The 144,179-nt window shown below is 41.1% G+C and overlaps 1 protein-coding gene across 10 annotated transcripts; it reads left to right on the top strand.

Moving 5' to 3' along the window:
• Positions 1-27,175: 27,175 nt before the first annotated feature.
• Positions 27,176-92,249, top strand: LOC147604628 (uncharacterized). 10 transcript variants are annotated; one of them, XR_015265307.1, is made up of 9 exons: positions 27,176-27,809; positions 67,464-67,699; positions 67,825-68,039; positions 68,248-68,312; positions 74,250-74,345; positions 74,469-74,531; positions 89,336-89,514; positions 90,238-90,306; positions 91,490-92,249. XR_015265307.1 is itself a non-coding variant. In XM_086794663.1 (8 exons), the coding sequence occupies exons 1-8, from the start codon at positions 27,510-27,512 to the stop codon at positions 90,248-90,250; spliced, it is 1,167 nt and encodes a 388-aa protein (XP_086650789.1). In that variant the 5' UTR covers positions 27,176-27,509; the 3' UTR covers positions 90,251-90,442. The 10 variants fall into 10 exon arrangements, 7 of the variants coding, with proteins under 7 accessions (XP_086650789.1, XP_086650790.1, XP_086650793.1 ...); XR_015265309.1 differs by lacking the exon at positions 91,490-92,249 and adding an exon at positions 90,870-91,136; XR_015265308.1 differs by lacking the exon at positions 91,490-92,249 and adding an exon at positions 90,451-90,845.
• Positions 92,250-144,179: the final 51,930 nt, after the last annotated feature.

Genomic DNA, 144,179 nt, shown 5'->3' with positions numbered 1-144,179 from the left:
TTTGATAGAGCTCAAGATATACCTAGCACGGTTGTGAGTATGCATGGGTGCATGCTTTGGAGATTTTTGATAGAGCTCAAGATATACCTAGCACGGTTGTGAGTATGCATGGGTGCATGCATACAGTTCTCTTGAGATAAATATGCAAAAGGTGACATAGTTTGTGCACCAAGTAAATATGGTTGCACATGCTTGGAGGTACATGTTTGCACATCACTTTGGGGGTAGCCGTAGTGCTCCATAACACATGTGCAAATGACTCAGATGTGGTTATCTACCGCAGCTACCTCTCTCTACTAGTGTAATGTTGTGCGCTACGACAATGCATTTTATGGCATGCTCTTTAGACACTTATGGCTTGAACATTTTAAATTCATGGCCGTAGTTGCCATAGAATTGATTGCCTGTATTGTACAAAGATATGACTACACCATATGTGTACATTTATGAGAAGAGTGTACTTGCATGTACATGAGTCATTTTCTTGCCCCTACAAATCATGTTGTTGATACATAGTTTGTAAATTTTACGTGTGCCCGTAGTGGTACTTTCTCAATAGATTGTCTTGGATGGAACACCAAAGTTGTTCGGTACATGTAAATATTTTAAAGTTTTTTATAAATTTTTATAAGTTTTGAGAGGTGTAAGACTCCGCTAACAAGTTATGTTAGCGCACATGGATATTAGATTCCAGTAATAAATTATGTTAACACACAAGAATATCAGATTTTGCTAATTGGATTAATGGATATTAATCCAATGCGCTTCTTGGTCTCATGTTTGTTGGTTTTGATTTGTTGGGCTGAGGAGTTGTGCCCGCATGGGCACACTAACTTATGGGTTGTTTGACCATCCTTCTTTGGAGATTGTTTTTACGAAGGGATATCATGTCTCCAATGTGTTTACTTGTTTTGACTAGTTTGTTGAAATAGAATTTAGACCAACTTACAACATGCATTGATTCACCGTAGCGTGGTCAAGACCAAACTAGGCCCACTGTTGAACAACCACAGTGTTGTGTAACTTAATAGCTAGTGCGTTGTTTGCATGGTCCATAGAGATGCATGCCCTTGTGCGTGGGTTCTAACATGCCAATATGATAGAATCTTTGGTTAAAAAAAGTCTGGGTCGGGTCTTGACCCCATTTATGGAAAGAGACAGGCAAAAAGTTTTTTTGATATCCTTTTAACGGGATTCATAGTAATCCCATTCTCATAGTCAATGGGTTTTGTAGTAATCCCGAGCTTGGAATTAATAGACTTTGAGTATGTAAAACCCAAGTATCAAGAATATTTATTATTTTCTTGTTCATCGTGTTTGTATCTGAGAACGTAGCTACTCTATGTTACATGGGATATGTATGTGTTCCATTTGTTCGATAAATTGGGAAGGTGTATGACATGTTATGTCATCTGGGAAAATATTAGCTATAAGTTTCCTCATTTTTGGATCATAACTCCGTAAAAATTTGCAGTCCAAGTGGTTGGAGTTACATGTAGCCCAAGATTTATTGGATTAATCTATAATTGTACTAGCCCAAGATTTATTGGATTAATCTATAATTATACTCCGGAGTGAGTATTGTAGAGTTTTGAGACGAGATTTTTAATCTCCTAAATGGTGAAGAGATGGTTAAAATAAATTGTGCCTTATACAAATGGTGATATTTTGCTTCACTCTTGGGTTTTGGGGTTGTGGATTCATCCAACCAAAAGAAGAAGGTTCACTTTTTGTGTCATAGTAGTTTTCATAATCATTTGATGGTATGGGACATCAAATGTTCTATGTAGGCTCTTGTTACCTTGGTGGTATGGGACACCAAGAAAAACATGTAAAAGTTCACTTTCTTGGCTTTTATTTTTGTGGTGCATAGTCATTACGTAGATTATGTTATTGATAGAGTTTGCTAGCCATTGGTGGTTGCGGCCGTAGTCTACTATGTCTAGTGGGGGTGCTGATACATGAGCTTCCCCTTTCTGCAAGATCCGTAGTGTAATAATCTTCTTCTTGCCTCCATCAAGGTGGTTCAAGCTCTTCCCACACCCCATGGCAGTTCAAGCTTTTTCCAGTGTGACAATAGAGTGAGGATCTAGATAACGGGCTAGCACCCTCACAACTCAGGAAGTTTCACTTGACGGCTCTAAGGTACACTCCCAATGACACATGTTCAACAAGGCCTAGGTAAGATCTCAACTTTAATATATGGTGTTGCCATTGAGGAGTAGCTTAAGGGCTTAGCTCTAAATCCGATCTATACCAATGTTGCCGGATATCAATAAATAAGGAGGTCACACTTCGAAAGGCATACAATATTGGAGCCTTTGATGTTGTTGTTTTTAATCTTATTTTCAATAGGTTTTAAGACATTTCATCTGCAGGTTGTGGAAGGGGTATTGGAGCTTTAGATGTGTTTCTGTTGATTTCAATATTGTTTTCATTAGATTTTAGGATATGATTTACATGTGTTGGAAGGCTATTTGTATGATTTTTAGTCTAAAAGGCTAGAATGTTATTGTATTCAGTTAAGGGATTGTAGTGAATCCACTCTAAAAACCTTGGCTAGAAGCTCCAATTTTGTGGATTAGAGTGTGAAAAGTCGTATTTTTCTTATTCTTGCATTACATGCATTTGGTAGTAATAGAGCACAAAAAACTAACAAGAAACAACCATTAAAGCACTTCATTACTTACACAAACTCTAATGAACCAATAACTACACAAACCCTAAACATGCCATTACTTCTTGTACTTACACCATGTGAGCCTAGCATGCTAAAATCGCATAAGCCTAGAAAACCAAAAATTGTACATGAGCCAAACTTGGTACACATGAGCCTAGCTCATGCGCACCAAACTCACATTAGCCTAGCAATAGCCAAAATCGAGAGAGCTAAGCAAGTCAAAACCACACGAGCTTGTCTCATCAAAATCACCTGATCCTACTAGTCTCATATTCAAATAGGTGTGAGTTCACCTCACCAAACTCGTGTGAGACACATGAGCTAGCTCACCAAGTCTGTATAATCCAATATCATCAAAACTTGTGTGAGCGCCAACAATATAAAAATCTAGTCATTTTTATGCACCCATGTGTTGCCTACCTTGTTCAAAATCGTGTGTCTAAAACTAGCATGATCGATTTTATTCAAACCTGCATGAATAGCCAAATCTCAAACCTACATATGAATGGCCCAATCTTAAAACCATCGTGATTTTGTACCATGTTTCTTTAGTTGAACCACCAACCAAACTAAACCTTCTGATTTAGCCAACACCCACCTAGTGATTGCTAAAATATGATTCACTTGAGAAAAGCTCGTTGATGCAAACCCAATCCGAATCAACAATCTGATCTCGAATGTGGTGCATCAAACTATACATCTTCAAACCCCCCAAGCCTTTGATCCCATAAAGCAACCGACACTTGATAGAGTGCTTTCTAAATAAGAAGGCAAGATCCCATTGAGTCTACCTCCAGTGAGTGGGAAGAAATGAGCCAAATGAGCTTAAACTTCATAATCCACCCAGCCCCAAATTCACCAATAGGCTCTATGAACCTAACTCGAGTAGTTTCATTACCTCATTTAAACAAACTTGATGAGTCTCTTTTCCAACATCATTAGGGGTAGTAGGCAATCCAATCCGTAAGCACACAGAATGGAAGAAAGAGCACCATCTCCTCTTAAATGAGCCCACTTTGGACACTTCTTCACAGCATAACCAAGTTTAAGTTCGAACGAGGATGAGTGAGTGCAAGGAAAGGAAAAAAACTAGATTATGAACCAGATATTCAACCAGAGCAGCCACCTATAATGGGTTCTTAGACATCGCGTGCCTGCAACCTTAGAGTGAGACTAGTGCCATTGGAAACCATATAGCCTAATTTGCTGGGACTTAAAACTCCAAACCAAAAAATAGGTCATGTGTGCAACCATTTCCTTCTTACATTCCATCACCATGTGTGTATGTAGAAGACATGTTAAGGATGGCAACACAAAGTGGGAAGGGGGGTCACCATGCATATGCCTTGGAATTGAGTAGGGACTAAGCCAATACACATCTCAAAGTTGATGACCAAATTTGATGGAAATGGAGATCCTCCTATTAAATACTTGAAAAAGTTTGCAAAGCAATTGGAAGGATTGACGATCCCACCAAGATCTGTTCATTCAAACTTTGCCTAGAAGGAAAGTAGCAAGCCATTAAAAAGGCCACATAGGAGGTCTTGAGACACACCTTTATGGCAGCTAGAAGTGAAGCCAGTAGATGGAGTCCCATTTCTTAAGTCTACTATAGTCTTAAAGAGGAAGGAGAATCCATTGGGGAGGACATACCAAGAGCCGAATATCATCGTTTGAAAGAGGAAGGAGAATCCATTTGGGACTACATACCAAGAACCAAAATATCACCATTCGAAAGAGGAACGAGAATCCATTTGGCACTACATAGCAAGAGCCAAATATCCCATAGGAGATGCACTTCACAAGAAAGACTGACTAGATAACTAATTATTTATTGACCGATTCATGGTCAGTCTAAAGAGCAAGAGGCATATTGACCGATTCATGGTCAATCTAAAGAGCAAGAGGCATCATATTGACCGATTCATGGTCAATCTAAAGAGAAAGAGGCTCCATGACCATCTATGTGGGTCTAAGTAGTATATCTTTGATGAGTGTTGCCAAAGAGGCAATGGACCTCGTAGATAATTTGCAAGATAGGGATGTGGAAGTTGTCTACACAAACCAAGAGATAGGGATGCACCACCCAAAACCTCCACATCAAAAGGAGCTTAATCACAAATGAGAATGGGTCTTGTTAAGGACATGAGCATACATGAGTTGGCAAAAAATAAGCTGAAAGCTAGACTAGCATTGGTAGCATCAAGCCCAATCGCAACCTCAAGTTCCATAAGTTGGACATCCTCATCTATTCCCACAAGGTATAATACAGAGTGCTTGGTGCTAAGGCCAAAGCTGAAAGATTCATGTTCATTGCTTACATGAACCACAATACACCTCATTGTTTGCACCAAGGAAACCCCACATGGTGGACTCTAGCACCATGCTAGATGCTCACAATGCCAACTAGTCCTACTACCCTCACCAGTTGCTTATAATCCACCACATGCTCTCATTCCCTACTAGAATTACTAGAATTCCTTATTGAGAGGCATGTACAATTGCATTTCTACCTTGGATATTACCATCCCAACTAGTTCCTTCCAAGAACTACACTAGAACAAAGTACTCAATAACATTACTAAACAAATTCAAAGAATCCTGATGAATACGATAGCTATGAGTGTTATCAGCAAAAAGACCTATATGAGCGGTATGACCCTTACCAAAATAGACTCCAAGTAAAAATTATGCCTCCTTGTTTGAAGTTATAGTGTAACAATGAGTGTATGACTTGAATACAATCATGGATATCTTGAAAAACTAGTCTAACACTTGTCTCTAAAAACTTTGTTTATTCTAAGGTTCACAATGGTAGCCCAGTACATTCATGGTAATCTTGAAAAACTAGTATGATTTAATTCAACAAGAACTTTTAATAAAGAATCTATATACTTCTAATGGTGCTGCTCTTAATTTAACTCGTGCTTTCTGAACATTGGGTATGTAAAATCGCTTAAGTTCCTTCTCGTCTCTAATTTTTCAGTGATTTAATTACTAATATCCCATTTTCTTTCCCTTTTTAACCTACTTTCATCTCGACTTAACCAAATTCTTTTCAAACCTATTCCTATATGCAATTAAGATCACCAATCCTTAGACAAAAGATCATAGACAAAAGATCAACCTCTCTCTATATTTTAAACCTTCTCTTTGTATAAAATTAAGTGCTAGGTATATCATCGCGTGCATTACATGAGCTCCCCCCATCTGCTGAATCTCTTGCAACCCCCCCTCCTTCGTGAGCTTTTGCGCCTCCCCCTCTCTTCGCCTGACTGCGCCCCCTCCCCCCCGTTGTGCCCTTTTCGTCCCAGTTCCGCCCCCTTTCCTACCTGCCCCCTCCCCCCCTCATTGTTGTGCCCTTTTCGCCCCCAGTTTCCACCCCTTTCCCACTTGCCCTTTACTCATACGGTGCTCCCCCCCAACTCTCCCTCTCCTTTTCCTCCCCATCGCATGCACGGCGAGCACCTCCTCCACCCTTCAGTGCTGCTTCAATGTAGCTTGCCTCCCCTTCTCCTGCGCTGCCTACCTTGCCCCCCATTCCTTGCCCTTCCTGCTGTTGCTGCTCCCCCCATTCCTCCCTCTCTTTCCCCCCTCATCGCCTGCCCTGCTGGTTTCCCCTCCTCACCTCGCTGTGCTGCCCCAGTGCCGCATTCCTCCCCTTCTCTTGTGCCTGCCCCGCCCCCCCTCCCTTGCCCTTGCTGTTGCCGCCTCCCCTCCTCTCCGCCTCCACCATTGCAACATTAGAGACCTCGACCCTATTTTGCAAGATTGTCGTAGCCACCCTATGGTGGACAACTCAAGGATCTTTTATAGGCAAGCCTCATTGGTGAGCCTACAAAGATCACATACATTCACCCTCTCGGGCGTGGATACTACCACGTGGAGTTTGACTCGCCACCAACGACGTCAGACCCAATCATGCAGTTAAGCCCCATTGCATTGGCGTATGGCGCATGCCTTCTTTGCAGGGTGGTAGCACGGCTTTGATCCTGTGTCTGACCCTCTGGCTGGTGTGTCGGGGACGACTTGCTTCCAAGGCCTTAGAAAGGAATACCTTCCTCTCCTCCCAATGATAGGTGGTGCTATCAGGAGAGTGATGGACCTCCCCCCCACAGTTGCCTTAGCCCTTGCACAGGTAGCTGAGATTCCATTCCTGTGCATCTATGTTGCCTCATCAGATTCAGTGCCACAAATTATATCTATCCCATGCTTCCGTGAAGACCTCGTACTGGAGTATTAAGGCCTTCCATGCCAATGTTTCATTTGTAGATGGGCCATCTAGCCAGAGCTTGCCCTTGATGCCAGTCCAAAATACCGCCACTAGCGGTCCCCCCCGTGGTATCCCGTTGAGATCCTCACCAGGGGGTAGAGAGAGAGGCACACTCTCAGGTAGAGGAGCACCAGGTCTTGGCGCGACGACAATGACATAGCTATTGAGAGTGGTAGACGGTTGGCTAGCACCCGGGCTATCGGCTGACCAGGGCTGAGCGCGTTGGCGTATGTGCCAGGCTGGTAGAGCACAAGAGGATTCGATTTTGTCAGAGAACCGTTATAAGCATTTATCAAAACACCCCCACCAGTTATTAGCGGTCCCCTCCAATCCCTCCAATTTGGCAACCGATTCCTTGAGAGCCCTTCCCTAACCTTCAAAGCCCAATGAGGCTAGTAGACCTCATCGAGCCCTCAATGAGCCTTTCCCAATAGTCTTCCTCTCCGCCGATGGACCTCCCCCGCCAACACCCCCAGCCTCCACCTCCTTTGCCTCCGCCCTCCAACTCAAAATTATCCCCTCCACCTCCTTTGCCTCCGCCTCCGCCTCCAACTCAAAATTATCCCCCCAACTCAAAATAGGGATAATATGACAATGTGCCAAACAATGAAAGAAAACTAAAGTTTACAAATACACAATCATAGGAACTAAAGGAAATGATATTCACCAAAAGGTGGTTAGAAAGCTAGAGTAGGCAACACGAGGCACACTGTAGGTGCAACCAAGATCCCACACTATGCGAAAAATGAGATAATACAACTGAGGGGGTACTGCCCATGCTTATATATCACCTACTTGACATAGTCGGCCAGCTTAATGCAAGCCAACAGGAGAAAAACTATGTAAATGCTTGGAACATTGCCAAAAAAATCCAAAAAATGTAGATGTCTAGTAAAGATGTAGATGTTCATGGAGAGGTCCACAAGGTGGAGATGACCCCTCCAACACCTCCTCTTCAACTCTACTGAAGAGGATTGATACCGCTCAATGACAAAGTTATCATCAAGAATTTGGACACCCAAGATGGCTTGTTGAACGGATCCTCTTGAGTTCTTGCACTTTGGCCATGACATCATCCGTCTCGGTAATCTTCAGCTCATTGAGTTGGGATTTTAAATGAAGTTTGTGGTTGTAAGTGTTGCTCTAAAAATGGGCTACAAGTGCACTTTGGCCATGACATCATCCGTCTCTCGGTAATCTTCAGCTCATTGAGTTGGGAATTTAAATGAAGTTTGTGGTTGTAAGTGTTCCTCTAAAAATGGGCTACAAGTGCATCCCATAATTCCTTAGAGGACAACGCTAATGAAGGTCGGTGTGGGTCGTGTGCGCTACCTGAGCTCCCCCCCATCTGCTAATTCTCCTGCGCCCCCCGTTTGCGAGCCTCTACACCCCCCTTTATTTGCATCTCTATGCCCCCCATGATGCTACACCCTTGTCGCCCCCCTTTTCTGCCCTTTCCAGCCTGCTTTGTGCATCTATGTCAAGCCCCCTTTCCTTCCCCTTCCCCTCGCCTGCCCTGTCAACTTCCCCTCCCCCCTTTGTTGTTGTTGTGAATCTCCCTCCTTCTGCCACCTCCCCTCCTCTCCACTTGCCCCGCCCCCCTTGCCCTTGCTGCTCTACTGCTGCTGCTGCTCTGCTGCCTCCCCTCTTCTCCTCTCTGCCTTTTCCCTGCTGCCTCTCCTTGCCCTTGCCATTGCTCTGCTGCCTCCCCTTGCCCTTGCCATTGCTCTGCTGCCTCCCCTCTTCTCCTCTCTGCTGCTCTGCTACCTCCCCTCTTCTCCTCTCTGCCTTTTCCCTGCTGTGCCTCCCCTCTTCTCCCCTCTGCCTTTTCCCTGCTGTGCCTCCCCTCTTCTCCCCTCTGCCTTTTCCCTGCTGCCTCCCCTCTTCTCCTCTCTGCCTTTTCCCTCCTCCCCTCTTCTCCTCTCTGCCTTTTCCTTTTCCCTTCTTCTTCTAGGTCTCCTTTTCCTTGTAAGTTGATTCTCAGTTCTTCGGGGCGTTTCCCTATTCGGCAAGTCTTGGCTTTTTTTAGTCTTCACCCTCACGAGGACTCCATGGCAGTCGCTCGATCATCCCCGACCGAGGCCTCCGCTGCTTGCATATTCTTTTCCAAAGTGGACCTTCAGATTCTAACCACGATTGTTGTAACATTAGAGGCCTCCACCGTGGTTTGCAAGATAGTTGGTAGCCGCCCTGTGCGCGGACAACTCAAGGATCTTTTACATGCGAGCCTCAATGGTGCGCTTGCAAAGATCATAGACATTCACCCTCTGGGGCGTGGATACTACCGCGTGGAGTTCAACTCACCAATGATGTTAGACCGAGTCATGCAGCTGAGCCCCCTTGCATTGTGTACGGCACATTGTGTACGGCACATGCCTGCTTTGCACGGTGGCAGCACAGCTTCGATCGTGCGTGTGATCCTCTGGCTAATGTGTCAGGCTTCCTAGTAGTGACAGTTTGCTTCCTAGGCCTAAGGAAGGAATACCTTCCTCTCCTCTTGGTGATTGGTGGTGCTATCAAGAGCATGATGAAATCCCTTCCATAGCTGCCTCAACCCTTGCATGGGCAGTTGGGATTCCATCTCTCCGCATTTATGTTGCCTCGTCGGATTCAGTGCCACACGTTATATCTATCCCATGCCTCCGTGGAGACCCCGTCCTTCAGCGTGGAGTACTTAGGCCTTCCCAAGCCAATGCTTCATTTGCCGGTAGATGGGCCATCTAGCTAGAGGTCCCCCCCCCATTCGTATACCATTAAGATCCTCACGAAGGGGTTGAGAGGGAGGTAGGCTCTCAGAGCAGAGGCAACGAAGCATCAGGATCTAGCCATGGATGACACAACTGTCGAAGAGTGGCAGACAGTTCGCCCGAGCTGTTAGCCGACCACTAAGGTTGAGTGCCATCGACGTGCACGCCAGGCTGATAGAGCACAAGAGGATTTGGTTCTACCTCTGAGAGAATTGTTATGAGCATTTATCACAACACCCACTAGTTGATACCCCCCTTCAAACATTGAGCGGGCCCCTCCAACCCATCCAATTTGGTGTCCGATTCTCTGTCATGAGCCCTCCCCTCACCCTCAACGCCCAGTGAGGCCGATAGACCCCACCAAGCCCCCGATGAGCCTCTCCCAGTAGTCTTCCTCTCCGATGGACCTCGCCCAGCTCTCTGGCCTCTTTGCCCCCTGGCCCCTCTCTGCCTCCTCCCCTGCCCCCTCCTCCTCCATCCTTGCCCTCGTTTTTAGGTGGAGTAGTTTCTTCACCCTCCCTCCGCCTCTTCAGAGCACTCCTATCGCCCCCCACTAGCCCTCAACCCGGAGGGGAGGCAACCGACGAGTTTCGTCTCCACCGATTGATTCACTGTTTCTCAAAGCTGGTTGAGATGACCATCGCCACCTCCCTGGTGAGGGCTCTCCCGCTAGAGTCCCAAGGCGGGGCTCCCAAGATCTTAGGGTAGCCGGTGGATTATAGTTTCTTCAGTTGTCTTCCAACGGAAGGGACATATATACGTTTGAGGAGACAATAGCACCTCTTTGGATATGTGTGGTTTTCTGCCACTCCAGGCCCTCCATGCCAGAGAATGGCACGATGATCTTCTCCTTCCCTTTGAGTGCAGCCCTAGGGATGGAGTGGGACTCAAAGTCGGTGTGATAACCGCCATCTCGGGTCAGGCAGTTGAGCTATCTCATCATCTTCACGATCTTCACATCATCGACGTACTCACCCATCTATGGCCATTGGCTAGGATGGAACTTAGAGGCTTAGCCCATAAAGACCAAGCCAGGGAGATGGTGGCCTCTAGCCTAGAGGTACTACTCTTTGTGTTCATGCATATCACTGTCTCGTAGAACCTCTCCCCCCTCTTTTACAGGTACCTTCATTGTGATCGATAGAGTCCGGAGTACGCATACTCTCGTGCTCGGAAAGAGTGGCATCACATGGAGGACAAGATCCACACCCACTTGGCGTGCCTTCGCCCTAGGACGGATTATGATTATTCCCTGTCTAAACTCTCACCCAAGTGGAGGGAATTTTCGCTAGTTCCACCTCACATAGAGATTGATATGTGGATAGTCTCATGGAACATACAGGGTTTAGGGGGGGCTTAGTGCTTTCATAGACGAGGCATCCTTAGAGGAGAGCTTCAAAAGAGTCCTAGTGGGGGGAACCTATTGACATTCTTTTCCTTTAGGAGAATCACCTCTCAGAGGGGCGTACCCATCGATGCAAGAAGATTTTACTAGGCAGGAGTCATACTTTCTGGTCTCCATCCTTTGGCCCTTCAAGGACATAGGGAGGAGTTTGCATCTCTATCAGTGATGATGAACAACTTTTGCCGACCGTGAGATAGGCTCAGAAGTCATTGTCCTGGGGCGAGCACAGTGGGTCATCATTTTGACTGGAGAGGATAGCATTAGCTTCCTCAATGTTTATATCTCGAACGTCGCTGCAGGTAGAGCCCTCTTTTGGAGTACAATTCGACACAGGGAGTGTTGAAAACACAGGGAGTGTTGAAAATACAAGTGAATAGGGTGTCTGCGCGGGAACAAGCCCTTGGTGAGAGGCTGTAAAAGAGGATGTGTAAATGTGAAAGAACCTATGAAAAGGTGAGAAGAATCTACTGGGAGAGAATAAAGGGTAGCATGAGAAGATTTAGGAAGTGTGGAGATATTCTAGGAAGTGTGGAGATATTATGGGAAAAGTGAAGAGGTGGAGAGAATCAGGGAAAAGAGGTGGAGTGAATCATGGAGAAATCAGTGGATTTGATGCTTGATGTAAACTCTATAAATTGAGGCATTGCCCTAATGAGAATTTGCTGGTTTTTGAGTATCCATGCCTACATTAATCTATTTGTTAAGTATCCAACCACTAATTATGTCTTAATTATTTGCTAATCACTTTGTTAATGATGTTGATTCTAGTGTTTGATCCACCATAGCTCATCACAATGCTCAAATTTTAACATGGTACTTGAGCCATGCTAATTTGTGAGCCCATTATCTTGCTAATTATTTTGCTAATTAGGATTAGTAGAAAATTATAATTTTCCCTCTTTTTTTCAACTAGCTTCTGAGGAGCTCCCTCTCCTTGCACACATAAAATTAGGCCAAACCCTTCTAGCACTGATAGGTATCTCATAGCTCTTCAAGCTCATCCAAACAACGTAGCAAACCGCCAACGGATAAAGGAGAAATCGCTGTTTTAGCAGGCTCCGTTTTTCAGCAGAAGATCTCAGATCTACACTCACTCAGGGTGAATCACTCTAATTCCTCTTAGCCGAAGGTGTTTTCAAGCATGCTCTACAAGCTCGTGAAGACAAAATTCAGTTTCATCAAGTCTACAGTGAGATCCAAGCTCTTCATCAAATTTGCAGGAGGTGACTTTGGTAAAACATGGTTAGAGGTTGTAAAAGAGGATGTGTAAATGTGAAGAAAAGGTGAGAAGAATCTACTGGGAGAGAATGAAGGGTAGCATGAGAAGATTTAGAAAGTGTGGAGATATTCTGGGAAGTGTGGAGATATTCTGGGAAAAGTGAAGAGGTGGAGAGAATCAGGGAAAAGAGGTGGAGTGAATCATGGAGCCTACATTAATCTATTTGTTAACTATCCACTAAATACGTCTTAATTATTTGCTAATTACTTTGTTAATGATGTTGATTCTAGTGTTTGATCCACCATAGCTCATCACAATGCTCAAATTTCAACAGGGAGGAGTTTGCATCTTTATGAGTGATGAGTAGCTTTTGCCAACCGTGAGAAAGGCTTGGGAGTCATTCTCCTAGGGCCATCACAGTGGGTCATCATTTTGATTGGAGAGGATAGTGTTGGCTTCCTCAATGTGTATGCTTCGAACGTCGCCAGCAGCAGCAGCAGCAGCAGAGCAGAGCAGCAGCAGCAGCAGAGCAGAGCAGGTAGAGGATAGTGTTGGCTTCCTCAATGTGTATGCTTCGAACGTCGCCTGTGCAGAGCAGGTAGAGCCCTCTTCTGGAGCACAACTCGACGCAGGGAGGAGTTTGCATCTCTATGAGTGATGAGCAGCTTTTGCCGACCGTGAGACAAGCTCAAGAGAGGATAGTGTTGGCTTCCTCAATGTGTATGTGATGAGCAGCTTTTGCCGACCGTGAGACAAGCTCAGGAGTCATTTTCGTGGGGCGAGCACAGTGGGTCATCATTTTGATTGGAGAGCATAGCATTGGCTTCCTCATTGGCTTCCTCACTGTTTATGCCTCAAATGCTGCTACATGTAGAGCCCTCTTCTGGAGCACAGTTCGACATGCCCTTCCCTAGGTAGACTTTTTGGTGCATGCGTGGTGACTTCAACATGATAGAGGCAATAGAGGATAGACTTGGAGAAGGTACGGCCATAGTCTCAAGAGTGGAATACTCTGCATGGGAGGAGCTGATATTGGACAGGACCCTTTGCATCTTCTAGTGTTTGGCCCACAGCCCTAGGAGCCTTAGCTTCTCGAGATCAGGTAGGAGGAGCACCGACCCCAACCCCTCTAGACTTGACAGATTTTACATTAATGAGTAGGCTTGCAGCCGTGGGGGCATGATTGGTATCTTGGCAGGCACTTCCTTTTCGGATCATGTCCCGGTTATTTTTTCCCTAGAGGACCACTCGAGGCACAACAGCAGCAGGCATGTGAGCTCTAGGTTTTTAGACAGCCTCATTCAGGACTTCGATATCTGCAGAGCAAGATAGAGAAGATTTGGGCGGGACTAGACTTTATCTTAGGCTCTGCTGCATGCACACTCGATGCTAGGGGAGATGAGTGGTTTCTTGTAGGAGGCAGCCCAGAGCAGATAGGAGGGATTTTGAGAGTAAGAGCGGAGTCTTAAGAGGGTCCTGGCCTCTTTATTGAGAGTAGCTGAGCTGCTGGAGCGTTCCCTAGATAGCCCATGGATTGAGAGTTGTCTTGCCACTTCCTGCACAGAGATTAGATCAATTGAGGAGAGGAGGGTGGAGTACAAATACCATGCCAGAGCTTCGTTGTAGACCCACTCTGGGGATAGAGTAACAGGAGATTTCTTTGAGATAGTCGGCCCCACGGGAGGAGAGATGGTATTCGCAGACTACCATCTCTCCTCCAGGGGATTTCTTCAAGATAGCCAGCTCCTACGGGAGGAGAGATGGTATTTGTAGACTACGTGGCCAGGATGGAGCTCTTGTTTTTGAGCCCCCCATGTGAGATTCATCGCCATTGATTTCTTCTACTCTCTTCGCACAGGTGCCTCGTTATCCCAACAGGTTATGGATGCACGTGTGAGAGGGTGTGGCGACATACGAGAGAGGTGGTTACCCCCTCTCTTAGGTCCTTACTGACTCCATTCATAGCGGAGGAGTTGGCGGAGGCGGTGATGGCACTACCAAGGGCAAATGCCCGGGGGTAGCTTCTAGTCTTTTTCTTTCTTCGTCACTGGGACCTCATGGAAGGAAGCCTTCAAGCTACCTTCAACGAGATTATGATCACACAGGTGCCATGTGAGAGAGGCTCTCAAAGGGTATGATACACTTGATTCCTAAAGAGGGTGGTGATAGATTGGAGATCTGGTAGTGGAGACCCATCACTCTTCTTGGGATGGCCTACAAGATCTTGGACAAGGCCATCAGCCGGAGACTTCAACCCTTTCTCCTAGATTTGATTCATGACACTCAGACTGACTTTTTTCAAGATTGGAGCATACTGGACAACATTTTTACCTTCTAGGAGGTGATAGCTTTGGCGATAGAGCATGGCCTTATAGTACTACTCCTAGACTTTGAGAAAGCTAATGATAGGGTGGATTGGAGCCTTTTAGAGGGCAAGATGAGCCAGATGGGATTCCCCATGGAGTGGATTGGTGGAGTCTTAGGACTCTACTCAGTCTCACATAGCTAGGTTCTCATACATGGAGACACATTTCCCCTTTCTTGCGCTCGGTTTGGTAGGGATGTCCTTTGGCACCTTACCTCTTCCTATTCATTGCCGAGGCCATGAGTAGTTTTTTCTCAACCTAGGAGATCGGGCTTCACGGATTGTCTTCCCCTCCACACGCAGGAGGAGATGCTTGACTCAGAGTTTACACACGATACAACGGCTTTCCTTTCTGGAGATGTGGGGAATCTCTAGAGATTCGCGAAGGCGATGAGATTTTTTGCCACGCATCAGGTGGACGGATCAACTAGCACAAGTTTTGTGGTTTTTGGGTAAGCTCACCACCCATCCCGACTTGGCACCCAGTTAAGGCTTTCCACTAGATCCCGAGAGGCACTTGAGTTCGTTATCTTGGTTGCCAGTGGGCATTGATATCTCTCTCTAACAGTAGCTTGCCCCACTTCTTCTAAGTATTCGGAAGAAGCTTTTATATTGGTGTTTTGCGAGGCTCTCCCTAGCAGGTAGAGGGGTGGTGGGGCGAACTAGGTACTTCTTGCCACCATGTGTTACATTACTTCGTGCTGGGTCTTCTCTCACATATGTATTGGCCAGGTACAATGGTGGATGAGGAACTTCTTATGGGCTGGCACTAAGACGAGAGGCCAACGAGGGCTAAGGTGACATGGAGAGTCATCATTCAGCCACGCTATAGATGGGGGCTAGGCCTCATTGACCCTGTTATTCAGAGCCGTGACCTGATAGGCAAGTTGATTGTTAGAGGACTCCTTCCCGATGGTGAGCCCTGGAAGGATTCCCTATTGGCCCGAATTTCACCCCTCACACCCCAAGTCTTGGGGACCCTTGGCCAAAGAGTACGAAATTGATTTTTCACAGAGATGCGGGCCTGCAATTTTAGTCCAACTTTTAAGAACAGATTTGCAGCCATCCTACTTCGAGCTTGGGATCATCTTAGGCCGGCCCTTAGACAGCGGCCCTTAGACAGATACCTCCGACAACCTCAAAGGAGCAGTTTCGACAGCCTTTGGTCTAGAACCCCTTGATCTCCACGAGTGGCCACATGTTTGGGACTGGATCACATGTATCATGGGGTGCCTTGAGCATAGGACCAGCTAGGTCTCTTGGAGATTGGATCGCACACATGCAGCTACTCCCTGGAGGTGTAGGAGAGAGGCTTGACAAGGGTCTGGGGTAGAGGAAATCTCAGCATTTCGACATCTACTCAACTTTCCCTCAAGAGTGGCTGACTCCTATCCCAGACTTGACCCCCCCAGTGTGGTTAGGTGTGTTTACCAGACTAATATTCTCATGGTGGTCCATGGAGTAGATGAGGACAGTGGTCGGCTCACTTTTTCTATTGGATCCCATGGCAGACTAGAGAGATTCGAGCTTCCCTTGGAGGATTTCAATGGTTTCACCTTGCAAAGGGTGAGGGTGATTGGTTTTCGAGCAAGGAGTGGCACATAGACCCATCACTTTCCTACGTGGCTAGGGAGATATTCTGGCAGCTATGGATATGGGAGTCTCGACCTCTCACATGCCTATAGTGAGATCCACAACAAGAGTGGACTAGGCATGACCCTGTGGATTGGGATGCCCCTTCTTTGCATATACAATGCGGCTAGGCTGCAGGATCCAAATGCCATAGATTGATGGCACCTTGGCAGCAGCAGCATCACATTGGCAGTCACACAAGGCCTCTCACAACAACGCTTCCTTTCAGATTTCTAGAAGAGGCTTTGGGACAATTTTCGGCCTAGAAAGATCACCCTCTTTCTTTGGTTGATGGCACGTATGAGCTTGGTGGTTTATACTACTTGGCTACAGTTGGAGGTCGGGCACCCTCAAGAGTCTCAACGACATTGTCTTGGGGATTTTCCGAAGGCTCAGCAGATTTGGCAACGGATTCTCCACATCTTTATTATGAACAGGGCATCGACCCCGGATCATTACATGGGGCACTGTCACTTGGGTCACAGAGGTTGGAGTGGTCAGGGCTTCGGTGGAGGATGGGGGAGGGCTAGCTCTTCAAGTCTCTCACCATCGTATTTTGACAGTGCGAGTGACAGCCCCACCTACAGACCACTGGCGACCAGGCTCATGTCAGAGATGGGAGGTTTGCGGTAGCATAACAACTTACACATTTGGCAAGCTAGATGTAGTGAGGCCATCGAGGGTACCCACACTCCATCGACTGAGTCCATCAAGATTATATGGCTCGATATCATTCACACCTCTACGGTTAGTGGGGGAAGTTACGTGGAGGTTCAAACCACATGCGAAAGCGATAGTAAACTTTCTTGAGGCTTTGGAGGCCTCTAGCCCATTTCTCATAGATAGAGGTGGTGACCCCACTTGGCATTACAGACCACCTGTGTGGTCCAAAAAAAATTGAATAACATTATCCTCAAACTATTTAAGTTGGTTTAATTAACTTAAAGAACCTATTCATCATTTATGTCCATATAAATTGGTCATTTAGCTAGATTCTCTCTCACAAGAGATAAAGAGAAACCTTAGACTATTTCAATTGATGCCATTATTTATGCGATTTTAAAAGGCTTTGTTGTTGAATCTCAATGATGCCAAGGAATATTCTCACATTTTTAATGGAGAAAATTGTTTAATTCACTATACCACCATGGCTTCTTTCTCTCTAAAAAAAAACTAGCGTATGGCTCAAGCATTTGAAAAGATGCAGGGGAGAAGAGAGCTTGAGCTCTTGCAAGCATACACACACTCATACAAACCCGGTGAGAGGCTGAAAATTCTTCTTCTTCTTCACACAACAAAAAAGGTCTACCAAGAAGATAAAGTGATTAACACACATAATAGAGTATATACAAGTGGTCCATAATGTGAACATGCTAAGAGGAGTGGGTAGATGTGGACTAGTTGGGTGTAGTATAACTGTTGCATCTCTAGCGAAGATATGTTGGTGCCAGCTCTACCAAACCCGCTAGTGAGTATAAATGTCATGCAGGTGCCTCGTGAGTGTCAGCCCATGTTGTGAGCTTGACATCTCAACACTCCCCCTCAAGGTCAACTCCACCTCATGAACTCTAAGCATATCTCGAAATCTATAGAGCTTCTCAACTCCCAAGGCCTTCATGAAGATGTCAGCAACCTGATCATGTGTGCTGACATAGGCCAAGTTGATGTCGCCTACCAAGACTCTCTCCCTGAGATGAAGTGGTAATGTACCTCAATGTGTTTCGTCCGCACACGGCAAACTAGGTTCTTGGCCAATTGTATACTGCTAAGATTATCACAATATATGACAACCTTTCTCTCCACATGCAATCCCAAATTAGCAAGTAGCTTGCGTAACCAAGCTACCTCACATGCTGCCACCGCAGCTTCTCTATGTACTCTGCCTCTGTACTCGACAAGGCAACTATGGGCTACTTCTTACTACTCCATGTCATAGTAGCACTCCCCAATGAAAACATAAATCCACTGGTAGATCTCCTGTCTGAGATGCTACCTACCCAATCTACATCTGTGTACCCCCATTAGTACACCTGCTGCATAAAACAATGCATAATCAACAATGGCCCTCAAATACCGAAGTGTGCGTCGCACATTGTCAAGATGTGGTTTGCGCGTGGAACCTGCATAAACTGGCTCTCTAAGCCATCAGTGTAGCTCAAATCTGGCATGCTAATTGTGACATAGATCAAACTCCCCACAATCTTCCTGTACATAGTGGGATCCTCTAACACAACCTACATCCGCACTAAGCTTGCCATTTTGATCTAATGGCACCGAGATTGGCTTACAATCAACCATCCCATACTTGGACAACATGTCTAATGCATACTGTCTCTGTGATTGACAGCCAAATACCCTCAGGTGTGCGAATGAACTCAATTTCCAAAAAGTAGCACAGATCTCCCAAATCCTTCATCTTAAACTTCCTTTTGAGAAGACTTTTCACATGCTTAATCTCTTCCAAGTTGTCATCCCCAAAAATAAGATCATCTACATAAATGGTGATGATCACAATACCCTTATCACTCTTGCGCACATATAAAGAGTGATCTGCATCTACTAGATGAAAACCAATAGTGACAAGATACTCAATAGTCTTGTCATGCCATGCGCATGGAGCTTACTTCAGTCCCCATACAAGGCCTTACGAAGCTTACACACATACTATGGGTGACTTGTATCCTCAGAACTTGGTGGGCTGATCCATATACACCTCTTCTTGCAAGTCACCATGCAAGAACACAATTTTGACATCCATATGATGTAAAAACCAGCCTTTAGCTGCATCCACCGCAATCACAACTCTCACATTTGCCATCTTTGCAACTGGGGTAAATTTCTCCTCATAATCAATCCCATGTGTCTGCACATATCCTTTGGCTACTAATCTAGCCTTGTACCTGCTTATGCTACCATCACTATTATATTTCACCTTATACACCCACTACAGCCAATAGCTTTCTTGCCTTCATGCAATGGCACCGAATCCCAAGTCTCATTTCCATACAATGCATCCATCTCCTCATTCTTCATAGCTTTCTCCCAACACACATTTCCAATAGCCTCATCAAAACATGTGGTTTCTACAACCTACACAACTTTTGTCATATATGTATAGTGATGTGCCACATAACCATGATAAGTCAACCTCTGCATAGGATTTTTGACTCTTCCAGATCTTTGTAACTTTACATTCATGGCTTCCATAGCCTTCTTCACACTAGGTGTCCTCACATTGTTGGAATCCCAAGCTCCTCATCAAGGCTCGTCTCCAAGCCACTATAATCTCCATCATACCAGCAACTCATCTCATCAAACCCGCTTACCCTCAATTCACATGTAGTAGGATTATAACATCTATATCCCTTTTGCTCAAGGGAATACCCAATAAACACTTATTTTTCTGTTTTTGGATCCAGCTTGGTACGTAACTCATCTGGCACATGCACATATGCAACACAAAAACTTTCAAGTGAGACAAATCAGGTTTCTTGCCAGTAAACTTCTCCTTTGGCGTTGTGGAGTGGAAAAAAAACAAGGAAACAGACCTCTATAGCTTCCCACTCCCCCAACCTTGGAACCGCTAGCACAAAACAGAGGCACCATAGACAAAGTAAACAGCCAACAAACACATATGCTTCCACTGTGTGCATGACGAGGTAATCGAAGGCTGGCACAAGGTGCGCTATGAGAGTGTAAACCTGTGGACTACACCACCAAACACGTCAATCATGCCTTCTTCAAATCAACACACACGAGATATATACTCACAAGGCTGTCCCCCATTCATCTTGGCAACATATACCTAGGCCATGGCTGAGAGCAGAAGCCCTAGCCATCGCCATCACTCCCTTTATATGAGAGGAGCACCTTTGTAGCCCATAGTCTCAATACAACAAGGATCACCATGTAGATGAACAGCCACAGGTTCAGCTACACCATAAAATATACCAAATATGGCTACTGCAGTCGGTGCCATGTACTACCGACCATCATCACATGCTTACTAAACATGGCCAACACCCACATACTATAGGCGCTAGAGAACGACATCCAGAATCAGCTAGGTATCACGTCATTTGCAATCCCCATGTGCGTCCATGTACAACCAGACCTCTCCCCTTGCACAAAGGAGTCCTACACATCATCTTGACATAAGGCATTAATGCCCAAAGAAGGATAGAGAAAGGAGAAAGATGGTGATCTGCTGAAATCGAGGGCCTACATCCTTGCCAAAATGAGAAGATACCCACCGTGTACACCTATCCTGAAGAGAGAAGAACCTCGAGCACCTGCTCCTAGAAAAAAAACCATGCATGTACTAGCCTACTACAAAACCATCTACTCTGTACACCTGCCAGGGCATTCAGGGCAAAGCTTTTTTGCATGCCATGCATCCCATATGTACACAAGCCAAAAACACTTTTGCAAAATTTTGCCTGACAGCGTTACATCATGTATGGCTGCAATAGCAGTCCTGTTCATGATAAAAACTACTGTAGACACAACCTCAGCCAATAGCTATGTGGCATCATCTTCTCAGTCCATCAATACTTGTGCTATCTCTGCAATGTGCATGTTTTTTCGCTTAGCAACTCCATTTTGCTGTGGAGTGTATCTACATGTAAATTGTCTCTGAATGCTATTCTTTCGCAAGAATTCAGAGAACTCATTAGAGAAGTATTCTCCCCCTCCCTCTGACCTTAGGCACTTCACATGCTTTCCTGTTTGTTTTTTAGCCATAACTCTGAAATTTTGAAAATGAGTGAATACTTCACTCTTCTCCTTGATGAAGTACACCCACACTTTCCTCGTGTGGTCATCAATGAATGTTACGTAGTACCAGCAGCCACCCATACGCATAGTCTTCATAGGACCTCATACATATGAATGCACAACATCTAGTACATTCCTGCTCACATTTCTATCATGTGGAAATTTATGTTTTGTTTGCTTTCCAAATTGACATGCTTTACAAACTATCTGCATACCTTCAACTTTAAACTTAGGCAGCCCTGTTTAGTCTGCATAGACTTCATTCTTTGTACATTGACATGCCCAATTCTCTTATGCTAAATGTATGTATGCAACAACTCCTGAACCATTTGCAAACATTGTAGCACTCACTTCAGGCATATTTACATTCAATGTAAACATTCTGCCCACTCTGTTATCTTTTGTAACCAACCTGCACTTATCTTTAGAGTCTTCTACATAATAGATATCAGGACCTGCAAACCTTGCTCAATCATCTGGACAATAGAAACTAGATTCTTTGTAATGTTCGAAACATGAAGTACATCTACAAGGTACTTCACCTTACCATCCTGCATAGACAATGGCACATCCCCAACATGGGCAATTGGATGAGCAATGTTATCCCCTGTTTTAACAAAACTTGGTCTTTCAAGACTCTTCATTTCCTTGAACCACTCACCATGACTTGTCATGTGGTTTGAAGCACCTGAATCAACATACCATACGTCATCCTTACATGCTGCTACATCATTTCTAGACACAGCATTAACCACATGTTGCATAACAAACAACCTCTCATTGTCCTCATTATTTCTGCTAGAGGATGCATGGTTGTTTTGCTGCACTTTTCAATTTTGCATGTCACTCTGCTTCTTAAAGCAATCTGCCTGCACATGCCTAGACTTACCACAGTAAAGATAGCCTCATGTATCATTATGCTGCCTTTGCCAATTACCACGATCTCGTTGACTCCCCTTGCCTCTAAACTGGTCTCTTTCACATGTATGTTGTTGTTGTGAATCCTGGGACTGTTGCTACTCTGTTGACCATAATTCTGATTACCTCTTTGGCTACCACCTTGGCTACGTTCATGACCTCTACCTTGTCCTCTACCTGCACTTGTGTAGAAGGCCTACTGCTCTGAACTGTTTCTATTTTGTGAAGACTATTGATCTTCACCCAAGTTCTTTTCTTCAACGATCAACATTGACACCGAATCTGTGAAGTTGGGAATGTTCTCCCGAGTTTGAATAGACATCTTGAACATCTTGTATTGTGGCTCGAGACCATGTAGACACACTTCCACCTTATCATCATCATCAAAACAGAAACACTAATTGATGCAAGGGATTCCACAATGCCCTTGATCTTCAAAGCATAATCATTCACAAACACTTGAACATCTTGTATTGTGGCTCGAGACCATGTAGACACACTTCCACCTCATCATCAAAACAGAAACACTAATTGATGCAAGGGATTCCACAATGCCCTTGATCTTCAAAGCATAATCATTCACAAACATATTCTTCTTTTCCACAGTATGAAGCTCATTCTTCAACTGAATTTTTCGTGCCTTGGTGTTGGTTTCATACAGCTTCACCAAGGTGTCCCATGCCTCCTTAGGTGACTTGGCATCCTGTATATGCCCAATCATAGTGTCTTGTATGCTGATAGAACGCCAAAACAAAACTTTCCTTGCTCCTTGATTCTAATCCTTGAACTCTTTTATAAATGTAGCAGTTGCATTAATCTCCAGTGCCTCCTCATGTTTACCTTCAATGTAGTCCCAATAACCTTTTCCCATCAGGAAATTTGTCAATCTAAGCCTCCAAGCATGGAAGTTGTTCTTGTCAAGCTTATCTGCAATTCTGGTTTATTCCATCATTTGACATCTTTTCTGCAACACAAATTTACTAGCAAGAGCACTCTTGCTTGACCTGCACTTGACCTGCACAAACTGCTGTATTCTCTACATTGATACTATACTGCACCCAAATTGTCACAACTAGTGACCTTACTTTGCATACATACACCTAATGGAAACTTTGAGACCTCTTTGCAGCACACACAATGTCTACACAACCAATCGCCCTTCCTGCAGTTCCAAAAACAGAGTTTTGCAGAGAATCAAAACTTACCCGGAGTGCTGTGGTGCGAATTGAAAAACAGAGGTCCAGACGCGCCCGAAATGCGTTTTCGACTCAAAAATTTTTATCCAACAGATATTATAGTTGCCCTGTAGCTTTGCTCTTGTGAAGAAAGCTCCTCTATCGGAGTTGGTTTGTCGGTGCCTCTCAAAGAGCTCCCGACAAGGGTGTAGTAGCCAACACAAAGGGGGAAGAGTAGATGAAGCTCTTACCCTCGTAGCCAAACCTGCCAGTGATATAAATGTCAAACGGTCATGCAGGCGCCTCGTGAGTGTTAGCTCATGTTGAGCTTGACATCTCAACAGCATTAAGTGATGATAAAATCAACATGGCTATGCGGCGCAAAACAATAAATTGAAAAATCATAAAGATAGAGAGTCTCTCTTCACTTATAGGGACAAAGAGCAGTATATTTCACACACACACACATGCACATATGTATGTATTATGTATGTACATACATACACGTACATACGTACATACACGTACATACGTACATACGTACATACGTACATACGTACATGTGTGTGTGTGTATATATATATATGTACATGTATGTATTATGTACATACATACACATGTACATACGTACATGTGTGTGTGTGTGTGTGTGTGTATATATATATGTACATGTATATATACATATATACATGTGTGTGTGTGTGTGTGTATATATATATGTACATGTATGTATTATGTACGTACATACACACACGTACATACGTACATGTGTGTGTGTGTGTGTGTGTGTGTGTATATATATATATATATATATATATATATATATATATATATATATATATATATAGAGAGAGAGAGAGAGAGAGAGAGAGAGAGAGAGAGAGAGAGAGAGAGAGAGAGAGAGAGAGTCCTTTTAGTTTATGCACAAGATAAAGAAAGAACTTGTATATATGAGAGCTTGTAAATATAAGCTGTATATATAAGCTTGTGTGTGTGTGTGTACATAAATATAAATAAATATATATATATATATATAGAGAGAGAGAGAGAGAGAGACTCCTCTAGTTTGCAAACAAGAGAAAGAGAGAGCTTGTATATGTAAGTTGCATGTACAATATTTAAATATAATGTGCTGCTATATTTGGATAACACTAAATCAATTGAATGTAGCTACTTTTTTGAACCACAAATTATTCTTTCTTTTAATTAATTAAACTTGGTGTGGATCAAACCATTTATTTGATGGTACCACCCATAATCATGTCTATGCAAGAAGGTAGGAATTATTAGTATTCTCTCTCATTGCCTTTAAAAGGTGCATCATATGGATCATGCGTGCCTCTCTCTCTCTCTCTCTCTCTCTCTCTCTCCATGTCGTAAACACACATACACATTTCATCAATTCGATAAGCAAAGCATCTCAAGTTCGAGTCTCATTCCTTGCACTTTAGCAACTTGTATCATGACCATATTACCTATTCTTTCTAAAAGGTTCTCTCTAAAAGTTACTGCATGACTAAATGTCTTGTTTCTATATAGACTTTCTTGTGGTGGGTGGCTTAGGGGACTTTAAACTTACCCACACGAGTAATATTTTGTTCCATCAAGCACATGGACATGCATTACAAAAGTAGGAGCTTTCAAAACACAAAATTTAAACTCAAATCACACACAATAACACATATGGAAAACAATATTATTTTCTAGAGAGAGCTTCAACGGTTGACCTGGAATGTAATTACTCAAACATAAGTGCAGATGAGTGGTTTTGTGTAAGTAAAAGCTAGGGTGTAAAACCTAGATAACTAGTGAATAGATGGACTATATGAGTCTAATCTGATCTAGGGAGCCCTCCATGGTCACTAAGTTGACTTTTTAGTTTTGTGTCTATTGATTGATAATTTTAGTCATAAAAGTCATATGAACTTCTTGTAGCCGTCATGCCCACATGAGTGCCTATTCATGCCCCACAATGTTAAGACTAGTGTTCAAGATACAAATTTTGACAAGATCTTGGTACAAGGAGAAATCTCTCACCAATCATTTACCTTTCAAATTAGAAGTGAATGACCATGTATAAATAAATCTTAGTATAAGGAGAAATCTCTCACCACTCACTTACCTTTCAAATTAGAAGTGAACGACCATGTATAAATGAATCAACCATAGCAAAGGCATGTAAAAGCACATAAAAACATGAAGAAATAACACAAGAAGAAGCATTGGGTGCAATCTCTCTCTCTCTCTCTCTCTCTCTCTCTCTCTCTCTCTCTCCACCATGAGTGGCTCCTTTCCACACATAGGTATTTTCGATATTCCTTCCAAATGGCCCAATGAGCCATAATTAGTTATCTTGGCTTGTCTTTTACAAAAATAACCATAAGCTTGTAAACATAAATAATCACACTCACATGTGCACAAAATATAGCATGTCCCAATTAAGAAAAACGAGCGGTGGGCATGATAACAAAATATCGACATGTGGTCAAAATGTTGGCACATGGTCAAATAAATGAAGTAACTTTCCATGATATTGCAAAATTGCAAATGGTAAATATGTGCTATGCACAACCATGCATCCATACAATAGCTTAGTTGGCTCCTTCATAGTCCTCATCACCTATTTCTAAAAAATGCCAACCATGTTAATTACATACAATCAATTAGACTCCTCACAATCAGTCTCAACATAACAGTATATGATAGGCACAAATATAAATAACACTAGCTTAGTAAGTAACATGGAACCACTCACAATACCAATAACTCCTCATAATCAGTCCTAACATGACAATTTATTATAGGCATAAATATAAACACCAATAACACTAGCTTAGTAATAACATAGAATCACTAGCAATACCAGTAACTCTAGCATGGCACCAAACATGCAAACGTGCATACACCAATAACAGTATCCTGTTGGTATTCAATATTATGGAATCACCCCCATGATAGTAACTATCAACATACCGTAATCATATTTCAAGCGTCCTCAATCTACTATAGAAGGGTCTAGCTAGCATCTCTCTTGCTTGAGTTCCTCAATTGCTTTTGCTTGTATGAGCGGATGAGGTCTAGACAAGTTTAAAAATATTGCCCAGGCATCCACCAGGAACCTTCTATAGGGAATGGTTCTTAAAGGTCAAAAGATACTTAGAGTTTATGTTTCCTGTGTGTGTGGTAGTGTGTTGATGATCAATGATTGTGTCAGGCTTAATAATTTCCTCTTAATCAGCAATTAGATGTGCTTCTTCCAAGGCTCCAACATATCCAGATCTTGCTCATAGGAATCCTTAATGGCTTTAGAAGGTGAACTCTCTATGCATGAGATATGATTGATGCTTAAGCTTAATATGATATTATGGAAGGTAATTCACCACAAAAACTCTCAACCAAGCAAATGGGTAATGTTGATGGGAGATGTTCTCTTTACAAAAAGAACAAGGAAGATGTCCTCCACCTTGAGTTATTCCTCTTGCTGATAGAAAAGAACAAGGAAGATGTCCTCCACCTTTACAAAAAGAACAAGGAAGATGTCCTCCACCTTGAGTTATTCCTCTTGCTGATAGAAAAGAACAAGGAAGATGTCCTCCACCTTTACAAAAAGAACAAGGAAGATGTCCTCCACCTTGAGTTATTCCTCTTGCTGATAGAATTGTTTGTGGCCTTCCATACCACAACAAATTTCAAGTATTGAATGTTTTATAAGCTATTTTTAAGTGCCCAAAATACATTTTTAATGAATTAATTAACCATGAGTAAGGTAATTAACCAGCTACACGTAAGGTTTACAAACTTAACAATGTGTGGTTGTTTTAGCATGCATGGTTGATTTATGGAGAGTTCGTAGTAGTCTCTCTCTCTCTCTCTCGCGCTAGTGCGAGGGCCCTTATAAAGGCTATGATCCACCCGAGTTCAAGTCGCACTGTTGGTCGTATATGCCCTCATGTTGCATTCTACGGACGTTCATATACCCCTCTCTCTCTCTCTCTCTCGCGCGTGAATAAGGGGATACGATACTATTATCTCTCTATGTGCTCTCGCTTGCAGCAAGCATGGAGGAGAGGGACGACCATCCATCTCTCTCTCTCTCTCTCTCTCTTTTCTCTCTCATGCCCATAAATAAGGGCATCGTAGCAGGCTGTGGACGGGGGCACGGGGAAGGGAGCTGCTCAGCTGTGGTGCTCTTTGCAGATCATCTCTGTCTTGCAAGCAGGCCATGGAGGGAGGCGTGTGATGCAATAATGTAAACCAGGGCTTATATTATTTTAATACACGAACAGATTAGACTAAATTATCTTTTACTAGGATATGTTATGATGACGATGCCTGGAGAGATGGGGTCGTTAGTTTTCAATGCAGTCCTCAGGCATGCTTGCGTTTTCAACGCGTTCGGCAATACGAGAGTTGCAGCAACAACAAGGCCCGTCGCATGGAGGGGGTTTGGGCAAAGGGGAGGAGGCATCATCATCACCTGTGGTCAAATGGGAGCTCAAGAGCCATTGCAAAACGGAGGGATCCGCGTCCCCCAAGACTGCATGTCTACATCATCATGCCTCAGCATCAACCGAACCATCCTGAGCGGGGAGACTGTTGAACACCCTGGAACCATCATGGTACGCACTGCTAACCCATCATCTCCTTTCACGTAAAGCTCAAATGTATTTCATGTTGTTGAACTACTACTCCATAAGACTTTCATGTTAAAAGCACTTCACAAAGGAGGCGCCTCCACCTCACTCTGGTGGCAGGAGACCCTTACGGCGCCCCCGGCCACCCAGGCGGGCTGTGTCGAGCCCCACGGCCCAGTGCCACAACCAACCTCCCCGGCCCCTGTGCTCATCTGCGCACTCCTGCCCTCGCCCACCTCGCCTGCACCACTGACACCCACGCGAGCCGTCTCCTCTGCGCACCCTTGCCCTCTCCCTCCTTGCCTGCGCCGTGTGAGCTCACAGCCGTGGACATTCAACATCGCACAGGCTGAAGTGGAGGCCTCACAGAACTCCATGGAGCATCCCATGGACTGCGAGAGAGCAGAGAGCCTGAACACAACCTAAGAATAAGTGATTGGATGCCACCCATTCTCCTCTTGGGAAATGGGTTGTGCTTTGCAGTAAACAGTGGACCCTTGGAGTCCATTTGCTCTTCGAGAATGGGCAAGGTTGGTCCATTTTCTTATGTCAGTGGCTGCTGCTACTGCTTTTGCTTCTCTCTCTTAAGCCACCTTTCTTCTTGGCTTCTTGTCTGGCTTTCTCTTGAGCTTTTTGTTCTCGATTCTTTTGCTCGGCTTCCTCTCAGGCCTTATGTTTTTCTTCCTCTCAAGCTTTATGTTCAGCTTCTGCTCAAATCTTCATGTCTGCATCTGCCCTGGCTTTCTTTTTCGTTTCCTCATAGGCTCTAGGCTTCTCTTTTCATTTGATCTGCCTCCTCTTGGAGCAGTTTCATTAGCTTTCGGGGTAATCTCCTCCGTTGCTTGCTTTCTTATTTCTACCTTGGCTTGCTTCCTGACTTCCTTCTTTCGGTCTGCCTTTTGGCCTCAGCTTCTTGCCTGTTTGCTTGGTTTCTTCTTCCTTGTGACTCCTCTTTTTACCTTGGCCACTGCCTTCTCCTCCGCTCCTTTGTCTTGGTGCCGGTGCTTCAAGGTACCCTTGCTTCCTCTTTAAACGGTCCCATGTAAAAATCTCAATCATTCAAGGAAAGAGTGCTGGCCACATCTGTAACTGGTTTGGTGATTAACTTGGATGTTCCTCATTTGGAGCTCCATATTCTAAAGTAGCATGTCGAGCTCCATATCCTCTAGTAGCATGCGGGCGAAGTTGACTTTCTGTTCATTCTTTACTCGTAACACCCTCTTTTGAGACTTTCTCAAAATTCAATGTGATTTCCTTCTCCAAAACTATTCTTGCTGTAATAAATTTGAGAAATGAGGCTTCCTTCTGATTTTAAAGCTTCCCTAGGTTCACCAGAGGCCTATGTGATTATTGCTCAGGCATAAATCTCTATAGTTCGCCTTGCACCATGTCTATCCCTAGTGGAGGAGGTAGAAAATTATGGCCCTCACACTGACAGGAGAGGAAAATTGATGCTGACAGATCAACTTTCGGGGCCTGGCGCTGACATGAAAGAACAGGAAATGATAATAGATCAGGTTTTGCAGAAAACAAGTGATGGTGGTGACAGGCAAGTTAATGAGATGAAGGTTTCCATTTTTTATGCAGGCTGATTAATGGTGGAGAGGTTCTTTACGACAATGATGTATTTTGGTTACACTATTGCTTTACAACAAATGCAAGTGGCAGCCACATCCAGGATGCCAGGTGGTATCGTAAATGCTATAGCAAACCCTATCATGAGGCTGGCATCTGCTCTCTCTGGAGCCTGGTGGCTTCAGGCGGGCGGGAAATCTCCCTTGTTGAAATCCTGGTGGGGAATCTTGCCGCCTGTTTGGCCACTACAGGAATGGAGAGAGGAGGAGACCACTCACTAGCGGTAGGCCAGTTCCAAGGTTTGATTAGTTGAATTGGGGCCTTTACAAACCTATATAAGGCAGGTGCAGAAACAACACCCCTTATTGGATCCTGCCAGATGGAGTGCCATTTCCTTGGATGTCCTTTTCTGCAATGTGGATCTGTTGATAGCCACTCTCGTGGTTGATCTTGAAAAATAACTTTGTTTCAACCAGGCATTTAAAGATGTGCTGACTACAGCCAACTTGTTCAATTTGTGATAATGTACACATAGCTTGGAGGATCTCTCTTTCTTCTTGACAAAGAGAATTGGTGCAGCAAATGAAGAGCGAATTGGCTGAACGAGCCTGTTTGTAACAACTCCTTGAATTTCTTATGGAACCTTTTCCATCATCTTGCTCAAGCTGTATTGAGGCTAGTACCGGTCATCAATTCAATCGAATGGTCTCTCAGCTTGGATGGCAATGAACTTGGAGATAATTCCTGATCCATCAGCATACATTGCAAATTTTAACCACCAGAAATGTACAGCGGTCCATACAAATCAGCAAGATTCCTACAATGCTGAAACGACACAGCTCCATTCCCTCGAGTCACATCAATTACACTAACCTGAGCTGTTGACAAACTACTCTGCAGAGGTTGCTGCTGTCACTAGCTACTTTTCACGAACATGATGGCGGGAAGGGGATTGAGGAATCTTTTCCTCCCTCAGAAAATGGGTCATGGCTTTATGGGGTGGAAAAGACATGGGGCGTCCTTTCCCTACTCCAAGAAAATCATGGAATCAATGTCTTTTTCTTTGTGCCATCTCCCTCCTCCTTATCTTCAACTAATCCTGCCAATACCATGTGAGTATTGGTGTCACGTGCCATGGCTAATCCTCAGCATGAACAGTAGAATCCCTGATTAAGTCAGCATTTAGAGCATCTCATGAGCATCAACATAAGCATTGGTACCATCATCATCAGTATCAACATCGGCATCATCTTCATCAGCCTCAGCACCATCATCATCACCATCATGAAGGACGGTTTGGGAACCCTGTTGGCAGCCATCAGGAGCTCTCAGCCAGCAGTCGGCAGCCCATGGGTGACCCTAGCAGCCAGTTGGCAGCAACCAGGTTGAAGGCCAGTTAGTGTTGTAAGATCCCTGTTCCCACCGAGCAACGGATTCGGGGTACTGGCAGCGGAAGTAGCGCTTCTCGCACGGGACAGGGGTCCCACACTCGGGGCCTCGCCCACGGATATCCGGATAAGAGACTAATCCGTCGGTTGTTCCAAAACCGAACCCGGAAAAACTTTCTTAACCGGAAGCACGGGCGATTCCACCAGGATAACTTTTTACTCTAACGTAGTCAAGATCATTTCTGATCGAGATGATCCAATTACATCTATAAGATACTTAGTCAGTTCAAGGAAGAAACTTGCACTTGGATCATTGGGATCAACGCTTTTTTCCCCATTCAAGAGGCACAGCCGTTGATTCCTATCCATAGAACAGTTACTGTCCGGGATTTTTTTTTTTTCTATCGTAAAAACAAAAGTTTGAGTCTCGATTTACGGATCCATCAGTCCAGCCTAACCCCATCCGATCCCATGGGTTAGCCAACCGCCCAACCACTGTAGTGATGGGATCCAATTAAAAATTTGGTTAGGTTTTGTCCCGGGTACCAAGGAAAAGAGTTCCAAGGCCCCCTAGCCGGATGTTCATGCAAAATAAAACTAGTCACACCACTCACACACCCAATATGAAATTGCCTTTTTCAACCAGATTCAACCAGTTCAAAACAATCATTTAATAAAACCCTAGTATCATTGATCACCATCTTCCAATTTATCCAATTGATTCTTCATTTCCCATCATTCCTTCATCAGAGTATCTATGGCATCATTGGCAACTAGAACGCTCAGGAGCCGTTTCGATAGTTCCTAGCCCATAATACTTGGCAATATAATCACTTAACAAGATGGACTCTCGTTGAAGATCAGCAAGATCAACCAACAGATCCATATAAGAAGCCATGGACTCATCCATTGAAGACCAGCAAGGTCAATCAACCAGATCCATGCTCGATTTCAGAAAACAACTCCAACTCTGTTCCAATATCTTCCTCGACGCACGCGTGGGTATCCTAGGCGACCCAGAGCCCGAGCACCGTATGGTCAGCACCCTCTAGGATCCTTCGCAGGTAACCTAGCGCTTCACGCATAGGCCGCTTCCTTGGCCCCTCATCCACCGTACCGGAAGCTCACCATTTTAATCGCACCGAGGCTGGTCAAGACCTCGGCCGACCTTGCTACGCGAGACGTCCTTCATTGACTCCCCGTCAGCAGTTGCAACTTTCTCATCACGACCTTAATCACAAGACGGTCAAAATGCTCCCCCCAGCATTCTTGACATAAAACAATCATTTACAAACAGCATTTACAAACAGCATTTACAAACAGTTTACAATACAATTTCTATTTTAACTTTCATTTTTCCACATTATCCCTCCTCAATCTACATTACTTATTCCATATTCCATTTATAAGTATTCTCATCCCATCACATCATTTCCATCTCATCACTTCAGATTCCCTCACATCACAATCGTATATTCACATCCATACATCCACAACTATATGCGTACATTCACATCTACATGCATACATCTACATCCCTATGCATACATCCACATCCACATTCACATTCACCTCCATACATCTACATCTACATGCATACATCCACTCCACATTCACATCCACATCTATACATCTACATCTACATGCATACATCCACCTCTACATCCACATCTACGTCTATACACCTACATCTACATGCATACATCCACATCTCCATTCACATCTACATCTATACATCTACATCTACATGTATACATCCACATCTCCATTCCCATCTACATCTATACATCTACATCCACATCTCTATTTACATCTACATCTATACATCTACATCTACATATATACATCCACATCTCCATTCTCATCTACATCTATACATCTACATCTTCATGCATCCACCCACCTCCACATCCACATCTACATCTATACATCTACATCTACAAGTACACATCCACATCTCTATTCACATCTACATCTATACATCTACATCTACATGTATACATCCACATCTCTATTCACATCTACATCTATACATCTACATCTACATGTATACATCCACATCTCCATTCTCACCTACACCTATACATCTACATCTACATGCATCCACCCACCTCCACATCCACCTCTACATCTATACATCTACATCTACATGCATACATCCACCTCCACATTCACACTCACATCCATACCTCTACATCTACATGCAAACATCCATATCTCCATGCATAATAATATTCTTTTAATTAATCTAGGATGATAGTTCCTAGGATATGGTAGGAAGTCCTCTTTTTATGCTTTGAATGAATTTATTTTATGCGTGATTTCTATAAAAATTTTGCCATAGCTCCGCTACTATGACTGATAAATCTCAATTTTTTTCTAAGGGATAAAGCTTATCATTAAGGAAATAATTAGAATGGTCTCTAATTGGGTCATCAATCCATAATGGATTGAATCATCAATGTGCATAAACTAAAAGCATAGCAAAAAGCCATTAATTTGGCCTCAAGCATAGCTTGATTAAGGAAAAGCTTTATGAAAAGCTTCATTTGGATTGAGAATGAGTCATGAGTATGACCATTTCTTGAGTGAGAGAGAGAAATTACTTAAAAACCATTAGAATTTAAACATAAATGGAAATTAACTTCTATAGCATTTATTAAATTATGTAACTCTTCACTACTATTCACCAATTAACTTCAATAGCATTTAAAAAACCATACCAATTAAACTTCTCAAGCTTGAGAGGGGTTGAGAAGAGAGAATCATTGAGTAATTATAGAAAGATCAAAATTTTCAATATACTTACCTTATAATTTGCTTGATTCTTTATTCACGGTAGAGGCCCCCAACCAATCAATTGGTTTAGTATGTTGATGGAGCCACCAATGGGGATTGAAGAAAGAGAGAAGTGTCAAAAACTAGTGAATTATTAAAGAATTCACAGTTCTTGGCTTAGGTGGAGTAACATAGCATAAGACACTATATATTTTGGCTTAGATGGAGTAGAGTAACAAAGCATAAGACACTATCTATTTTGGCTTAGGAGGAGTAGAGTAACAAAGCATAAGACACTATCTATTTTGGCTTAGGAGGAGTAGAGTAACAAAGCATAAGACACTATCTATTTTGGCTTAGGAGGAGTAGAGTAACAAAGCATAAGACACTATCTATTTTGGCTTAGGAGGAGTAGAAAGCATAAGACACTATCTATTTTGGCTTAGGAGGAGTAGAGTAACAAAGCATAAGACACTATCTATTTTGGCTTAGGAGGAGTAGAGTAACAAAGCATAAGACACTATGTTTTTTTTTCAACAAGGGGAGGCTTCTATTTATAGGAAAAATTGAGCTCCTAACCAAACAAACTGATTCTAGAATTTTTCAAGTCAGTTTGGTCACTTTTTGACCATTTTTAGGTCAATTAAGCTAACTTTTTGGAACTAGACTTGAATGAGGAGAGAGGAGAGATGAAATATCTTAATTTTTATGAGTTTAAAACTCATTCAAGCATGTGAAATATGCACCTCCTTTAAAGAATTCCCCCTCCTTACATATGTGTCATAATGGAATCATTTTAATATTGCTCATAGTTTTTTACTAATAAGCCTTGTACATTTTCAACTCTTCATCTTATGTGAGCATTTAAGGGACTCCCCTTCCTTACATATGTGTCATAATAAAATCATTATTCCCAAAATATCTCATATTTTTAATATTGCTCATAGTTTTTTATTAATAACCCTTGTACATTTTCAACTCTTCATCTTATGTGAAATATGCACCTCCTTTAAAGAACTCTCCTTCCTTACATATGTGTCATAATGGAATCATTTTAATATTGCTCATAGTTTTTTACTAATAAACCTTGTACATTTTCAACTCTTCATCTTATGTGAGCATTTAAGGGACTCCCCTTCCTTACATATGTGTCATAATAAAATCATTATTCCCAAAATATCTCATATTTTTAATATTGCTCATAGTTTTTTACTAATAAACCTTGTACATTTTCAACTCTTCACCTCATGTGAGCATTTACTCATTTTTGGGTATTTTCTTTTTACAATTTGGATTTATCTCCTCCCTACACATGGATTGATGCTATTGGCCCATAGAAACCTTAATTGGACCATAGTCTAAAGATTTCTGAAAATCTAGACCCTTAGGCTAAGGTTCTTTATACCTATTTCCAATTAATTCCAATTGCACATTGGAAAATTCTTTTTAAATTTCTGTTTCAGGGGAATTCATCTGAAATATAAGAGATATTTTTCTATCCAAAAATATTCAAAATCTGAATATTCTCTCTCTAGAATATTTTCTCTCTCTAGGTTAAAACACAGCCACAAACAAGATCTCTTATATTTTAGAAAAGGAATTGATTACAGGGGAATATACTAGACATCAAAAAGGGGTTGGGAGAAGAATCTTACATTCTACCCCACTTAAAAAACGCGAGATGTCCTCATCTCGCAACTTGGAATAATTTCGCAAGATGCACGAATATGAGACTTAGAGAAAAATTTTAATCACGATTAACCACCAAGAAAAGTCTTAAAGAGAGCAAGATTCAAAATAAGAACAAGATTTAAACTTTATTCATTCACGGGACTTATACAGTAAAGATAGAAGAACTCTTTACACTTCCATAAGCCCGTCCATCATATGGTCACAAAAGCAGTCCTCACAAGCTGCACAAGTATAGGGTAACTCATCTATGGGAATGATTCTGCTGGTTATTGCCGCACCTATCTCAGTGGTATGAGGTGATCTAACAAAAGGACCTCTGAGAGGCAAGCCAAAAACGGGGTAAAGGCATATCTTCTCATGAGGAAGAAAACATGCTAGTAAGAAGACCCGCTCAGAAAACCCAAGATGCCTTGATCTCATGACGCAGTAGTATCGGGGACCCAAACCCAAAGCTTCAATAACCATGGCTAAGCGGACATTGTTACGAAAGTGCTGCTGACCCCAGGGTGTTACCCTAGTTATGTTTTGATAGGTCCGCCATTTGGTCTGCGCTACAGAAGTTCCTAGGTGAGGAAAAAGTGAGCGCTCATACTGTTCTATAAAGTCTTTCTTCACAGACTCTCTTGCGTCTTGAAGGTGAGAAATCATCAGGGATAAAACTAATTCCTGTTGCCAAGCCATGAAGGAGATTAAGAAAAAAGGAGATTGATGGGAGTAAGATTACTGTGAGCGACAAGTAAAAGTTACGACTTATATAAAGGAAGGAGCTAGCGTAACCTAGAAGTCAACGGTAACTTACCACTGAAGTTTTACCGTCTTTCCATGATTTGTGTTTGACACATTTTTCTATAGAAGGCATTAAGAATTTTGAGATGAGGAGATAAAAGAAACTTGTAGGCTAAGTCACCTACTTTCATTGAATTCAGATATAAGGCTCACAATATCTGGGGGATAACTTCTTATACTTCCCAAGAGATAAAGAACTTCTTTTGGGCCGTACTCGGATGAAAACCAAAACCTTGGTATCCAAAACACCGATTCTCACTTCTAAACTCATTGTTCTAAATCCTTAAAACAGGCGTGACTCCTGAGAAGTATTCTAGGAAAAGGGTCTTCCTTTTTTAAACAGAAATTTTCTTTTATTTTAGAGAGGGAATAATTATAAGATCAGAAAGGAAGATTCTTACTCCAGTATACCTCGAAGGTTGGGGAGGAATCTTACATCCCTGTTCCCACCGAGCAACGGATTCGGGGTACTGGCAGCGGAAGTAGCGCTTCTCGCACGGGACAGGGGTCCCACACTCGGGGCCTCGCCCACGGATATCCGGATAAGAGACTAATCCGTCGGTTGTTCTAAAACCGAACCCGGAAAAACTTTCTTAACCGGAAGCACGGGCGATTCCACCAGGATAACTTTTTACTCTAACGTAGTCAAGATCATTTCTGATCGAGATGATCCAATTACATCTATAAGATACTTAGTCAGTTCAAGGAAGAAACTTGCACTTGGATCATTGGGATCAACGCTTTTTTCCCCATTCAAGAGGCACAGCCGTTGATTCCTATCCATAGAACAGTTACTGTCCGGGATTTTTTTTTTTCTATCGTAAAAACAAAAGCTTGAGTCTCGATTTACGGATCCATCAGTCCAGCCTAACCCCATCCGATCCCATGGGTTAGCCAACCGCCCAACCACTGTAGTGATGGGATCCAATTAAAAATTTGGTTAGGTTTTGTCCCGAGTACCAAGGAAAAGAGTTCCAAGGCCCCCTAGCCGGATGTTCATGCAAAATAAAACTAGTCACACCACTCACACACCCAATATGAAATTGCCTTTTTCAACCAGATTCAACCAGTTCAAAACAATCATTTAATAAAACCCTAGTATCATTGATCACCATCTTCCAATTTATCCAATTGATTCTTCATTTCCCATCATTCCTTCATCAGAGTATCTATGGCATCATTGGCAACTAGAACGCTCAGGAGCCGTTTCGATAGTTCCTAGCCCATAATACTTGGCAATATAATCACTTAACAAGATGGACTCTCGTTGAAGATCAGCAAGATCAACCAACAGATCCATATAAGAAGCCATGGACTCATCCATTGAAGACCAGCAAGGTCAATCAACCAGATCCATGCTCGATTTCAGAAAACAACTCCAACTCTGTTCCAATATCTTCCTCGACGCACGCGTGGGGTATCCTAGGCGACCCAGAGCCCGAGCACCGTATGGTCAGCACCCTCTAGGATCCTTCGCAGGTAACCTAGCGCTTCACGCATAGGCCGCTTCCTTGGCCCCTCATCCACCGTACCGGAAGCTCACCATTTTAATCGCACCGAGGCTGGTCAAGACCTCGGCCGACCTTGCTACGCGAGACGTCCTTCATTGACTCCCCGTCAGCAGTTGCAACTTTCTCATCACGACCTTAATCACAAGACGGTCAAAATGCTCCCCCCAGCATTCTTGACATAAAACAATCATTTACAAACAGCATTTACAAACAGCATTTACAAACAGTTTACAATACAATTTCTATTTTAACTTTCATTTTTCCACATTATCCCTCCTCAATCTACATTACTTATTCCATATTCCATTTATAAGTATTCTCATCCCATCACATCATTTCCATCTCATCACTTCAGATTCCCTCACATCACAATCGTATATTCACATCCATACATCCACAACTATATGCGTACATTCACATCTACATGCATACATCTACATCCCTATGCATACATCCACATCCACATTCACATTCACCTCCATACATCTACATCTACATGCATACATCCACTCCACATTCACATCCACATCTATACATCTACATCTACATGCATACATCCACCTCTACATCCACATCTACGTCTATACACCTACATCTACATGCATACATCCACATCTCCATTCACATCTACATCTATACATCTACATCTACATGTATACATCCACATCTCCATTCCCATCTACATCTATACATCTACATCCACATCTCTATTTACATCTACATCTATACATCTACATCTACATATATACATCCACATCTCCATTCTCATCTACATCTATACATCTACATCTTCATGCATCCACCCACCTCCACATCCACATCTACATCTATACATCTACATCTACAAGTACACATCCACATCTCTATTCACATCTACATCTATACATCTACATCTACATGTATACATCCACATCTCTATTCACATCTACATCTATACATCTACATCTACATGTATACATCCACATCTCCATTCTCACCTACACCTATACATCTACATCTACATGCATCCACCCACCTCCACATCCACCTCTACATCTATACATCTACATCTACATGCATACATCCACCTCCACATTCACACTCACATCCATACCTCTACATCTACATGCAAACATCCATATCTCCATGCATAATAATATTCTTTTAATTAATCTAGGATGATAGTTCCTAGGATATGGTAGGAAGTCTTCTTTTTATGCTTTGAATGAATTTATTTTATGCGTGATTTCTATAAAAATTTTGCCATAGCTCCGCTACTATGACTGATAAATCTCAATTTTTTTCTAAGGGATAAAGCTTATCATTAAGGAAATAATTAGAATGGTCTCTAATTGGGTCATCAATCCATAATGGATTGAATCATCAATGTGCATAAACTAAAAGCATAGCAAAAAGCCATTAATTTGGCCTCAAGCATAGCTTGATTAAGGAAAAGCTTTATGAAAAGCTTCATTTGGATTGAGAATGAGTCATGAGTATGACCATTTCTTGAGTGAGAGAGAGAAATTACTTAAAAACCATTAGAATTTAAACATAAATGGAAATTAACTTCTATAGCATTTATTAAATTATGTAACTCTTCACTACTATTCACCAATTAACTTCAATAGCATTTAAAAAACCATACCAATTAAACTTCTCAAGCTTGAGAGGGGTTGAGAAGAGAGAATCATTGAGTAATTATAGAAAGATCAAAATTTTCAATATACTTACCTTATAATTTGCTTGATTCTTTATTCACGGTAGAGGCCCCCAACCAATCAATTGGTTTAGTATGTTGATGGAGCCACCAATGGGGATTGAAGAAAGAGAGAAGTGTCAAAAACTAGTGAATTATTAAAGAATTCACAGTTCTTGGCTTAGGTGGAGTAACATAGCATAAGACACTATATATTTTGGCTTAGATGGAGTAGAGTAACAAAGCATAAGACACTATCTATTTTGGCTTAGGAGGAGTAGAGTAACAAAGCATAAGACACTATCTATTTTGGCTTAGGAGGAGTAGAAAGCATAAGACACTATCTATTTTGGCTTAGGAGGAGTAGAGTAACAAAGCATAAGACACTATCTATTTTGGCTTAGGAGGAGTAGAGTAACAAAGCATAAGACACTATGTTTTTTTTTCAACAAGGGGAGGCTTCTATTTATAGGAAAAATTGAGCTCCTAACCAAACAAACTGATTCTAGAATTTTCCAAGTCAGTTTGGTCACTTTTTGACCATTTTTAGGTCAATTAAGCTAACTTTTTGGAACTAGACTTGAATGAGGAGAGAGGAGAGATGAAATATCTTAATTTTTATGAGTTTAAAACTCATTCAAGCATGTGAAATATGCACCTCCTTTAAAGAATTCCCCCTCCTTACATATGTGTCATAATGGAATCATTTTAATATTGCTCATAGTTTTTTACTAATAAGCCTTGTACATTTTCAACTCTTCATCTTATGTGAGCATTTAAGGGACTCCCCTTCCTTACATATGTGTCATAATAAAATCATTATTCCCAAAATATCTCATATTTTTAATATTGCTCATAGTTTTTTATTAATAACCCTTTTACATTTTCAACTCTTCATCTTATGTGAAATATGCACCTCCTTTAAAGAACTCTCCTTCCTTACATATGTGTCATAATGGAATCATTTTAATATTGCTCATAGTTTTTTACTAATAAACCTTGTACATTTTCAACTCTTCATCTTATGTGAGCATTTAAGGGACTCCCCTTCCTTACATATGTGTCATAATAAAATCATTATTCCCAAAATATCTCATATTTTTAATATTGCTCATAGTTTTTTACTAATAAACCTTGTACATTTTCAACTCTTCACCTCATGTGAGCATTTACTCATTTTTGGGTATTTTCTTTTTACAATTTGGATTTATCTCCTCCCTACACATGGATTGATGCTATTGGCCCATAGAAACCTTAATTGGACCATAGTCTAAAGATTTCTGAAAATCTAGACCCTTAGGCTAAGGTTCTTTATACCTATTTCCAATTAATTCCAATTGCACATTGGAAAATTCTTTTTAAATTTCTGTTTCAGGGGAATTCATCTGAAATATAAGAGATATTTTTCTATCCAAAAATATTCAAAATCTGAATATTCTCTCTCTAGAATATTTTCTCTCTCTAGGTTAAAACACAGCCACAAACAAGATCTCTTATATTTTAGAAAAGGAATTGATTACAGGGGAATATACTAGACATCAAAAAGGGGTTGGGAGAGGAATCTTACAAGTGTGGGCAAAGCATTGATCAAGCGCAACAGTTAAGGCATTTTTAATGAATATTTCATGTCCAAACCTGGCTGAAAGCAGCATCTGGTGGCCGACCAGTACCTCAGTATAGTATATAAGCATAAAAGCCATGATTCATCATACATTCAGCAATTCAGTCAGTAAGGGGCTAGAGGTTAACCCTTTAGGGCTGACCAAGGGCCCAACTGTGTACATACATAAAGTCAACCTTTTTGTACCATATAAAATACAAGAAAACTTGATACGAACTATCTCTCTCTTCTTCTCTCTCCTCTGTCTTAATCATGTTTAAATCAACATCTTTTATTCTCAATCAGGCTTAGGGCTGTGGATCAGCACATCAAGGCTTCTGCGCCAACATTGGTATTAGAGCATTCAGGCTCAACCACTAAGCATAGTCCCAAGGAAGGTGCACAGATCTAGCAGAAGAATGCAGCAGGGTATCTGAGAGCTTAATGAAGTACTGGTTCTGCGTACATATCCTCAGGGAATGCTTCCTCTAGCTTCGCATGTTGCATACCAGTTCCAAAGGTCTAGCAACATGCATGATCAGTTCCGGCAAGTTATCCGCCGCTGTGTTAAGGGCCCTTAAGGGATAGTAGGCATGGGGACAACAGTGGAACAGATGCTCAGTTCATCAGCCAGGCTTGGAAGTGGAGATCAGAAGTGGAAGGTGTTTAGACAAAAATAGCAAAGTAGAAGTGTCAAAGTCAGAAGTAGCAGGTCAAGGTTAGAAGTCCAGGAAGGAAGAATGACAGAGTGTCCACCCCGTCATCAAGTTTAGGAGGAGGGTTTTTGACACATGTGTAAGGAAAAGGATTGTATGAATTTTTAGTGATGCCTTTTGGTCTCACTAATGCCCCAGCCACATTCAATCGTATGATGAATAGGATATTCCGACCCTATCGAAAATTCATAGGTGTTAGCATAAACTCTTCATTAATGCCAAGAAAAGTGAGTTCTTTCTTTCAGAGATACACTATTTGGGTCACGAAATTTGTCCGACTTGCAAAATGTACATCAAGTACGTAGTTGTCTGGGGTTATGTTCATATTACAGGCACTTCATAAGGCATTTTGCTATGAGTGCCACTCCTCTATATGATCTCACGAAGAAGAAAGCCACTTTTAAATGGATCCCAAAGGAGCAGAATGCCTTCTTGCAACTAAGAATGTTATCATATGTGGACCCGTATTGATTGTTCCCGACTTGCAAAGGTCATTCATAGTGGAATGTGATGCTTGTGGCGATTGTATAGGGGCTGTCCTAAATCAAGAAGGTCATGCAGTTGCATATGAGAGCCGTCGATTGCATGATGCCGAGCTTCATATGGATATCTATGAGAAAGAGCTCTTGGCTGTAATTCATGTCTTAAAGATATGGAAACATTATCTTCTTGGGACTGAATTTGTAGTCAAGACAGATCATCAAAGCTTGAGATACTTTCTATCTCAAACAAAGCTTTCGGGGAGAAGGAGATGAGAATGGCAAACTTTCTTTCCATGTTTCATTTTCAGATTGTATATACTCCGGGAAAGAAAAATGTGGTGGCAGATGCATTATCCAGGAGGCCTTATGTGACTGCAGTTTCAGTGGCCTCTCATGGGAACTTATCTGCCATGCGAGATTTGTATCATTTGGATGCTGATTTTTGCCATATATGGATTGATTTGATGGCTGGTCAGTCACATGCCTCTTATGTGATCAAAGAGGGTTATCTTATGAAGGATAACTGCTTATGTGTGATTAAGGATATGTGTCCAAAGGTTATGGAGGAATGTCACGCTCCACCTTATGCTGGTCATAGAGGTATCATGCCTACTACACGCATGATTGAGGGATATTTCTTTTGGCCAAGCATGCGTAAAGACATTGAGGCATATGTACGTGCATGTCTTACTTGCCAAAAGGTGAAATTTGACAGGCAAAAGCCTCCAGGTTTGCTTCAGCCATTGCCTATTCCCTTGCAGCCATGGGAAAGTATTACTATGGACTTTATTATGGACTTGCCTAGATCCCAGCATGAAAATGATGCTATTTGGACCATTGTGGACAGGTTTAGCAAGCAAGCTCACTTCTTGCCCATCAAGAAAACCATTAAAGTTGATCATATGGTGAAGCTTTTTCTTGCTAACATCTTCAAGCATCATGGTATGCCTAAGTCCATTGTTGGGAATAGAGATCCTAAGACTACGAGCCTCTTCTGGAGGGCTTTATTTGATAACATGGACACTAAACTTGAGTTTCCATCAGCTTATCATTCCTAAATGGATGGCCAAAGTGAAGCTGCAAATTCAGCTGTGTTGGATTTGTTGAAGTGTTATGTGGCAGATCAAAAGACTGCATGGGAGAAGTATCTTCCACTTGTAGAGTTTGCCTACAACAACACAGTTCATGCCTCCACGGGAAAGGCCCCGTTTGAGATTATTTATGGCAGAGTGGTCTTGCCACCCATCCTTCGTACAAAGGATGAGATTTTTGCAGCTGATGAGTATATGCGTGACTTGGATGTAGCCTTTGCTCAGGTGTGGACAGCCATTGCAAGGTCACAAGATAAGCATAAAAGGGCTGCTGACAAGCATAGAAGAGACATGCGAGTCAAGGAAGGTGATTGGGTATTGCTGAAATTTGAGAAAGCTAGGCTTCGGAAGAGGCCAGGACAAGAGGGATCATATCCAAAGCTTTCTACTCGATATTATGGACCCTTCCAAGTGATTGACAAGATCAATGAAGTGTTCTTCAGGCTTGCTTTACCCAGCCATTGGAAGATTCACAATGCTTTTCATGTGAGTCTTTCACGGAAGTATGTGGGGCCAAATCCAAAGGAGCCTGTCATCACAGAAGATCCGCCAGAAGTTGATGAGCTTGAGGAGATCCTTCAGCCAGAGCAGATTGTATTTCACAAGGAGAGAAAGTTACCACATGGGAAGCGTTCCAGGAGATACCTTGTGAATTTAAAAATTATTTACCAATTGATGCAAAGTGGGTAGATGAGAATTATTTTGCTGACTACCCTCAGCTTCTACAGGCATATCTTGAGGCTTTTCAGTTGAGGTCAACTGTTTAGAAGCCCGGGGGAATGTCACCATTTGGTCCATCTCCATTTCTGGAGCCACTTCTATGGGACTGTCACTCCATAGAGCGGCCAGATTTGTGCCATGTTCACATGGGGCCAGGCCAGTGTCCCATGTGAAAGGGCCAGTTTTATGGTGTCACATGGACGGGAGCCAGATCAGTGCCACCTGTGTGCGACCAGTGCTGCGTCACATGGACGGGAACCAGTTTCGTGCCACCCATGTGTGATTTGCTTCGTGCTGTATGGACGGGAGCCTGTTGGTGCCACCCGTGTATGGCCAAGATGGTGTCTTACCTATGAGACTGTCACTCCATAGGAAGACCAGGACATATTTATTTATATTTGTCGCGCCAGTTTTGTGCCCGACAGGAACCTCTTGTACAAGTTTCATGGAAGGGAGATTTCGTCCATTATTTGTATACATGTATTTATGCCTGCATGCATAAATTTGTTTTTGCATGACTTGTTTGCGTGTGTCTGCCTGTTATGCCATGCCAGTACATTGGATGGGGACGCTTCCAGTGTACCGTGGAATGCTGTTTGCTGACTTGGTGGTGTGGCGTGTGAACAGGTGGTAAGTATTTTTCGTTTTGGCCTTTTAAAATGGTAAAACCCATAAACTTGAGTGAACCTTAATATTTATAAGGTATTGTGTTCACACTCAATTTAAATAGGGCCTGGACACTTGCTTATGCTTATGAGGGGAGGGCCCAAAGTAATAAAATGAACTAAGGTTTTATAACCTTAAAAAAAAAGGCTTGCATGGAAATTCCCACGTGTGGGTTGGTGGAAAACTTGCCATCTTCAGGGCAGCTACTTGCCTCCTCCTCCACGCCTGCTGAATTTGCCCCTACACGCCGCCTCCACGCCTGGAAGGACTCGCCTGTGTGCTGCCCCTGCTGTACCACTTGTAGTACCCGCCTACCTGCAGCCCACGTGTACCTGGTGTACCACCTGCAGTACCCACCTACTTGCTGCCCTTGTGTACCTGCTATACCTGCAGATTGCTGCAGCCCACGTGTACCTACTGTGCCTGCTGCTGCAGATTGCTGGCTGTCCATATGTACCTGTTGTACCTGCCTTGTGTACCAGCTGGTTGCTTTGTTTACAGCAGCTGAAGCTTCCATTTGGAGTATAATACAAGGGAAATGGTCTTCATTACTGAGGTATGAATTAAAATCCATGCCAGGTATTTATTTCAATATGTTATCTCAAATTCAGATAATAATTCAAGTTAAATGTTGTTATTACAAGCTTTGTGTAGGTAAGTTCTTCTCCAGTTGCATACACTCTGGAGGATCATTGGAAAGAGGTTTCTCCCATGACTGCCCTGACCGCGCCCTCATTTATAGAGGAGCCAGTGAAGGTCAAGAGGGTATGAGGAAAAACCAAGTACAAAGCTTAATTGGGAGAATCGGGAAACGTTCCCTTCGCGGTGTACACTGTTGCTTGCATTAGTACGGGCGTGCCCGTTTGTGCACGGTCTCGGAAGACCAGTGAAAGGCAAGTGTACACCCAGTGAAGGTGGGAACGAGTCTGTGATTTGGGGCTACTCCGACCAACACTTTCTTCATCGGTTTGAACCAGATCTGTTTGGTTGTTTGCACTCCCTAGTGAAGGAATTTGGCCTTTTCAGGCCCATGACACTTGTACAAATATAAATACTCCAAGAAATACAATAAGTATTGAGAGGGGGGGCCGGCCCGGCCCCAATGCTGGTGTCATTTGTATTTTTTTCAGTATTTTCAGTGTTTGTGTTGTTGATGCTGTTTCCATTGACTAGTAATAATAATAATAAGATTAAGTGTTCTAAATATGTCTATATTGTCTTCCGATCTCTAGGCCTCCTGCTGCTGCAGGGAGCGGTCACAGTTATCCTTGGTAGAACAATACACCAGGAGAAGAAGATCAAGCTCAACCTAGTCTCGAACAAAATGATAATGTACTTTGATATGTTTGGATCGACCACGAATCACCGGGTTCTGTGCCAAAGCAATAGCACTCTGGGAGTCCGAGAAAATTGTGACATGAGAATCCTGTGCATAGCAGAAATGTTCTAGAATCTGATGAATCCACAAAGCTTCAATCGTGGAGAGAAGGTAGTACTTATACTCAGCCTTATTAGATGATGTAGCAACAGTCCTCTGTTTCTGTGAGACTCCCAAGAAACCATTCTAGATCCAAACAAAAAACAATATGCAGAAGTGGATCGCCGAGAATTAACACAACTAGCCCAATCAGCATCCGTGAATCCCACCAAATTAGAACCACTAGAATAAGTGATACCATTGTTGAGCCAGGAGGGGAGCTACAACTGAACTAGGGTTTAGCACAACAGCACATACACATAGTAAAGTAGGTACACACAAGATGATGAGAGATGCAAAGAGAAGATTGCATTGGAATGTGTGGAGTTAGAAGGTCAACTCCATAATATCATAATACAACTAAAATAGGTTGTGTCCTTTCACACCAGATCTCCAAGGGGAAAAACCGAAAGGGAAAAAGTGCCCTTGGTTAGCCCATGCTCACATGTGGCACTACTCATATCATATATGCCAATAAATCCCCCCTGTAGTGGTAATGTGAACCTGTACAAGGTAGGTAGCAAACCACTCTTTGTAGAAGAGTAGGTCCAAAGCTTTGCGGAAAGCTTCAAACTTCTCTCGAGGCAACGCCTTTGTGAACAGATCTGCAACATTGTCCTGTGTAGAGCAGTAAGATAATGGGATCTCCCCTGTTTTTATTCTCTCTTTGACATAATGATAATGAACCTCGATGTGCTTAGTACGTGCATGAAACACTGGGTTTTGTGCCATGACTACAGCACTGTGACTGTCAGTGAATATGGTAGTGGGTGTTTCTTGACACTCACGAAGATTAGTGATCGATCTTCTCCGCCATACATAATCTACTGTGGCTGTAAAGGCTACCTTGTACTCAGTCTCACAAATAGATGTGGCAATAGTGGGTTGCTTTTTGCTCAACCATGATATGCATGAATGCCCCAAAAAGAAACAATTCTCACTGGTGGATTGCCGTGTATCATAGTGTCACCATTTGGCCACCCAAATGGTTCACTCGTGCTTTCACACTATGTACATATTGGATTGGTGTCCATGGCTTATGGAATATGCCTATGCAGGTGATTGACATGTGTCATGGTGTATAGTTGGATATGATATTCCGCTGGGACTTGATGTTATCATGCCCGGAATATCTGGAGGACTTGGCTTTCCGCTGGGACTTGTGCCTTTGTGTACATGCCCGGAAACGCCTGGAGGACTTGGCTTTCTGCTGGGACTTGTGCCTTTGTGTACATGCCCGGAAACGCCTGGAGGATTGGCTTTCCACTGGGTCTGGTATTGCATATACTTGCCTGGAAACGCCTGGTCTTATATGGTTTCATGAACGGAAATTGCTCATGCCAATGCTGCATTGCATAGCATCTTTATGTGCTTGCCTGCAAATGAAATTGCATGCTGTTTTCATGCCTGCATGACCTATGTGTAGTTCCGGGTAAGGGGACGCCCGCCCGTGAACCGTGCGTGTGAAACTGTCTGCTGACATGGTTGTGTGGCATGTGAACAGGTGGTAAGTATTTCCCGATCTAGGCTCAAATAGCCCTTAGGACTTAGCCAATATTTATAAGTGAGTGCGTTCCCATTTCATTAAAGTTTGGGCGCCCAAAAGTCACTTATAAATTATGACCTCTTCCAAGTTCACACTCACTGAAGTCCCGAGGCGGACAAGACTCAATGTCCAGGACCTGATCCTCCCCTTTTACTCATAAATGGGCATCTCCCCATGTCCCTTCACCTGATTGGACCCCAATTCACTTACTTATTAAGAGAAATTCGTGTTTTCTCTTCATGAGGATTTTTGGAGGCTGAAAACTCTGTTTTTCCACCATTTCTCTTCATTTCCAAGCTCTCCATAGCCATACCCAACTTGCTAGGGTGTTTTCCAAGCTTCCAAGAGTGTTTCCAAGTGCTAATCACTCTCCTACTCACTCCCAATGACTGAAATTCAGCAAAACAGCTCTCATTTTTGCTGTAATTTCTGGTCTTTTTGCTGAAAACCCTAATTTCAGCCTTCCTTTCTCAAGTTGAACCATAGGGGAAGCTTTCCCAAGGTTCCCTTCATCCTCTTGAAGACTTTTGTCGCGAAGGATTGCGGCAAATCGAAGATATCAACACTTCTAAAGCTTCCAACGCGAAGGCTTCCGCTTGCAACAACTTCTATGAAGACTGGTAAGGTAATTGGACAATGTATTGTCATTACTTACTCAGTAGAAGGGCAGGACTCCTTGTTTAGCCGCCCTGTGTAGTATTTCTCTTGTCCTATGTGCTCTTGAAGATGTTGCTACCTTGCTTGGTAGAACATAGAGCCAATGGTAGAGAATATGGGCACTGAAGTCGGGCCGGGCATCAAGGCAGCTCCTTGGTGATCTACATCGACATACCATTGTTTTCTAAATGCTGAATTTCATATGCATTGGCATGGAGGATTTGGCAATGGATGCCCGTGAAACTATGTATTGAATTTCTCCAATAGTAATACAATTTACTCAAGGGAGGGGTCGGCCGCTCCGGCTCATTGTGTGCCTCTTGTCAAATTCAGCAATTTACTTCTTGTATTTGAGCAAGTGTCCTTCAAATCTTAGTGTATTTAAGTGTATTGATTAGCATTGTGTTCAACCAAGTTACATTGGTATCAGAGCATACGGTTCTCTTTCACTTCTATCGTGAGAGACGATCACCGTGAACACTAGCTATCTCTACACTTAGAACATTATGGACAGCCATACAATGAATGTTGGAGATGCTAATACAAGTGGCAGGGACAATGAAATGCATGCCTCCAATGCTTTACAGGATGAGCAAACTCATGTGGTGCACAATAGGGAACATGAATATGTGGGACAGCCGTCTCGTGGCAAAGAGAAGATGCAAGAAGAAGAGTCCATAGTCTTGAGAGCTGAACTTACTCGTATGCAGGCTCTTCTCCATGCACAACAAGAAGAATTGAATCTCTATCGCCGCGAGGATCCATTGGTACATGATCGTTTGAAGGCCAAGAAAGCTGAATCTTATATGGATCATGCAATGGCAATGATTGCTCAAGAGTTGCACATGCAACCGAGGGATGCAGCACGTGCATACTTGGCTCGTACCGAGGATGCCTATGCAGAAAAGGCAACCATCCCACATGTCTTGGAATCCCCACAAGTGCCCGAACAAGAAGTTATGTCTAAGAGGATGAATCTCCATCCTATGGGAGAGGAACAATCAGTGACTTCACGCCATGCAGGAATATCTCATGTAGCCCGTGAAGGATACAATGTTTATGGCAGTGGTCAAAATGTATGTCAAATGCCATTGCCGGCTGAAAATGTACATGCACAACACATGCAACATGGGCTGCAGTTTTCTGTTGGTGCAGGTATTCCGCGTATCTCTCATGCCACTCATGCCTTTGAGTGTGCTCGTGAGGGAGAAGCTATGGCTGAAAATGTATCAATGCATGTTGAGGGGCCAGCCATGCCTCATGCTTACAGGGCACATGTATCTATGCCTTATGCATCACCTTTTGGTCCAAAAATGATGCCAATTACAGGGACTGTCCCAATGGACAAACATGGGGGAAAACATGTTGAGATGCACACACATGCATCAAAGTCTCGTGACTTCAAAGCCGAAGACAAATCTGTGAAGTTTGACACATATCATGGAGAATATGATGCATCAAAGGCACTTGCTTTTATTGCCCAGTTTGATATTGCTTTCAGTGATGAGGATTTCACTCAGAAATCCATGATCCGGCATGTAAGCATGTTCATGAAAGGCACTGCTGCCCATTGGTGGCTCACGGAGAAGCTCTCACCGAATCCTGTTAGATCATGGAAAGAGTTCAAGGAGAGGTTCTATGCTCAATTCTTGCCTCCCAATGCATTGAATGAGATAACAATGAAGTGGGATTGGGTAAAGCAAAATGAGGGGGAATCGGTAAATGCATATGTACAAAAGTTTTGGAAAGTGCTTTTGGAGGTGTCTCCATTTATGCATGTCACCGAGGCGGAAAGGAAGAGAAGGTTTCAATCGGGATTGCAACCCGTGTACAAAGCGGGATTACAAATGTATCCTGGTCATACCTTACACCAATTAATCGCAGCCGCCACCGCCACCGCCACCGAGCAATTGGAACTCAAATTGAGTCGATCCAATAAGGCTAAACCCTCATTTCAAGGCAAAGAGAGGGCTGTCCAAAACCTGCAAAATGATGGACAGCCACCTAAAAGAGACCAAAACCAAGCCAAATCAGGTCCAAAAGCTGAAAATAAGTTTGCTAACAAGCGCCCTTATAAGCCGGCAAACTTTGGTCTTAGTGCTGAGAAGAAGGAGCAATATATGCGTGAAGGCAAATGCTTTACTTGTGGCAGCACTGAGCACATGGCAAGAGCATGCCCAAATAAGAAGAACAAAGCTGAAAATGCTAATGTACCGAAGTCTAATGTGCATATGGTTCCGGATGTGCAAGGCAACACTTCACATGATAGCAAAGATAGGGTTGTATGTAAAGCTTGGGGACAGCTCAAAGATCAACCCGCTTTGTTCATGTTTGATGATTGTGCATCGGAGAATTTCATATCCACTCAGATGGCAGCTGCTTTGGGTATTGAAGTGGAGGACATGGGTCCTCAAATTGAAGCAGGGGCTGCCTTTGTTGGTAGAGAAGTGCAGGTCATGCCTATTTTTGGCAAGTTGCGCATACACATTCAAGGCTATGTGGATCATGAGGATTTTCTTGTGGCGCCTTTGAATGGCTGTGATGTATTGCTTGGAAAGCCTTGGCATACACGTATTGATCCGTGCAAGGCTTACAAGACTAACAGGATCACCTTCATACATAAAGGCCGAGAACATGTAATTGATGCTGGTGAAGAGGGTGATACCATTCCCCTTGTATCTCATGTACAAATTAAGAAAGTAATGAAAAAGAGTATTTTTGCGTACTTGATTTTTGTACGAGATCCTATTGAGAAAACTAATGTACATGTAAACACTCTTTGTAATGATAGGCTGAAATTTTTGCAAGAGCACAATGATTGTTTTGCTGATGAGTTACCAAATGAGTTACCACCTGTACGACCGGAAGATCATCGCATTGATCTTGTGCCGGGTAGCTCACCACCTAATAGGCCAGCCTATCGTGTAAGTGCATCCCAAAAAGAGGAGATCATGAAGCAAGTGAATGAGCTTCGTGAGAAGGGTTTGGTTCAGCCAAGCTCTTCCCCATATTGTTCACCCGTCCTCTTGGTTCAAAAGAAGGATGGATCCTTTCGTATGTGTGTGGATTATAGAGCTTTGAATAAGCTTACCATCAAGAATCGGTTTTCGATTCCACGCATAGACGACATCCTTGACAAGTTGGATGGATCGGCATGCTTTAGCCGAATTGATCTCAAGAGTGGATATCATCAAGTGCGTGTAGTCCCTCAGGATGTACACAAAACTGCTTTCAGGACAGTATTTGGGCTTTATGAGTATCTTGTTATGCCTTTTGGTCTTACAAATGCCCCGGCTACATTCAATAGAATGATGGATCACATATTCCGTGGGTACAGGAAATTTACAGGTGTCTTCTTTGATGACATACTAGTCTTCTCGAAGACCGAAGAAGAGCATAAAGCTCATTTGGCTATTGTTTTTGAAGAGCTCCATAAGCATAAACTCTTCATAAATGCAAAGAAGAGTGAGTTCTTCTTGTCAGAGATACATTATCTTGGGCATATTGTGTCCAAAGATGGAGTGCGGATGGATCCTGCAAAGATTGATGCAATTCGAAATTGGCCCGAATTGAGTTCGGTGCATGAGATCCGTAGTTTTCTTGGATTATGCTCTTACTACCGCAGGTTCATTCGGCACTTTGCATGGATTGCTTCTCCTTTACATGATTTGACAAAGAAGAAGGCCGTGTTCAAATGGACTAATGTAGAGAGAGATGCATTCCTCAAATTGAAAGATGCAACTACTCATGGTCCAGTGTTGATCGTTCCGGATTTGCAAAAGCCTTTTTGTGTGGAATGTGATGCATCTGGAAATTGCATAGGGGCTGTCCTTAATCAAGAGGGACATGCCGTGGCTTATGAGAGTCGTAGATTGCATGATGCAGAGCTATCTCTTGGCATTTATGAGAAAGAGCTCTTGGCTGTAATTCATGCACTTACTATATGGAAACATTACCTTCTTGGGGCTGATTTCACTGTGAAGACAGATCACCAGAGTTTGAGATATTTTCTTACTCAAACTAAATTGTCAGAGAAGCATATGAGGATGGCCAATTTCCTCTCTATGTTTCATTTTCAGATCTTGCACACCCCGGGAAAGAAGAATGTAGTGGCCGATGCATTGTCACGAAAGCCGTATGTAGCAGCTATCTCGGTTGCCTCTCATGGGGACTTGTCTACCATGCGTGATTTGTATCATACGGATGCTGATTTTGCCACTATTTGGGCTGATTTGATGGCTGGTCATGCACATGCCTCATATGTGATCAAAGAGGGTTATCTCATGAAAGATAATTGCCTATGTGTGGTGTCTGACATGAGGCAAAAGGTTTTGGATGAGTGCCATGCTCCTCCATATGCTGGTCATAGAGGCATAATGCCTACTACGCACATGATTGAGCGGTATTTCTTTTGGCCAGGTATGCGGAAGGACATAGAGGCACATGTACGTGCATGTATCACCTGTCAAAAGGTCAAATTTGATAGGCAAAAGGCACCAGGTTTGCTTCAGCCATTGCCTATTCCCACGCAGCCATGGGAAAGTATTACAATGGATTTCATTATGGACTTGCCACGTACCCAACAGGGTAATGATGCAATTTGGACAATTGTGGATAGGTTTAGCAAGCAAGCTCATTTCTTGCCGGTCAAAAAGACCATCAAAGCTGAGCATATGGTTAAAATATATCTTGCACAAGTGTTCAAACATCATGGAATGCCGAAGTCCATTGTGGGGGATAGAGATCCCAGGACTACAAGTCTCTTTTGGCGGGCCTTATTTGATAATATGGGCACCAAATTGGACTTCTCATCAGCTTATCACCCTCAAACGGATGGACAAAGTGAGGCTGCAAATTCAGCCGTGTTGGATCTCTTGAAATGTTATGTGGCGGATCAGAAGTCTTCTTGGGAGAAGTACTTACCGCTTGTGAAATTTGCATACAACAACACGGTGCATGCATCTATACGGGAAAGGCCCCGTTTGAGATTGTTTATGGTAAGGTGGTTTTGCCACCCATCCTTCGCACAAAGGATGAGATATTTGCAGCTGATGAGTATGTAAGAGACTTGGATATTGCTTTTGCTCAGGTGCGGACAGCCATTACAAGGTCACAAGACAAGCATAAAAAGGCTGCCGACAAGCATAGAAGGCAATTGGATGTTAAAGAGAATGATTGGGTATTGCTGAAATTTGAGAAAGCAAGACTTGCAAAGAGGCCTGGCAAAGAGGGTGCATATCCTAAGCTTGCAACCAGGTACTATGGGCCTTTTCGAGTGATCGAGAAGATCAATGAAGTGGTTTTCAGATTGACATTACCTAGTCATTGGCACATACACAATGCTTTTCATGTGAGTCTCCTTCGCAAGTATGTAGGGCCAGAGCCCAGTGAAATGGTCATTGAGGATCCACCACAAGTGGATGAGCTTGAGGAGATCTTGCAGCCAGAGCAGATTGTGTATCACAAGGAACGCAAGCTTGCTGCAGGCAGAGTTGTGAGGCGTTACCTTGTGAAGTTTAAGAACTATCTTCCCATTGATGCTAAATGGGTAGATGAAGAGTTCTTCAAAGATTGCCTGCATGTGCTTCAGACATATTTGGATGCATTTCAGTTGCGGACAACTGTTTAGAAGCGGGGGGGAATGTCACCATTTGGCCACCCAAATGGTTCACTCGTGCTTTCACACTATGTACATATTGGATTGGTGTCCATGGCTTATGGAATATGCCTATGCAGGTGATTGACATGTGTCATGGTGTATAGTTGGATATGATATTCCGCTGGGACTTGATGTTATCATGCCCGGAATATCTGGAGGACTTGGCTTTCCGCTGGGACTTGTGCCTTTGTGTACATGCCCGGAAACGCCTGGAGGACTTGGCTTTCCGCTGGGACTTGTGCCTTTGTGTACATGCCCGGAAACGCCTGGAGGATTGGCTTTCCACTGGGTCTGGTATTGCATATACTTGCCTGGAAACGCCTGGTCTTATATGGTTTCATGAACGGAAATTGCTCATGCCAATGCTGCATTGCATAGCATCTTTATGTGCTTGCCTGCAAATGAAATTGCATTCTGTTTTCATGCCTGCATGACCTATGTGTAGTTCCGGGTAAGGGGACGCCCGCCCGTGAACCGTGCGTGTGAAACTGTCTGCTGACATGGTTGTGTGACATGTGAACAGGTGGTAAGTATTTCCCGATCTAGGCTCAAATAGCCCTTAGGACTTAGCCAATATTTATAAGTGAGTGCGTTCCCATTTCATTAAAGTTTGGGCGCCCAAAAGTCACTTATAAATTATGACCTCTTCCAAGTTCACACTCACTGAAGTCCCGAGGCGGACAAGACTCAATGTCCAGGACCTGATCCTCCCCTTTTACTCATAAATGGGCATCTCCCCATGTCCCTTCACCTGATTGGACCCCAATTCACTTACTTATTAAGAGAAATTCGTGTTTTCTCTTCATGAGGATTTTTGGAGGCTGAAAACTCTGTTTTTCCACCATTTCTCTCCATTTCCAAGCTCTCCATAGCCATACCCAACTTGCTAGGGTGTTTTCCAAGCTTCCAAGAGTGTTTCCAAGTGCTAATCACTCTCCTACTCACTCCCAATGACTGAAATTCAGCAAAACAGCTCTCATTTTTGCTGTAATTTCTGGTCTTTTTGCTGAAAACCCTAATTTCAGCCTTCCTTTCTCAAGTTGAACCATAGGGGAAGCTTTCCCAAGGTTCCCTTCATCCTCTTGAAGACTTTTGTCGCGAAGGATTGCGGCAAATCGAAGATATCAACACTTCTAAAGCTTCCAACGCGAAGGCTTCCGCTTGCAACAACTTCTATGAAGACTGGTAAGGTAATTGGACAATGTATTGTCATTACTTACTCAGTAGAAGGGCAGGACTCCTTGTTTAGCCGCCCTGTGTAGTATTTCTCTTGTCCTATGTGCTCTTGAAGATGTTGCTACCTTGCTTGGTAGAACATAGAGCCAATGGTAGAGAATATGGGCACTGAAGTCGGGCCGGGCATCAAGGCAGCTCCTTGGTGATCTACATCGACATACCATTGTTTTCTAAATGCTGAATTTCATATGCATTGGCATGGAGGATTTGGCAATGGATGCCCGTGAAACTATGTATTGAATTTCTCCAATAGTAATACAATTTACTCAAGGGAGGGGTCGGCCGTTCCGGCTCATTGTGTGCCTCTTGTCAAATTCAGCAATTTACTTCTTGTATTTGAGCAAGTGTCCTTCAAATCTTAGTGTATTTAAGTGTATTGATTAGCATTGTGTTCAACCAAGTTACACATAGTCACTAGCCCAATGTGAATTGCTTTAAGAATGTAATTGCAAGTTGCCCCCTTGGGATACACCAAAGCAAGATCCAGGGAGTTCTGAAGACAGTGGAAGATCCACTTCACTGCTTGCCTATGCTTTGTACTTGGGCTGTGCATAAATTTGCTACACTGGGAAACCCCAAACTGAATATCCGGGCGTGTGTTGCATAAGTATAAGAGGCAGCCCAATGATTGGCTGTAAACACTTATATCAAAAAGCTCTCCATCATCATACATGCTCAATTTGAGCCCTTGCTCCATCGGAGTAGAGATGGGCTTTCAATCTTGAAACCCAAATTTGTGCACCAGCTTTTGAATGTACTTTGCCTGCTGTACATTAATGTCTGCACAAATTGTATGCCCAAATAATAATGCAACAATCCCAAATCTGTCATCTTAAATGAGGTTTGCAATTCAGCTTTAAAGGCTGAAATTTTCTCCTTATCATTCCCAGTTAGCAACATGTCATCGACATAAAGAATGAGCATAATCAAAGTGCCATGATCCTCTTTCACATAGAGGGTGCTCTCTGTTGGACTATTGTGAAAACCTTGGCTGGTCAAATAAGTATGTATCTTCTTTAACCAACCTAGGGGAGCTTGCTTGAGACCATGAAGTGCTTTTCGAAGCTTGCATACTTTGCTTTCATGACCATGCATCACAAAACCAATGGATTGATTTACATAAACTTCTTTCTGCAAATCCCATTTGAGAAAAGCTGATTTTATGTCCAATGGATGCACTTTCCATCCATGATGGGCAGCCAATGCAACAGCACATCTAACTGTGGCCATACAAGAAGTAGGTGAGAAAGTCTCATCATAATCAGTGCCCTTTTTCTGGGCATACCCTTTGGCCACAAGCCTGGCCTTGTACCTGTCAATGGTACCATCAAACTTTCTTTTCAACTTGTATACCCACTTTGTGCCAATTGACTTCTTGCCAGCAGGCAATTCTACCAAATCCCATATGTTGTTTTTGTGGATAGAATCCATCTCATCTTCATGAGCCTCTTCAAATGAATCTAGCTCATCTGCAGCACAAAGTGTACTTATGCAAGCAACATTTGTTGCATTACGTGAACCAGACAGTGTCTTGCTACCAATTGGAGCTGAAAGCTTGCTGCAGCCAACGAGGCACAACTCTAGCCTCTTCCGTTGCTGTCCGCTCTTGCTCTATTGCTTCCTCTACATTTTGAGGTGTAATGTGCTCATCTATGGGCTGATTTTGAGCACCCAAATGCTGTCCATTAGGCAAAGTTGATGGGGCTGATCTATTGTGCTAACAATTCCCAATGAGAGAAGTCCTTCAAACATGCTAAGTGGCCTTGAAGGTGGCTGGCGAAACAATTGAGCCAATGGCTGGTCTGAATTTTTAGCAAACAAGTCTTTATTGTCCAAAATCCTATGTGTGGAAGGATTAAAGAGACGGTAGCCTTTATTGCTCCTACTGTAACCCACAAGTAGGCACTTAGCTGCTCTGTCATCAAGCTTACCTCGCAATTGCTGAGGTACATGTGCATAAGCAATACATCCAAAAACTCTTAAGTGATCAACTTTAGGTTTCCTCTCGTGCCAAGCCTCATATGGCGTTATGGTTTTCAATGCTTTGTTAGGGCATCTATTCAACAGGTGTTGCACACATGATTGCCTCCATCCAAAATTTGTGAGGCAAGCCTTTGCCTTTAAGCATGCATCTAGCCATTTCCATCAATTTCTCTCAGCAACACCATTTTGTTGAGGAGAATATGGCATCATGCATCAAATGCATTGATGCTTTATGCCCTTTTTTGCCATAAAACCTTTGAAAGCAATGGACATGTATTCCTCCCCTCGATCTGTAAGTAGGGTCTGCACTTTGTAACTTGGTTGATTTTTATCCTATGCCTTGAAATACTGAAACATGCAAATACAATAGATTTTGCTTTCAAGGGATACACCCAAGCAAATCTTGATTAGTCATCGATAAAGGTTACAAAGTATACATGCTTTCCAATAGATGGTATCTGCATAGGACCACATATATCACTGTGCACAAGCTGTAATTTCTGGATAGCCCTTGTTGATCCATCTTTTGGGGATGCATTTTTGTGCATCTTACCCAATATGCACCCTTCACATACATGTTTTGGTGGCAATTCTACATGAGGCATGTAGTGCATCATTTGATGCCTTTGCAATAGTATCAGACTGCCATAATTCACATGTCCAACCCTGGCATGCCACAATTCTGCATCTTGCATAGCAGGTGTAAGAGTGGTAACCACATGAGCATCATGCTCTCTCCTGTCAAACCTGTCAAGCTGATATAACCCATGGTACAATGTGCCGGATGTGACGAATGCATAGTCACCTTCATAGTCTTTGACTATGCACTTGTCCTCAAAGTTCACAGCATATGCTCTTTTAGCAAAAGAGGAGACAGACAACAAGAAGTTCTTAATCCTAGGCACATACAATACATCTGGAAGACATAAGTCCTCCCCATCTGCTGTTGTGAGGATCACCTCACCAACATCTTGAACTGGATAAGAAGAATTGTTTGCACATGTTACCCGTTTTCCTTCAGGGGCAGCTATTAGCTTCTTAAACAAATTCCTGTGTGAGGTAATGTGTTTAGAAGCACCACTGTCAAAGTACCATGTGTTGTGTCTTTCATTGACATTGAGAGACATATGCTCTAATGATGCATCATAACTGCAAGTAAGAAAAGTCCACTCATCCTGCACAAGATTTTACTTACACATTATCCTTCACTGCAGGTGATGAAGAAGAATCTACAGCCATGCCGCTTTCCTTTTTCTTCTCCTTTGCAAGCCGCTTTCTGCACTCACTCAAATAGTGACCCGGCTTTTTGCAGTAGTGACATTTTCCCTTTTTCTTGGTGGGCTTGCATCATTTTTAGCCTTCTGTGAAGGCTGTCCCAAATCGGTCTTTGGCTGAAAACTGCTTTTGGCTTTTCCTTTGCCTTTGCCTTGGGCAACAAAAGCCCCATCATTGCCATGCATGACGGAAGATTTGTTCTTTCGATTTTACTCCTCCTGTAGCAACAAACCAACCAGTTCTTCAAACAAGATTGGTTCTTGGTTTCCCCGCATAGATAGAGTGAGCGATGCGTTGAAGTTCAAGTAAGTTTCTGGCCGTGATGATAGTGTCCTAGAAACCAGCTCCTTTTCAGAAATGACTTCATCAATATTGAGCAATTGCTCTCGAAGATCCTGGATCTTCGTAAGATGATCAGCCATACTGTCACCATCATTCATATCCAAGTTCTCAAGTTCTTTCTTGAGATATGCAACCCTAGCCTCATTCTTTGCTTGATACATGGTTTCAAGTACATCCCAAGCTCGCCTTGAGGTCTTACAAGACTTGATATGCGGTATGATTGATCGCTTTACTGACAAAGCAATCAAAGCCATCTCTTGGGCATCACGAGTATCCCATCTCTTCTGCTCTTGTGAGGGAGGAGTAGGTATTGCAGCTTGCTGAGCACCACGGCCAGGTGTGTTAGGTGCTGTGTCTATAGCCTGATACATAACCCCATAAACCTTAGGCCACAAGAAGGTTTCGGACCATGAAACTCTAGAGGGTGTATTTATTGCCATCCAATTTGTCCTCTTGGGACAAAATCCCGAATATATCGGTTGTCTTCCCAGCGATAATGCTGAAATCTTTTTACCAAGAGATATGCAAACACTTGCAACCAAGTATGTTGTAAAAAGCACCTGCAGGCAAAAACCCAATGAACGGAGTTCTATGCCAAGCAATCATAGATTCTTGAGCAAACTTTTTGTCTCAATACAAGGTTGCAGTAAGTGTTTGTAGTGTCTTGACAACACAAGCAATGCAAATCTCTGCATAATCATTGCATAAACATCCAATCAAGGCCTCTAGAATGGAAAGCCCCAAATTTTTGTGCACCAGAGAGCTGAATGATGTGCCAACTGCACACAAATGCAAAAAACCCCAAATTTTAATGCCCCGTTGGGCTCAATTTTGTGCCAATTGCACATAAATTGCAAAAGCCCCAAATCTCTGTGTACCGTGTAGCTGCAATTGTGCAATTAAGCATGAATTTCTAAAAAACCCCGAAATTTATTCAAAGCCTGTAGCTTTAATTTCTACAATTAAGCAAAAAATTTGCAGTTGTGTGCATGAAATTGTCCTGTTTGCCTTGAATTATGCAATTAAGCATGAATTTCAAAAAACCCCCAATTTACACTGAACCTTGTTAGAAATGGAGGTAGGTAGCCGATTGTGACAACCAACCGTGAGCAGAATGTCGAGTAGGCAGGCGAATGAGGTGTCGAGACTCGGAAGAAGAGTCCATAGGCAGCTGAGGGCCCCTGAGGCGATGGACGGCGATCAGGCGAACAGGCGAGCACGAGGCGAACAAGTGACAGACGACAGCAGGGACGTGACGGCGGAACTGTCGGCGAAGTGACGGATGGAAGCTATCGGCAAAGTGAAGTGATGGACAACGACGAGGCCTTGACGGACGTTCGAACTGCTGGATGGAAGGGAGCTTGAATTTTGTGAAATTTTGTTGAATGCCACATAAGCCTCAAAGTGGGTGGAAGCTCGCTCGCTATGGTGCGAGCGCCGCTGGTTGGGCGGAGGTAGTGTGCTAGGCACTAGTGCTGCCGTAGTTGGAGGGGCAGATGGGCGGGAGTATCTGGGAGGCGGCAGGCAAGGTGGCGAGGAGGCGTGCAGAGAAGGCTGCACCTACGCTGGACCTGCACCTACGCTGGACCAAAGTGGACGGAAGGGCAGTGTCAGCGACGGATGGAAGCAGCTGTCGGGTCGTGCGCGAACTGACGGAAGTGTCACTTGCGTGAGTGGAAGGCGGCAGCAAGGCTCTGATACTACTGTTGGGCCAAGAGGGGAGCTTTAGCTGAACTAGGGTTTGGCACAGGAGTACACACACATGCAGTGAAGTAGGTACACACAAGATGATGAGAGATGCAAAGAGAAGATTGCATTGGAATGTGTGGAGTTAGAAGGTCAACTCCATAATATCATAATACAACTAAAATAGGTGTCCTTTCACACCATATCTCTAAGGGAAAAAACCCAAAGGGAAAAAGTGCTCTTGGTTAGCCTATATTCACATGTGGCACTAATATCATATATGCCAATAGCCATAACTGGTTGTGCCACGTAGATACCAAAGAAGCCGCAAAGCAGCTTGCCAATGAGACCGTCGAGCCGCAGAGGAGAACTGAGTGAGAATACTCAAGGCATAAGAGATATCCGGATGAGTGTTGTTGAGGTAGAGCAATGAACTAGCCAAGTGCCGGTGCTCAGTAGAATCAACCAAAGGAAAATAATCTTCCTTTGAAAGCTTGGAACTAGGATCCATGGGACGAGAGAGCGGAGTACAATTTGTCAAACCATACAGAGAAAGCAATTTGTGCACATACTTCTCCTGAGAAATGAAAATGCAATCATTGCGTTGCCATACTTCAAGACCAAGAAAGTAATGAAGTAATCAATCATCTCAAACTTTTGTGAAAGTTGAGACTGAACATGAGAGACCAATTGAGAAGCATATCTTGTAAGGACGAGATCATCCATAGATAGCACAATGATACAAATATCACCATCAGAGAAAAAGACATAAAGGTTTGAATCTCGATAAGCTCTCTCAAAGCCAAGTGAAATCAATCAAGTCATCAATCTTCTGATACCAAGGATGGGGTGCCTGTTTGAGACCATATAGAGCCTTCTGCAATAAATAAACATGATATGTGTCGCTGAATCTCAAATTCTAGAGGTTGCTCAACATAAACTCCTCTAAATCTGCGTTTAGAAAAGCAGATTTAACATCCATCTGAAAGACATGCCATCAAAAATGAGCAGCCAAGGCTTAAACAATCCGAATGGTGGTATACGTGGTTGTAGGTGCAAACGTCTCATCAAAGTCCTCGCCAGCTTTGTGAACATAACCACGAGCAACAAGGCGAGCTTTGTACTGTTCCAATGTTCCAAAGTACCATTAGAATGAAACTTGACTTAAAAAATCCATTTGACACCAATGTCCTTCCGATGTAATGGGCGTGGAACTAACTCCCAAGTTTTGTTCCGCTGGATAGAAGACATCTTTGCATTCATAGCCGCGGCAAAGCAAGGGCCTCCTCGGGAGTATTGGGCTCATCAATATCCTGTAAGGTACTCATAAGAGCATAATGCATGGTATGATCGGAAGAAGCAAGCCGAGAAGATCTCCGAGGTCCGGAGGACGGAGGAGATGCTTCAAAATGCAACTGGCTATCAGAAAGGCCAGAGTCCTGTGGTAATTTCTGGACCCATGGGGGCGGACGAGACCTCCTCTCAAATCTGTAAGAAGAAGAAGGTACTGCTGCAGAAATGGATGCATCCAGGACAACAGGGGATGGAGAAGAAGCACCCAAATGTGGAGAAGATAATGGAGAGACCGCAGATACTGATGGAGAAGATGCAGGAGGCAATCCAACTCTATGTAAGGGGCTGGAGATAGCAGATATAGGGGCTGAAATAGAGGGTACAGTGGACTGAAGTGGTGCTAAAGACACCGGAATCAGCGGTTGAAGAAGCTTGCTGTGGTAGATGAGAAAATTCTCCAATATTGGTTGCAAATGGGTCCAAAATCTGCTCAGAAGAAGACATGGAAGAAGAATCAAGTTCAAGTGATGTTTCCTCGAACCAAGCATCTCGAGATATAATAATATCATTCACATCCGAATCCCAAAACCGGTATCCTTTGGATCTTGAGCTATAGCCTGTGAAAATCATCCTCTTGGACTTGGGAGTAAGGGAAGTCCACGTCTTATCTGGGACATGAACAAAAGCAACACAACGAAACACACGAAAATGTGATACAGATGGATTATGTCTAGAAAATACCTCCTCCGGTGTCAACCAATCAACCGCCTTCGTGAGTGAGGAGTTTATGAGAGAAACAAAAGTAGCCCCAGCTTCTCCCCAAAACGGGGACGGAAGACCAGAACGATGCAATAAAGATCTCGTCATCTCCTTCACGGTCTGATTTTTCCTCTCAACTACTTCATTCTGCTGGGAGTATAAGGAGCTGTTGTTTGCTGTTGAATACCTTTCGATGCAAGAAACTCATCGAAGGGTACAAACTCACCACCATTGTCAGTCCGCAAGAATGAAACTGTAGAGTGAGATTGATTCTCAACCATGGCTATCCAAGTCTTAAACTTGGCAAAAGCATCAGACTTCCGAGCCAAAAAGCATACCCACACTTTCCGATTTAAATCATCCACCAAAAGCATGAAGTACTTAGCCCCTCCAAGGGATTCAATCTCCATAGATGCAGCCAATTCTGCATGTATAAGCTCGAGCTTTCGTGTAGCCCGATGGGTTGCCTCCTCTGGAAAAGCATCTCTGTGATATTTTCCCATCATGCAAGACGTGCATATATGTGGTAGTTGACGGAGCTGAGGTAAACCACAAGAACCAATTGCTGGGAAGAAATTTTTTGCAAAGCGAAAACAGGTACATGACCAAAGCGTGAATGCCACAAAGAAGTCTCATCAACAGAGACTAAGGCATGAGAAGGAGAGAATAACTGATGGATATGAGAATCGGATGAGGGAATCTATGAGGAGAAATTGATAATTTTGTAGAGGCCTCCATCATGCACTCCATTGGCCACAATCGAGAGTGTCTTTCTGTCAATGACCTCAACCACCTCATCATCAAAATAAACGCCAAGTCCCTTCCGAGCAGCCATGTGAACTGAAAACAAGTTCTTTGAAAGCCGAGGCACATGTAAAAATTCATGGAGACTAGCAGAGGAACCAAGAATGCGAACTAAAGAAGAGAGCGGCTGGTAATCCTCCAAAGTATGTGAATGTTTGGTCATATTGCCAAAAGCACCGCTGTCACTGACCCACTCAACCTATGTTGTGTGTCACTAACCTTTGTGAAAGAAGTTATATTTGTGATCACGAGGAAAGTATCCCGTGGAGAGGTAGGGGGAGAATCTATAACTGCCATGTATGCCACTTTGGCATTGCCCTCATCCTTCACCTTTTCCTTGGCTTTGTTCTGATTAGAATCCTTGTCAGAATCCTGAGAGTTATCTTTGGCTTTGGCTGGCCGAGAACTGTCACGTCAAGCAAAGCACCGTTCCTCCGTATTGCTTGATTTGCCATAAAAAGAACACTCCAAGGTTTTGTTACCTTTGGCCTCTGCAGCATCTTTCTTGCCCTTTGCTTGGGCAGCTTTGTTGTTGTTGTTGCCTCCTCTTCCTTCTTTGTTTTTGCCCTTATCTTGGGCAACAAAAGCGGATTCCGACTTCCCTTTGCCTCTCATCAAACACTTGTCATGTAGATAACTCACAACTTCTTCAAAAGATGGAAGAGGTTGGTGAAAGTAGATATGATCTTTGAAGGAATCAAAAGAGGGAGACAATTTACCAAGCAGTTGTGGATCGGGTTATTGATTACGCTCCCATATTCTTTAAGTTGCTGCTGGATGCGAGTAAAGTCCCCAATCTTATTAGTGATATTGTCTGATTCACTGATGGAAATTTTCTTAAGATCCGCCTTCAACTCGGTAATCTGCACGCTCCTCTGAATCTCAAGCCACATTTGTTGGGCATTACTCCTTGTAGAAATAAATGTGCATGTATGGCAGGAGTCATGCAATGAATGATGATGAGCTGTGCGTGAGCATCCAAAACTCCCCGTAAAGCTAGATCCACCAAAGCAGGTGTCATAACTGATGTCCAAACACCAGCACCTTCAAGAAGCAACTGGGTATAAAAAGACCAAATATGATAATTGGTGGCTGTAAGCTTCATGGAATCACTGATTTCGGGAGGAGTGTAGGATGGAACATGAGAGAAAGAAGGGGAGAGGTTTTGTGGGAGGGGAGAAACAAGAGAAGAAGTGGCTGCAGGAAAGGATGGGGGGACCACCAAAGGGGAGGGTACCGATGAAGCGGTAGCCTAAGAAGTAGGGGGATAGGATTCCCTGAGAAGAGAGAAGAAGTCTAGAGAAGCTAGAATATTGATCTCCAGAAGCCATATCCTCCAAACGTGGAATCCTCCTCTTCAAAGAGTCCTAGAAGCAGCTAGACCTCCTCTAAAACTGAGCATAGTTAGTATGAGGATGAAGAAGAAGGAATGCAAGGTGGGAGGGTGGGAAAAAACCAGAATGGGAGAAAAGAAATGGTTCTCCATCTTTTAATGGCACCACAGATGCTGAAAACACAGCTTTGTGAAGAGAAACAAAGCTTGATTGAAGAAAACGCAGCACCACTGAGAAAACACAGCTTTCAGATGAAAAACTCAGCTCCCAGATGAAAACGCAGCTCCTAGATCTGAAAACGCAGGTCTTTATGTGCTGAAATCTGTAAACAACAGGTTCATGCAGGTCCTAGAGCAGTTCTAGGCTATGATACCATGTGAGAAATATGTGCTACTGCTGTAAAACTGAAAACAGAGAATAAAACAGCATATATGTGTAGATAGTAGACTGTAGATGATCGAGAACTTGAATATGAAGAAAGGTACAGCACGAGGGAGGCCTGTGAGTGCTGGTATGTACAAGTCAGGGCTGAAATCAGAGAAAAGATGATGTGGGAATGAGGCACCTATTTATATAGGTCCTCATGAGCTGGTAGGTCGTACAAGCTGACCTGGACAAGAGTCCATAAAATACGCTAAAAATGCTCCTAAAAATGGTGCAAAAAATAGTAGATAAATATTTAGTGCAGGGCCTTATAAATGGGCAGATACAAGCATGCAGGGAGTCCATTTGGGGATGAACAATATTTCCAACAGATTTTTCTATTGGCCGACTTGGCTATTTGTGTTGTATATAAGAACAGGCTTTTTGCCATTTAATTCGTTCATCAGTTTGCTAAAGTGTTGGATCATTGTTGGCTACTCCAAGTCTCCCTTTTGCTCCCTGTTGCCTTCAACCATTCTCTCATGGTATCAGAGCGCTAAGGTTCTCAGGCTCTTGCTTCTATGCTCTACACAAGAAGACTATTAGCTAGTGTTTTTTTTTTTCCTGCGGCGCCCCCCCCTCCCCCCCCCCCAATGCGCAATTTAACATAATTTTTTTGCTGCATCCTTAATTTTTGTATTTTGTCCCTACCCCGGACTAGTGGTAGAACCGTGTACTTGCTCCATTAGCCTCTCCCTCCCTTACTTCATCGCGCATTGGGTCGGCTCCCGTCTTAATGCGTGTGCCTTGCTCTCTCCAGAAGGAGTACAGTTATGCATCTTTCTTTCACCTCACCTAGCATCTAGGGAGGAGTGGGCAGTCCCCGCGTACCTACCTGTAGCCTTTTCGCTGTAAATTCAAGAGGAGGATTCCATGGCTTCCACACCGAGAGTCATCTCTTCATCTATTCCCCAACTTCCCAAGGAATCCATCCTAGATGGGACCAACTACCTTATAATATCTAGATATTATTCTTACCCCTCTAATTGTGCGTTCACACGCAAACAAGACACTTACACACTACCACTCTCTAGTAGGTGGTTCACACACACTTTTTTTTTTTTTGTGAAACGAAGAAATTATATTATGAAACATCCATTTTACATCAGGGCAGTGCTCGAGAAAAGAGCCTATGCCCTATCCATCAGAAACAGTAAAAGAAAAGCTGAATACAAGAAACATCCAAATCTTCCTCATGTAAGGCATCATATAAGGACTGCCGCAATGAGGCTCGCAAGAACTCATAAGGGTGCTGAAGGGGTGAATTCAGATATGCATGATTTCGCTGTAGCTAGAGGGTCCATAAGGCCCAGTATCTGATCCAATGGAAGAAAAGAGAATACTGTGACAAAGAAGCTGATAATCTGCCAAACATCCAGAAAAACCTGTAGAACCTGTGTGCAGGAAATCTGAGAGATAAAAAATAGGAGATCTTGTCCAGAAGGTCTCTGGAATATGAACAAAACCACAATAAATGCGGAATACTCTCAGTAGTATGATGACATCTTGGACAAAGAGGAGAGGCAATCCTTCTTTGAGCCAATTTCACTCCCACTGGAAAAATACCAACAATGCATCTCCAAAGAAAGAGTCTCTGCTTCAATGGCATTTTCAACTTCCATATCAATGTCAATTTTCCTTTCCACCAAGCTAAAGACTTATTCAGATGCCAAAGAGAATTAGCATGATGAGCAATCCATGGAGGAGGTAATATCAATCGATAAGCCTGTATGGAAGTCAATAGATGCAAAGGCTGAGAGGATAATCTTGGACTTGAAGACTGAAGATGCCAATCTTGAAGCCTGTCTCTTACATCCAATGTTGGAATCGGAATGAAAGGGTGTAAGAGGTGTGCAATAGCTTTCCATATAGGTCTATGATGCATCCCAAGATTGTATTGTTGGCATGCTGCCGGAAAAGAGAGAATATGCCCTTGAGTATCTACCACGTCGTCAATGAACCGGATGCCCAACTTCATAGGTGCTTCACACACACACACACACAAAAAAAAAAAGAAAAAGAAAAAAGAAAAAGAAGAAGAAGCAATGCCTTGATCCCAATGAACAGTAATCTACCGTAGAGAAAATATAACAATTGGAGTGCCTCTGTTCACTAGCGCTCTTAGCCAAAATGAATCCTCAAAAGAAAACTGATAAATTTATGTAGAAGGGGGGGGCACCAAAATCAATCCCAAAAAGAATACTGATAAATTCATGTAAAAAAAAGCTTATATCTCGTTTAATTGCAAGTTCTCTCATCAGGCATCATACCATGATCAAGTTCATGCACCTCTTTCCAGGAAGACAGTGAGGTTGAGAGCAATTTAAATATCCAAATGTCATGGTTTTCTATCTTGTGATCTTTGCAGAGCTCCAATTTACTCTAGGAAGGAGAAAAGATGCTTGCATAGCCTAACTTTCAAAACTTTCCATCTTTCACTGCTTTATGTGTTGTTAAACCCATAAGTCTTTTGCTTTTGAAGGTGAAAGGCAATGTCAACAGTGGTGCTGTCATCCATGCAAGTGGAGACATTGTTGTTCTTGGGCAGCTTGAAGGAGAAGCTCATGCTGGTAGAAGTGGGGATGTACATGCCACGATTTTTGCATGGCAAATGAAGTCCAAAACCCTAAGCATTGCTGGCTGTGATGCTCGAGGATCAGCAAGTGGTGACGGGGCTCGTTTTTGTGAAGTTGCGTCCTTGTCAGATGGTGAAATCAAGTAAACTCTCATACGATAGGTTCTCTCTACATTGATATCTATGACATTTAGCGTGGTTACGTTTCTTAACGTGTTTGAATTGGAGCTCAAGGCTGGTGACTTAAACTCTTTGGCTTATGTGATAGGATCCAAGATGCAGTTGGTCATGGCTTTGACTTTGCATCTTTACAAAATGGAGACAGTGCTAAAGTCCAGGCAGGAATATTAGATAGAGGAGACCTTCCATGGTTTGCAATTAATGTGAAATCGATGAGGAAGTCTTCACAAGTGGCATTTGTCACGGGGGCTTACATTTTTGTCCTTGGAGTAGCACTTTTACTATTTCCAGAGCCTTTGTTTGGTAAGTCTTTTCTTCATTGTGCAGCTGCTTAACCAAGTGAATTTAGTCTTTTACCAACTGTAATTTGTGGCATTTCTCAAACTTTGAGGTCCCTTAAATCGTAGTTGGCCTCCCATGCATGGTAATAGTATTGAAGTTGATGTACTTAAGGGACTTCTTCAAATCTAGTGTGCTGCTGTGCATTATTCATTTTCTTTTTTATTTCCAGGAGCCTTCTTTGATCTAAAGAGCAGCGTGAAGGAATGGATAAGGGTTGGAGCTGTTCTTGCAACGGTAAGTGACTAGTGAAAATGGATTCACATGCTGAAGAGTTGTTCTATCTTTCTTTATTCTAAACGGTGGGCTTAAAATTCCTTCCTTAGGAAATATTTAAGTGGGAATGGAGGCAGGGACCATTTTATGGGGGGAATGATCCTGGAATTCCACAACCAGCGGGAGGCTGGGAGCAGGAGTATTTTGACAAAAATGGGACAGCAAACTGACAGAAATCTGACAACCCTACAAATTCTGGAATGATCTGCAAGTTCTGGAATCTTGACTGGGATTTTCAGATCGTACTGAACCCTAGGATCATTAGAATTTTCTTTCTTCATGCCAGCAAAATGTGTCGTGGAGGTTGCTCCGTCATGACCTCAGCCTGTTCATTCCAGGCATCCAGCCAATCATTGATCAGCATCTGACAGCTGTTCTATTGTATAGACCCTGCAGTGGCTGTACGACACCTGCAAAGACTCCACCCATGAAATACAGAGAATTCTTGCCAATTCCACCACAACTGCAAAAGCTGATTCCTCACTGGCCATGACGGTTGGGAATGGCCTTCAGCCAGCTGTTCCCAGACACAGGACCACTTGGCTCCTGCCTTGCTAGTTCTGGCTGGGGACAGCTGGCTGAAGGCCATTCCCTACCTCTTCACTGACCTGCGATCTTGACATTCTTGGAATCCGAGCCCCTTTCTTAGAGACCCTCCAATCAAGGTTTTGAGCATGCTTTCTGATCCCCTCCACAAAAATCAACTCATCCTTTTAAAACAGAATTTTTATTCCCATTCCTAAAGATTACACAGAACAAAGGAGCCCTCAAACCTATGAAAATTCACACCATTGCCTATGGGCCCTTTCCTGAGTAGTTGTTGCAACCTCCCATCAAGCTGACAATCCCCAAGATGCACAGGGATGTGTGCGTATGCCTCTTACAAACCAAAAAAAAAAGAAAATTTTTCACTAGCGACATTCTTATCAACTTCCTATCTTCATTATGCAACCTCTATTTTCATATAGCTTGCAATCGATGCAGATTATATGTTTCTATATGGGATACCATTACACATCATCATAACAAAGGTCATGTTTAAAGAGCATTTCATTGTTGGAGAGAAAGTTCAGCCAAGCACAAGAACCCACAACCCCCCCCCCCCCACCCCCCCTCCCCACCACACACACACACACACAAGTACAGTCGTGAGAGAGTATAAGGAAAGGCACAAATTGTGACGTATTGGATAAAGTGCCTAAGTACAATATAAGTGAACCTTAAAAGTGAAATAAGGGTATGTTCACATTCATAAGAGCTTGGGGGAAAAAACCCCTCTTAATGGAGGGTAAAAAATGCCCCGGTTGGTCTTACTGGTGTTCACTCGTCACTACCCCTGCATCTGGCAACAATTGTTCGAGAGAAGGTGAAGACAAGTACAAGAACCACACATACACACACAAAAGTACAGTCGTGAGAGAGTAGAAGGAAAGGCACAAACTGCAATGTATTGGATAAAGTGCCATAAAGTGCCAAATTACAATATAAGTGAACCTCATAAGTGAAATAAGGGTAGGTTCACATACATAAGAGCTCGGGGGAAAAATCCCATGTCACATGCACTTTGCACTGTAGTGCATGGTGACAAGATGACTTACCATCTGGAGGCATATGCTCACTTATGGTAGTGCTATGTGTGAATAGGGCTTAACCAAGGGCACTTTTTCCCATGTGGTTTTTCCCCTTGGATATCAAGTGTGAAAGGACACTCTACATATAATATTTTGTACTTCTATATTATATGGATGTGGCACACATGCAAGGGTTGACTTGCATTTTGTGGCTACCACACTTTTGGCCGGTGACCGGAAGAACACAGTTGTATTATTTTTTGTCTCATAGGCCGACTTTGGCCTCTCGTAGACGTTAATATATCTTTCTTTCTTTCTCTCTTTCTCACTTTCTGTGTGCGAGCTTCTCCATCCTGCACCTAACCCTAATGTGCAGGTTTGTGTGTGTGAGTGTGTGAGTCCAACACCAACAATTGGTATCAGAGCTTCAGTCCAGGGCCTGCAGTTGATTGTGGAATTCCGTCAGCAAATTTCCGTCGAAAACCAAGATTCTGTCCGTCGTCTGGTTTTCGCCGCCCAGCTCGGCCGGCGCTCTTACTGCGCAGATAGCCGCTACCGCCCAACCCGGCCGGCTGCGATATTGGACAGGTCTCCGTCGCCGCCTCGTTCTTGGTGCACCTGCGCCTGCTAGCGTCGCCTCCGCCTAGCCCGTCGGCTTTGTGCGCCGCCGCCTCCCCGTCTGTCGACTTTGTGTTGCAGCTCCGGCGGCTGCCGTGCCGCTCAGACCATAGACGACGTCTTCACGTGCGCCTGGCTGCTGGTACTCACACGCCGATCCGAGCGGCAGGGTAGCTCCGATGGCTGCCCTGCCGCTTAGACCACAGACGACGTCTTCACCTGCGCTTGGCTGCTGGTACTCACACGCTGGCCTCTGCACGACTATGCCACTCTTCTCCACGTCTGTGTACTCCCCCATTGACGCTTGCAATACAAGCCTATGCCATCCGTATTGCACTTGCCTGTAGGTACTTTTCATCTGAGTAAAAAAATGCATTAAAAGATACAAATTTTGTAGACACTTCTGTGCAGGCCAGATTCAAAGAAAAATTGCAGGTGGTACAGGGTTCAGGCAATTTGGGGGATTTCTCAATTTGAGGCCAAATTGAAAAATTGGACATGTTGCTTTGCTTGCAATTTGGGCGTTTTTCAAATTGAGGTCAAAATCAGCAAATCGAGCCTCTTTCAGTTGCAAAAATTTGGGGCTTTTGTGAAAATTGGCCAATTAAATGCACATTGAAGCGATTGGAGTGCATAAAAATTGGGGCTTTTTCAGATTGGAGCATGTAATTGGGCATTACAGCTGTGATTTGTCGCGTATGTATACACATTGTGTGTAATTGGACAATTTGGTGCAGGTTTACACTTGCTTTAGTTTGCAAGCAAACATTTGCACATGACATTTGGTTGCCTGGCAGTGCACATTGGTGCTTGGTTTGCTTGCAGGTATATTTTGTTGACATGGCTCAAAATGCTACAGATGTATTTGGTGTGCTCACCCAGGAGGACAAGTTGGATGGATCTAACTACTCCCTCTGGAGTTTTATGATCCGTAATTTGCTGGTAGCCAAAGGGCTTTGGGGCATCGTGTGTGGTGATGACACACGCCCACTTACCATACAGCCAGCCACGCCTCAAAGGGGAGGTGCTCAAAGAGCTCCTGATGTAGAACCTGCTCCCACACAAGAGCAGAAGAGATGGGACTCTAGAGATGCACAGGTCATGTCATTGATAGCCCTTTCAGTGAAAAGGACTATTATTCCGCACATTCGTTCTTGCAAGACATCGAAGCTTGCATGGGACACATTGGAAGCAATGTATCAGGTACGCAATGAGGCAAGAGTTGCCTACTTGAAGAGGCAATTGGATCTTCTTTCTATGGATGAGGGTGACTCCATGGCATTATCTCACCAAAGTGAAAGATTTGCAGGAACAATTGCTCAACATTGATGAGGTTATCCCAGACAGACAGATGGTCACCAATACTCTTCATTCTTTACCACCTTCCTACTTGAGCTTTCACACCTCTCTCAACCTCTCAATGAGAGGAGGTGGTGATCCCGTCACTTTTGAAGAGCTGGTGGGTTTACTCTTGCAGGAAGAGCAAACAGGAGCAAACTTATCGAGCAACCGTGGTGGAGACAAGGCATTTACAGCCAAGGATAAAGGTAAAGCAAAGAGCTTTAAGCATGGGGGACAACAGTCTAGCAAGGCTGGTCATGGACAGCCCTCTTCTGGTGGTGAAAAGTCTGACAAAGCAGATGCAAACAAACCCAAAAAGAAGGGTAAATGTCACTATTGCCATAAGCCTAGACACTACATCAGTGAATGTAGGAAGCGGATTGCAAAAGAGAAAAGGAAAGAAGCAGGCAATGCAGTAGCAGACTCTTCTGATAACAAAGCACAACAATCAGCTAATGTAATCCAGGAAGAGTACACTTTTTTGGTCACATGCACTAGTGGCACACCAAGTGCTTCAGACAATGATATGTCTTGCATTGCATCTGACAGACAGGATGTATCATGGTATTTTGATAGTGGTGCTTCGAGCCACATCACTTCATGCAAAGATGTATTTCAGCACTTGGTTTATGCTTCAAATGGCCGCAGTGTATCATGAGTAGATCATACCACATATCCAGTAAAGGGAATTGGCAATGTCATACTTATTGCAGCCAATGGTGCCAATATATGTATGAAAAATGTATTGTATGTTCCAGGGATAAAGAAAAATCTGCTCTCCGTCTCAGCCATAAACGACCAAGGTTTAAAGGTTGAATTTGAAGATGGGAAGTGTTTGGTAAAAGACCTATCAAAGGGTTATGAAATAGTCACTTTTGGAACCAGGCTTGTATAAGCTGGACAGCTATGACAAGCGTACTTATGATGCAAATACAGTGGCTGCTCACACTCCTGCTATGCATGATGCAGAGCTATGGCATGCTCGTTTTGGGCATGTTAATTTTCGGAGTTTGATGCTTATGATGCAGAAGCATCATATGGTTGATAATATGCCGTCTCTTGAGTCTCCAACAAGACATGTATGTGAGGGGTGTATTTTGCGAAAGATGCAACGAAAACCATTCCCCAAAGATGGAGCTGTTAGAGCTGAAAGTAAATTACAGCTCATACATAGTGATGTATGTGGTCCAATGCGGACACCATCCATAGGGGGGCATCTTTACTTCGTCACATTCATTGATGACTACTCCAGGTTTGCTTGGGTTTACCCTTTGAAACCGAAAGCAGAGGTGTTTACATGCTTTCGACACTTTGTAGCAATGGCTGAAAATATGTGTGGATGTAAAGTCCAAACACTCTGCTCAGATAGAGGTGGAGAATACATGTCAAATGCATTCAAGGATTATATGCTTCAAAAGGGCATCAAACACCAATGTACTGTGCCTTATACACCACAACAGAATGGTGTAGCTGAAAGGAAAAATAGATCTCTCATGGAGATGGCAAGATGCATGGTGAAAACACAAAAGTTGCCTCACAAATTTTGGATGGAAGCTATAATGTGTGCAACTCATGTGTTGAACAGGTGTCCAACAAAAGCTTTGAAAACCATAACACCATTTGAGGCTTGGTATAGCCGAAAACCAATAGTGGATTATATGCGTACATTTTCGTGTTTGGCATATGCACATGTGCCAGAACAACTCCGAACAAAGCTAGATGACAAAGCAATGAAATGCATTTTTGTGGGCTACAGGCTTTGTTTGTATACAATTGAGAGCTCGTCTTTGAAGTGGGGGTTGCATATGTCCTGGTTGTGACACCTCCACATCATCAGGACACAAGCCAGAGGGCCCAAGAAGGCTGAAAAGGTGGTGGGTAGGTGCACATGAGGGTGGTGTGTTGGGCAGCTGTGGACATGCTGACCAGCCCTGAAAAGGAGTGTTTGGGAATTTAGTCTAGCATCTCACATACTCCTAGGAGGTCTTAGTTGGTGATCCTCAATGATACCAAAACTCTCTTCACAACATAGTTCAAGTTGATCCTCAATACTATGGAAACTTTCTTTTTTACACAAGAGAGATTTGAATATACTCATTAAACTATATGCCTATTGACTCTTGGTAATTACTCCATCAAAAGCATTAGAAAGCAATGAATCGTGCATAAAATGGCCTGGTTAGCCATGGAATTAGAGTGCATATAAAAGCAAATATAGTTTGTTAAAAGAGACATTGACACAATTGTTTGATTTTGCTTTCATCACTCTATCGTATTAGAAATCTGGTGGTCCCCATTGACCTAGAAAACATGCTTAGTTTCTCTCTCTCAAAGGTTGTTAGGTGACCTTTTTTTTTTATATACCTAGGTTTTTGGTGTTTACTATATTGGAACGGCATGGGGTGATGCCAAAGGATGCGATGGTGCCCGATCCTTTTACATGTCAACTGTCATTGGCCGAATAGTAATATATTCTCTCTTTATTTGCGTTCTCAAATTATTGCAAGAAAAAAATCCATTTAAGCCTTCAATCCCTTTTGTGTTTATTTCTTAATGCTACTTGTCAATCTCTTTTTTTTTTTTGCAGTTTATCTTCTTCAGTTTTTCTTGGCTGGTGGCTATAGGTGCTGCACCTCTAGCACTTTTTATTGTAAGTATTTTTTAATTGGTTAAGTGAGCTCTTCCTCAAAGGAAAGGCATTCTTTATATATTTTTGGATAACTTAATTATTAGGATAGGCTGCAGTTTGGATAATAGACCACTACTACTCTCACATGCATCGCTATATCTGGATGTATGTTAGAATAGACCACACATACATCACTATGTCTGGATGTTTGTTAGGATAGTCAGACTTAGAAAGAAGTTTGTTGTGAGCTCTATTAAAGGGAAGGAATATGACCAAACTACACCAACTCAAGTCCAAGGCTATAGGGCTGGACACTAGGCATTTTGTGATCCCTTGTCCAGGGACGAGTCATTGGTGTACTGCCAAGGGGTGGTCAGAGTCGTGTACATCCTGCGCACGTCATTGTTGTGCCTGCTCTGCACACATTTGTAACCCTCTTGTATTGGTGATGTAATGTGGACAAGGCATCCCACACACTTATTACTCTATTTGGATGGGTGTTTGGCGCCAGGTCATTTTGTCGGAGTCCAAGTCATGGTTTGTATGAATCCATTTATTTGGCACTAGTAATGCCACACTTTTGGGGGGGGCATGGACTATGGTCTTTTAGTGGTGGATGGGCAGCCAAATGGCCACCCAAAAAGGGGCAAGGGACAGTTCTACGTGCCCAAGGCCCTAGGCAAGGGCCCATGTGTGAAGTGCCCAAGGGGCACATCGCTCTAGGTGCTTTTCAGCCCAAAGCTAATCCTAGGACCAGGTCTGCCAGTTCTAGAGGGGTCGGCCAGCTCCCTATATGAAGGGAGCCTACAATCCTAGGCTGCCGTCTCATCATTCTTGCAGACCAAAGGTTGATACCACTGGCTAGAAGGCAGTCCTCCCTAAACACAAGCACATAGAGTTCAACATTAGTCCCAAATCAGTGTGGATGCAAAAACACAAGTCTAAAAGCCTGTAGAATAAAGAACACAAATCATTGAAGTGCCCACGGGGCACATCTCTTGAGGTGCTTGTAACTTGACGTGGGTTTTAAAGGAATTGAACTCAAATAATAAACATGGATGTAGCCACCAAGGCCCACACTAGAATGTCTCGGTGGACATCGCCAATGGATACATAGTAGGTGCATGCACAGGCATTGAAGACACCGCACTGTCACCCCGCTAATGGTATTTTGTGATTAATTTGAATAATCGATTTTCCGGAATGCATTCGCACAATCCCGTTGAGTTTTGAGATTTTTTGGGTTCTTTTTTGGATGAGTGTTGTGCTTCCATCTATCTGTCCTTGCGTGCTACATCTATGTGTGTGTCGCTACATTGATCGCCACTCCAACAATTGGTATTAGAGCAAGTTCTCTTGGCTCTCACCTCCTCGTCATCTTTTCCTCGAGTTGCTCTTTTGATTGTCTTAGATTGAGTTGTCCTCTTAGGTGAAGAAGGTATACCATATATTCTGTTGTTAATTACCTTAACAGCTTTTTTGGGCGTTTTGAGCGTGTTTCGGTGCTTGTTCGCATGTTGTAAGGTTTCCGCAAGCATCTCGGGGGAGTGTCAGTTCGTGGCCAATATGTACCACCTATCACATGCTACATAACCATGTCAACAAACAGTTTCACACGCATGGTTCACAGGCGGGTGTCTCCTTTCTCGGAACTCCACATTGGTCAAGCAAGCATGAAAACAACATGCAAATTCAATTGGTAGGCAAGTACATAAACATGCTATGCAATGCAACATTGGTATAGACAATCCCCATTCATGAGACTATACCAAGGTAATTGTGTTCCAGGCAAGTACAAGGGTTGTCCGCACGTAAGCAAAGGCAATATCCAAGTCTCTTACTTACTCATCAGCTGCAAATATCTCATCCTTTGTGCGAAGGATGAGTGGAAAAACCACGTTACCATAAACAATCTCAAACGGGGCGTTCCTGTAGATGCATGCATCTTGTTGTTGTATGGAAATTCCACAAGCGGTAAGTTGTAACTTGGTTGAATACAATTCTAATCAATACACTTAAATACACTAAGATTTGATGGACACTTGCTCAAATATAAGAAGTAAATTGCTGAATTGACAAGAGACACACAATGAGCCGGAACGGCCGACCCTTCTCTCAAATAAAGTATATTGATCTTGGGAGAATCAAGTACATAGTGTCATGGGCATTTCTGACCAGATTTCCATACCAATGCATATGAATACAGTATTGCAAACAAGTGGTTGTCGATGTAGACTTGCAATCCACACTACCCTCTCAAGTGCCCATGTTTCCTACCATTTGCTCTCTATTGTTCCACCAACACATTGTAGCAACAATCTGCAAGAGAGCACGTAGGACAAGAGAACACTACACAAGGTATGTGATCTTGTAATCCGGTTCCTCCATCTTGCTACTTGTTCCCATATTTAAGCATAAAAGCTTACCAATAGCAAGTAGAGTCGATGACAGTGGAAGTCTTCGCGGATGGAAGTCCTTGGAGTGTTGAGATCTTCGATTTGTCGCATTTCTTCGCGACAAAAGTCTTCAAGAGGATGAAGGGAACCTTGGGAAAGCTTCCCCTATGGTTCAACTTGAGAAAGGAGGACTGAAATTAGGGTTTTCAGCAAAAAGACCAGAAATTACAGCAATAAAGAGAGCTGTTTTACTGAATTTCAATCATTGGGAGTGTGTAGGAGAGTGATTAGCATCCGGAAACACTCTTGGAAGCTTGAGAAACACCTTAGCAAGCTTGGAAATGGAATTGGGAAGGAGAAAGTGCAGAAAATGCAGCCCAACAGCCCTCATGAAGGAGGCGCCAATCTCTAGAGAGAGGAGGAGTGAGGTGGTGAGTTGTCCAGTGTAGGTGGCAGGCAGGTGCTTTGTGGAGCAAGCTAGAGTGGACACATGGCTGGTTACTCTCTTTGTACAAAGGGGATAAGGTTTGGGCGGTGGACATTGGGTTATGTCCACTTCGGGACATCAGTGTGTGTGAGCACCGGGCTAGTCATAATTTATAAGTGAGTTTTGGTCGCCCAAAACTTAATGAAGTGTGTACACACTCACTTATAAATTAGTGCTAACTCCTAAGGCTAGGTTTATGACCAATACTTACCACTTGTCACATGCCACATAACCATGTCAGTAGATAGTTTCACACGCACGGTTCGCGGGCGGGCGTCCCCTTACCTGGAACTACACATTGGTCAAGCAAGCATGTAAACAACATGCAATTTCAATTGCAAGCAAGCACATAAAGATGCTATGCAATGCAGCATTGGTATGGACAATCCCCGTTCATGAGACTATACCAAAATAGACGTGCTCCAGGCAAGTACACGAGGTACCAGACCCAATGGAACACCTATCCACCAAGCATTTCCAGGCATGTACACAGAGGCACAAGTTCCAACGGAAAGCCAAGTCCACAGTATCACATGAGTGGCGTCAATCCCCGGCATATACAACTGCTATAGACACTAGTCCAATGTACATACATGATGAGAAAGCACGGGTGGACCAATTGCAGGCCAATTCTGAATTGCATCAATCTTTGAAGGATCCATCTACACTCCATCTTTGGACACAATATGCCCAAGATAGTGTATCTCTGACAAGAAGAACTCACTCTTCTTTGCATTTATTAAGAGTTTATGTTTACGGAGTTCTTTAAAAACAATAGTCAAATGAGCTCTATGCACTAGGATGTCATCAAAGATGACACCTGTAAATTTTGTGTACCCGTGGAACATGCGATCCATCATTCTATTGGATGTAGCCATGGCATTCGTAAGACCAAAAGGCATAACAAGATACTCATAATCGGTCGTAGAGTGGCAATTCATTTGGTAACTCATGAGGAAAACAATCATTGTACTCTTGAAGGAATTTCAGCCTATCGTTACTAAAAGTGTTTACATGCACATTAGCTTCTTCAACATGATCAAGTACGCAAAAACACACTTTTTTCCTTCTTTCTTAATATGTACATGAGATACAATGGGGATAGTATCACCGTCTTCACCAGCATCAATCACATGCTCTCGGCCTTTATGCATGAAGGTGATTCTGTTAGTCTTGTAAGCCTTGTGCGGATCAATGTGCATGTGCCAAGGCTTTCCAAGTAAATACATCACAACCATTCAAAGGCACTACAAGTCATGATCCACATAGCCTTGAATGTGTATGCGCGACTTGCTAATAATTGGCATAACCTGCACTTCTCTATCCACAAAGGCAGCCCTTGCTTTAATTTGAGGACCCATGTTCCCCACTTCAATACCAAAGCAACTACTATCTGTGTAGATATAAAGTTCTCGGCCGCACAATCATTAAACATGAACAAAGTGGGCTGATCCTTAAGCTTTATATACAACCTTGTCTTTGCTATCTGTGAAGTGTTCCCCTGCACATCCGGAACCATATGCACATTGGGCTTTGATGCATTGACATTATCACGCTTCTTCTTGTTCGGCCATGCTTTTGCAATATGCTCAATGCTGCCACAAGTAAAGCATTTTTCCTCGCTCATATACTGCCCTTTTGCTCAACAGTGAGACCATAGTCTTTCACTCTAAAGGGACGTTTCTTGGTAAACTTATTTTTAGCCTTTGGGCCATTTTTATCTTGGTTGTTTTGGTCCTTTTTAGGTGGCTATCCACTATTTTGCAGGTTTTGGATAACCCTCTCTTTGCCTTGGAATGAGGGTTTAGCCTTATTGGATCGACTCAACTTGCGTTTCAATTGCTCGGTGGCAGTGGCGGTTGCGATTAGTTGTTGTAAGGTGTGACGAGGATACATTTGTAGTCCCACTTTGTACACGGGTTGTAATCCCGATTGAAACCTTCTCTTGCTTTGTGCCTCTGGAACGTGCATAAATGGAGACATCTCCAAAGGCACTTTCCAAAACTTGTGAACATATGTATTCACCGTTTTCCCTTTATTTTGCTTCACCCAATCCCACTTCATTCCTATCTCGTTTAGTGCATTGGGAAGCAAGAACTCCGCATAAAACCTCTCCTTGAACTCTTCCCATGATCTAATAGGATTTGGAGAGAGCTTCTAAGTAAGCCACCAATGAGAAGCAATACCTTTCATAAACATGTCTACATGCCGGATCATGGATTTTTGAGTGAAATCCTCATCGCTAAAAGCAATATCAAACTGGGCAATAAAAGCAAGTGCCTTTGACGCATCATATTCCATAGTGGTTGAGTACTTTAGGTACGGTGCGGTACGCGCATGAGTACGTAAAGTACGCATCGGGATGAGTACTTTAAGTACGTTCACTTTTTTTTTAAAATGTGTATAAAAAAAAAAAACACATTATAAATCATTCATAATTTACCAACACTAGTACACAAAGATGCACAAAAAACAATTGAAATGCAAACATGTATGCTATATAAATGTCAAATGAGCTGTTAAATGAGCTGCACTGCATACAACATGAAGGACTGCCTTGTTGAAGTTGAAATCCTAGTACATACTACAAAGTACAAACGCCAATAGCCATATGTCTGGCTCTCACTCATCATCATCCAAGCCTGAAGATGAGGATAATGAGTAGTCTCCATGTATGTATATGTATATGTATACATACATATATACATATGTATACATACATATATACATATGTATATATAGATATACATATGTATATGTATACATACATATATACATATGTATACATACATATATACATATGTATATATAGATATACATATGTATATGTGGGGAGATTCCCATTAGAATCATATAGTGGCTCCTGCTCCCCCACGTCACCTGTTATCTCCTCAACAATGGTAGAAATGTGCATCATGAGTATACACCCTGGTGCCTCCAGAGGTGGAAGGACGACTCTGCTAAGTTGAAGAAGTGAGGAAGGTGGTAGTGAGAGCTCGAGACTGAGCTCGAGTGACTCGTCTATCAATGCACTTTGTGAAGTTGTCTGTATATCTCCTCCTGCTCATCACATACTATGTCGCTCTCCTCGGCATGTTGTTGGCTGCGGCACTCAAACTCCTCAATATCAACCTCTGGAGTATGTATTCACTAGTAGTTATTAGTGACTAATCACTTTAAGCTTACTATGAACTTTGAAGTGCATCAGTATGTCGTAAATTTTTTTACCTGTTTTGGTCTATCCATCTTTCGAAGATTCCGAATTAGTCGAAGGTTGGCTCTCCAAAACACTAACCTCTCTAGTTGTGCTGTGCTCAAGCGGTTTCGGATCTTCGTGTGAATAAGAGAGTAGGAACTCCAGTTCCTCTCATAGGCTCCAGAGGAACAATCCTTAAATCCACGAAGATTCGAGTCTTAGTTATAACAAATCTTAAAGCCTGGGCTCTGCACCTTACACTCGTGACTCCAAAGCCGAATTTTTTATCAATAATCAATATGTATTTTGTATTATTACCTGGGATAATAGCCGAAGTGCAAGGGCTTTTAGTTGAGGCTGATGGTATCCATGTGTCTCCCACCAATCAAGAGGCGTCTTACACCTTTGACAGCATGGAAACACTGCGACTATAGAATTTTCCAAGGTTATTGGAGTATCCTATCATCTCTCGATCAATGTGTACTTGCTGCTCATCGGTTAGTACATGACTCATGTACTGATCTCTCATGGATAGAAGCGTCGTGTCCATGAAAAGATCTGTACTCTCATGAATTGGACGACGCATCCAATCTCATCTCCTCTCTATAAGGCGCATAATCTCATCCACCCTGTGAATGTTAACCACCATAAGTACATACTACGAACTTCAAAGAGTAATTTATAAATACTAAATATTAAATAGACATTGCAATTTACAATTCAATATTTAGTATTCACCTGGATTTGGAGATGATTGTGTATGCTGCAAGCTCTCTCTTCATCTTGTGGAAAAGATGATAGTATTCCCATGGTAGACCCCTCTATATCTATGACACGCAAGAGGATAAAGAGGGGTTTCAAGACTATGGTGATGCTATGTGCTTCTGTCCAAAACTCCTCATCTAGCACTTTTCTTTGAATTGTCCTTGTGGCTTCATGATTTGCATCATGCATTTGCCTCCAAGGTGCATCAACCACCACTGATCGGCGAAGAGCATCTCGAACATCATACAAACGCTCCAAGATCAAATACATATAAGCGAATCTGGTCTTGGAGGGTCGTATGATATCTTTCGCACTATGAGAGTGAAAAATAGCCAATGCCTGGTGCTTGTTTCTAAAGAAAGAAGCTATGTGTGTAGCATCCTCGATGATGAGCTTCACTCAACTCAAGCTCCCAATATCCTCTATAAGAAGATCCAAGGAGTGTGCAGCACAAGGAGTCCACACAATGCTTGGAAACTCTTCCTCAATCAGCTCACCCATCCTTTTGCAATTAGAGGCATTGTCTGTTACCACTTGCACCACATTCTCTACCCCCACCTCCAAAGTAGCTATCTCTTGTGGAATACTTGGGCACCCACCAATTCCCTTGCCCCCCAACTTTGACATGTGGCGGATGACCCGCGTGATCGAGCTAGACTGCTGCAAGTTACAATAACGGCACTTCCAATGACGAGTGCCTGAACCTGCTGATGAATGTGCTATTAAGTATGATGGTGTGTGTAGCCAAGTAAGGATTTGGTGCCTTTGGCATCTTGGACAAGCTGCAATTTAAAAAAATCAACATTAGAAGCCACATTAGTGGGTGAATTTCTGAAAATAGAGGAATTCGGAAATGAAGATTGGAAAAAATACATTAAAAAGGGATTGTTCAAGGGGCTGAATTTCTGAAAATAGAGGGAATGATTGGAAAGAGTACAAAGTTAATAGAGGTAATTTCTGAAAATAGAGGGTTTAGAGAATGATTGAAAATAGAGGGCATTCTTGAAAATAGAGGGAAATCCTGAAGGCTGAAAATAGAGGGAATTTCTGAAAATTGGAATTTCTTGAATTGGGGGTAATGATGAATCTGTGTTAAAATTAACTTATTAAGGGTAGGATTAGTTTAATTAAGGGTTGAGAGAGAGAGAGAGAGAGAGAGAGAGAGAGAGAGAGAGAGTACTAAGTACTAAGTAGTAAGTAGTAAGTAGAGAGAGAGAGAGACGGGGAGAGAGGGAGAGAGAGAGAGAGATGGGGGGGGGAGAGAGAGAGAGAGAGAGGCATCTTGCCTAAGCTGGACAGCAAACAGACGGGCGATGGTGTGACGCAAGTACGGTGCAGGTACGGAAACGCGACAGCAGTCCAAAACACGAAGAAAATTGATTTAAAAAAAGGTACGGAACCCTAGGCGATGCGAAACCGACGGGTTTGGGCTTCAAAAAAAAAGAGTCCACGTGAACTGTTCCATATGCCATATGGAACGTATGGATCCGTACTGTACGGACTTAACCATTCCGCACCAGTACGGAATGCAACTATGTCATATTCCCCATGATATGTATCAAACTTAACAGATTTGTCTCAGGCTTTGAAGTCACAAGACTTTGATGCATTAGCTTGCATCTTAGCATGTTTTCCTGCATGGACAGCCCCTGTGACCAGCATCATTTTGGGAACAAAAGGGGATGCATTGGGCATCCATGTACGCATGAGGCATGGCTGGCCCCTCAACATACATTGATGCATTTTTAGCCATAACTTGTCTCTCATGAGTACACTCGAGGGCATGAGTAGGATGAGAGAGACACAAAATACCTGCACCGACAGAAAATTGCAGTCCATGTTGTGCATGCATACTTCCAGCTGGCAATGGCATTTGACATACATTTTGACCATTGCCATAAACATTGCATCCTTCACAGGCTACATAGGGTACACTTGCAAGGCTTGAAGTCACTGATGGTTGCTCTCTAGTTGCATGAGGGTTTATCCTCTAGTTGCTCTCTAGTTGCATGAGGGTTTATCCTCTTAGGTATGTGCTCTTGTTCAATCACCTGTGGGGATACCAAGAGATGTAGGATGGTTGCCAGTACGAGCCAAGTATGCACGTGCTGCATCCCTTGGTTGCATGTGTAACTCTTGAGCTATCATTGCCATGGCATGATCCATAAATGATTCAGATTTCTTGGCCTTCAAACGATCGTTTACCATTGGATCCTGGCAATAGAGCTTCAATTCTTCTTCTTGTGCATAAAGAAGAGCTTGCATATACGAGTAAGTTTAGCCCTCCTTAAGGCTATGGACTCTCCTTCTTCCATTTTCTCTTTACCAAGGGATAGCTATCCCGCATGTTCCTGTTCCATGGAATGCACCAGATGAGTTTGCTCTTCTTGGAAGCATGCATTTCATTGTCCTCGTCTCTTGTGTTGGCATCTTCAACATTCACTATACAGTAGTCCATAGTGTTCTAAGTGTAGAGATAGCTAATGTTCGCAGTGATTGTCTTTCACAATGGAAGTGAAACAGAACCGTATGCTTTGATACCAATGTAATTCCACTGGTCGGTGTGGAATGTTTGGTTGAGCACAATGCTAATCAATACACTTAAATACACCAAGATTTAATGGACAACAAGCACAATACAAAATGTAAGTTGTTGAATTGACAAGAGACGCACAATGAGCCGGAATGGCTGGCCCCTCCATCAAATAATGTTTATTGATCTTGGGAGAATGAAGTACATAGTGTCATGGGCATTTTTGACCAGATTTTCATACTAATGCATATGAATACAGTATTGCAAACAATATGGTTGTCGGTGAAGATGTGCAACTGACACTACTCTCTCAAATGTCCATGTTCCCTTCTATTTGTGCTCTGTATTGTTCCATCCACACATGGTAGAAACAATCTGCAAGAGGGCAAGTAGAGTCAATGATAGAAGAAGTCTTCGCGATGGAGGCGTATGGAGTGTTGAAATCTTCAATTTGTCGCGACAAAAGTTTTCAAGTGGATGCAGGGAACTTGGGAAAGATTCCCCTATGGTTCAACTTGAGAAAGGAAGGTTGAAATTAGGGTTTTCAGCCAAAAGACCAGAAATTATAGCAAATGAAAGGGCTAATTTCTAGTCATTGGGAGTGTGTAGGAGAGTGAATACGACCTGGAAACACTCTTGGAAGCTTGGAAAACACACTAGCAAGCTCGGATATGGTGTTGGGAAGGAGAAAGTGCAGAAAATACAGCCAAAAGGCCAGAGAGGAAAAGTGAGTTGGGGTGCAAGATGGGATGGACACATGGCTGGTTGCTCTCGTTGAACAAAGGGGATAAGGTCCGGGGCGGTGGGCATTGAGCTCACTTATAAATTAATGCTAGTTTCTAAGGCTAGGTTTTGACCAATACTTACCACCTGTCACATGTGACATAACCATGTTAGCAGAAGACAGTTTCACATGCACGGTTCACTGACGGGTGCCCCCTTTCCCGGAACTACACATTGGCCAGGTAAGCATGAAAACAACATGCAAATTCAATTTGCAGGCAAGCACATAAAGATGCTATGCAATGCAACATTGGTATGGACAATCTCCATTCATGAGACTATACCAAGGTAATCGTGTTCCAGGCAAGTACATGAGGTACGAGACCCAATGGAACACCAATCCTCAAGCCATTTTTGGGCATGTACACACATGTACAAGTCCCAACGGAAAACCAAATCCATAGTATCACATGAGTGGCATCAATCCCCAGCATATGCAATTGCCATGGATTCCAGTCCAATGTATATACATAATGAGAAAGCACGGGTGGATGAGTTAGGTGGCGAAATGGTGACAGAGACAGGAGATGATGATAGTATCCAGGGTTAGAAGCGAATTCCATTATCAAGTTTAGCAGAAGGGGATGTCATGTGCATGCACATGGACGTGCTAATCCAAAGGCTAATCTCTGAAAGGCAATAGATAAACAATAGACTTAGGGCATAGGGGGATCCTCGAAGGCATCCTATGGGTGCAAGAACAGGTCGGTAGGGTACTAGAGGTGCTACATGGCTGGTCGGTAGCAAGAGGATGTTTTATTGGTCTTTTCTGCTGGCCGACATGGCTAGTTGGGGATTTGTCATGGGGCCTATTTAAGGCTTTTCCAAGAACCTTTTCTATTGTCTGACCACTCACTTGAGGATAGGTCTAGGATAGGTTTTTGTGACCCCTTTTGGGAGGGCCTAAGGCCACATACATTGTAAGCTTTTTGATCTACTAGGAATATACTGAAATACACAGCCATCTCTCTCTCTTCTCTCCATCTCTTCTTTGCATTGTGCGTCAAGATGTTCCTATGAAAGGTGCTTAGGGTTGAAAGAAGAGAAAGAAGACACAGAGCTTCCGCACATGTAATAGAGATGGCATGTTGCATGGTTAAAGGCGTGGATTTGCCTCATGTTTTTTGGTTGGAGACAGTTGTGTGTGCCACTTAGGTGTTAAATAGATGCCCCACCAAGGCCTTGTAGACAATTACCCCTTATGAAGCTTGGAATGGCAAGAAGCTCTTTGTGGCTAGTTTGTGTGTTTTTGGTTGTCTTGCTTATGCTCTTGTGCTTGAGCAACAACGCAATAAGCTGGATGATAAGGTGGTAAAATGTCTTTTTGTGGAATATAGCTCAGAAAGAAAAGTGTATAGACTCTACCATCCGGCCACAAAGCGGATTTTGGTGAGTAGAGATATTGTCTTTGTTGAGAACTCAGTTCAGTCCATGCTTTTATGTAAAAAATAGAAAAATGTATGCTCACAGAACATCTTTGGTACACTCCTACCTTTTACAATGCCAGGCAGCCATATGTAGAGCAAATGAATGCTCAAAAATTTGCTGCAAATCAGTCCATATTGGCTTAAATTTAGCTCAGATTTCAGTCCACAGATCAACTTATTGATAGTGCAATTATGGATGAGGAAAGTGCAGTCATGTAGGCGGCATCCAAGAGTATCCCAAAATGACTCGTTCAGATATTGCGGGATAGCAACTTAGCTACTCATGCTCTCGTTGCCAGTATATGTAACGAAGAGGAACCTGTCTCCTTTGAGGAAGCACAAGAAAATGATCATTGGATGCAGGCCATGGAGGATGAGTATGACTCAATTCAAAAAATGACACTAGGTATTTCGTAGATTTGTCTTATGGTAAAAAGACCATTGGGACGAAGTGGGCTTATAAGCTAAAGCATAAAGCTGATGGTAGCGTTGATCGTTACAAGGCAAGGCTTGTTGGAAAGGGTTATGCTCAAGAGAAGGGCATAGATTATGATGAGACCTTTGCACCCACGTCTCGTATGACTATGATTAAGTGTATTATTGCATTGGTAGTACATCATGGTTGGAATGTACATCAATTGGATATCAACTACTTATTTGCTTATTCTTTCTATCTTTAGCAGTGCATTTGTTACTCTCCTTAGTGCTAGGCTTTATTATGGCTGAGTTTGCCCTGCATCTCCGGAGGTTTGACAGAAACTCAGTACGAAGAGCTTTGTGTGAATATATGCTGTGATGTGTGTGCGTGTGTGTGTGTGTGTGTGTGTGTGTGGAGTGCGTGTGTGAGAGCATATCTTGATACAAAGTTCTACAACCACTATTGGGCACTGATGACCTTAGTGGGGATGTCGTAGTATCTAGTCCATACTATGCATAATGGAGTTGATAGCCATATAGTCTTGTGGGTTGACTACCATGAGTATATAACATGCACGTTCCTAAAAGGTGAATTTGGGCATGTTCCTGGATTCATCTAGGTATATATATCAATTGGATATCAAGGCTACCTTCTTAAATGGTGACTTGCATGAGGAGTTTTATGTATCTCAGCCTCATAGTTTTGTTGAGAAGGGGCATGAATTTAAAGCATGCAGGTTAAGAAAAGCTTTATATGGCCTTAAGCAGGCTCCCAGAGCATGGCATAAGAAGATAAACGCATACTTGGTTGCAGATGGTTTCTGCAACAGTCCAACTGAGAGTATCCTCTATGCAAAGAGGAGTAAAGATTGTTTTTTGGTCATTGTTTTATACGTTGATGACATGTTGCTCACAGGTCCTAATGAGGAGAATATAAGTCTTTAATGCTGAATTACATGTTTCATTTGAGATGACAGATTTGGGCTCGTTGCATTATTATTTGGGCATACAGTTTATGCAGTGTGATGATGGTAATGTGATGTTGCAGTCAATGTACATACAGAGACTGCTTACATAGTTTGGTCTGGAAGACTGTAAACTTGTTGCTACGCCAATAGAGACAGGTGCTAGGCTTAGTCTCCAAGATGCAAGTGAACCATTTGATGCATCACTTTATTAGCAGACTATTGGGTGCCTCATCTATCTATGTAATACAAGGCTAGACATTTAGTTTTGGGTCTCCCAGTTAAGCAGGTTTATGCACACTCTTGGAAGGAAGCATTGGCAGGTTGATTTAGATACTTACACAGGGCACTTAATCTCTTGGCCTATTCTATGCTAAGGGGTTGATGTGCACCTGCATGTATTCAGTGATTCTGATTAGGTTGGATGTTATGGCATGCGAGTGTCCACTAGTGGCTTTTGCTTTCACATCGCTGATTCATGTATATCATAGCTTAGTAAGGAGCCAACAGTGGCCACTTTGAGCTGTGAAGGTGAGTATAGGGCAACTCTTACGACAACTGTGGAGTGTATATAGCTTAGACATCTTTTAGCAGATCTTGGTGTTGGACAGCAACCCCCCACCTCCATCTTCATCGACAGCCAGAGTGCATTAGCCGTTGCGAGGAACCTAGTGTTTCATGCTTGCACAAATCACATTGAGGTGCATTATCATTATGTTAGGAAGAGGCTCATTGTAGGAGAGATTAGCCTGGCTCTAGGCATTGTCTAGGCAAACCAAACAATGTCACAAATAAAGTAAGAGTTAATACACACATGAATGCATGATGCACATGTAGCTTGCAGAATCACCCATATGCTTTCTTGTACTTTGAAGACTTCGTATGCCACCCAATGTACTTGGCTGGAATCCTCTTCGGACCTTGCGCGTGGGCCTTGGCCCAAAGATCTCTAAGTGGCCGTTGCCTGAGATCCATAAATAGTCTGTGGGCCTTGCCCAACGTTGGGAACATCCCATGGACCATCACCAATGGCTTGAAGTGGATGCCAATGAAGATCACATGCTTGGAGAAGGGAGCGGACTGCATATGAGTGAGAGCCTCCAAGCAGTGGAACAATTCAGCAAATTGTTGTCCATGGTGCTAGGAACTAGTCTATGGCACAGTGAGGGATCAGTGATCCCAAAAAACTCTTTCTCCAAACCCGACCTTTGTGCTTTTTTGATGCTTAGGTTCTTCACTCTCCGCGAGCAGTTGACGCGCACGGGATGCCAGGAAAGAATTTTTTCCTAGGCTTTGATATAGTTTATGCTAAGAATGCAAGAGTTTATGAGAGAGAGAGGAGCTAGGAAACACAATACACACGAAGCATATCACAAGTAGACCTAAACCTACTATATATTTCTTGTACAAGAAAAGGTTACAATTAAATGTACTGTAGTACAAAATGACGCATGTAGATCGCTCCTGATCTCAGCCAACCGTTCCTTTTAGGAAAAGTACTCAGCTGAACACTTGCTGCTGCAGATCAGACCAGTTCGCCTGCTTGTGAGACTAGCTCCTTGTACAGATGAACTGCTGTACGAGATGGGCAGCAATGACCCCAAACACTGTTTATACAGTGGTGGGAGGGGCTGGTCGGCTTATTCATGCAGTAAGCCCATAGTCGGCCAGCCCATGACTTTGTATAAAGGTTCAGTTATTATCGTTGACCTTATAAAATACCTTTGGCTGCCATATTGGCTTCCCAATGTGCCCACGCAGGGGCCTGGGGCCTGGTATGCCCACCTGGGATCTGTCCTAATGACATGGCGGTATGTCACTGGCTGCTTACATATTTTCAGGAATGGTCTTTTCAGGCCTATATTTCTTTTTATGTTCGGCAGCTGATGCTTGTCTTTGTAAGGGATATGATTCCTTGGCACATCCAGAGATGCAATGCTTCCAGGCGCATTTCCAAGATCTCAAATGATAGCTTGCATTTTGTTTCCATTATGCTGAGGCTGATGACCATAGGATATATGGTTTCATCTAGGAGGTAACCTTCACTCTTCACACTTTGTTTAGTCATTAAAAATTTGTTTAGCTTGTTTGTTAGAAATTCTTTTGTTGTGGTTCAATAAAGAATTTGTGTGTGTGTGTGTGTGTGTGTATGTGGGCGTGTTTGATTTAGTTATGTCTTTGTCTATTTTTGCAAGGTATTATTATTATTATTATTATTTCTTCTCGGGTGTGTCTATTAAGCTTTCCTATTTTTGATTTTGTTTTGTTTTTGGTGATTCTCTTCTTTCTTTTAAAATTATTTGTAATTTCAGATTCATCTAGCCTTATGATAGTGTGTGTATATATATATATATATATATATATATAGACTCTCACACTTTGTCTTGGTCTCGAGTGGCATTATGTGCGTATGAAGCCATATTTTTGCGCTTCATCCCACATAGTTTGTGTTACATTCTGTACGATGTTGTGGTGTTAGTCTTACAAGGGTGGAGGTTTTTTGGGAGTCAACCCATCCACTTGTAGAAACGCGAAATATGCATTGTGGCAATGACAAAAGCGTTTCTGTTGGAGTCTCAGGACGAGCTTGCTGGTTTCTGACCCCAGCTCGAAAAACAAAAACAAAACATGGTGGCAATGAAAATGCATGTGATAGGAGACGTCCAGGTTACTTAGTCTAGTCATATACCTTCACAAAGAAATGGATAGCTTGATGTTTGACCAAATTTAGTGATTTTTGTGCCCTACTTTTTCTCAGGTTGGTGCTGTGAACTTGATCGGTGCTCTAACCATGCTCAATGCCTTACGAAGACCAAAAATGTCATAGGTAAACACTTGATACGTATGTGGATGAATTTCATTGGATACCTTTGCAAGTCAAAGATGCAATCAATCAAAGCTCAACGTTTGTGCTCTCTCTCTCTCTCTCTCTCTCTCTCTCTCTCTCTCTCTCTCCCCCCCCCCCCACAAGGCTCATCAGCCCCGGATTCAGGAGATCATGGCCTGCCATCGAGCAGCCTCATCCTCACAGCAGACTATCGACATCTCTAGCCTTCTTGTATCATCCATGATGGACATCCTGGATGGGCCCTTGCCTGACATACAGGGTTGATTGACTGATTTTATTCAGCTCTTCCATATCCCATCACTTATTGTACCCCATACCTGGAATAGTAGGATCTAGAGTTTTCATCTTGTATAATCTTAGAGTCTGAGATCTTAGCTTTCAGTTTTCGGTTTTAGTTTACTGTTGTTTTCTCTTATTCATCCATGACAAGATTTCATGGAGACAATGTACACATCATTTTGGTCTCATAGACCCTTTCGGTCTTTTGAAGACGTTAATATAACTTTCTTTCACCCTCACCCTCTCTTTTATCCTCTCGGCAGCTTCAGATCTGGCATATACTCCAGCGCCATAGAAGGCACGATTACAGAGGTGGGCATTGACATTATGTACCCTGAGGCTGGGGAGAATGACTTATGATGTCTCCTTGATTCTTTGTACATGCAGATGAGCGTGTTTCATTTGGTAGATGGGTCTTTTCTTGTTTCCATGTTTTATTATTTTAGTTTACACCTGGGATCATATGTACAACATTTTTCGTCACATAGACCCATTGGTTATTTAGCAGATGTTAATAGAATCCCCCCCCCCCCCCCCCCCCCCCCCCCCCCACCACACCAAAAACCCAAAAAAAAAAAAAACACAAAAAAACAGTACTCACACATTGTTTCATCATCGGTGTTGTGCCCCCCCAAAAGGCATTAACAAACCTCTCTTTCATTCTCTCCACTTGAGACCTATAGACTTCTTCTTGCAGAGCCCTAGGAGCAGATGCCGCGTGGGCATTTACAAGTTTTCTTGCACAAAACCATATGCATTTTCTCATGCCACCCTGGTATACGATGAATATGTAATGATGAACTATTAGTCTTAGAAACCCTTGTGGTATACTTAAGCCGGTATTTGCTTTCTTTTCTTGCTGTCTCTCCCTTTCCTGCGGCAGGTTGTCGAAGTCACTAGAGACTGGCAGCCCTTCGGGCTCGGTTGGAATCTGCTACATGTCTTCCGGGAGTGAAGGCCCCGGAAGTGAAGACCCACATAGAAGTTCAAGAGGTGAAAGCACGGGCAAGTATCATGTATACCATCACCTCTAAACACGTGATACAATCATGTACGCTCCCTTTATGCATTACTTGCTTGCAACCTATCAAGCATCTAGCCTCCAAGGCTTTAATCGATTGGCTCTTTGGTGTACAAGGCTACGAAACTTTTGTGTTACAAAACTCAAAACACATAGCTTGTGCTTCTAATATTGGTAATGCTGTCTATGACTTTTCACAAGCGTGCATGAGGACATAATTTTCATAATTAATCCAACCCTAGTCCTTAAAGTTGGAAGCAGATAAAGTTTTGATGAGGTTAGTTTGTTGACGTTTAGATAATCTTGGTTGGGATAACACAGGGATTGTGCAAACTAGCTGGGTGAACTAGTTGGCCAAATCATTCAATATGCATTAAGTAGGAGTGTGTAAGCTTATTCCTACGTTGGTTGTGGCCAAGTTTTGCTCAACTGGGTCAGTTTTGGCATAGATGGAATATCCATAGTAAAGATGCATTTAATGTACTTGGCCAAGTCAATTGGTCTCATGAGAAAAGGCTATAACCACTTACACTCTACAGTAGAGGTCAGTGGTGGTGTAAATTTTTATATTAGTTTTATATTTCTCCTTGGTTTGATTTTTAATAGATTATAAAGTTGTGAACTTGTGCATATAGACACACCAAGAGATAGAATGTGGAATGAGGTGAGGGATAGGAAGTTAAAACATTTATAAAGTTTAATAGATTATAAAGTTAAAACTTGTGCATATAGACACACCAAGAGATAGAATGTGGAATGAGGTGAGGGATAGGAAGTTTAATAGATTAAAAAGTTGTGAACTTGTGCATATAGACACACCAAGAGATAGAATGTGGAATGAGGTGAGGGATAGGAAGTTAAAACATTTATGGGCTTATAGTTTAAGGCCTAGGAATTCACATAATTTATGTTTAGCTATACAAATATAAGTATTCAAGCTGGTGTATTAATGGGCATAGTTTAGGGTTTCACTAAATCAATATTAGGTAGGTCATGTTGATTATGCAAATATTGGGACTTAACTAAATCAATATTAGGTAGGTCCCTTTGATTATATATTATCGGTTTAGTACTATGGTTTGATTAAAGGGAGGTGCACTTAATTTAAGCAAGGAGTAGATTGCTATGGTAAGTATGATTGGAGGTTAAAGTTCAAAGGGGTATAGAAGTTTGGATATTAATACACAAAGATACACACACACAAAGGTAGGTAAGACATGCACATTGTAGCCATACGAATTATCATGTGGCTTTTATTGCCATTTGATAGCTAATTAATCAAGAAATGCTTTTTGGATTTTGTTATTTGGTTTTGTGTTTTAATAATTTATTGTACATCATTGTTGAGATATTCAAAGGGCAGAAGATTATCGTGTTAGGGATCACTACACACAGTGAAATATAGCGTGAATTGTAATCTCAAGTTTAGTCTTGGCTACATTTGATACATGCATAAGGCAATGACCCCCCCCCCCACACACACACACACACACACACACACATTAACAACACAATCTTGTAACAATTTTAGGTTGATGGGATGACAAGTTGGGTTAATGTGGAGAAGCTTGGTTTTAAGTTTTATATAAGAGTGATAAATTGAAACGTAGGGTTTAATTGGGTTTCTTTTATCAAAGTGTTTAATTGGCTAAGTTTTGAAGAAGGTGGTGATAATAAGCATGGGGTTTTGTATGGGTATGCGTTTAGTCGCATCTTGCTTGCAACCCACTTGGAAAGCATGAATCTAAAAAGTCTCATGATGTCTAAGGGACCACTTAATGCAAACACTAGTAGAAGTGTGACTCACCATCATTATTGTGCCACGTGCGTGGACTTCCTAGATGTTGTGCAACTTGAAAAATAAGTAAGTTGAACACCATTTAGAGTAAAAATATTCTTATAGTTACAATATATAAGTGTCAAATTTAAATTACAAGCAAGGTATATTTTATCCAATCCTAAACTTGCAACCAAAAGATGATGGTTTTCAATCGATGATTGAATAGATGATGGTTCTAACAATTAAGCAAGGTCCTTTAATGAGCTTAAACATGTAAGAAAACCTTTCATGCATAGTGATGTGATCCACTTTCTAAGGTCACCTAGCTCTTAAAAAGATTTCATACACGATAAATTTTAGATTTCAAAGCACATGATAAGATAGATAATTGTAATATTTTATTATACATTTTGAGTTCACCAATTGGTATGAGGAAAACCCACATTAGGTGAAATATGGGCTCTTATTTTTTTTCCTTAAGGATTTTCACATCTCCTCACTCTAGAAAAATGAGCTTATGGTGAAATTTTTACAAATCAAATCAAAAGTTGGCGGAGATTGTACATTTGAAATCTACTCATCTTGAGACCTTTCCAATAATATATAGTATAGTGAAAATTTTTGATTATTTAAGAAGTATCAAAATTGGTGATGATGTGGCGTTTGGGAACTTCTTGAATAATAAAAAATTTTCATCATGTTATATATTATTGGAAAGGTCTCGAGGAGTAGATTCCAAATGTGTAATCTTTATCAACTTTTTATTTGATTTGTAAAAATTTCACCATGAGCCCATCTTTCTAGAGAGAAGGTGTAGAAATCCTTCAGGGAAAAAAATGAGAGTGTATATTTCGCCTAATGCTTAATTACCTAGATCTTGTTTCCAGATATGTAGCTATTTAAATTAATGGATGTGTGTCTTGAAACTCTCAACCCTCATCTTTATGTTCAACTTTTTTTAAAATGTGTTTATGATAATTTATTGTCCCTATTGGGTCATATGAAGGAATTAACTTTTTGAATTGTACTCCAAAGAGTTGTACTGTCCTATAATATGTTTATGGTAATGTGTGTGTTGAGATTCTCTTATTCATATCATCAAAGTATATACACTCCCTAAATCATTAACCTCTTTTTGACATGTGCATGTGTGTATGTGTGCATGAGTCTGTACCACCATGTGTGTGTGTGTGTGACAAGCATGAGTCTGCATCAATATGTGTGTGTGTGTGTGTGTCACACACACATGGTGTAGACTCATGCACACATATAAACACATGCACATGTTAAAAAGAGGTTAATGATTTAGGGAGTGTATGGACTTTGATGATATGAATAAGAGAAATCTTAAGTTTTATTTTTTGGAATTGTAAACTTTATTTTCATAGGTGAATTCCTTTGTTCAATCTTGTGGGTAAGTGAAGAACTAAGGTATTGATCTTGGCAACTCTCCATGATGTTTAGATTTTTGCCTTGACCTCTACTTGGTGTTTGTTTTCTTCAAAACTCTATATACTTTTGGAGATTCTATGTTCTACACAGCATTTTAAATTTGCTCTATTGTGTGTGTGCGTGTGTCTACATACTTTTGGAGATTCTATGTCCAGATAGCATTTTAAATTTCCTCTATTTTGTGTGTGTATGTGTGAATATTAAATATGTTATATCATATAATATAATGTTATAATATCATAATATAGAATGGCCAAATATAAATCCTCGTATGTAGATATTGAAATAGAATGTTATATATTATTTTATTATTTATATTTAAAATATTCATATTATTTGTTGATATATTATGTATAATGTTTTAATTTTTACTATATAATATTATTGAAATAGAATGTTATATATTATTTTATTATTTATATTTAAAATATTCATATTATTTGTTGATATATTATGTATAATGTTTTAATTTTTACTATATAATATTATGTATATGCTATATTTATTATTGTATTGTTTTATATAATTACTATATATATCGCATTCTCCTTGCCATTCTGACACTTGTGTAATTCTTACAGCTTGTAACACCATTTCATTGTAAAGTATATTTGATGTTGCTTTTCTTGTTGTTTGAAAGCGAAGAATTCATCAAGCATGAATTCTCCTCATGGGTATGTCTAGAATTTTTTTAACCTGAATTTTACCGTAGATTCATTGATATGTCTAAAATTATTTTAACCTAGGTTTTACTTTAGATTCAATCAATTCTAACCATGTCTTAAACTTTTTAAAAGCTTGCTTTAGAAGATACACCCAAATCTTCCTGCTGTTGTCATCATTCAAGAAAAAGTAGGAAGAAGCTCTAAGAGCAATACTATTTATATTCTTGTGGAGATTGACATGCACAAGCTAAAGAAGAAGATCCTTGACAACTACCCTCTTGCAGATAAGGTTTTTAATGTTTCTATTCCATTATGAAAGATTTACATATATCAGAACTTCAAAAAGTGGTGATAAATGCTTAACTAGCTTAGTTTTTACAAGTCTAATACAATCTTCTTAATAAGATGTCCTCTCATGCCATAGTTTGCTGTTGCACACATTAGCTTAGGCTACAAATGCTAAGAGCTCATAAGTTTCATTTCTCTTTATTTTGTTGGAAAAAGCTTTGTTCTTGATAACAAGAATGAAATCCCCATTCCAATAAAAATAAGCTCCTTTAGTCAGATATGATAATGGTCAAGACAAAAAAGAAATTCCTATTTATGAGATCCAAACATGACATGGATCCAATTCTAGGAAAATAGAAAAACTAGGAACTTACAAGAAAATAGATTATTCAACCCACTTAACACATCAAAAGACCAAAAATTCAATCTATTCAAGATTTGAGCGAATAACAAATAAAAATACTTTGCTCAAGATAGCGACTTAAACATTGGGTGCAATCATTTTCCCTTATGTGTGTGGCCTCTCCCCACACATGAGTGTTTACATAAATCTTTATTTCAAAATAGGCCATAGTCTCTAAAAAATATAAAAAGGTGCTTTTACTTGCATGACACTCTCTTATGCTCAAAATAGAGTGTCCATAAATTGAGGATAGAGTTAAAGCATATCATGATTTATAAAAATATTAAAATTCAAGTCTAAGCTTGATAAACCAAGGCTTGATACTCCTCACATATAAAATAACAAACAATAAATTGATACTCCTCACCTATAAAATAACAAACAATAAATTGGTTAAACAAATATTTCATGAGTATACAAACCATAACAACACACATGTTTGCCAGGCATAAGTAACCCATGAATCACTCTTTCATACAAACCAATTGTAACAAACATTGGAGGTCCTAACCATATGTCAATGTATACCAAATGTATTAATATTTATAATAGCATCACCTATGATATTAACTTGATTTGGCTTGACACAAAGATAATCCAAGCATCCCTAAATTATCTAAGAGGGTAGAATAATATTTTTAAGAGATTAAAATATATTTCCATAACAAAACATTTGAAAGACTTTTTGCAAAACCTTTTTATACATGAGTGAGATAGTATATGTTTCTTTGATAAGATATGCTGTATTATTTTTTACTACCACCATAATGTCAACTCCCATTAGCTTAAGGAGAGAGAAATAACTCTATTGTTTGCGATTGGTTATGTGTCTAGAATCCCCACTATCAATGATAGAAGACCATGTTACATTGTAGCATCTTTTATATTATTGCACACAATTTTTGCCACAAATTCCATTGAATTTGTACTTAGTCTTTTAGATCCACTTCGTGCCAATAACCTTGTGTTACGGAGGCCTATCCAAGGTCCTACTTAAAGTTACAAATATGGGAGTAATACCGTGTGATTACATGGTTGCCATGTAATGAGGGTTCTCTTGTGTCTCACAAAAAGGAGTAGGCTCCTAAATTGTAAGCACCTAGGCCATAAGTGCATAATTGACCAAATTTTCCTAGGCCCATATATGCTCCTCTAATCTTTTAGACTCAAATATTCAGTTGTAACCTCTTCAATGGACATGAGGTTTCTCCTGAGAACTAAGACATGACAACATCTAATAGTTAGTAAATCCTTCTTTAGAAATGAGTGGGATCATACATATTCCCTTGATATGAAATTTTTTCATTGTTACTAGAAACTACCATCTTGACGTCTTCTCATGTAGGCTAAAGGGAGGAATACCATCCCTTACAGAAGCTGGTCATATATGTTGAGATGCACCACTATCAATGATCCACATGCATGGACATATGAGCAGCTTCTGACCGAATCTCTTCTATGGTGATAAAGAGCTCAAATTGTGTCTACAATTTCTAGCATTGACCTACTTCTTCCCATACACGCCCCTTCTTCATATAGTAGCATTTTACATTATTTTTCTTTAATTTAGAAGATACTCAAAATTGGATTGCTGTGTTCAACGATGTTACCAAGCTATCATAGTTGGGGGGAAACACACATCTTTGAGTTAGATCTTAAGTGGTGATAGTCATGCCAATTACTAGAGCTTTAGTGTTGATAGTCATGATAATTTATGCTTTTTTGTCTTGAATATCCTTGATGGTTGTCAAGCACTATTATGCCCTTCTTCTCCAAGCTTAAATCTTGTTCTCTAGGTTTAGCTTTTAGGTTGCATGGTGCTAGTTGTCTCACACTAGTTCTACAAGGCATCCCAAATTTTAGAAGCAAGAGATAGATGCTATACGATCATGAGCTTGCTATCCAAAATGCCACTAGCAAGAGTGCAAATACATTCACATGCCTACGTCTCTAAGCCGCTAGAAGAGTAAGGACCGAGCATCATTATAATTATACCTTCTTTGTAGGCCTTAGGTTGTTACTACCCAAAATCATCTTCAACAGGTTATAGAGTGGATCTCTCTTTAAATTTTCCCAAGGTTTTAGTTGGTGCATCCAGATTTTCATTCTCGGCCATTGGTGTGCTAGAGGGTCTATTGGTAGAGCCATAATCTAATGCCGAATAGACTTTGCAAAGAAGAGAACTAGTGCTTTGATACCATGTAAGACAACTTACAATGGTCAAAACTATGACAAAATGCAAGATCTTTTTAAAAAAAAATATCTTAAGCATAATAAAAGATAATTATAGGAAAATCAAAGTATATTAAAAGCACAATAAAAAACATATCTTAAACATAATAAAACACAATTATAGAAAAAATAGAGTATATTTAAAACAAAGATACAATCATGGCTACATTTTACACTTGTGCATTCCCATGGAGGGAGATTAGATGGTTGTTAAAGTTGCTAAAAATTAGGGGGAGGTTGAGATATTCTTAGGCCCTTTAAGGATTATACATTCTTATGCCCTTTAAGGATACACATGATTAAAAAGAGGATTAGAAAATGGAGAAATGGGAGGATAAAAATTATAAGAAATTTTGGGTTGTAAACTCTTTAAAAAAATTTGGTGCGAGATTTGGCCTTATAAGATGTCACTTTGAAAAGCTATAGAGTCACTTAAAGCTATAGAGTCACTTAAAGCTAGGATGTCATTTTTACAGTGTTGCTTTTACACATGTAGCTATCCAAATTTGAAAACTCTCCTCTCTTGCATATCTCGTTATCCTTTTTCTTTTTGCATTTGCATATCACTCATTGCTCCTCTTTTTGACAACTTCCTCTCTCTCCTCCCCCCTAGTTTGCAAGAAGCCAATTTCGAATAGTACTATACATATACTTATAACTATAGTTTCTTTCAGAGCTAGAGTTTGTTTCACACTGTGCGATCACTTTCATTGTAAGTGGTCTCAAATACACAATATTCCATTTAGCATCCACCACTTCCACACTGGTGGTTGTTTATCTACCAATTTTTGAACAAAAGGATTGTTGAACTTGCCTTCCTCAACGTGAACTTGAGCAATTCAGTGACAATTTGTAGCAATATCAATATCAACGTCGGTACAAACGGAGTTAACAACATCATATAAAAATCTTGTAAAACCTCTTCATTAGTGTCAATATCCATAGTCCAAAACTCAGGGTCTAACAAATATGCCACACTATGTAGAGGACTATACGTTGTGACCCACCGCACATGAAAATATTTCAACATCATGATGAACCGCAAATGGTGGTCACCATCATTTTACTACTAAGTCCTTAAGCTCGTCAGGTTTCTCCAGGCTTTGTTGGACACTCCACCATGTTGTCCATAGTTTTCCCAGATTAGGTCCTCTAGAATCTAGAGCATGAATTGCATACATGACCAGTATATCATATGGTATGCATCTCCCACTCTATGCTAAAAAGTGACTCTTGTAAGCATGCCACAAAGTTCTTCTACCTTTGCACAAACCTTTCCTATTTGTACTTCTTCTCACTTACGAAATGCAGTGCATGTAAAAGTCTCTTGCACTCCATCTTTATTTTGAAAGGGTGATTCTAACGTGCAATAATGAGTGCAAAATCTGGTTTTAGCATCCATGGCATGCACACTTTGAATACATCAAGGACTCTTTAACACTTTAGCCTAAATTTAATAACTTTGCGATAGTCATCTACAATGTTTTAAAACCAAATTGTTTCAAGACTATTGTGCTAATCATGTAGTACAAGATTTAAATTGTGTATTATATCCAGATGCCTACAAGTGTGGATAATGAGCTTCCAAAAAGCATGAAGCAGATCTACAATTTTTGGCATTGCCCATCACAATCTGAACAACATTTGTTGGACCCACATCTTCTATAACTTTGTGCAATAACCTTTGCTATGCATGTACCTGACTTTATTTTCCCTAAACTATCATTTGCCTTTATTTAACATTCTCCTCGTGGACACAAGCATGATGTTTAGGAGACGCCTTCGTTGCATGTTTGACCATCCACCACTTTTACAATCGTGTATCCCAACAAAGACAAATTGGTCAATCTCTCAACCTCCTCTTTAACACTTTTATAACATTTATCTAACAAGGAGTTTCTCATATGATGATATGATGGAGGAGTGAAGCCAGCATCATACTCACCTATCTTTTCCCATGCAAGTTTCCAATCCTCACATGATTGACCATAGACATTGATGACCTTGTGAAAAATATGGCCTTAGCCAATAAAAATTGTGCCTCTTCAAGTGCGGTTGCTTGAAAACTTTCTTGCCGAGAAGTTTGCCTCATATTATTATCACTTGCATGCATTGAAAAGTGTCATGTTTGATGTCACACTTTTCATAACTCCAGTGTCATGTTGAGGAGGAGGATTTTGAGAAGGGAATTCACATTTTTTCTAGGTGTCATTTTTCTCTATCAGCTCCCTTAACTACTTTACACCACAAATTGTACCAAGGTGTTCACATTTTTTTTTGTGCTAGTAAAGAAATGATCCTGTATATGTGGAGAACCCCCTGATTTACATGCATGACAATAATTACATTCCCACTCCATACATTTTCCACATAAGTTCTTTGCAAATTGCCATTTAGGACTAGGTAATATTTTCTTCATTGTATTATGCGCTTGGCTTGATTTTCAATATGTAGGATGAGAAGTTGTTCCATTTGGACTTGCCTCACGCAACGTTGGCTGAGATGCTAGGCATGTGGTATTAGCAGAAAATTGAGAACCAAATGCATCTGAGACATTAGTATTTGTATGTTATGATCTTGCTTCTGACGATGGAATGAGCTGTGATCTTGTTCGATTCATCATTCTTGAAATTCTACATCCCATAAATGATATAGATATAATCAACACTTTTTATTTTTAAGCAACTTTCAGCACATTGATATTTATCAATTAATTAAAAAATCACAAACATCTAGACTTTACAAAGAACAATATAAGAATATATTTAATGTACAAACAATAATACAAGAATATATCATCACTAAGTATATGACACATACCTTTGTATGATCTGTGCACATCCACGAAAGACTCAAGAATTTCACTTTAAAATAAAAAATTAACTCATAACTCATGCACACAACATCAAAATCATACTCTTCTCTATGTTAATATACAGTAAAGACCACTACTGCCCAATAAAGGACTTGTAACACAATACAAACAAACTCAAATAAGGAGCATATACCAAATGAACAATAGGATGAGTATCGGATTGTTTACCTGCCTGTTGCCTACTCTAAAACAAAAGTCAAAATGCAGTTCTGTTTGGCTCTCATCCATGATATCTTGTCGTAATTGTTGTAGACTGCAGTTTTCATCAATAGTTACCATTGAAATCACTCTATCATTGAGTTTAATTACAATTTCAATAAGAGCATTCCCATCCACTCATCCATGTCTTGATCCATTGGCACTAATTTGTTATGTACTCTGTGTATATGTCTATAGTAGAAAGACATAATAAAGTTATGACTACAAACGACATACCTGCAACACATTGTCTTCATTACCACAGAGCAAATTACATTTCTCTCTTCCTTTGTATCCCATCCTCTATCAAGGATTTCAAGCATATCCACGTTTTGCATTTTTACGCAATGTCAACACGTAATGTAATCAAATATAAATAAGTAATACAACCTACTAAAGCATCAATGTTTCAATGGCACAATACAAACAAACTCAAATAAGTAGCTTAAATACCAAATGAACAATACAACACACTAAAGCGTCAATATTCCAATGGCATATACTATGCAATGTCAACACGTAATGCATTCAAACATAAGAAAGGGCCATAATTGGCCAAAGTAAGACAAATGGTCCAATCAATCACATATGCAATCAAATAAAAGAAAGGACCATAACCATCCAAAGTAAGACCAGTGGTCCAATCAATCACATATGCAATCCTATTGCACTATGTTAAGGACTAACACTGCCGAGTGAAGGATAACTAGTCCAATACATATGACAATATCCACTCAACACAGGCTGTGATGCCAATATCAAGAGCCACAACAACCCAATAATAGAACTGATGGCCCGATTAATAAAGAAAACCAAGATTTATTCAAGAATAGCACCTACCCAAGTCTATAACACTACCTAGGAAGAGCACTTTCTACATAATAACCATTCAATAGAGGGGCATTTTCTTTTTATAACATTAACACTGAGAAGACCCCGTCAGGGTATGTCCCAGTGGGCCTGTCGGGGTATGTACAAAGCCTTGTGGGTAAACCTGCACACTAAGTCAATTACCAAGCAACGTAAATTTTAAACATTAATAACATATTAACATATTATCATTTATGTAATCACATCAATGAAATCCCTATTATGGCTGTAAGGTACACACAATTTTAACTAATGAACTATGTAAAGACAAGCTTCATAGTACATCTATATAGGCCAAGAGATGCGGGGCTACCATGACTAGACCATGCAAGTATGTGGTCCTAGGCAGTGCCACCATATACAGGGTGTAAATTTGGTCCACAAAAAAGTATTTTAAACTTCGTAGCCACTTCCCCCCCCCCCCATGACCATTTGGGTTAATCTTGGGTCCCGTTTTGGCACGACATGGTAATGTGAACCATAACTCTCAAAGACCTAATCATCATGAGTGAGGTATGCTCCTAATTAAAGAATGAAGAGCTATGCCATTGAACAAAGGTGTGACTAGCTTCATAAGGACGAGTTGGCCATCCTAGAGATTGAGACACTTGAAGAAATAATGGAAACACAGAAACACATAATCAATCCACTAGATCACATTCAAACTCAAGATTCACTCAACAACAACTTAATTAAAATGAAAAATTGCTAATACATTGAATCCCTAGATGAGATCAGATCATAGAGAAAAGGATACAACATGCTGAGACCTAATCTCCCTAGAGAAGACATTGAGATGATGATCACAGTTCCTAAGTTGATCCCAATTATTGATCATAGAGATCATCAGTGCTCTGAAGCTTTCTACCTCTGATTCTTCCTCTGCCGAGATTCTTGGAGGTCCAAACTTCTAGGTGGGTTAGCTCAGCCTAGAATTCCCTTGTTAGGCTCAGATATAGCTATGTGTGGGTCAGCTTTCCCTTGGCGTTCATGACCTTCTTTGACACCCTTTTGAAAACTAAGGTAAAATGCTCCTTTACTTATTGTGATTAAGGTGTTATCTGATGTGATTTAAGAAGAATAATAATGAAGCAATGTCAAGAGTGATAACTTCTACCGCTACACTTCTACCCCTATTTTCACTGCGTACCTTCCTCACCGTCTACACGTTGGTAAATTGCTAATTAATGCCTTAAACATCATAAATCATTAATTAAGCATCTCTTACCTTCCTCATCATCTGCACGCTCGTAAATTTCTAATTTATGCCTTAAACATCGTAAATCATTAATTAAGCATCTCTTACCTTCCTCATCATCTTCATGTTGGAAAAATTACTAATTAACCCTCGTAAATCATTAATTAAGCATCTCTTACCTTCCTCATCATCTTCATGTTGGAAAAATTACTAATTAACCCTCGTAAATTATTAATTAATATGAATTAGTCTATATAGATAACTAATTAAACATGTTTATTGCCTTGTGCACATGGGAAAGAAGCCATGATTACAAAAGTCATTGGGGAAATTATGCAACTAGACGTCTAATGAGGGTAACCTCCTCTTGTGGGAGAGCTAGATCACTCAATTGCACCCTCCATAGTTTCACACCATGGAATTCTTGTAAGAGTGGGTAATGAGTATGAGGGGAAAGAGCTATGGAAGATCTCAATGCGTTTTATTGCTTCAATAAAGTGATTAGAATAATTCTAACTATAATGAGAAAAGGAAAACGAGCATACAAGCAACAAGAAGCAACATACCACAATCCACCTCTCACATGTATTAACAAAAGAAAGAAACAAGCTAGTAACACAAGAGCATAAAGTAGACTCAAATGTGATGATAGGGTTGTCCCTCTTTATCTCATTTCGAAATGTATATCATACAAAGCCTCATATATATAATAGTTGGCCAAGCTTCCTAAAGCCAAAGAAACGTAACTTAGGCTATGTCTATACAAAAAGATACATAGCTAGCATTACACATAAGATTTGTAAGCTTGGCTAATCCCATGGAATGTCCAGGGTTCCCAAAGCTAAAGAAACTCAACTTAGACTATATCCATACAAAAAGATTAATAGCTAGCATTACACAAGATTTGTAATCTTGGCTAATCCTAACATCATTATAATAAAGTGCATTGCATAAATATAAACAAGGATACAAAAGATAAAGATCAAACGTGTAAGCACTTATTTGGTACCATTCAGAAATAAATAAACACTCAAAACATGATGAAAATGAACCATAGAACATCAAACATCATACTTATTACAAAACCATAGGATATTATCACATTGAAGGCTCATGGAAAGCCTTATTTCTTTTAGTTCTGTTATAACATGTCTTGCAAAATACAAAGAGCCTTTGAGTTGTATGAGATACATATTGTCTCCCACAACTTCAAGGCAATGTGGGATTGTGCTCAAGGTCTTCACAAGGTTTATCACCTTTTGATCGTTTTCCAAAATTTGAAGTATCTCTATACCCAAAACATTTCCTCTCTACATTTGGACCTCTCTTTGTGCTGAGATTGCTAATTGTACATGAATCATCACCATCCTTCTTCATCATATCTTCCATCATTCTTGTGCATTCTCTAATGCAACCAAGTAACTATGGGATGGCCCATCCACGTAGATCAATGAGAATGGGCTCCACATGCCTCCATGATGGCATATCATCCTCTAGATATACTCTCCTATGCTCCATGTAACCATGGAGCCACAAATACAAATGCTATGATTCTTTGTAGACACATCATGTGGCCATCCCGGAGGGATAAAAACCATAGAGCATGCCTTTGCCACAAAGGAAATATGTGGTTTAGGCATTCGTGAGCTCCCACATGTGGAACATTATTTCCATTCCCTCATCATTTCTTTGTTATGTGGATTCAAAAAGTGCCATGTCTTTGTCCTTGGTAAGTAGAAGCATCCAACCCATTTGACACATAGGGTTGATATGAGAAGCTGAATAAAAATGTTTACTTGTGAAAACAAAATACCCATCCTAGATTGCATTGGTGTTCTTTCAAGAGACTCCATCAAAATGAAGGTAAAATAACATCTTCAAACTTTGGGTATCCCTCTAGAAACTCAAGGATAGGATTTCATGTAGCTATCATTTGATCCAAAATGCATAAACATTCACCATTCTCTCTATCAAGTACTTGCTTGTAACTTCTTAAAACCTTTTCCCCATTATTCTTCACTGTAGTAACTTGCACTTCACCCAAGTGCTCTATCACAAGTGCCTCAAATGATATGGTAGGAAGCCTTCTGTGGCTCATTTGCCTGTTTTTGGTTGTCTTGCTTATGCTCTTGTGCCTGAGCAACAACACAATAAGCTTGATGATAAGGCAGTTAAATGCATATTTGTGGGATACATTTAGCAAGGGATATAGAATCTACCATCTAGCCTCAAAGCGGATTTTGGTAAGTAGAGATGTTGTTTTTATCGAAAACTCAATTCAACCCATGCTTTCATGCAAAAAATAGCAGAATGTATGCTCACAAGACATGTTTGATTTGCTCCTACCTTTGTTTAATGGAGGGTAGCCATATGTAGAGCAATTAAATGCTCAACCAAGTGCTGAAATTCAGCCTTTGCAGGTGCAAAATCAGCCTTTTGATGAGGCAATTATTGAGGATGTAGTGGATGAGGAGAGAGCAGCCATAGAAGAATCTAGGCATATGCCAAAATGGCTTGTGCAGACATTGAGGGATAGCAAGTTGACAGCTCCTTTACCTAGCAAAAATCATGCAGGTTCTCATCATGTAGATTATTCTCATGTGGATCATGTTCTCATTTCTACTTTATGTAATGAGAGGAGGAACCTATTTCCTTTGCGGAAGCACATGATAATGATCATTGGATGCATGCTATGTAGGATGAGTATAAATCTATACTCAAGAATGACACCTAGTATTTGACAGATCTACCTCATGGCAAGAAGGCCATTGGTACTACTAAGTGGGTTTATAAGTTAAAATGCAAAGCAGATGATGATAGCATTGATCGTCGCTACTACAAGGCCATACTTGTTCAAAGGAGTATGCCCAGAAAAAGGGCATTGATTATGATGAGACCTTTGCACCCACATCTTGTATGACTACCATTAGGTGTCTCATTGCTTTGGCAGCACATCATGGGTGGAATGTACATCAGTTGGACATTAAGACTGCATTCTTGAATGGTGATTTACATGAGGAGGTGTATGTATCGCAGCCTCCTGGTTTTGATGTGAAAGGAAAAGAGTCTAAAGTATGCATGTTGAAAAAGGCTCTTTATGGCCTTAAGCAGGCTCTTAGAGCATGGTATGAGAAGATTCATGCATAGTTGGTTGCAAATGATTTTTGTAACAGTCCAATAGAAAGTACCCTCTATGTGAAGAGGAGTAAGGACACATTTTTGGTCATCGTTCTATACGTTGATGACATGCTCCTCTCACGGGACCCAATATAGATCAGATTTTAGCCTTTAAGGCTAATTTGCAGTCATCGTTTGAGATGCCAGATTTGGGGCCCTTGCATTATTATTTGGGGATTCAATTTATGAAGCACAATAATGGCATTGTTATGCTATAGTCTAAATATCTAAATATATATAGAAGCTATTGAAGAGGTTTAATCTTGAAGACTGTAAACCTGTGGGCTACACCTATGGAGACAGGTACTCGACTTAGTCTTCAAAATGCAAGAGACTCTTTTGATGCTATTTTGTATCAGTAGGAGGTTGTTGGATCCCTTCTTTGTGTATGCAACACGAGGCCAGATATATAGTATGCGGTCTCACAATTGAGCAGATTTATGCAAAGCCTAGGTACGAAGCATTGGCAGGCTGTCAAGCGGGTTTTTTGCTATTTGCAGGGCACTCAGTATTTTGGATTGTTTCATCCAAAGGGGGGTGAGTCACAGCTGCATGCTTTTAGTGATTCAGATTGGGCTGGATGTTATGACACACGAGTGTCCGCTTTCACCTTGGTGATTCATGTATATCATGGCTTAGCAAGAAGCAGCCTACAGTGGCCACTTCCAGCTGTGAAGCTGAGTACAGGGTAGCTTTTACAGCTACAGTTGAGTGTTTGTGGCTCAGGCGTCTTATGGCTGATTTGGGTGTTGGACAGTCGTTTAGCACTACGATTTTCACTGCCCAGCCAGAGCGGATTAGCATGCGAGGAACCCAGTGTTTCATGCTTGCACTAAGCACATTGAGGTGGTACATTACCACTTTGTCAAGGAAAGACTCTCTGTAGAGCAGAGATCGGTTTGGTCTATGTGCCTACAGATGACAACATGGCAGATTTATTCACGAAGGCTCTTCCTCATGACATGAAAAGTTTGAAGCTTTTCGTAAAGCTTTGGGCTTACTGCCTTTTCAGGATTGATCGGCCATACCCTGTACATGTTCACATCATCACTCCAGGGGGGATTTGTAGCATTATACGGTAGTGATGTGTGTGAACACACTTAGGACCTCCGAGGCACTTTTTCCCTCACTAGGAGGTTTTTTCCCCCATGCGTATGTACACCCTCTTATCTACTCATTTTGGGGTGTGTACTTATCTTTTGTATTTGGCACACATTTTTTCATTCTATTCTAGTGAGTTTGTGTGCTCTCAAGCTTCTCTATCTTGTGTGTATGCATTGTTGAAAACCTAAACCTAATTCCAATAGTTGCTCCTTATGGTTGACCCATCAAATCATCTATCTTGGGCAAGGGATACTTGTTTTCGATGGTTATTGACTTCAGTACATAGTTTATAGGTTCCATCAGGTTTGTGAATGATTGGGGAAGACACAAGGTAATGATGAGGGCTAAATGTATCCAATTTTGAGGTTCCATCAGGTTTGTGAATGCGAATGATTGGGGAAGACACAAGGTAATGATGAGGGCTAAATGTATCCAATTTTGAGGAGTTGTTCTCCATCTTTCTCTTCATTTGTTGATATTAATACGATGTTCTACTATCCTAGCTGGTGGTAACCCTTGAGGGGTTTGGATGATTATTCGATGATTTTTGTAAAAGGAGTTGGAAAGAGAGAGTAATAGGCTATTGTGAAGACAGATTGAGGTAAGGTATACAAATGGTGAGGGTTGGGGTTCTGTTGAGGAGAGTGTGGCACTTGCTGCTGCTCAGGAGAACTTGGCATTAGGGGGAGGTTGAGGTCTATAAGGGCCCTTTAAGCTGCCATATTATGATTTTAATGACTTTTTGTTAAAATGTTAAGTTTCTTTGACTTTAGATACCTTCTTATTTTTCAAATGGCTAGAAGCTTGAATTTCAAAGTTTCCCGCCAAAAATTGAATTTAAAATTTAGTGGGCAAAACCATATCATGTGACATATCTATGGAAAGACCTCAGCGAGTAGATTCTGGATCTCTAATCTCCGACAAATTTTGAGCTCATACGTAGAAGTTATGGATGTCCGAAATTTCAAAAAACTTTTCCCTCCACTTTTTGGGAATGAAAAGTACAAAAAGGCATCTTCTAGAGAATCTTTTGACCACCTTTAATCACCCAACATTTTTGTATACATGGCATCACATGATTGGCCCTTTTCCTTAATAACCTTTTAATCACATGGCATCTTAAAGGGCCCCTATAGACCTCAACCTTCCCCTAACGGGAGTGCTATTTCTAGGATGTAAGTGTAAATTTTCACCATATTTCATGAGTTTGTAGATGTTCTCTCTAGCCATGTAAATATCATGTTGATATGGCTTGCCAAGAAGAAAATCACCACACAATCCACCATAGGAACCACATCACAAAGGACTTGATCTTGAAAGGCTACTATGGCAAAATTCTATAGGGTTTGGTGAATGACCTTTAGAGATTGGCCTTGATTCATGGTTGAGGATGAGATTGGGTGTGGAGCTAGAGTTTTTTTTACCAGTTTAGCATTGACCAAGTCCCTTTGGCTACTGCTATCAAACAAGAAGGAAATTAAGTTTTTTAATGACTTGCCCTCTTGTAATGAGAGGGTTTCCCTTTGATGATTGCAGATTAGGTTGTCAATGGTATGGGTCATATGAGACTAAAGTGGGGATTAGCCTCTTATCTATTCTACCAGTTCAACTTTCTCTCACTGCAAGAGAAGACCCTATTAGCAGCGTTTTACATTATGCCACTATAAGCGTCATTATTAGCACTGCTATTAGCACCGTTATGAGCGGTGCTAGTTAAATGCCGCTATAAGCGTCGCTCAACCGCACTCTAAAAACACCACTATAAGTGTCGTTGGGAAAAAAATAGAGCATTGAAATTGAATGAAAATGAAAACTTAAAATAAATTATAACCCAAAAAGCTTGACAAACATCCAAATATTATTGAACTAAAACAACAAAATCATCAAATAGTTATACAAACCGATCAATGTGTACATATGTTATGATTATATATATTTAATTTGTACCATCATCAAATCCATCTCTAAATCCATCATTTCGATGGCTCTTATATCAATACAAAGCCCTATTCCACTACTTGAAGAAGATGTAGACGTATTATCATCATGGTCCTCATGGTCGTCATATTGATTGTTAGTTGCATCCTCCATTAATTATTCACCATTCATTTCTTCTTCAACATCTTGATCTTAAAATATATGTTTAGATCGAGGAGTGACTTGTATTAAATACCACGAATTAGGATCTCTTTGGGTTCGGATGAAACACAACCTAAAAGAAAGAACCACAAAATATTAGGATCTCTTTGGTCCCAGATGAAACACAACTTAAAAGAAAGAACCATAAAATATTTAGAAGAAAATATATACAATGCCTTCCTTCTATCTATAGATTCATTAAAATTGGAAATCAAGTGTAAACCTCTTCACAATGTTGTGGTAAAATGTATGTGTCTCTTGAATCTTGCCATAATTTAGTTGAGTCAATTGCAAAAAATTCACTTGGATGCTTCTTGACGGTTGCTTGAGTACCTCTATATACCACTTTGAACCACTTAACATCAAAGATGAACACTTTAAAAGCTCTAAATCCAATCTCCAAGATGTCTTGAATTGTTCCACAATATTCAAGTTTCTTTGAATATTATTATCTCTTCTACTAGCTCGACTTTCTTGGTCAAAACTTGCCATTAGACTACAACCATATGTGTAAGATTCCTCCCTCCACCTTTTGAGGTGTGCAGGTGTAAGAACCTCCCCTTCTGATCTTATAATTATTCCCCTCTCTAAAATAAAAGAAAGATCCTGTTTTACCCTGTTTTGGCCTGGAGAGAGAAAATGTCTAGTCTCTAAAATGGTTTCCCTTGAAATAGAAAGTCAAAAAGAACTTTCCAATGTGGAATTGGAAATAATTGAAAATAGGTATAAAGGACCTTAGCCTAAGGGTCCAGATTTTGAGAAATTTTTGGATTATGGTCCAATTAAGGTTCGTATGGACCAATAAGATTAATCCAAATGTAGGGAGGAGATAAATTGAAGAATAAAAGAAAAACCTCCCAAAAATGAGTAAATGCTCACATAAGATGAAGAGTGGACTAAGGACCAAAGGAAACAATTAAAAAATTAAATTTTGACACCTCAGAGTGGGGATCCCCTCATGAAGGAGGCACATTTTTTCTCATCATTACCCTAATTTTTAATCAATAAAATGAGATATTTCATCTCTCTTCTCTCCTATTTGAAAACTAGATCCAAAAAGTAACCTGAACTGAACCAAAAATGGTAAAAAATTGACCAAACTGATTCGAAAAATTCTAGAATCAATTTGCTTGGTTAGATGCTCACGCCTAATCCTCTCCAAAGTGAATTGGTGGCCACTCTTGCTTCAAACAAGAGTAGAACCCTCAATCTCTCAAGCCAAAGAAGAGCTTACAAGCTCTATGTAAGTTAATTTTCTTACTTGTTTAATTTTAAATCTATGATTTTCTTGTTTTTCATGTTTTACAGTTGATTGAATTAAATGCAAATGCTATGCCTTTGAGGAAAAGGCCACCCCCTTCTCTTCTTTACATTCCAGTCTTTCTTAATCCTATAAAGATTAACTAAGGGATTAATTAAACTCTTCTTATTGTTTACTCTCTTGAATTTATAAAATTGTGTAGATTAGAGTTCTATGAATCTAATTTGGGTTAATTTACGTTAAAAATAGAATGATAAAAATGAATTTATAAAATTGTGTAGATTAGAGTTCTATGAATCTAATTTGGGTTAATTTACGTTAAAAATAGAATGATAAAAATGAGAAATGGTCAACCATACAAAGGAGGTTATGGCAAAATTTTCTAGAATTTTGTGGAAAAGAAAGTTTGTTTTTATGTTATTCCAAAAGAGTAATTTCCACCATTTTTGCATCTAAAAGAAATATTCTAATTACTCCATGTACATATTCACGTATGAATATGCATGGATATCACTGATATTAATTATTAAATTTGATTTTTATGCATAGAAAGATGCATAAAGGAATTTTTTCTATTTCAAAAGTGTTATTCTCATTAAATTTGATTTTTATGCATAAAAAGATGCATAAAGGAATTATTTTTATTTCAAAAGTGTTATACTCATTAAATTTGATTTTTATGCATAGAAAGATGCATAAAGGAATTATTTTTATTTCAAAAGTGTTATTCTCATTAAATTTGATTTTTATGCATAGAAAGATGCATAAAGGAATTATTTTTATTTCAAAATTGTTATTCTCATTAAATCTGATTTTTACGCATAGAAAGATGCATAAAGGAATTATTTTTATTTCAAAAGTGTCATTCTCATTAAAATTGATTTTTACGCATAGAAAGATGCATAAAGGAATTTTTTTTATTTCAAAAGTGTCATTCTCATTAAAATTGATTTTTACGCATAGAAAGATGCATAAAGGAATTTTTTAAATTACAAAAGTGTTATTCTCATTAAATTTGATTTTTATGCATAGAAAGATGTATGAAGGAAAATTTTTATTATTAAAGCGTTATTCTTCTAAAAATTACTTTTTATGTATAAATAGATGCATATTGAAATTCTTTTTATTTTAAAAATGTTATTTCTATTAAATTTGATTTTATGCATAAATAGATGCATAAAAGGAGTTTTTATAAAAGTGTTATTCCCATTGAAGTTGATTTTTATGCATAAATAGATGCATAAAAGGAGTTTTTATAAAAGTGTTATTCCCATTGAAGTTGATTTTTATGCATAAATAGATGTGTTGCCATATATATATATATATAGGCAGTGATGTGTGTGAACACACTTAGGACCGCCGGGGCACTTTTTCCCTCTTTAGGAGGTTTTTTCCCCCGGCTTGTATATACGCCCATAACTCTAGGACTAACTTATCTTTTGTACATTGACACAATCTAATACACTTTGTGTTGTGTGCATTCTTGCTTCTTCTTCTCCAAGCTTTGTGTGCTTTCCTGTAACCCTAATTCCAACAATTGGTATCAGAGCAGGCATCGGCTCCCAGAGCTACGCCGCCAGCACCCTCCGACTCACGTTCTCCGATTGAGGTGAGTTTTCACGAGCGCTTGCAGGTCCCTATACTCTGCAAATAAGCCCGTACGGCTTTGCGTTCCCAGAATTTGCATCTGAGGTCGTTTCGGGCTCCGTTTTTGCATTTCAAGTTCTGCATAGGTGTTTTCGTCATTTTCTGCTGCATGCAAAAATTTTGACAGTGCAGTTTTCTACAAAACAGGCATACGTATTCTATTGTGGACCGTACTACATAGCACGAGTTGTTCTCTGTTCAGTCTTTGCTTCATTACAGGTAGCTTTTGCATCAGTTTCAGTCAGTGGCCATGGCTGATAACAGCAATGATGTATTTCGCATGTTGTCTGCTGAAGACAAATTGGATGGAGACAGCAACTACCCACTTTGGGCATACATGATGCAGCATGATTTGGTTGCAAAAGGAGTGTGGAACATTGTGCAGGGTATGGATGTACGTCCAGGTTCTGTGGATGTAGGATCTGTTGAGGATGTTGCAGGTTCTAGCAACTCTACTGTTGCTGCTGTTTTACCCACTGCTGAACAAGCTCGTTGGGATGGCAAAGATGCACAAGCTCATGCCTTGATTGCACTTTCTGTCAAACGTAACATCACCCCACATATTCGTTCAGCCTAAAACAGCAAAACAGGCTTGGGATATTCTAGCTGGTTTGTATGCAAGTCGTAACGAGGCAAAAATCGCTTACCTGCGTAAAGAGCTAGAATTGAAGATTATGCAAGAAGATGATGACATGAATGTTTTTCTTGCTGAGATTAAAGATCTCAAAGAACAGTTAATTTCTGCAGGTGAGATTATTCCTGATCATTCTCTTGTGCAGACTGTTCTTGATGCTTTACTTGAGACATATCAGACTTTTGCTTCCACGTGGAGACTTCTTAATGAGGACAGACCTGATGCTGTCAAGTATGATACTTTAGTCAACAAGCTCTTGCAAGAAGCGCAGTCCAGGCAAAACAGGGCCAGGCAGCGTGCAGTTGATCAAGCATTTATTGCTACCCCCAGCAGCAGAGAAGAAGTGGTAAGGCAGCCCCTTCCACTGTTTCTTCTCCTATTAGTAGGTCTGCAACTTCTTCTCCTTCCACAGGTAGCAACAATAAGTCTGAGAAGGCTCTTGATAAAGGCAAGAAAAAGACCAGGTGCAACTATTGTAAGGCAAATGATCATGTCATTAAGAATTTCCCTAAGCTAAAGGCTAAAGAGGCAAAGAAGAAAGAGTCAAATGCAGCCACAATAGCGGATGCTTCTACAAATGCAGATTCTGCAAATGTTGTGCAGGATACAGAATGGGCGTTTAGCGTGTATTGCCAGTATGACCCATCTGTACATGATGCATGTTTGGCAGTTTCTGTTGACTCTCATGTTTGGTATTTTGACAGTGGTGCTACAAAGCACATTACCTCGCATTGTGATATGTTCACTTCTCTCTTGAGGCTGTCCCTAATGGGAATACTGTCACATGTGCCAATAATGCTTCTTACCCAGTGAAGGGCATTGGTAAAATTATGCTTACTGTTGCAAATGGCAGCGCTTTCACACTTTCAGATGCTTTGTATGTGCCAGGGATAAAGAAGAATCTATTGTCTGTCTCTGCGCTTGCTAGACTTGGACTTGTAGTCAAATTTGTGGATGACAGATGTACTATTCATGATTTGACTTCTGGTGATATGATTATTGTATCTGGCACCTTGTTTCGTGGGCTGTATAGGCTCAATTCTTATGACAAGTGTGTGGAAGATTCAGCAAATGCAGTTTCTGATGAAAAGGCAGTTTCAGATGCAAAACTATGGCATGCTCGTTTTGGTCATCTGAACTTTGCTAGTTTGCTGCGTTTGCAGAAATTTGATATGGTTGCTTCATTGCCCCCTCTTGAGGCACCATTGAAACATGTTTGTGAAGGCTGTATTTTGGGCAAAATGCAGCGTTCTGCGTTTCCAAAGGATCGTTTTGTGCGGGCCACTCGCAAATTGCAACTTGTACATAGTGATGTATGTGGGCCTATGCAAACTCCGTCATTTGGTAAACACTTGTACTTCGTGACTTTCATTGATGATTACTCAAGGCATGCATGGGTATATCCACTGAAGGCAAAGTCCGAAGTGTTTTTGTGCTTCAAACAGTTTTTTCTTATGGTTGAAAATGTATCCAATTGTACTATGGGCACCCTCTGTTCTGATCGAGGGGGGGAGTACTTGTCTAAAGAGTTTGAATGGCACGATGTATGGTCAAGAGCCAAGCTTTGCCACATGCGTTTTGGCTTGAGGCTGTCATGTGTGCTGCATATGTTAGTTTCATTAAAAGATTTCTTTAAAGTGAGCTGAATCTACGTGGTTGCACATTGACCATACACACTGAGGTGATGGGAACATTCCCAGATTCGACATATTGGGTTCCTCTAGCTTGCATAACATCTATCGTGGCCAGCACATGCATCCAATTTTTGCTGAAGTCTGGAGGGGGAAGGGATGCATACATTTCAACTTCTTTCTTCTCCTTTGAAAATTCCACTATTTGTTAAAAGGACTTGGTCCGCTCAGTGGTGACTGAATCATTGCCAAACAATTTCCCTTCCATTGGATGTGCTTTCCATGTTCGTAGATCTATCTTAAGGATTTGTGAGTCCCTTCGAACATACACATGATCTAATGCCCAATCGTGCACCAATTTGGATTCCCTCATGAAAGGTCTCCCCCCAAGATTATGTCGTATGAGTCCGGTTGGCACAGAAAGTCCATTACAACAAATGTATAATTGTAGCGGAACATAAAGAATTTGAGACGTACATTCTTCAACAACCCCATAGGTCCTGAAGATGTTCCGTCTGCCATTTGACGTCTGCCATTTGACGATTAGACCTGCTCTTTCCAGATCGGGTTTTCCCCAATTCTCCCAACATCATTTTGTGATGATATTGAATCCCACTCCTCCATCCAGGATATCCAATGCTTGATACCCGTTATGATGAATTGGGATTGTCGCATTAGTATCGTCACTCTCATAATTTTGGTCCAATTGATTGACTGGTACCTTGACAAATCTGGGCGTTCTTACCCCTGCATGTTTCAAGTTTATTTTTGCTAGAGGTGACTGCATCTCTTCTACAATGGTCATTGGGTTTAATCCTCCATCTACCCATCCTTTTATATCTATCGGTGAACTATGTACCAATTGTCCCAATGGCATTTGGATGGGGTAGTGGACAGTATGACTGCAAGACTGCCTATGTCTCTTAGTTCCTTGGGCAAGTAAGGGCTTCTTCCATGTGTGTGTCTCATATTCACCCCTAGGGAATGAATGAATTGACACATCTTGATAAGCCTCCTCAAACATTCTTGCTATAAGGTGAGTCCCTCCCTCCAACCCTTCTGGAATTGGAGTAGGCATATCCAATTTCCTTTCCCTTATTGGCTTGTTTCTTGGATACATTGTATCCCTTGCCCTATTAGCCCTTAATTTGGCTTCATGAAGTCGTTGGCACCCTTCCACTAGGGCCCTAGCTTCTTCAAGCTTTCTTATTACTTCTTCAACATTTGGGTATTCACCAATCCCCTTAAGGGTTGCTGGTCTCTCTCTTTGTGCATCATGGGTAAGCTCATCTGATTTTGGAACTTGATTGCTCTCTTCCTTAGATTGGGTGCATTCGGTATCAATGACATCTTCTTCAAACCTATCCTAGATTGTGACCATGGTGTCACCTTTACCCACTTTTTTTACTCTCCTCCTTCTTCTAGTTCTAGAGATCGTGGCACCTAATGGGTTCTTTCCTTTGTCTCCTTGTTTGACTTGGGCTCGTGTTAGGACATTTAGTGGCCTAATGTTTCCAGGCTGCACACTTATGGTCATAGTGGCCTGGTTAGAAGTGGAGGCAGAACCACGGGTATGATATGGGAATTCTTTGATCAAATGATCAATACCACACTTAGTACAAGTAAGTACTGGCATGTCATTAGGTGGTGCTGCCATTGGCTGAGTTTGATGTGCATGAACCACATTCTTGTTAGGATAGTCTGCTATTCGATGAGGTCCACTACAACTAAAACATTGTAGTGGCCCCCTTCTCATATTTGAGTTTATGTCTTTACCTTTCCACTGTACCGTGGTTTGGAACACTTGTATTGGCATGTTATTTTGTAAGACATAAAATTATGGTGCAATCTATAGATTTCTACCTCGTGCACCATGTCACCCTCATTCGATGACTCTTCAATCAATACTTGGTTTATTTTAGCCTATGGTGGTTGTGGTGGCGGTAGGACATGTGGAGGGAGAGGCGACATGTCCTGTATCCAAAACATCCCTCTAGGTAAATAAGATTGGTTTGGCTGGCTTGCAGCCATGTAGTGATTTGTACTGGTGGTAAGGCTAGTGGCATTCTGGGTGCCGACAGTTGTGCTACAGTTTGGAATCTCGGATACCTACACATGGAAGTGTCATGGTTCCCTAAGTTCACACAATGAGCATAATAGAGTAACAACCTTACTCTTAATTGAGGGCATTCGGTAGTGGTGTGATTCATTCTTTACATAGAACACCATACCAGATCTCTCCAAGGGTAGAGATGAGAATGCCCATGCCCTGATGTTTCTCTTCTGTCTTTGACTTTTATTTTGTCTAGTAATGACTTGAGACTCACGATGTTGTTGCTGCAAAAGTTGCCTTGACATCTTCAGGTTGTGGCAATTCAAGCATATTGTCTTTATACTCGATTACCAACTTACAACATGCATCCAGAGTAGCTGGTCAGGCTAATACTAGATAATTATTTTATAATCTCAAAATTCTCTCTAGAAGGGCAATAACTGATCACATCAGTTAGCCTCTCCCGTAGCTTACATATTGAATTCAAGTGCTTGAGCCGGGATACATAGTCTTGCATTGACTCATTTTCTTTTTGTTTTGATATTATGAAAATGTGCCACCACCACAGGACTCCATCTATCACCACTTCGGGAAAATCTTGGCACGAACACAGTCTTGAGCCAAGTGAAGTTGATCTTATCTTCTTGCTTTAGGGTTCAAAACCATTGATGAGCCTTTCCTTCTAAGGTCAGTGAAAAGGCATGAATTATGGTCATGTCACACTCATTGGCCCAAAGATTTCGCATGTGGATTCAAAGATCTCAACATGTTGGATGATCCGGTCCCCATCCCCTGAGAACTTTTGTATAAGCTTGGAAATGATGTGTGGCTTCATATGGGATGGTCTGGATTCTAGAGCAGTGCCTAGTTCCCTAACGATTCCTTGGTCCATTTTCGCAGCCATATTAAGCAAATCTACCCTTATAGCCATGTTAAGATCTACATTTGGATCCACCATAAGTCTTTGAGGAGCTACTCCCCCCTACCTGGACCTCGTCCTCTTCCTACATTGCCACTTCTAAGCATTTTGGGTTGATGGGTAGGTCTCGTCAACTCATCATGGCCTGGCTCATTAGCAGCCTCTACCCATTTTTGTTGAATTAAGAGCTTCGTGTCTTGCAAGAACATGGGATGATTGATCATTTTTGCTATGTCTTCCTTAGTGCCTCTACCCATTTTTGTTGAATTAAGAGCTTCGTGTGAACATGGGATGATTGATCATTTTTTCTATGTCTTCCTTAGTGTACCAGTTCTCAACTTCAACAGTTTCCCTGGGTAAATTATCCCCTTCATCTTGGATATCAAATCCCTCCTCCGCTCTTGGCTCTTCATTAATGGGTTCTAGATTTTGGATTTCTCCCCTAGTCATACCCATTTCCATACTTAAAATATTGGATGGAAGGACACCTAGGGGCAAGAATGCAAGAGCCTACAGAGCTCAATAGCTCTATTGAGACTAACAAAGATGAATTCATAGAGCCCCATGGCACACTATTCGAGTTAACAAACTCGAGCACTATTTCTAAGGCGACGATGAACTCAACATAGCATTACCCATAACCTTTGATAGCCTTCAGGTCACCACCATCTTGGATGGAGGGGCCTAAGTAAGCATTGTCACTAAACAGTGCTGGGAAAAATGGGGAGCACCTACCATTGATCATGGTGGCCCTTGTTTCTAGTTATTACACTATTCCTTTGCTCACATCTATATTTAGTTGGCTTATCTCTTGTCTCAAATCTCCTCCCTTGAGGTAGACCTAAAGGATTCTGACCGGAGCACACTATGATGTGTGCTAGTTGTTTACTAGGAGACTGCGGGTTGGTGGGTTTGAGGAAGTATGGTTTGATGCATTATTACAATCGATTACATTATCATTTTCGATAACTAGTCTGGATTGGGGTCATAAAAACACAAATAGATGATAAGGAAAAAGAAGAAAAAGAAATCTAGTTATCCAGGTGAAGAAGTAGATCAAGAAGACCACTCAAGACCTGGATGGAGATTGAAAAGGCCAGTCAAAAGTATATCAAAGTGACTATAAAAGGTAAATCTAGGAGTAGAGGATGATCTAAAGCCTATGAAGATTTATGCAAAGTTGGATTAGACATTTAAAAATTAGTTGGATAGAGCTACTACAAAATTATAAAGACCTGTTTGCTTGGAGCTACACTGACATATAGGGTATTAACCCTAGTTTCTGATGCTGGCTTGATGTTACTGTTCAATTGATGGGACCCACATCCATGAAAGCTAAAGCTAAGATGGACATGACCCTACTATCAAATCAAGAAGAAATTAAGTACATGTACATTAAATCTATGTAAGTGAAAATTACATGGAGGTAGGTGCACCCTAGCGACTGTGTGTGCATTGTTTTTGTGTCCTATTTAGTAAGAAAGCAAGCCAACTTTATCGGGCACAATATTACAATTATCAAATCAAGAAAGAAGCCTATCACATTGCCATAAATGGTATGCCAATGGAACCTAAGAATGGAGGAAATAATAGCTACGCTCACACTTTGTGTAATTTTTTATTGCACCCTTGCCCTCTCATCCCTCTACCTCTTCACTTGCTATCACCCCGTATTTGTCAAGATGGGAGCTAGGCTCATCAACTTTGACCCACCCCAATATATTTTGAGCACATGAAATTTACAACATGTGGCATGGCTCGAGAAAATTGGTTTAAAGGCATTCATGAAGCTACCATGGTCTATTGCAAAGAAGAACTCACGGAACTAGCTCTGCAAGTGATTCTAACCACCAACACTGTTGTGCGGACAATTGGTGGAGATCAAACCAAAGGTATTAACAAAAGTTTTTCAACAAACCAAGCCCATAAACAACACCATTACAACAATAGACCCTTTCTCTAAAGTAGAAATCATGAAAGAGTTTCACAAGGTAGCCAAAGAATAGTCCATTGTCACAAGCACCAATCCACAATAAGACAACGTAAGTTCTTTGTTGATATGGTCATGTGATGATGCTAGGAAAAAACAAGGCAATGAGAAGAAGAGCATATGACCTAATAAGAGACGAAGTGAAAGGAAACCCTATTAATTGGGTGGCTTATCATGCATAAGAATCATAAAGCAATGCCAAAGGCTAGCTAACAAGGGTGGCAAGATGAAAATTTGGACACACCTCAAAGCATTATTTTTAAAGGGGAAATTCTCACAGCTCCAAATGACCAAGATGGAAATAACCAAACAGTAAGAAAGACCAGCAAAGGCAAGAAAGAAGCTGGCCAGTCCAACAGGCAGCAAAGGCCTATAATCCTATCCCACTAACTGAAAAGACCATGCTAATAGTGACACCTCTCAATAGCCCTGATAAGTAGTCTAACAAAAATAGGACAAAACCCTACCTTGAAGACCCAAGGAACAACATCCAATTGAAGCATCAACTAAGAGATTTATAGGATGCAACTCCACCCCTAGTAAAGAAGCAAAAGGATAGCGACAACACTCAGTCAACAAGCATGCTACTGACTCAATTTTAGGGAGAGTAGTGGGTATAGTAAACCCCACAAAAAATTGAAGTGTCAACATAAGCAACACAACAAGCCATAGGGCTACCTATTGATAAATAGATGTTTCCCTTGCTCAATGCTCCATCTAACAAGGTCAAAGAAGTAGTGTTTTTTGTTTTAAGCAGCCTATAGAGTTTTTTAATGTGAGCATACTATTGAGCTCAATGAGATAAAGAGGCTTAAATTATAATTGAAAGATAGAAAGCAAAGGCTATCAGCATAGAGCTACCAATGCTCAAACAACGAGTTGACTAAAGTAAATTAGCTAAATAAAAAGCATATTACTAAGCTCAATGATAAAGAGGCTCAAATTACAATTGAAAGATAGAAAGTAAAGGTTGTCAGCATAGAGCTGCCAATGCTCAAATAACAAGTTGACCAAAGTAAACTAGCTAAAGAAAAAGCATCAAAATTACAAGACATTGACAATTTTTAGCAATTGCAAAGAGATAATGATCACCTCAATAATAAGAAGCTCGATAAAGATTACACAAAACAACTGGAATTACAACTACACTCCAACTAATTACTAGACATTATCTAAGTATGTATATACTTTTCATTTTAAAGGGTTTTAAGTACATGATGTGATGTACATAACACCTTTAAAAGGATTTTTCACCATAAGGATGTTGACAAGAATAGATTAGAAGTTATAAGGTCAGAGGTTAGTTGATTGTTCAACATCATAAACATGAGCTATATGTGCTATTTTTAGCATATGTTATACTATATAGCACAACATGTGCTGTATGTGCTGTTTTAAGCACATGTTGTGCTATGTATAGAATATATAGCACAATGTGTGCAATATAGACACATATAGCACATGTTGTGCGCTAAGTAGCACATAAAGCACATTTTGCTAAATAGCATATATAGCACATTTTGTGTGTGCTAAATGGCATAAATAGCAACATATTATGCTATATAGCACAACATGTGTTACTATTTAGCACACAACTTGTGCAGTATGTGCTATACAGCACAATATGTGCTATATATGGTATATAGCACAAGTTGTGGATAGTTCAATAACATCAGTGGGGTTGAAGGGAAAACCCAAGTGAAGAAGGTGACTCCAGCTAATCAAGGTGGCTTGTTGGAGAGGGTGGGGAGGCTGCTTGTAGAAGTCGGGTGGGTGATCGATATGAGGCCCTGGGGATGAGGGTGATGTTGGTGATAGGGAGCTTGGTGAGGAGATAGGTGTAGGTATGGTGGGAGAGTGGCTCATACAAAAAGACATTATGTTGGAGTAGGTTTAGCCTAATGCTCCTATAATGGAGGTCGATGAGTTGGAAGGGGCTCTATGGGGGGAGGGCATGTATTGGCAGCTTTGTCATTGTATCCATAAGGGCATTGATCTTTCGATTCGTGGTGCTAGATTAGGGAGAAAAGGGAGTGGGTGGTGCCTCTGAAGCTTTGGCTTCGGCTTCTCTGGTGCTCCTACATCTCGTGGATGGTATCTTCTGAGTTTTCCCTATATCTCTAGAAATCCAGCTTTGTCTGTGCAAGGGCCTCCTCCACAGCTTGGGAGTCTCAAGCAAGGGTCTCTACTATAGAGAGTTTATGGTGGGACCACTAAGGCTTCTCTGGTGCTCCTACATCTCGTGGATGGTATCTTCTGAGTTTTCCCTATATCTCTAGAAATCCAGCTTTGTCTGTGCAAGGGCCTCCTCCACAGCTTGTGCTCTAGCTTGGGAGTCTCAAGCAAGGGTCTCTACTATAGAGAGTTTATGGTGGGACCACTAAGCGGCTTCATGGGGGGCCTGTTGGAGCTAATGTTGGAGTTTTGTGATCCTGGCTATGGCATGCCCGAGCTGCTACTCCTTTTCATTGATCTTATTCTATAGCTGGAGGTTATGCAGATTAAGCTGGTAGAGATCTTCAGAGACCTTCCTCTCTTGCGCCTTAGCCAGCAACATCTCCCGTTGTGAAACTATGGCCACCTCTAGTTGACGGTAGATACAGTCCGTCATCTGAGTGATCAACTACCGAGCCATGTGTGAAAAGCCTAGTGCAAAATTGGGCATATCACCATGGGCTGCATGCACGCTCTCTACGTATGCCTCTACGTATGCTTGGTTGGATTTGGAACTGCCTGACCGCACCTATCTCTAGTGTGTTTTAGGGTCCAACCTCTATGAAATGAGGGGGGAAATATGTAAAGTTCTCTAGGGACGGTGTCTCAAAAAGGTTTTGCTAGAAAAAATCCTATTTTTCCCTCTCCTCCTCCTCGGCCTTTCTTCTTGCTTCCTTAATTGCTAGCTCCTCATGTGTGTAGGGCCTAGACTAGGTGGTGGTGGGGGGTACTTGCTCCTTGCCCCTAGGTTCCAAGTGGTTCCCCGTAGCTGGTGGGGAGTGGATTGTGGCAAAGGCATACTAATTAGCGCAACATTTGGGTCACTTAGTTGGATGGCGTGGGGTAACGCCTCCCACTAGGCTGTATGATAAAGCACCTTGGTCAATAAAGTGGCCGCTGCCAACTTCCCCTGCATGTTAGAACATACTTCATGAAGTTCTTTGTGCAAGTACTCTGCTCAAATGACCATTTGTCTATGGTGCACCCGGGCTAGGGTAGTCATGCTGCACCTACTGAATCTATCTATCCAGCGTGTGTGGCAAGAAGAAACTGTAGGGCTCGGGCTGTCATAATCAAATCTTCTTGGGTAATGTTCACCGACTCCACCCCGTCTTTGTTTGTGTTGCCCTGTATGTGCCCCTGGTCAGCTTGGGGGCATTCGTGAGCCTAACATAGGGCTAATCGAGGTGGGGGCACTGCAAGGCATCTCTAATAATCTCCACGCTAAGCTGTAACCTTTGCGGATAGCCCTCATTGTCCAAGACTTCCCCGGTGTGCATGTTGGCATCATAAGTCTTAGTGAAATACAGACTATTGTATTAGTCTAGCCCCCATGGCTCTAGGCTAGGAAAGCCTCCCAAGCCCAGTTGCTCCAGCTTTGTGAACAATCGGAGGGTCGGTTGGCTACTACCGTGTAGCATGTAGCATGGCCCTGTGAAGTAGAGGAGTTTGTGCTCCACCTTGTGGTTGTTCTTCATCAATAAGTGTACGGTGTGGCCATTCACCTGCTTCATGAGGGCCTCCACTAGATGTAATAGCTGTGTGGGGTGGCGGGCATACTCTTCAAATCTGCCCCTTTTTTCTAAGTGCTTTCTCATGAGGGTGAGGTCGTGCTAGACCTACAGGGAGCAATCTGAGGTGTCAGGCATGGTGGAGAAAGGGTGTGAGAATGTGCAAGCTTGAGAGAAAAAACTGTAAGAGTTTGCCTACAAGGAGAGCTAAAAATAGGAAATGAGGGGTGGGACCCATATTTAAACTTTTACAGAAGGACATGATCATGGCATCTGGGATGTTATGGGCGTGGCATCTCCAACAAACAGGCATGGCATCTTGAGCAAATGGCCATGGCATCTTGAGAGAATAGTTGTGGCATCTCCGGTTTGGATTTGGTAGGTGTGAGAGGTGTTGGAACGGGCATACCAAGCTAGGCTTAGAAGGGAACGACTGTGGCATTTCTTGTGTGGGAATGGTACAGCCGTGGGGCAGGGTGATCAAGAGTTGGAACGGCTGTGGTAGTTTAAGAATGGCCAGGGCAGTTGGTTCAATGATGGAATGGTTGGGGCACAAACTTTGAGGGTTGTACGGCTATGGAAAATTCAAAACGGCCGGGGCAAATTTGAAGTCCTAAAGGGTGCGGCTGCGTGGCAAATTTGGAATTCTAATGGTACGGCCATGGCATAATTGGTACGGTCGTGTAGTTTTTTTTTTGGGTGGGGCACCTTGAATTAGGTTTTGTACCCATGGACTATGCTGCCAGCACCTCATTGCTGGCAACTACAGTCGTGTAGTTTTTTTTTTGGGTGGGGCACCTTGAATTAGGTTTTGTACCCATGGACTATGCTGCCAGCACCTCATTGCGGGTTTTGTACTGACAGCATGCCCAATTTGCCAAAGTTAGGAGTGGGTTCCAATTTGGTGATGGCAAGGTGGGGACGTGCAATTCCTGGGGGGTACACAGGCTGATAAAAAGAGAGTACCTAAAACTAAAAAGGCTTTCAATGGTTTTGGAGTACTTCGGGGTAGCCTTACCATAATGGGTGGAGGAAGTGCTGACGTTGAGGGTATATCATTGTTAGGTCTGTCGGCGATAGAATGGGAATTAGAGTGTCTATGTGAAGCATCTGCTTTCTTTTGTCCTGGGAAGTCTGTGGCCACCCTGGGTTTCCATTGAAAGGTCGGTGTGATGACTGCTAAGGTGGGAGTTGGGGTTGGGGTGATTTGGGGATCCAAATATGTCGGTTTCCCTCATAGAAGTGTTGGGCTTGTAGTAGAGGTTTGGGGATCCACTTGAAGTTTGGTTGTGGGCACATTGGATTGAGGATGGGGATGCCGTGGAGAACATTTGGCTGGTGTCTGTCCTAGGCTTGTGGTTGGCAAATTGGTTGCCTGCAAGGTAGACAAAGAGCTTTGGATGCCAGTGGATGAGGGTGGGATTTGGATCATCAGGGGATCCACAATGTAGATGTGCCCTCATAAAAACCTTGTGCGATTAGGAGCTTCTTAGGCATCCAAATCAGAGAAGGCGTGCTTGTGCGTATGTTAGTGTGCAATTAGAAGCGCTAATGCAGTTAGTTTTTGGTGGTGAATCGATAGCTTGTGTGATTGGGGGGATGTTGGAGTGGGTTGTTGTCGAGTGTGGTGGTGGGGAGGGTGTGAGAGGCAATGATGTGGTTGGAAGTGTGAGAGGCCTCTTCTTGAGAGTGGGATGGATTTGTGGGGGTGTGAAGGTGGAATGATGGTGGGGGCTGTAGGAGGGATGACTTATTGGAATGTGGGAGCATTGGGTAGGGTCTCTTCATCAGCATCATGAGGACAGTAACTTGTTGGGCTGAAGGCCAGCTCTGCTTTCTGCTGGTGGAAGGTCGCCGTTCATGCATCCTAACTAATGTTGCATTTGTTAACCCCGTCCAAGGATTATTTCTTCTCGCATCATTCGTACAGGAATCACATAGAAATTCCCTTCCAAGGGATTATTTACAATGTGGAATAAAAGTGGGATTATGCCTAAATAATGAACATACTGTGAAGCCATTGTGGTAACTGTAGCAACGATATCTTTTAGTGTAGGTTCCCCAAGGGAACACCATGTTTCATGAGACATTTCATTGTAATTGGCCCCTGTGTCTACAAAATTTTTGGATGAAGCTTGCGGAGGTGGTCATTCCTAAACCACAACTGAGCAGGCTTCACCTACCATTCCTCCTCTTCAAGGTTGACCACTTGGGCCATATGTTGAGAGAAAACGTGGTGTATGAGATATGTGGAGGAGATTCACTCAAAGAATACAAGAAAATATCTTGTTTATTAAGTTGTTTATGAATACAACTAGGCCTCTTGCTCAATACAAAAATGCCTTCTAGCTCCACCTTTAAATAGGTGAGCTAGTGGACCATAGGTCCATTCACACACACACCCTTCTCTTCCCCTTCTACATAACCTTAGTCTCTTAATACCCCCCCTCAATACCAACTATGAAAGAATTGGAATAGGTGGTATTGGACATAGGTTGCCTTTATAACATTAGGCATACAAGGTTGGGAATATAGGTGTGATTACATTGAGATTTAAAACAATTTCTCAGTGGAGTTAGAGGCTGATACAAAGTTAGCCTCTGACTCTTTGTTAGGACATTTAGAAGTGATATGTTCCATTTGTTTACACTTGTTACATTTCATTTTGTTGGGATATTTGATCCAACAATTATTTGCCAAATGATCCACCTTTTTGCAATGGGCACATCTTACTTTGACCACTTGATGTGACAAAGCTTGTTCGATATTCGATGAAGTGGTTGCATTTGAAGATTCAGCTTCTCCCTTTGGCCTCTTTTCTTCATCAAGACAAGATTGAATGACTCCTTCAAGGGTGGGATTAGGTATGTTCTTCAGGGTGGGGTACACCTTCTTGGCAAAACAACCACTGCATCATCTTCATCCATTCTCGCATTCACTGAAGCAAGTTGAGCCATAAGGCCCTTCAAGTGAGAGATGAAGGCACCAATGCCGTCTCCCTCTTTGAGTTCCAAGCTAAAAAATTCAATTTTAAGTGAGATCTTGGAATTCTTACCACACGAACTCCGTAGAGCTTATCAAGCTCATCCCATTTCTCCTTTTTGCAGTCAGAAGCTGGTCCACATGGTGAATGAGAGCCTCATCAAGATGAAGCACGATGATGGCTTGTGCCCTCTCATCATCTTCAATATCTTCAGCCTTAGTTCGATCAATAACCTTAGTGTCGGAGATGAATGGCTAAAAACCTTTGGACATCATCTTGTACTTGACAAGGACTTGCCAAGTGTGGAAAAGAAGAAAAAACCAAAAATTTGTGATGTTGTGGAGAGAAAGGCTTATGGAAGTGCAACAACCCTTAATCAAGCCAAGGATGTTGCATAAAAGGAGATTAAGATGGTAAATTTTATGGTTTAGCACTTAGGGTTTGTGCCCTAACCATTAATTCTGATGGGGAGAGCTTCATTAGTGTTAAAGAACACTTTGTTTGGTGATTAAGATCACCATTAGTGCTTAAAAACATGATTAGTGCTTAAGAGTATATTTTTAGCATCTAATGACACTTGCATTGGTGATTAGATTCACCATTAGTGTTTAAGAACACTCTTAGTGTTTAGAAACACTTTGGAATGACTCCCCTCTGCTAGATTAGCAGCCTCATTAGTGTTAATGAACACTTATTAGTGTTTATGGACACTTTTAACCAAAGCTTGAGAAAGCTTCCATGGAAAAAATAGTAGACGATTGATTTTTTCCTTCCCCTGGGCATTCTACCCCATCATTTGAGCTAATATTTGAGCTGTGAACCTGTGAGGTTTAGGGCTTCAAAAGCCCTAAGCTAGTGTAGCTTGAAGGGCACCACAAAAGGTGAATTTGTGTACGGCATTCAACGTTGTTGAAAAACACGCCAGTTTGCTAATAGCGCAATGCTAGGCGTAGCAGCGCGGATATCACACCTCTGAGTAGATGAGCTCATGCGCCCTGAGCTGAGGATGATCTCTCCAGAAGAAATCAAACGCTGAAACGTCTTCTACAGCCCTCCCCACGTACTCCACTGATGGTTGGTGCAGAGAGGCTATGGAGATTGAGAAGAAAAGGTTCAAAAAATGGAGAACTTCCACCACACAACCTAGCTCAAGATACCATGTTAAGAGAAAACGTGGTGTATGAGATATGTGGAGGAGATTCACTCAAAGAATACAAGAAAATATCTTGTTTATTAAGTTGTTTATGAATACAACCAAGCCTCTTGCTCAATACAAAAATGCCTTCTAGCTCCACCTTTAAATAGGTGAGCTTAGGTCCATTCACACACACACCCTTCTCTTCTCCTTCTACATAAATAGGTGAGCTAGTGGACCATAGGTCCATTCACACACACACCCTTCTCTTCCCCTTCTACATAACCTTAGTCTCTTAATACCATATTGACCATGATTTGTTTTTGATGAAGCTTGGCTTGGCTTGCCTTGCCTTGCCTTGGCCTCTTGTTAGGCAGCTTGTTTCATATTCTCATGGCCCTTTTTGCGTTGTTTTTTTATCGTGGATGGCTCTTAAGATGTCCTCGGTGAGAGGACCATAGTAGCATTTTAGTTTTCTACCGTTGAAATAACCAACCATTTCGACACCATCAAGTGTCTCGATGCATAAAACACCTTGTGGGGTAATCTCAGTGACCAGGAATGGGTCATAAGCTATTGAGCTTGAGCTTCTTTTTGTGTGTCTTTGTACTGAATAAGAGGACCATGTCATCCTCATTCATTTGTTTGCCTTTTAGCTAGTTGTCGAACCATTGTTTGCGCCTTAGCTTCTCAACAATCATGATGTATACCACTAAAAGGCGTGTTTCATCGAGCCTTTCAAGCTCAAAAAGGCGACAGCCTAAGACATTTCCTATGAGCTTTTATTGGACGGCAATGCGTAAGCTAGGGATAAAGAATTCATTGGCATGATCACTTTAGTACCATAGGTTAAACTGAAGGTTACTGCCTTGTAGGAAGTTCTATAAGCCAAAGTGCTACCGGCAACTTTGGTTCCCAATCATTTGCGGGCTGACTCCGAACCATTTGTTCATCCTCATCGCTATGCATGAATCTAGGCATAGATGGATCAATTTGTTTCAGTTATTCAGAGATGTATATGAGTGATTCTTGCACACACCATCCCTCTGCCATGCTTTGTTCTGGCCTTGCCCTTTGCCTCACAAATCCCTTCAAGGTTTTCATGAAACATTCAAGAAAGAACATCCACCGGCTATGAACAACACACATATAGCCACCTCATCCACCAAATGTACGAGAAGGCACAATTGAGTTGTGAGTATGCTTCTTGGAAAGCTTTCTTCAATCATACACATTGCCTCAATTAACTCAACCCGAGCCTTCTCAATGGAATCTGGATGAATCTCCTTTGACACTATCCACCTATTCAATAAAGGAATAAATGATAAATTAAAGAATAATAGACAATTTCAAAGCTATATGTTATACCAAACGCACAAATCTATAGTTTTGATTGGAAATCACCTTGCTTGTCCACCTAGTTTATAGATGGCATTTCGAGCTTTCTCTTCTCCGCATCCACCAATCGATATTGAAAGTATGAACTAGTGAAAAAGTAATTTTTGAAAACAATAAAAGATCAATATAGAGTCCACACAACATAGACCGAGGAGTGCCAAAAAATAGATATAGTTATGTACGTACCAGCATCATCTTGTGCCAATCATGTGATTTGAGACCATACAATTGATGCTCACCTTATTTTTTGTTATTGTAAATGCACCCTTTAATGAGTGCATTACACCGGTAAGTGTACAAAAAGATAAAATTTGATTCTTGACATTTTTTTCCTCTTGCCTTGTCAAACCTTTGATAAAACCACCTTGTCATTGACTACCCTCCTTGGCCATGCATTTTCCATGCGTGTGATAACCTTTAGGTCATCCCTTATTGTTGCATGGGTGTCTTTTTTTCCAATTAGATGGTCCTAAATCATTCATGCCATATTCTTAAAAATGTGCATTGGATCCAAAAGATGATTTATTTTTAACTCTATCCAATATAGTAGACGATAGGAGATTGAGTACCTTTTTATGTTTGCGGGTGCTGTGATGGGAGTCACCCTCGATCTCTTGTCCCACTCTCCATCCCTCTAGCTTCCCTCTAATGGCATCATAGGAGGAAAATACCACATGGCCTCCCACTCTAAACCTCTCATCACAATCACAGAAACCTTTGATGGAGCATAATTTGGGTGGTTTGGAGGAAGAAATTGATGATGTTTATCATACACCACTTTCTTTAGTGCATGTGCTTGTTTGGAAACAAGTGATGGACCACAAGTTGGAAATGCATTGTATCCTATAGTTCTGAGACCTACAAAATTGGCATTTAAAATTAAAAATAAATAGACATTATAATACATTAGAGTTATAAATGAATCATTTGTGCATGCTTAGATAAGAATCAATTTATGAGTACGACATACTTGAGCACTCCACGGCATGAAATTGGACGAGAAACATCATGCACCCTTATGCCTCTCCATAATTGCTCAAGCTCATCAATCAAGGGCTTAAGGTATAAACTTCTTCTTGTTTGGCGGGCACCAAATTGTTTGTTGGGAGTATCTTCTTTAATAACCGGAGTAGGCTATTCATTCTATTATCACTCCATCTATATGTTGTTTGCAAGTTAAGGATTTCCAAGCATGCCCACAAAGTTGAGTACTTTGCACCCTCATACAATGGTGTGTTAGCCTCCTTGTGAAACACATCCTCTCTTTCATGTGTTTCAAAGTTAGGTGTCTCCTCCTCACTCTCGTTTTGAAAAACATGAGTGATCATCTCCTCCATGACATCCTCTTCCTCTATCTCATGTGGAGGAAATCTTGGGTCTTCCAAATGTATTGAACATGCTCCACTTTCCAAGTGCTCCTTACGATGCTTGTATTCCTTCCTCAAGTTTCCCCCAATGACAGAATAACGAGGCATATTGTGTAGTACTTATGCACGAATGTCCATGTCCTCCTCATCCTAATGAACCATATTTAAAATTGAAACTCAACATTACATATGGAAAACCATGAGTTTACATTTCAAGGCATGTTTATATACTAATTGAGGAATTGGCTTGCATTGTCAAGTTGGCTAGCATTACATATGGAAAACCATGAGTTTACATTTCAAGGCATGTTTATATACTAATTGAGGAATTAGCTAGCATTCGTCGATCCCCATTTTCTAATATGCTCCAATGTCACTCGACGTTCACGTACAAAAAAATTCTTGCATCTTGTACATGAATAAGGGATTCTTCTTCATAACCACTCTGGACTTCCAATTAATGGTGACCCATCTCTATCCGAACTAGTAGAAGACATCTATACTGGTGGGCACAAAAAGTGTGCAATTAAAAAATTGAATATGAATACATGCACTAAATCCAGCAGTATCAATGGTATATGCATAGGTTTGCTCTCTAGAATTTACCCAGCATCGCCATAAGCATCGTTTTTAGCGACGCTAAAGAAAATTAACTTTTTGAACCCACAGCGCTGTCGACACCTATCTTTATCTCCCCCAAAAAATTCCTTCCACTCCTTTCCCTTGAGTTCTTGCACGGACTCCTCCCTTCCATCAATCTAGCTCCCCTCACATGCATTTGTACTCTATATATTCCCCTTCCCCTTCCTCTTCATGAGACTCTTTCTCTTCATCACCAAATGGCTATGGTTTAAGCTCTTGAAGGTATTTTCTCTTATGTTTTATTCTAATGCATTTGTTTAGGATTCTTTTTCTTCTGCTGCCTTCCCCTTGCTATTCCTCTTTCTTTTCCTATCCATCACTCTATAAGTGATGGTGCGATCTACTGACTAGGGTTTGCTTCTATTATGCTTAACCTCCTAATGATTAATAAGAAACATAATGAGATTACAATTAATTCATAGAGTACTAATCTTCTCCTTTTACTTCTTCTCCTTCTCCTTTTTATGTCTATACTTAATGTGTATTGGTGTTTTATATGTTTCTTGTGTTTGGTAGGTGGAGTTATTAAATGTGTTGCTAATCACTCTTTTACCTTTTTTATATTATGTAGGTCTTGCACCAATCATCTCTTTTATCTAGACAATATAGAGGTAAGCTCTCTTTTTCTTTTATTCTTTAGGGTTTTGTATCTATGCATTAAGATTCTAGGGTTTTGTATTTATGCATTAATCTTTTAGGGCTTTGTATCACTAATTACTTTCTTTAATCTTTATTTTGTAGGTCCTCTAATCCTCTCCTTCAACTTTACCCAAAAGAGGTAAGCCCTCTAATCATTTATGCTTTTCAGCTACCTATTATTGCACCCTCTAATCATTTATGCTTTTCAGCTACCTAATATTATTGCACCCTTGGGTTTCGAGGTTTAAGATTAGTTTAACTTAAGCTTAATACATAAATTAAGCTCTATGCATAGCTCTTAATACATGCATTAAGCTCTATGTATGCATAGATTAATCTCTATGAATTAAGCTCTATGCATAGATCTTAATCTATGTATGCATTAAGCTCTATGTATTAAGATTAATTCATAGATTAGTCTTAATGCATTAACCTTTATACATAGAGCTTAATGCATAAGCTTTATGCATTAATCTTAATGTATAAGCTTTATGCAGTAAGCTTAATGCATTAAGATTTATGCATTAAGCTTAATGCATTAAGCTCTATGAATTATGATTAATGCATAGATTAATCTTAATACATTAAGCTTTATGCTTATGCATTAATCTTAATGCACAAGCTTCATACATTAAGATTAATGCATAGATTAAGCTCTATTCATAGAGCTTAATCTATGCATTAAGCTCTATGTATAGAGCTTTATGCATTAATATTATTCATGAAGATTATGTATTAAGATTAATGCATTAAGCTCTATACATTGAGCTTAATGCATAGATTAAGCTCTATGCATTGAGCTTAATCTATGTATAGATATTAATCTCTGTATCAAGATTAATGCATTAAGATTAATGTATAAAGCTCTATGCATAGATAGAGAGTATAAGTTTTTTTTTTGCATGTTATGTTTTTAAGCTCATAAATGTGTTACTTTTTTTTTTTTGCATGTTATGTTTTTTTAGATGCTTGTTGTGCCCTCCATTTACATAGAGCGACTCCAGTATCATTCCACCTCTTGAGGTACTCTCCAATGTTCTTATGCTTTGCACCCTTGGGTTCCACGATTTCAATTTTTCTATTCTCTTAGGCTTAGAGCACAATGCATAGAAATATGGGGCATTATTGTAGGCCTTTTGTAAGATTCCTCCCTAGCCTCTCAAGAAGTGGAGTATCTTCCCCTATAATCAAATCCCTCTTCAGAAATATAAAAGATCTTGTTTCTACCTGTTTTGGCATAGAGAGAAAATCTTCTAGAGAGAGGTGATTCAATTTTTAAATATTTTTGGATAGAAAAATATCTCATCTTATAAAAATAAATTCCCCCGAAACAGAAGTTCAAAAATAATTTCAGAAGGTGCATTAGAAATAAATTATAATCTGTTCAAAAGGCCTTATCCTAAGGGTTCAGATTTTCTAAAAATTTTAAATTAAGGTTCCTATGGACCAATAAGATTAATCCAAATGTAGGGAGGAGGTAAATTGAAGAAATAAAGAAAATCTCCCCAAAAATGAGTAAATACTCACATAAGATGAAGAGTGGACTAAGGACCAAAGGAAATACTAAAAAAAATAAATTTTTGATACCTCAGAGTGGGGATTCCCCCTCATGAAGTAGGCACCTTTTTCCCATCATTGCTTTTGAATTTTAAATCAATAAAATTAGATATTTCATCTCTCCTCTCTCCTAATTCAAAACAAGATCCAAAAAGTTAACTAAAATGACCCAAAATGGTCAAAAATTGACCAAACTGATCTGGAAAATTCTAGAATCAATTTGCTTGGTTAGAAGCTCACTTTTTCCTATAAATAGAAGCCTCCTCCTTTTTAGAAGCTATATAGTGTTTTATGCACTGTTACTCTACTCCTCTCCCCAGAGACAAAAACAATGAATTTATTGATAATTCATTAGTTTCTGACCATTTCCTCTTCAAAAGAATTGGTGGCCACTCTTATTGCAAACAAGAGTAGATCCCTCAAACCATCAAGCCAAAGGAAAGCTCACAAAATTTCATGTAAGCTAGAAATCCTACTTTTTCTTTATTCCATTCAATGGTTTTCTAATTTTTGTTTTCTTTAAAATGAAAAATGATGTTATGCCTTGTTGGAAAGGCTTTCCCCCTCTCTTCATTCTTGAATTCAGCCTTTCTTTATCCTAGATATGTAATCAAATTGTTAGAATTAAACTTTTCATATTGTTTCTCTTTAAAAAGTGGAATTTGATTAGTTTAGAATGCTTTAAACCATTTGGGATAATTTCTAAGTAACTTGAGAATGAAAAAAATTGAAAAATGGTCAACCATACAAAGGAGGTTATGGCAAAATTTTCTTAAATTTTGTGAAATAAGTTTTATCTTTTGTTATTCAAAAAGAGTAATCCCCACTGTTTGTGTATTCTAAAAGTGTTATTTTCATTCTAGGCATAGAAAAATGCATAATAAAAGAATTTTTTAATTATAAAAGTGTTACTTTCATCAAAGTTGATTTTTATGCATAAAAGATTATTTTAAAATTCTAAAAGTGTTACTTTCATCAAAATTGATTTTTATGTATAAATAGATGCATAAAAGAATTTTTTTATCATAAAAGTGTTACTTTCATCAAAATTTATTTTTATGCATAAATAGATGCATAAAAGAATTTTTTTTATTATAAAAGTGTTACTTTCATCAAAATTGATTTTTATGCATAAAAGATTTTTTTTGTAAAAGTGTTACTTTCATCAAAATTTATTTTTATGCATAAAAGAATTTTTTTATTGTAAAAGTGTTACTTTCATTAAAACTAATTTTTACGCATAATTTTTTTTAAATTATAAAAGTGTTACTTTCATCAGAATTGATTTTTATGCATAAATAGATGCATAAAAGAATTTATTTTATTATAAAAGTGTTACTTTCATCAGAATTGATTTTTATGCATAAATAGATGCATAAAAGAAATTTTTTATTATAAAAGTGTTACTTTCATCAAAATTATTTTTTATACATAAATAGATGCATAAAAGGATTTTCTTTTATATAAAAGTGTTATTTCCATAGAAGTTAGATTTTATGCACAAATAGATGCATACAAAATTTTTATATCAAAATAAGAGTTCTCTTTAATCCTTTGTTTAAATCCCATGAATATTGGTAAATGAATAAGTAAATAGTCTATGAGAGAAAATTCTACCGTTTCATATTCTCTAGGATAGTAATGAGAAAACTCAGAAAAACTATCGAAGTCGAAATTTTAGATAAATGATTAATTTATTCCTCATAGGAATTTGTAATTAGTTTTGAATTCAGTTAAGAAAATACTTAATGAATGAAATTCAATAAAGTAGTAATTGAAATATTACCCTTCAAGAAAGATAGTTCAGGGAGAACCTTTCCAGACTCAAACCCTAAATAAGACTATGACCAAGACATAACTCCTTCTCGTCAGTTTCAAGAAAAGACGATGTGAACAGTTCACAAAAATTCACTCAAATCACCTATCGAATGTGAAACTAAGTTGAGACCCTTTGATTTGATATGAGGATCAAGGTTACAGAATTCGAGGAATTCTGTTTGGAATTCAGACTTGTGATCAGTCTTGGGATATGGATTTAAGACATACTCATTGTATTCAAAAGAAACTCAAAATTGAAAACTTGCATAGAAACCCTATTTTCTTAAAGGACTGTCTTATGCCAGAATGTTGAAGGGAGCTTTTGGTATATGTGTTTTTCTAAGGGAAGTTCGGTTGCAACAGCTTGTGGGGATTGTTCAAAGCACGGCTCACGCGGCAAAAACCTGCCTAGGTCTTGACCAGCCTTGGTATGGTGAAAAATGGTGTGATTCCGGTATGATGGACGAGGGCCAATGAAGCAGTCCTCCTTGAGTGAAGTGCCATGAGACCTAAGGAGGATCCTGGAGGGTTCTGACCAGGCGATGCACGAGCTCGCGGTGTTTAGAACACCCATGCGTATGTTGTGGAAGATATATATGTATGATGATGAAAAATTATTGTAATCTATTACTGGATCTCGTTTTGCTGACCAGCTGGTCTCGACGGTTATAAGTTAAAGTTTAACGAGGAGTGTGTGCGTATCTGTATTCTAAAGCAAAAGTTAAGAAAGGCATTCAATTATGGGTGGGTGAGTACTTGTCTGGTTCTACCAATTCCAGTGGTTGGGCAGTGGCTAACCCATGGGCCGGATGGGGTTACGCTGGAATCAGTAGAGTTTTAATAAAAAACCTAATTAAGAGGAATACGATTAGAACTCGAATAGTTAAATAATAATGTGAAGACTTCTCAAATGAATAGATCAACGGCTGTGCCTGATTCAATTAGAAAAAAAGCATTGACCTCGTTAGAAAAATTCGTTAAGAAATTCAAAATGGTGGAATCGTCCCCGTTTTTCGGGCATGGGAAATTTTCCAGGTTTCGGTTTTTGGAATAACCACTAGCTTAGTCTCGTGCCCAGACATTCGAGGGCGAGGCCTCGAGTGGGAAACTGCCCCGCGCAAGAGGGAGCTGCTTCCACTGTGCCAGCTACCGGGAATCCGGTGTGCAGAGGGGGCAGTGGGATCTTACAGTTGGTATCAAAGCACTGTTGTAAATTTATGAAACAGCTGTAGAAACTGCCTAAAATTCTAAAGTAAATCCGCGAAAAAATGTTTCCACTTGCTAAGATTATGTTGAAATGAATTTATAAATTGAAAACTCATAAATTGAATTGGAAATTTATAGATGGATACCCCGAATCTATCTGGCATTCTTGAACTCTCCTAGAGTCAGGATATGATAGCCTTTACATTCGAGCACCTCATCAACTCTGCTATGACCCGAGTTACAAGCAGAGTGAGACTTGCATGTCATTTTGAGAGTCTTTACTTTCTTGATCCTATAGAGCGACGTCGGTATATGTGGTTCTTTGGAGGACGATGTATTAATAGCAGTACCAACAATCAGCGTCAGAGGCTCAGGCAAAATATTTCCTTAGCCATGATTTTGATAAGGCTAGGGTTTATTAAGATATAGGCCTTGGAGCCTTCGTGAACAAGGGTGTAGAAGGTGTGTGGGTGTGAATGGTCCTAAGGGAGCCACCTAACCCTAGGCCACTAGCAAGTCTATTTAAAGGCACATGCCAAAGGCATTTGTATGGAGCAAGAAGCTTAGTTGTATTTTGAGCAACTTAATAAGCAAGATATTTTCTTGTATTTTGTGAGCCTCTCTCCTCCACATCTTTGATCTAGCATGAGCACCACGAAATTCTAACGTGGTATCAGAGCCTTGGTTGCTTAGGTCACTTTTGTGGTGTAGAATAGGTCAACACTATTATTTTTTTCTTTGTGGAGCTGAACCTCCTGCCAGTGGTGGAGGAGCTCCAGCAACTCGTGGAGGCAACAACTTGGGGAGCTCTCAACTAAGAACTTGAAGAGGACGTCTGGGCGCTCAAGGTCGTACTCCTCATCAGACGAATTAACCTTTCTCTACTGTGGCATTGCCATCTGAGCAAGCCGGCACCGTTTTCTGCACTGCTGGATGTCGTACAACAATACGCTATGTGTAGGCGATTTGTTGCAGGCTATGTAGCCTTAGGGCTTTTGAAGCCCATAGCCTCAAGAGTCTACAGTTCAAATCTTAGCCCTAATGGCTGCTCCAAGTGCTTGCAATAAGAGAAAAACCAGGCTTCTCTCCTATCAAGCCATTGAAGCTTCCATTAAAGCTTCAAAATCAAAGGTTTTCTTTCACTAATCTCCTCCTCTTAACTTCAAATCTCTTAAGTGCTTCTTGAAGTGTTTTGCTCCAGATTCTTTGATGTTGTGGGCATACACCATGAGGTATTTATGAGCCTCATTCTCATCAAGCTTCATCAACTTCAAGTGCACAAAGCTTCTCAAAGTGTGCTTATAAGCACTAATAGTGTTGCTTAACACTAATAATGGTCATAACCATCAAAGGAGGAGGTCTTTAACACTAAGGAGGCTCTTCTTCATCAATATTGGAGGCCAAGCACACACCATAAGTGCCACATTATGAGTCTTCATCATCAAACTGCTTCTATGCTTACCTTGGCAAGCTTCCAAGGAGAAATGGTGCAACTATAAACCATTGTCTTCATAAGCCAAAGAGGTTGAAGTTTTCTGGTTTTTCATCAACAAACTCAGTTGTTCCTTGAGTGGTTTAAAGTTAGGCACATGTAAACTAAGTGCTCATATTTAATGGTTTTGTGTATCATCCTTGAGGCTCTTGTTTGTAAGAGACATAGGCATGTCATAAGCCATATGCTCTCATTTCCCAAGCCCAAGGCATGTTATTCCGCTGCATATTCAACATTTTATCTTCTAAGATGAGTTTTAAGGTTGAGCATAGCATCGCTAAGTGCTCTACCTTGTTGTTTGTCATGTTTTTAAGCATCTCTTGGCATTGTCTTTGTAAGAGGCATAGGCAACATTATGAGCCATGCCCTCACCTTCTTGAGCCAAGAATGATGTACCTTATTGGTTTGAGCATTTACCTCAAACACTTACTCACTTTCATTAAGCTTGTACCTTCAAACCCTAATGGGTATCATGTAACCAACATGCACAAACGCTTTTGTTGTAATCAAGGAGTAGACACTGCCCTTGACCAATCTATAAGGCAAGTGGTAAGACCCTCCCTTTTCCTTTCCCATATAAATCTACCTCATAACCATTACTCTAAAGAAGGCCCTCATTGCCCATGGAGGAGGTATGGTATGCAGAAAAGCATCAAGCATGTTGCAGGAACATCTATGTGTAAGCCACTTAAGCAAGGGTGTCAGCCTTGTTTTGATCACTGTGTGAGAATGGTCAAGGTGGAAAGCATGTGGAAGCAATGGAATGTATGTCCAAAGCATGTCAACTACAAGAGGTCAAGCAAGCACAAAGAGTGGGATGCACCATCATTAAGGTGTACATCTTCATTGACATCAAATAAAGACTTAGATGGCATCATTGTATTAGCCTCTAAGGCTCTAAAAACATAGTTGTAAGACCTAGATAACCACACCACCATGAACATTCTTGTAAGCCTAAATGTTATAAAGGCACATTTTTTTTCCATATGTCCAATACCACCCATTCCAAGCACATTTTTTCATGGCTGGGGGAGGGTATTAAGATATAGGCCTTGGAGCCTTAGTGAACAAGGGTGTAGAAGGTGTGTAGGTGTGAATGGTCCTAAGGGAGCCACCTAACCCTAGGCCACTAGCAAGTCTATTTAAAGGCACATGCCAAAGGCATTTGTATATGGAGCAAGAAGCTTAGTTGTATTTTGAGCAGCTTAATAAGAAAGATATTTTCTTGTATTTTGTGAGTCTCTCTCCTCCGCATCTTTGATCTAGCATGAGCACCACAAAATTCTAACAGGGTTTGTTCAGCATGTATAACTCTTTAATCATTCACCCAAGAACTTCAGAGTTTCATGCCAAGTTTTTAGGCTTCTCAGCCGCTTTATCCCTAGAAGTAGAATTACATCACCTCTTTCAGTGATGAATCGTGTGTACCATGGCATGTCTCCTTCGCAGTTTCGCTTCTTTATGCATATGCGATTGAGACAGTGACTTTGGAGCCATCATGCTCTATGTATATATCTCAAACTTTTGATAATAAATTATGTTTTGCAAAAAAAATCCAATTTGTTTTCATGATTGTGAATATGGTTAGTAAAATTATCAGAGTAAATCTTATTTCATGAAGTATGATGAAATAATTATTTGTTTAAAGAATAAATTATACAAAATTAAATAATCATAAATCTGTTGTCAAAGTTAAGTTGGCAAAAATCTCGTTTTGTCAGAATCATGAGGCGCGCGGCCCGTGCAAGGCAATTGGATCCTCTAACCGATGACAAAGAGTTAATCACTGCGAGACCAACCGTCTCGACCGGAATACCTAGACCTGGACCGATCTTAAAGCTTACCTCAGAAAGAGGTTTTGTCCTCTGGGCTTCCTTGAAACCAAAATGAATGAATTCTTAGAACTGAAGCAGGATAGCTGGACAATTGAAGAGTACCATCAGGCCTTTGCCCTTCTCCTCAAGTATTCCCCGTAATTGGATGAAGAGCAGCTCATGGCCAGATTTATTCGAGGAATGAACGAGCCATTGGACACCTTAGTGAAGATTGCCAAACCTGTCTCAATGGCTGAAGCAGTAAGAATAGCAAAGGACTTTGCCAAATCCTTTATTGTTAAGGTCCCGCCAAAGCCTGCATCCTCTAACTTTAAAAGATTCCAAACCCCGAGAAGTGCTTCAAAATTTTCTCCCCCAAAGAGGCAGCAAGGCCCAATTTAGAATCAGGATGCGGAAGATTCAGAAGTGAAGGAAGACCCTTCCCCCAGAACACTTTCTCAGGAGCCCCACCTCTTTCAAGGATTCAGAGAGACGAGCTCAAAAGTGAGATCCAATGTTTTGGATGCCAGGGTTTTGGTCTCCAACTGAAAGACTTCCAGACTCCTGCCATGTCAAGGGGACAAGGAAACCTAGAGTGCACAGACCAATCCCTTTGTATCAGTCAAACCGTCGTCTTGCCCAAATAAGGGAAATCCCAGGAGAACTCCAGCTTAGCCATCTGCCTCTATCCAGAGTAGCCTCAGAACTCCTTCCCAAAACTGCAGTAACCAAAGAGAAAGAGTTCCACCTCAGACTGCAGTAGCCAGAGCAGTCACAATAGCAGAGGTAGTGGAAGAGGACCATGTTGAATACTTAGGCTTTCTTGTATCCAAAGATGGAATTTTTCTAAATTCTGCAAAAGTCCAAGCAGTCATATAGATTGGCCTGAACCAAAAATAGTGAAAGAAGTTAGGGGATTCTTGGGGGATTGACTGGATGGTATAGAATTTTTATACCAAAGTATGCTCTAATAGCTTCCCCCTTGACTAATCTTCTCAAGAAGAATACCCCATTTTAATGATCTGCCAGGTGCTAGAGTGCTTTTGATAAGCTGAAGACCGCCTTGGTAACCAATCCCGTTCTGAAGTTGCCAGACTTCTCTCTACCCTTTGAGGTAGTAAAACTGATGCCAGTGGTTTTGCCCTGGGAGGTGCACTCATGCAGGAAGGTCATGCAGTGGCCTATGAATCTCGAAAACGCAGAATGAAAGAGAAGAATTATGCTATCCATGACCTGGAACTACTTTCAGTAGTATGTGCCTTGAAGTTGTGGGGACATTATGTACTGGGTCAAAGATTCACTTTGATGACAGATCATCAGAGCTTAAAGTGGATCTTCACTCAGAAGGATCTCAACATGTGCCAAAGAAGGTCGATGCAGACCCTGCAGGAATTTGATTTTGAAATCAAGTACCGCCCAGGCAAAGAAAATGTGGTAGTAGATGCCCTTAGCACAAAAGCCTCCTTGCTTGAAATTACTGTAGTGTCAAATCCTTTGATGAGAAGATCATGCAGGATAGATTCTTTGGCCCTATTGCTACCCTACTTATGCAGGAAACCAAAACTCCACAGGAGTTGAACCGAGTTCAAGGGTACAGACTGGATGATGGAATTATGTATTATAATCACAGGCTATGCATTCCCAATGATGAGGAAACTAAGGGTCAAATTTTGAATGAAGCCCATGACAGCCTTATTGCAGGACATCCAGGTTTCATCAAAACCTATATGTCTGTGAAGAAAAGCTTCTTTTGGCCTGGACTAAAAAAGGATGTACTTAATCATGTACGTCAATGTCTGACATGTCAGAAGGTCAAGGCGACCGAGAGTAAAAATGCCTAGGAAGTTACATCCATTAGACAACCCCCAGATGAAGTGGGAATGCATCAGTATGGATTTTATTACTGGATTACCTTCAGTGCAAATCAGGTTACAACTCCAACTTCGTGGTAGTTGATAGACTAACCAAAGTTGCCCATCTAATTCCAGTAAAAGAAACCTACACTGCAGTGGATGTGGCCAGAGTGTTCCTCAAGGAAATCTTCAGATTACATGGCCTACCCAGAAGAATAGTAAGTGATCGAGACCCCAAATTCACGTCAAAATTTCGGACTGCATTTTTCAAAGCAGTAGGAACCTTCTTGGATCTCAGCACAGCTTACCACCCCGAGACCGATGGTCAAACAGAAAGGGTAAAACAAGTAATCGAAGATATATTTCGGTCATGCTGTGGTGTGGCAGGGAACCCAAGAAGTGGCTAAGTTATCTGCACACCTAGTCGAGTTCGCCTACAATGCTTCTTATCACCGAAGTATTGGGATGATCCCTTTCAAAGCTCTGTATGGACAAGATTGCTTAACTTCATTAACTTGGTCCGACCCATTGATTAGGATCGAGATGTCCAGATAGATGCTTGACGACATGGAGTAGCAGATGCAGTCAAATCGTAAAGATATAAAAGCTGCCCAGGATAGACAAAAATAGTATACAGATAAGAAGAGGATATACAAAAAATTCAAAGAAGTAGATATGGTCTTTATTCGAGTACACCCCAAAAGAAGTTCTCTATCTCTTGGGAAGTACAAGAAGTTATCCCCCAGATATTGTGGGCCATATCTAATTACAAAGAAAGTAGATGACTTAGCCTACGAGCTTCTTCTGCCTCCTCATCTCAAAGTTCATAATGTATTTCATGTTAGAACACCATATTAGTGAATTTGGGAATTTCCCAATTCCCATTTTTGAATACTTAAAAAAGGGGACATGGATAACATATTTGTAAGTTTCTCAAAACCCTATCATATGAAGCGCTTGAAAAATGGAATCTAAAGAGCTATAAAGCGCTCATTTTGGATTAGTGGTGTTCAAGTTATGGGTTAATCCAAACTTTTGACCACGTGTCCCAAACTTGTGGGAAATTCCCATATTCCCCAATATGGTGTTTTAGCCTTTTTAATGTACTAAGCCCGAATCATGTGCTTGATGAAATCTTAACTTCTTCAACCCCAAGGGCAGATGGAACTCCAACCTAAAGAAATCCTTGATGTTCGAGAAAAGGTTCTCAGAAAAAACAGAATTCTTAGAGAATTATTGGTCAAATGGAAGTTCTATTCTTTTGAAGATGCCACCTGGGGGAGAAAGAAGCCGAACTATTGTGGGATTACCCCCAGTTTGCGAGATGAGGACATCTTGCATTTTTGAAGTGGGAGAGAATGTAAGATTCCTCCCCAGCCTCTCAAGAAGTCTAGTATCTTCCCTTGTAATCAAATCCCTCTTCAGAAATATAAAAGATCTTGTTTCTACCTGTTTTGGCCTAGAGAGAGAAAATCTTCTAGAGAGAGGTGATTCAGTTTTTAAATATTTTTGGATGGAAAAATATCTCATCTTGTTAAAATAAATTTCTCTGAAAATAGAAGTTCAAAAACAGAAGGTGCATTAGAAATAAATTATAATCTGTTCAAAAGGCCTTATCCTAAGGGTCCAGATTTTTTGAATTTTAAATCAAGGGTCCTATGGACCAATAAGATTAATCCAAGGTAAATTGAAGAAATAAAGAAAATCTCCCAAAAAATGAGTAAATACTCACATAAGATGAAGAGTGGACTAAGGACCAAAGAAAATTCTAAAAAAATAAATTTTTGACACCTCAGAGTGGGGATTCCCCCTCATGAAGTAGGCACCTTTTTCCCATCATTGCTTTTGAATTTTAAATCAATAAAATTACATATTTCATCTCTCCTCTCTCCTAATTCAAAACTGGATCCAAAAAGTGAACTAAAAAGACCCAAAATGGTCAAAAATTGACCAAATTGATCTAGAAAATTCTAGAATTAGTTTGCTTGGCTAGAAGCTCACTTTTTCCTATAAATAGAAGCCTCCCCCTTTGTTGAAGCTTAATAGTGTTTATGCACTATTACTATACTCCTCCCCAGAGCCAAAAACAGGGAATTTATTGATAATTCTTTAGTTTTTGACCATTTCCTCTTCAAAAGAATTGGTGGCCACTCTTGTTGCAAACAAGAGTAGATCCCTCAAACCATCAAGCCAAAGGAAAGCTCACAAAAATTCATGTAAGCTAGAAATCCTACTTTTTCTTTATTCCATTTAATGGTTTTCTAATTTTTGTTTTCTTTAAAATGAAAAGTGATGTTATGCCACCTTGTTGGAAAGGCTTTCCCCCTCTCTTCATTCTTGAATTCAGCCTTTCTTTATCCTAGATATGTAATCAAATTGTTAGAATTAAACTTTTCATATTGTTTCT

This window comes from Cibotium barometz, chromosome 61 (genome assembly GCF_041138505.1).
Source record: "Cibotium barometz isolate CiBa-2024 chromosome 61, ASM4113850v1, whole genome shotgun sequence".
NCBI lineage: Eukaryota > Viridiplantae > Streptophyta > Polypodiopsida > Cyatheales > Cibotiaceae > Cibotium > Cibotium barometz.
The sequence above is the reverse complement of the archived record's forward strand: the minus strand, read 5'-3'. Positions and strand labels throughout refer to the sequence as shown.

Bases quoted from the DNA above. Each gene is read 5' to 3' on its own strand.
- LOC147604628 (XM_086794663.1), top strand. From the start codon at position 27,510: ATGATGACGATGCCTGGAGAGATGGGGTCGTTAGTTTTCAATGCAGTC. The intron at 27,810-67,463 runs GTACGCACTGCT...TTGCTTTTGAAG, and splicing joins AACACCCTGGAACCATCATG to GTGAAAGGCAATGTCAACAG. The intron at 74,532-89,335 runs GTAAGTATTTTT...TGGTCTTTTCAG, and splicing joins CACCTCTAGCACTTTTTATT to GCCTATATTTCTTTTTATGT.